The sequence below is a fragment of the Prionailurus viverrinus genome, chromosome A1 (assembly GCF_022837055.1).
Source record: "Prionailurus viverrinus isolate Anna chromosome A1, UM_Priviv_1.0, whole genome shotgun sequence".
Classification (NCBI taxonomy): Eukaryota; Metazoa; Chordata; class Mammalia; order Carnivora; family Felidae; genus Prionailurus; species Prionailurus viverrinus.
In genome coordinates this window covers 116,890,126-117,001,844 of record NC_062561.1, presented here as the reverse complement: position 1 = coordinate 117,001,844, position 111,719 = coordinate 116,890,126, and the positions used below count along the sequence as shown (strand labels likewise).

At 41.2% G+C, this 111,719-nt stretch overlaps 2 protein-coding genes and 1 non-coding gene across 4 annotated transcripts in view; 2 read left to right on the top strand and 1 right to left on the bottom strand.

The window, feature by feature from the left end:
• The window catches only part of HBEGF (heparin binding EGF like growth factor), a 12,885-nt gene extending 10,881 nt beyond the window's left edge, over positions 1 to 2,004 (top strand). Inside the window, exon 6 of one of the 2 annotated variants that reach the window (XM_047877815.1) lies at positions 579 to 2,004. The gene's annotated coding sequence lies outside the window, so the exon portion shown is untranslated. Of the gene's footprint in view, positions 1 to 487 lie in introns of both variants that reach the window. The other variant, XM_047877825.1, reaches the window with a different exon arrangement.
• A 24,725-nt stretch (positions 2,005 to 26,729) lies between these two features.
• On the top strand, positions 26,730 to 97,446 carry PFDN1 (prefoldin subunit 1). The gene is made up of 4 exons (XM_047851456.1): positions 26,730 to 26,835; positions 29,478 to 29,644; positions 63,968 to 64,052; positions 96,583 to 97,446. Exons 1-4 carry the CDS (start codon positions 26,803 to 26,805, stop codon positions 96,664 to 96,666), a joined length of 369 nt encoding a protein of 122 aa, XP_047707412.1. The 5' UTR covers positions 26,730 to 26,802; the 3' UTR covers positions 96,667 to 97,446.
• On the bottom strand, positions 50,155 to 50,261 carry LOC125147023 (U6 spliceosomal RNA). The gene has a single exon (XR_007144965.1). It is a non-coding gene; the product is annotated as a U6 spliceosomal RNA (small nuclear RNA).
• Positions 97,447 to 111,719: the final 14,273 nt, after the last annotated feature.

Genomic DNA, 111,719 nt, shown 5'->3' with positions numbered 1-111,719 from the left:
AGATCAAGTCCCGAGTTGAGCTTTGCTCTGTCAGCATGGAGCCTGCTTGGATTTCTCTCTCTCTCTCTCTCTCTCTCTCTCTCTCTCTCTCCCTCTCCCTGTCTCTTTGCCCTTCCCCTGTTCACATGTACTCTTTTTCCCTCTCAAAATAAATAAACAACAAAAAAGTTTGTTTATTTTTTTTTGGGGGGGGGGGCGAGTGCACAAGTGGGGAGGGCAGAGATAGAGGGAGAGATAGAGAGAATCCCAAGCAGGCCCCACACTGCCATTGTGGAGCCCAATGCAGGGCTCGTACCCACAAACCACGAGATCATGACCTGAGCTGAAGTCAGACGCTTAACCAACTAAACCACACAGCTGCCCCCGGCCAAAAAGGTTTTCAGTGGGTCATCTCCACTTGGGGTGACAGTTGCCACAGAAATATCCAAGAGAGATACCTGAGACAATAGCATCTTCCATCTTTGTCCCTTCTTCTGCCCCTTCACAGATGATCTTCCTACTTCCTGTGACTGGACCTAGGAAACTCTTAAGACCTATTAACTGGATCCAGCATTAAATGCCTTCCTCTTATGCTTTAGGAATCTTCTGGGGACTGCTACCTCTGAGAAGACACAGCTGATCGTAGACTCTGCAGAGGGAAAGAACGTCACAGCTAGTCAGGAAGATTCCTTCGTCCCCAGTTGCTATCTAGATTGGGCCTCCCATAATTGCTTTGCCAAAATACCAGAGCCTTCAAGTGCCAAACTGAATGTGTCAAAATGGGATCTTGATCAGAAGAAAGCAAAAGTGAGAGACCTTCATGCCCTTCGGATTCTCTCCACCAAACCCCACTTATCCCCATAAGTTTGTTTAAACACTTAACTTCTGGATTAAGATGCCAGTTAAATTCCATATGCTCCAGGATCTTTGACTGATAAAAAAAGAAGGAGAGGAAGAAGGAAAGATTTGTGGATTGGAAGAGAGTAATAAAGATTGAGAAGCCATGTACTCAAGTAGCCACCAAGGGATCTGCCATTTGGACCCTCTAGCGCTGGATTTGATGAGCTAACTGTGAAATACCACAAGCCTGAGAACTCTGAATTTTGGGACTTCTACCCAGATGGAAAAATAACAACTATTTTTTGTTTGTTTGTTTGTAAGATGCCTCTTAAATTATATATTTATTTTATTCTATGTATGTTAATTTATTTAGTTTTTAACAATCTAACAATAATATTTCAAGTGCCTAGTCTGTTACTTTGGCAATTTCCTGGCCCTCCACCTTATATGCCCCACCATCTGGCTCAGCATCGCACCCCTCTGCCACAAATCTGAGATGGTTCTGTGACCCATCTGTAGTCATCTATTATCTGTCCACGTTTCCAAAGACCTTCCGCAATCACAGTACCAAAGGGGGAGGTCTGTAGGTCAGGATATAGGAGTTAACTTTGTCAGATCCACTCTATGAGTTGGACTGCAGTCTTGCCTAGGCGATTTTGTCTACTGTTTGTGTTTTGAAAGCCCAAGGTGCTGATGTCAAAGTGTAACAGATACCGGTGTTTCCCTATGTCCTTTCCCTGCCAAATCTCAGAAGAGGTTGGGCTTCTAGCCTACAGCTTTCCTGGCTCCTCACCCCCCCTGGCCCCAGGCCCGCAGAGTGGGCACTCCCTCTTCCCTGTGTCAAGACATTTCTCTTACTCCTGCCATTCTTCTGGTGCTACTCCATGCAGCGGTCAGTGCAGCAGGGGATGATCTAGAGAAGGTATTAGCAAAGAAAAAGGCTGAGGAGGAACAGGAAACATTGGAGCTGTTGTTGTTAATTGATAACCTACCAATTGCTACAGAGTTTGGAGGTGAGGAGGGTTTTTGTGTAAACCCACCCACCTCACCTAAACTAAAAAGGCATGCTGTCATGGCCCCTTCTGGAAGTTTCTGGTGCCATTTCTGAACTGTTACAACTTGTATTTCCAAACCTGGTTCATATTTATATTTTGCAATTCAAATAAAGATAACCCTTACTCCATAGATTTCTGTCTTCTTGTTTTAACTGGGAACTGGTCTAACAGATATTTCCTAAGCCCTGACTCAACATTAGGCTCTATGCCAGGCCTTTTTATGTACACTATCTCAGTATCCCTGACAACATTGTGATGGAGGTACTATCATTGTCCCATTTTTCCAAAAGAGAAAACTGAAGCTCTTGGTCAGAAGAAAGCAAAAGTGGGAGCTCAGAGAAGTTATATAACTTGCCTGAAGATACACAGTTCGTAAGTGACAGAGCTGGGACTGGCAGTCTGACTCCAATTATTTGTCTTAATGCTTATATTTACTACCTCCGAGACAACAGAGAATAAACCTTTCACATAGAAAGTTTGGCTGGCTGTAACCAGGAAAGACGTCCACCCATTCAGCCAACAGACTCTGGACTCAGAGCCTTGTCCTATGGTGTATATGCAAAGAGGCCTTGCCCCTGGTGGAAACAAGGCACCTTTGACTTCGTCTCATGCTGTACAGCCATCTATCAGCAAACCTTTATCTATCACTCCTACCTTTAGAACATATGCTGAATGCAGCCACTTCTCATCACTGCTCCTACCATCACCCTGATCCAATTCACCATCATCTCTTGCTTGAAATCTTGCAATGGCCTCCTGTGTCCTTTCTTCCTCCTGCTCCCATATAGCCCTTTCCAACATAAAATCCAGAGTGATCATGTAAAACATAATCTAGATCCCGTCTGCATTGCAGGCTTTCCCTGATGGACTATGAGACAATAGCACATCCCTTGGCCATGCTGCTCTTCTTATTCTTACATCGCTTTCTTTTCCACCAGAGCCCTTATCACCACTAACATATTCTTATTTGTTTATTGTCTATCTCTTCCTGCTACAATACTAGCTTCATGAAGGTAGGGGTGTGTACGTTGCTCTGATCCCAGATTCTAAAACAATGCAATTGAGTTGTAGGCATTCAATATCTGTCACTTGGATGAGTGAATAGAAGAAATGACTAAAATCCCAGTCAAAGGCCAGCAAGTGCACAGGTGTGTGATCCAATGCTGGCCTGGAAGTGTGGTTGGGCCTCCTGTCGGGGAGGGTGGATGGGGATGACAGGATAAAAATGGAATTCGGAGCAGGTCATCTTGCCATGGTGTCCTAGGTAGACTGGAGGCAGAGGGATCCATGGGAAGGTCATTAGACAGGCACCGCCAGACTGCCCTTTCCTCATTCTCTTCTCTTAGAGAGTTGTGGTACTCTAAAATTTCTCCAGGAGCCCACACAGAGATCTTGCTTTTAAAACTTTGTGCGGTAGCAACTACCAGAGCTGAACCTATGTACATCCTACAACCCAGCAATTCCACTCCTAGGGGTATACAAAAGAGAAATGAATACATGTATTTACCAAAAACCGTATATAGGAGTGATCTTAGCTTTACTTACAATAATTAAAAACTGGAAATTACCCTCAAACCCATCAATATTTGACAATGAAACGAATAAATAGTCATGTATCTATGCAATGAACTACTAAATAGCAATATCAGTGAATCTTACAACATAACACTGAGTGAAGAAAGCCAGACACAAAATAGTATATTCTTAGTGATCGTATTTGTTTAAAATTTTAAAATAGGTAAAACTAATCTATGGTGAAACAAATCAGGAAAGAGATTCCTGTTGGGCTCTGTAGTGACAGGAAGGGGGCAAGACAGGGCAACTTCTGGAGCTCTGATTAACGTTATGTTCCACAATCTGGGTGCTGGCTACTGGGAATATTCACGATGAGAAAAATTCATCGAATATGGCTTGTGCATTTCTTCTCTATATGTATTAAACTGCAATAAAAAGATTTTTCAAAATTTGGGTAGGAGACTCTTTTGCTATTTGCATCGTATAAAGCTCTATAACATACCAGTATATTAATTTGGTAATCAGAGACAATAGTACAGATATCAGAAAAAACTGTGGAGCAGTGACTTACTTTGAACTCTTCATGGGGCTCTCTCTCCTGCTCCAGTTTTCAAGCCTTCAGCCCTTAACCCAGGCTTGGCTTTTCAAACCCATTTTGTTTCTCCAGCTCATGTTTCCTGCGGCCTCGAGGCTTCCTGCCTTTCAGGGGCTCTCTCCTGCCTCTGCTGCGGCTGCTGGGAACTCCTTTACCTTCTGCAGAGCCTTCCTGGGCCTCTATTTGGTTGATATCAGGCCCTGGGAGCCTCTGGACTTGCAGTTGGTTCTCCAAATTGGCTAGCAGAAGTTATCTGGCCCCCTGTGCTCTGAAAAACATCCGCCTCCTCTCTTATGTTCCTCCCTTTTGGCCGCCTTTGCAATACTTTTTTTTATAGCGTTCATCACAATCATGATTAGGCTAATAAATATTTGATGGTCATGGAGTGCTCACTGAGCACAGCCCACTGGGTCACACACGTCACAGGCTTTGTCTCAGGTGCATCTCATCACAACCTAGGATGAAGGTGCCCTGACTACCCGTGTTGTTGATGCCTAAGAAGTTTAACTCAGAACTTTAACTTCCAAGCCTTCACTCGAACCACTAAACTACGTTCCCGAATGAGTTCTTAGGGCCAGCCTTGTTTTCTCTTCTTCCCATATTCATCCTGAAATAACACTATAGTGAGGAAATCATATGAAAGGGATCTTAGCAACTCCTCAGATCCCAAGAGTTTCCTTCCCTGCCCCCAGTTTACACGTTCACAGGAGAAGATGTGGGGTGCCTCATCAGGGGACAGGGGGAGGAACAGGAGAGCAGGCTGACACAAACTTGGGTCTGAGTCCTGTCCCCAGTGTTTATTAGGGAGTGCCCTCATGCATGACACCTGACTTCTCTGAACCTGTTTCCCTGTCTATAAAAGAGATACTAGGTACACCCACCTCAAGGAATTGCAAAAATGTTATGTGTGAATAAAGCCAGGGCCAGGCACATGCTAGATATTCACTAAATGTTGGTAATCATTAGCTACTTGTCCAAGGAACTGATTAGTGGCACATGGGGGATTGAAACCCAGTCTTCTGATTCCTAATCCACAATTTTTTCCTTAGATGCAAACAGTGCTTCTCAACCACTGTTTTACATTTTAATGTCAACTTTGGTTTCAAAGGAGCATTAAAGGGTCTTAATAAATTTTTGTGGGTTTAAGAAGCCATGGAACAGCAAGCATCTCTGTCCAAATATATCACTCAACTTGGCTGGCCTGAAATTCTTCCCTTTGTCAACAATGCCTGAAATTCAAGCTTCCTGCTTAAGAATGCTAATACTTCTGGGAATAGCTAAGCATCCAGAGGCTGGCATTCTTTGTTGATGTAATTCATTTTAGCTTCATTCATTCAGCAAATATTTGTGGAGGCCTCCCTATCACCTTCCAAATGAAATCTGAAATGAAATCTCTGAAGAAGAGTACATTTTGATGGGATGAGGGTGAGGGAAGAAAAGAAGGAGAAATACTTCTGGAGCAAAGGCACTCATTCATTCATACAAAATGTTGAGTGGGCACTTATAACGTGCCAAGTACTATTCTTGTCACTGGAGAACAGTGGACAATACTGATACATGGATCAACAATACATGTATAAATAAAGAAATAGAATAACTTCAAAAATAAGTCACACACACACACACACACACACACACAAGAATGATATGCTGAAGAGTCACTGGGAATTAATTTATATAGGCAGCTCAAGGAAGGTCAATCTGAGGAAGTAATATCTGGACTGGGACAAGATCAGATGAGGCATAAGTGAAAGTCTTGAGACAATAATAAACATAGTTTGTACGAGGGACAGAAAAAGACCCCCAGGGTGCAGCATAGTCATTGAAGGTTGAAGAGGGAGGCAAGGACCACATCATGTAAGGCCTTGTAGACCATGGTGAACCATTTGGAAGCCAATGGAGTGTTTGGAGCGGGAGAGTGATATGATTTGATTTATGTTTTACAAATATGACTCTGCTATACACAGAAGAGGTTCTAGGGGACAAAAGTGGAAGGAGTAAGACCAGTTGGGAGACCCATGCATTCATCCAGCATGCAAGACATGCTAGTGGCCAGAATTATGGCAGTAGCAGAGGCAGTGGTGAGAAATGATCTAGTTCAGGATATGTTTTGGAGGAATTACCTGTAAGATGTGCTGTTGGATTGAATGTGGTTGTTGCGGGTAAAGAGGAATCAAGGATGACTTCTTGGATTTTAATCTGAGAAACTGGGTAAATGATGGTTCTATTCATCAAGATGGGAAGGAATGAGGGAGGAGTTCACAGGGGCCACAGAAATAAAAAATTCTGGGGTACCTGGGTGGCTCAATTGGTTAAGGGTCTGACTCTTGGTTTCAGCTCAGATCATGATGTCATGGTTCGTGGGATTGAGCCTGGCATCAGGCTCTACACTGACAGCGTGGAGCCTGCTGGGGATTCCCTCACTCTCTCTGCCCTTCCCCTGCCTCTCTCTCTTTCAAAATAAATAAACTTTAAACAAAATTTTTAAAAAATGAAAATAGTTTTCTGGACATATTAAATCCATATGGGGCTAAAGAGGGCACTAGAGAGAAGGCAATGAAAGGATGGGAGATGCAAGGAGGAAAAAAAAAGAGGCAAAAGTGTAAATAAGAAGGACCTGAGGGGCGCCTGGGTGGCTGAGTCGGTTGAGCATCAGACTCTTGATTTTGGCTCAGGTCATGATCTCGTGGTTTGTGATTTTGAGCCCCACGTGCACTGATAGTGCAGAGCCTGCTTGGGATTCTCTGTCTCTCCCTCTCTCTGTTCCTCCCTCCCTCCCCCCCCCACTCAAAAACAAATAAATAAACATTAAAAAAAAAAAAGAAGGACCTGAAACCGGAAGCAAATAAGGACACCTGATATTTATATGTTGTTTCATAGTCCAAAGTGCACTCCTCTTATAGAATCTTATTTAATCCTCATGATGCCCTAGGGATGTGGTGGTATTATTAACCCCAGTTTCATGAATGAGGGCCCCGAGGCTCAGAGGAGTAAAGTACATTGCTCAGAACTCCTGCTACCTAATGTAATTTTGCTTCTCATCCTTCCCAGGAGGCCCCAGGCTCTTCACTGACCATCAATGCCTATCTTGGCCACCATTCTCTGAAAAGAGAAGAGAGGAGAAGGCGTGTGTTTTCCTCCTTGCTGTGATAAGGTGCCCAGGCCATGCCTCCAGGGAACAGAACACCAGCTGGTGGAAATCTCTGAAAACCAACACTGGAGAAACTAAAAAAGGCTAACCTCAACCAAGAGCAGGAGGAAGAAGCTAGAATTGCCCCTTCCATGATTGGTTTCCGGAGTGTGAGGCCACCACCAGATTAATATAATTTGGAGGTTGTTGTGGTTTGGATTTTCTTTTTGAACTTTGAAAATTGCACATTTTTTCTTGATTGCCCCTTGATTGATGGAGAAGAGATCAGGGACCTCTTAGCTCACTGCCACCCACACAGCTGCGAAGGAAGCCAGCTGCCCTCTTGCTCTTCGGAGAACATCCCTCCCTTCCTCTCTCCATTCTTCCCTCCCAGCATCTTGGCCATTACTAAGCAACAGGGCATCTAAGGAAAAGGCCTCCTTTCAGGGCTGGAGTGCTGTAGTTAATGGATCATAGCCTGTGTGGGAGGCTTCCCCAAAGACATATGATGTGGGTGTAGGAACCAGACAGACGGGAGGAATTAAGTCACCCTTTTCCCCAACCCTTATTTTCTTGCCTAACCTAGAAGTCACTGGGTTGGCTTCCTTTTAATGAGGGACTACTTTTGTTTCTGCTGACCCTGGCTTTAAACAGCAGGCAGGCTTCATAGGGACTATGAAAGAAAGAAGAAACTACCAGCTTGTTCTTCATTTATGCTCCTAGTGTCTGAGTTAAGGCTATGTAAACCATGACCTCAACCCAAGTCCCTCTATGAAGGTCTGACTTCTTCTTTGGGGGGGATACTGAGTGAGTTTGGTGGCCCTGGGAAGCCCTGTGCCTGGGAAGGAGGGCCTGATCGGGTTCATTTGGGAGTAAGTATTCTCTCCTGCCCCGTGGATGTGACTCTGGACCCCAAAACTCCAGGCCTGAGAAGCCTGACCCAAGTTCAACCCTGCAGGTATAAACATCCTCTTGCAGGTGTGTGTTTGGGCACCTTCTGGAGAAAGTCTGCCACCCACACTCGGGCCCGGTGTGTGTTAGTCACCTCCTCCTCCATACTTCCATAGCACTGAGCCTTGGACAATGTAAGGAAAATTAGTCCTTTCCATGGCAGCTTTGGTGTTCCTCTCCCTGGCTTTCATCACACCATGTATTGTCATTGTTTGCTCATCTGTTTCTCCCACTGTGAACTCTTGGAGTCATGGAGCATGTCCTTTTGCACCTCTGTGTTCCTGCACCAAGCACAGCTCCTAGCATATCAGAAGTTCTCACTAAATGTTTGGTGAAAGCATGGATGAGAGGACAATGGAACAAATGAATGATGCATGAGTAAATGAATGAGTGAAGACAGAGTGGAAGTGAAGGGTTTAGACTCTGGATCAGACAAAGCTGGGTTCAAATCCTAACCATGCCACTTTCTGGTTGTTTAATGATCTTTTATTAAAAAAAAATTTTTTTTTAATGTTTATTTATTTCTGAGACAGAGACAGAGCATGAGTGGGGAAGGGGCAGAGAGAGGGAGACACAGAATCCGAAGCAGGCTCCAGGCTCTGAGCTGTCAGCACAGAGTCCAACGCGGGGCTTGAACTCACCAACCATGAGATCATGACCTGAGCTGAAGTCGGTCGCTCAACCGACTGAGCCACCCAGGCACCCCTGGTTGTTTAATAATCTTGAACAAATTATTTAACCTCTCAAAGCCTCCATTTTCTTAGGGTTTTTGTGAGTATTATAATGCATATAAAGCACTTCTCACAGGGCCTGGTGTAGAGTAAGTATTCAACCCATGATAGCTATTAACAAGCTCTGACTTCTAGCCCTCTGCTCTTTTTATGCTCGTGGGTCTTGTGAGCACCTCCTTTTCCAGATTCTTGGTCCAGCCTGCAGGATTGTCCCAGTGGGTGCAAGTTGGAGTCGGGGTGTGTAAGTGGTTGTAGCACTGGGCTTTGCCGAGAAGGGGAAACTGTGACAGGGGCCTGCCTAAAGCCAGCAAACAGGTCAGCTGCCACCCCCCATTGTCTCAGGGCTTCTTTGCTGGTGGGTGTCCTCAGGAAAACAGGAACAGTGCTGCCTTTAAGGTGCCCGGATGACAGCCACATCAAATATGTGACCTTTTCCTAGGAAGCCCAGTTTCCATGGTGAGTGGGGCCTCACACTCTTTCTCAAGCCACGTTCTGTGGTGCTTGGCCTGCTCTGGAATGTGATGGCAGTGGCCCCAACAGCTGGGTGGGACATCTTCCCAGGGGCTGCCCCTCCAATATGTCCAGGGTGGGTGAAAGGCTTGAGGTAGCCCTTGGGCTCTCTGATGCCCTCGCCAGGTCTCCAACCTGGAAAGATTTTGCACTGAGGCCCTGACGCTATTCCCCCACCCCCATCCTGTACACACACACTTAATGATGGCTCATGGCCAACTGGCTTCCAGGCTGGGCAGAAAGAAGGGGACTCTTTCTGTGATTCCCCATCTTAGGCCAAGGTCCTGACCTCCTCCACCTCATCTTGGCAGCTTGAGCCTGGAGAGAGAGCCTGCCTCCCTGGCCTTGGCAGAGCGTGTGTTCAGTCTCAGCCTCTGCAGCTGCCAGAACAGGAGCTGAATGCCCAGTGCTTCTGCCAAAGCTTGCTAACTTCTTTCTTCTTTCTCAGAGCTATGCAAACGGAGGCCGCTAAGGAATGCGGCAGTAACCTCCCCACCACCCGCCTCCCTCCTCCTTTGGCCTATGCTCCCCCAAGCTGCCAGGCTGGAGTCACATCAGAAAAATGCAATGAAAGAAAGAAATTCCCCAATGTGTCATGACATTACATTTCCGCCTGGTGCTCAGAAACAAGAAAAGTGGGAGAGGGAGGTGGAGTAGTGTGGTCATAGCTGGAGCCCTGTGACTACCTCACCTCTGTGTCTCCCTGGGGCAGATCACCTGCACCCCTGGGGCTCTGTTTCCTCATTAATAAGTAGGAGCTAATCACACTGACTCAGACTGCAGAGAAACTCTGAGAATTAACTATTTGCTATCATAAAAGAGGCCTGATATTCCTAAGAGGCTGTCAAGAGTGTCTACACAGCAGGTTTAAGTTGGCAATGATTGAACTAGTTCACTGCCCTCACATGCATTCGTTTAACACACATCCAGTGATTCCTGCTCTGTTCTAGAAGCTAAACATGCAAGGGTGACCAGGACCCAGGCCCTACCCTCTAGGAGCTTGCGCTCTAACAGGGAAGATAGACAGTCAACACGTCATAACAACCAAACGTGGAGACAGCTTTGATGAGCCAAACGTGGAGACAGCTTTGATGAGCATAGCCCAGGGGTCAAGGAGACCACTTCCTTGAGGAAGTGAAATTCAAAGTAAGGCAGGATGAGCAGCTATGGTCTAAGGGAAGAGGGGGTTATTAAGAGTGTTCTAGGCAGAGGTAACAGAACAGAGAGGGAGGATGATGTGAAATGAGTCTGGTATGACAGGAGTATAGACAACTGGGATGGAGTCAGAAGAAGAGGTTAAGAGACTGCAGAGTGAGACCAGGCCGGATTATGCAGAGACCTTCACAACTGTGCCAGGGAGTTTGGACTGGTTCCTCAGAGTGTTGGGGAGCCGGTGCAGGGTTCTAACATGAGTGTAGGTAGGAGGTGGCATGATCAGATCTACTTTCAGGTAGACGACTCAGGCTGCAGTGTAGAGAATGGACCAGATGGGAAGCTACAGCAGCATAGGGAGACCAGGTGGTTGGTGGCTGTTACAGAGTCTGATGGTAGTAGCAGTGGAGAAGAAGTACAGGAATTTAGGAGATATGTAGGAGGCAAGCAGAGGATGACAGAAAGGGAAAAGGAGTCAAGGATGACTGAGTTTTGGCTTCTATGCCTGGGTGGAAAGTGGAGCCATCCACTGAGATGGGCTGTTCTGGAGAAGGAGGAGCTGGTTGGGGGTGAAGACAGCTAGCCTAGTTTTGGTCGCGTGAAGTCTAAAGTAGAGACCACCTTGTTGGCAGAAATGATCGGTGCACAGTTGTAGAGCCAAGTCTTGAGCCCAGGGATGGGCTCTGGGCTAGAGATGTATCCTTGGCCTGGAGAGAGTGAGGAGCTCTATAGTTATGATAGTGCTATAGCTGCTCAACAGGCAAAGCCCCATCCTCAGGGGCCTGTCGCAGTAGTTTATTTCTCACTCAGGTTAAGTCCAAAATGGGTGGCCCTAACCCTAATTAATGGGAGATACTTTTCCAAGTAGCAGTTCAGGGACCCAGTTCCTTCCATCTTGTGTCTCTGCCATCTTTAACACACAGCTTCCAAGGTCACTATGACGGAGGAAGTGCATGAAGGATGGTGCATGGGAGATTCTATCACTTCCATCCACATTCCACTGACAAAAGCTGATCATGTGGTCAAACCTAACTACAAGAGAAGTGGGGAGATGTAGTCTAGATAGATGTCCATGAGAAAGAGGAAATGAGTTTGGCAACCAGCTACCCAGTCTCTGGCCCAAGAAAGCACAGGAGTGGATAAGATCACTTAGCAAGTCTGGGGCTTGTTCCCATTCATTTGTCCCCATTTTTACAGGCCTACACAGGCACAGGGCACACAGAAGTGAAGATTAGCAACTGCTTCCCCTGCCTACACTCACATTCCCTAGACCAACGGGAGAGGGTAGGTTCCAGCCCATGTTGGTGCCTCTGGTAAGTTGGGCAGATCTTCAGGCTGACATGGTCTTGTGGTGGTTAATCATGTTGGCTCTGACACTGGCCACTCCTGCCTCTTCTCTGAGGCTAGCTGCCATTCTCTCTCACTTCTTTTCCTTCACCTCAACAAGCATTTATGGAGTATTGCTATGTGTTGGGTACAATGTCCAGTTCCAGAAATGCAGAAATAACTAAGGCAGAAATCCTTGTATTAATTCATCTATTTGTTTATTGTCTGTCTCTCTCACTAGAATATAAACATCATGAGCACGGTGCCTGGGTAGCTCAGTCGGTTAAGTGTCTGACTTTGGCTCAGGTCATGATCTCACAGTCCGTGGGTTCGAGCCCTGCACTGGGGTCTGTGTTGACAGCTCAGAGCATGCAGCCTGCTTCAGATTCTGTCTCCCCCTCTCGCTGCCCCTCCCCTTCTCAAAAATAAATGAAACATCAAAAGAATTTTTTAAACATTATGAGCAAGGTATGTGACTTGTCTTGCTTATCTTGCCTATCACTGCCTCCCCAGCTGCTAGGATAATGCCTTGCACATAGTAGGAATTCTGGAAATAATTGTTGCATAAATCCATAGTTGAATGGAGGCGTTTTGGAGACTCATATCTACAATGAGTGCTATGAAAAGGGGAAAACAAGGTTCTATAGGGTGGCCTACAGCATAGTGACCTAACCAGGTTCAGGAGGTGAAGAGAGGTCTTCCTGAGGAAGAAATATTTAAAGTTGGAGTTATGGGATAAGTGAGTGACAGGCAGATGGAAGACCATATACAAAGGCCAGGCATCAACAGTGTGCATGGAGGAACAAAGGATGCTCGGTGTGGCTGGAGCCTAGAGGGGAGGGAGGGAGTCACCTGCAAGATGAGACAGAAGGGGCAGGCAGTGAGCAGACTGTTATGGCCTTGAGGGACCTCCCGAGTCTCTGTCCTTAAGGATGCATCACTCAGCAGCTTCTCTGACATGCAACCATTATATTTCAAGTAATTGCTGCAATGACTTGAAAAAAAGTCATTGAAAAAAAGAGGACAATTTTTTTTTTTTACTTTATTAGTGATTCTCACCTCATTGCCTCAATAATGTTTCATCTGGGGTTGGAAATAAAGTTCCTGTTTCCCAGGGGCACCTGGATGGCTCAGTTGGTTAAGCTTCCAATTTGGTTTTGGCTCAAGTCATGGTCTCAAGGTTTCATGAGTTCGAGCCCCACATGGGGCTCTGAGTGTGGAGCCTGCTTGGGATTGTGTCTCCCTTTCTCTCTCTGCCCCTTCCCCACTTGCACTGTCTCTGTCTGTCTCAAAATAAATAAATAAACTTAAAAAAAAATAAAAAATACACACAAAACTATGCTAAATGCCATGAAGGAAACATGTAAGGTGCTCTGAGAGAGGATAACAGGGTGAACTACTTTTATTTTTTAATTTAATTTAATTTTATTTCACTTTAGAGAGAGAGTGGGAGTGGGAGAGAGGGGCAGAAGGAGACAGGAGAGACATTTAAGTAGACTTCCTGCTCAGCATAGAGCCCAATGTGGGGCTCCATTCTTTGACCCTGGGGCCTGAGCCGAAATCAAGAGTTGGATGTCCGACTGAGCCAGGGAGGTGCCCCAGGGGGAAACTACTTTAAACTGAGGAGTCAAAGGCCTGTCCATGAAAAGTCCATTTAAGTGGACCTCTACAGGTTTCATTGCGGAGGATGCGGCAAAGTGCCAGGAAGAAGGTGCTAGAGAACAGGCACGTGGAAGGTCTAGAAGAAAGAAAATGTGTGGTGTGTTCTAGAAATAGGAGAGAAACTAGTGTGATGGAGTTGCTAAAATAAGGGAAAGATCTCTTTTTGACCCCAGCACTCAGTCTGCGAAATAAATCCCATACCCGTTCCAAACTGAAGACCCCGAGGACTGGGAGGTGTCTAGTTTGTTCACTGTTAGAATAGAACCCACCACCCTGTAGGCACTGAAATATTTATTTCACGCATCAATGAAAAAAAGTGTACATAGCTTTTTTGTTCAGAAACTATAAAAATGCCAAGAAGTGACGGATTTGCACTAACGCTTTACTGACTTGAGCACTGGGGATTCACAGAATCTGACAATCCCTGGAGGGTAGAGTCAGGGAGGCAAAGTCTGGGCTAAGAGCTGATTTCCTGAGGTGTAAGTTGTGGTGACAATGCAATATAACAGGAACTTGGCCTTTTGAATTCCGTTTTCTCCATGGCTTCTTGAGTTCCAGATCTCCCTTCTTTCCAGGAATTCTAATTTTTCTTTGTCCTAAACACCTGCGGCATTTACATTAGAATGGCTTTGAAGTGATAAATCCACAGATAGTTTTTCCTCCTCAGTTCCAGGAAAGCATTTCCATTAATATTTTCTTCTAGAGGTACAGCTACTAAGCCTGGTGAGCTTCTAAAAGATGCAGATTCTTTGGGTCCCAGCACAGATCCTCTGAGTCCGCCACTCTAGGAGGAGGGGCCCAGGTATCAGTGCTTCTAAAGCTTCTTAGGCAATTCTAACGACGAGCCACATTTGGAAGATCACTTTTAGTGTGGTGTTTCTTAACTTTTTGAGGGGGACGAGATGCTGATCCGGATCCAGACAAAACACCTCACAGTCACAACACTTGGCACACACTGCCAAGGATACCCTAGACGTCTTAGTGTGTTTATGGAGTACACAGAATTCCCAGGGCATAGTGTATGTCTGAAAGAACACCAGTTTCATCCTGCTTCGAGGGCATAGCTCTTGAGCTTTTTCTATCTTATCTCTGAGCTCTGGGATAGATCTTTTCAAGATCAATGCAAGTTTCAAGATCTGCATGTTTAAGTGCTGTTGAAGGTATGTGGCTGGAAAAAAGAGTCCCATATTCCCAAGACAAATGAAGCCTTCTGTTCGAAACTCAATAGTCTTGCTGGAATCTACCCAACAAAGGCCACAGGGAAGAATGGAAGGAACTCTGGAAGGGATTCTAAGACTTCTGGGCTCCAGTATTAGCTTGGACACCAATTTTCTATGTCCTTGGCTAGTCACTTCTCCTTTGTGAGACTCCTTTTCCTCAACTGTAAAGTGAGGTGGTAGACTAGAAGAACTCACAGATCCCTTCCAGCTTTTTGAGTCTAGGATTCTTTTCAGGAAGTTTTATACAGGATCCATTTCCGATGGCAGAGCACAATGGAGATATATGATGAATGGATGGATTAATAGGGACCTTTGGAAAGCTTGCTCCCTGTTTCTGTGTGGCTTTCTGCCTTCAGATTCCAGGATTCCAGGATAAGTACTCCTGGTGGTACCACTTATGCATTCCACTAATCACTATGGTTAGAAAGGCAAAGACCTGTGAGGTCACAGAGGCTGCTCACCTAGAACCAACCCACTTTGCCATCTTCCCAAACCCAGGCTGAGGCATTTGACCTCAGCTGAGGGGACAAAAGGAAGTGGTAACTTCTGCATCCCTATCAACTGCTCCATTTGGCCTTTAATGAAACAGACAGTCTTAGTTTCTCTGAGTTAGAAAAGCTAAGCAACATTAAGTCTTAGATCCAGTCCCCTTGGACGGTACTCTTCTCATCCAATGGATCCAAGGACTCCAGTGCAAAGCAAGACTGTTTCCTTGAGGTCCCTGGCAATCATTATCTGGGGAAGAACTTCACAATCATGAAACTTATGTATCCATTGACATGGAATTGACCTATTCATTAGGAGAGAAGATTGAAATGGCACACAACTATTTTTTTTTCTCCTTGTGGTACCCATTGCTTTTCCTTTCATAGTTATACTTTACTCTTTTGTAAAGAAGACACTGTGCTCACCCTCAGTCGATGTGTTTTTTTGGGGTGAGGGTGATACCCCTAACCTTCCAGGAATGGCTTATACCTGACCAATCAGAGCATTCCATACCTCTAGCTATTGTGATTGTTTTAAAGATGGACACATTACTCAAGCTGGCCAGCAAGAAACAGAGAAGTCCAATCCTAGGACTCTTTCTGGAGCTATTAAAGAAAAAAGCATTGTCTCTTTTTTCATCCTGAAAGATAACCTAAATGTGAGCCTGGAGCTGCTTGTGGATATTTATGAGACTTAGTAACAAGGTGGAAGATGTGGGGTTTCCTATTTCAACTAAGTTTCATGCTTACCAGGTGCTATACTCATTTATGGTCTTCTAATATGTAAAAGAAAAAAAAAAGATTAAATTTTCTAGCTTCTCACAATTAAAAGAAATCTTTATTTAAAAACTTTTGGAGGGGTACCTGGCTGGCTCAGTCAGAAGAACATGCAACTCTTGATATTGGAGTTGTGAGTTTGAGCCCCACGTTGGGTGTAGAGATTACTTAAAATAAATAAAAACTTAAGAAACCTCTACAACTTTGGAGCTTCTATGTGTGAGTGCTCTGGGGTAAAGCTTTAGTCACCTCGTCTTAGGTACAGCTCTGAGGGTAGAAAAACATTTCTCTGTGCTGGTACTTTTTGGTGCCTATTTATAAAATGCATGTAGAGTTTTGTCCAGATTTTGACCCAACCCCATTGTATTCCTCTTCCTGTTCTAACAGACCGTGAACTTTTTCCGCTTGGGGTGAGCCAGGGTAATGGAGACATGGATTCTCCACTAGGCTTTGATTTCTGGTTTTATTCCTTTTCTATTTTTCGTCAGAGTCTCCTGTCCTTGGCTTTGAACTTTGGCAGTCCCCACACCCTCACTTTCTCTGGTGAGCTGTGGGATAAATAACCCAGATTTTGTTATGCTCTGTTACCCAGCCTCATCTCTTACACAGGTTTAAATAATCAGATTGACTGAAAATACTCCCTTTCTTTGGACTTTTTGTAAACAGACTGAATCAGATGTGGCAAAGTGCCTGGGAAAAGCCACCACCAGTTCCTGCTTATGATGACAACGACTCACTTCCTCTCCTTGCAGAATTTCCAAAGACTGTGTCACTTAGTAGGCACAGCTAAGGCTCCCCTTCCTCTCCTAGAAAGGTCCCCTTCCAAACCTTACTTTGTCAGCTAGAAGAGCTACCTCAGAGTTTCTTGGCAAACGTGTCACTTGGGAAGGATCACCCCCCCATCCCTATTCCTGAGGCCCTCACAGAACTACCATGTGAGCCTTACAGATGCCCTACCCAATCCCATCCTACTCCTAGGCAGACTGCTGTGCAGAATTCATTTTCAAAGGTAATAGGTGAGATTTACCCATTCTTGGGGATATCAGGAGGTAGTCTCGCTTGGAAGAGAGTCTTAAAAGTCTTCAATTATTTTTAATTCAATTTAATACTCTCAGAGGTTACCCATAGACCAGAGTGTCTCCAGTGTCACAGAACTACTTTTTCTCACCACCCTTAGGTTGGATGACTGTGAGGTTGAAGTGAAGGGTCTGGAGGCATCCAAGAAAGGATGACAGAGCAAGGGGACGTGTGGGACAGAAGTGAAATAAACTAGAAGGTGGTAGGTTTATAACCGCTGAAATTTCGGAATGCTTATAACAAATAGAACGTTCCCACCACCATTCTAAATACTCAGTATATATTATGTAATCCTCACGATGTCCCTGTGATGTAAATACTATACTGCATCCTCCTGTTTTTCATGTGGGGAAACTGGGCTACAGCAAGTAACCTACTCAAAATCCTGTACCTGATACAAGATGGGGCTTGGAATTGAATCCAGGCAATTCCAGAATTTGCTTTTAACCATTATACCACACTGCCTCTCCATAAACCTCCGAAGGTTGGGCTACCAATATCCTGGCTACCCCAGGATTGAGGGGTTTCCCAGAACAGAGGACTTTTACCATAAAACTGGTACAGTCTTGGGCAAATCCTGATGGTTGGTCACCCTTATATAGAAATGTTATCAAAGAAGAGGTTTCTCTGGGCACCTGGGTGGCTCAGTCAGTAAAGTATCCAACTTCAGCTCAGGTCATGATCTCATAGTTCCTGGTTTGAGCCCCACGTCAGGCTCTCTGCTGTCAGTGCAGAGCCCACTTCGGATCCTCTGTCCTCCTTTCTCTCTGCCCCTCCCTTGCTTGTACTCTCTCTCTCTCAAAAATAAATGTAAACACCTTTTTAAAAAAAGAAAAAAAAGAGTTTGTTTAAAGAAGATATTTCTCCAGTAATTTGATACAAAAGGAGTTGTGATAAGGCAGAGTTAGGAGACAACTTGCTCAAGACAGGACAGAAATTTTGAAGACCAGATGAACTCTAAGGCTCTCTTCTTCCACTTAGTTGTGACCCCTTGGCTAGATGTGGACGGCTGCTTCAGTTCTTTTTTTTTTTTTTTTTTTTTTCTGCTTTAGTTCTTTTCTTTTACCTTACTTTTACTTAATTTTATTTTACTTTATTTAATTTTATTTTTAATTCAACTTAATTCAAGTTAGTTAACATACAGTGTAGTATTGGTTTCAGGAGTAGAACCCAGTGATTCATCACTTACATGTAACACCCAGTGCTCATCCCAACAAGTGCCCTCCTTAATGCCCATCACCCATCTAGCCCACCCCGCACCTGCCTCCCTTCTAGCAACCCCCAGTCTGTTTTCCATATTTAAGAGTCTTTTATGGTTTGCCTCCCTCTCTGTTTTTCTCTTATTTTTCCTTCCCTTCCCCTATGCTTATTTGTTGTGTTTTTTAGATTCTATGGGGGTGCCTGGGTGGCTCATTCAGTTAAGCATCTGACTTCAGCTCAGGTCATGATCTCATGGTTCATGGGTTCAGGCCCTGAGTTGGGCTCTGTGCTGACAGCTCAGAGTCTGCAGCCTGCTTCAGATTCTGTGTCTTTCTCTCTGCCCATCTCCTGCTTGTGCTCTGTCTCTCTGTCTCACTCTGTCTCTGAAGAATGAACGAACATGAAAAAAATTCCACATATGAGTGAAATCATATGATATTAATCTTTCTCTGCCTGATTTATCTCACATAGTATAATATGCTCTAGCTCCATCTACATTGTTGCAAATGGCAAGATTCCATTCTTTTGGATGGCCAAGTAGTATTCTATTGTACATGTAATATACATGTGTATATACCACATCTTCTTTATCCATTCATCAGTGGGTGAATATTTGGGCTGCTTCAGTTGTGATCTAGCTTTGCATCTTCTGCCTTCTGGGAATCACTCCACATGAAGTAGCCATGGTAATCTTCTGGAGTATAAATACCCTGCTTATAATACTCCACTGAACTCAGTGACCAGAAGATAGAATCCAAGCTCTTGAGCTTGACTTGGAAGGCCCTCTGACATTGGCCCTCATTGATCTCTCTGGCCCGTTCTTCATAGTTAACACATTTTCACACTCTAGCTACACCAAAAAACTCATATTTCCCTGAAGACACCAGGCTCTAGCCTTGGTATCGTTGTCTCTTTTAGGAATATTAGGCCTAATCCTTCTTCCTTTTTTGGCAGAAACTCCTCTCTCTCTCTCTCTCTCTCTATATATATATATATATATATGTTTATATATATGTGTGTTTATATATATATTTTATTTTATGTTTTGGTTTTCATCACTGTGAATCATGTATTTATTTATTTTAATGTTTATTTATTTTGGAGAGAGAGAGATTGTGCGTGTGCACAGCAGGGAAGGGGCAGATAGAGAATGAAAGAGAATCTGAAAGAGGGCTCTGTGCTGACAGCAGAGAGCCTGATGCGGGGCTCGGAGTCATGAACCATGAGATCATGACCTAAGCCAAAGTTGGGCATTTAACCAACTGAGCCACCCAGGGACCTCTGTGAATCATTTACTTTATAACTGGAAGTTTGTACATCTTTTCTTTTTTTTAAGTTTATTTATTTTGAGAGACAGAGAGAGTAGAGGAGGGGCAGAGAGAGAGGGAGAGAGAATCCCAGACAGGCTCCGTGCTGTCAGCGTGGAGCCCAGTGTGGGGCTTGAACTCACAAACCGTGAGATCATGACCTGAGATGAAACCCAGAGTCGGACGCTTAACCGACTGAGCCACCCAGGCACCCCGGAAGTTTGTACATCTTAATCTCCTTCACCTAATTGGCCTATCCCTCCCTCCAGCAACCAACAAAGCCTCCAACCTATAAGACTCCTGGGTTAGGAGGCCTTTCTCTGTGTTCCTCCAGCTCCTGGAGTCACTTCTTCTGCAGTGGAATTTTCATATTCTTTTATAACTCTCTACCTGTGACCCCCACTGTACTATGAACTGCCCTTTTATTTATCTGTAGTTTTGCAAAACTTGACACATAATAATAGCTAATGTTAATCAGGTACAACTATATACCAGAAATTTTGCATGCATAATCTCATTTAATTCACATGACAACTCATAAGTACTATTATCTCTAATTAAGCTCTGTGAAGTAAATAATTTTCCTTAGATCTTATAGATCTCACTTATAGCTAGCAAATGTTTTGAAAGTGCTAAACTTCTTCTCAAATTGAACGAACCCTTGGGGATCTATCTATCTTACAAAGTTGCAAAGATCAAATAACCTGACAAATAGGATATGGCCTTGTAAAGATGAAAAACTCTGGTATCAGAAACTACTAATTCCCACCCTTCCAATATTTGTCTTCTATTTTCCTTTTGTAATAATAGAATCCCTGGTATTCAACTAGACACATAGTTGCCCATAACAATAACTACATTTCCCAGACTCTCTTAAGGCCAGGAATGGCTGTGTGATTCTGTTTGGGTGAATGTGATATGAACAGAACCACATCTATAACGTCGAGGACCTGCCTTTAAAGAGGAGTGAGCCTCCTCCTTTGTTTTCCCCTTCCTTCTAGCTAGGCTGTGGACATGGCGGTGATGAGTCATCTTGGATCATATGGATAAGATAGAAGGAGCCTGGGAACTCTGGCCTTGTGGAATTCACATACTTACCCTATACTGCTTCTGTATGGATGCTTGTGACAGGGAGAAATAAGCTTCTATCTTATTTTAGCCATTTGAAATCTCTGTTACAGCACTTAAACCTATACTTTAACTTACTGTAACTAATGTAGTCTATTCACAAAGGGGAGGCATTATTCTTATTATTTCTATGCAGAGGCTTTGAGACTGCATGCAGGCTATATCCTAAGAGTTAATTTTTCCTGGGGTGCCTGCGTGGCTCAGTCAGCTAAATGTCTGACTCTTGATTTTGGCTGAGGTCATGATCTCACTGTTTGTGAGAGATCTGCACAGTTCTGCACACTGGTGGCGCAGTCTGCTTGAGATTCTCTCTCCCTCTCCCTCTGCCTCTCCCTCTCTCTCTATCTCAAATAAATACTTAAAAGAAAGAATTAATTTTCTCTTTTCAGTAAAAGACATTACCATTCAACTAGTTTTCTCAGGTCAAAAACCTAGCAGCCTTTATTTTCCTTTTAAAACAAGCTTTCTTGGGGCACCTGGGTGGCTCAGTAGGTTAAGGGTCTGACTTCCACTCAGGTCATGATCTTGCAGTTTGTGAGTTTGAGCCCCCACTGGGTTCTCTGCTGTCAGTGTAGAGCCAGCTTCAGATCCTCTGTCTCCCTCTCTCTCCTCCTCCTCTTCTGCTCTCTGTCTCTCTCTCAAAAATAAGTATACATTTGGGGCACCTGGGTGGCTCAGTTGGTTAAATGTCCAACTTCTGCTTAGGTCATGATCTCATGATTTGTGAGTTTAAGCCCCACATTGGGCTCTCTGCTGTCAGCACGGGGCCTGCTTAGGATCCTCTGTCATCCTCTCTCTCTCTCTCTCTCTGCCCCTCCCTTGCTTGAGCCCACATGGTCTCGCTCTCTCTCTTTCAAAAATAAACATTTAAAAATAAATAAAGTTTAAAAAAGCTTTAAAACCCCATACACCCACAATAAACAAACAAATAAATAAATCAGCTTTCTTGAGGTATGATTGACATGCAATAAACTGAATATGTTAAAATGTATAATTCGAGGGGCACCTGGGTGGCTCAGTCGGTTGGGCGGCCGACTTCGGCTCAGGTCATGATCTCGCGGTGTGTGAGTTCGAGCCCCGCATCAGGCTCTGTGCTGACAGCTCAGCGCCTGGAGCCTGCTTCAGATTCTGTGTCTCCCTCTCTCTCTGCCCCTCCCCTGCTCACTCTGTCTCTCTCTCAAAAATAAATAAAAACATTAAAAAAAATTTAAAAAAAAAAGTACAATTCGATAAGTTTCCAGCCAGGAAACTGTCTCCACAATCACAATAGTAAACATATCCATCACTGCAAAAGTTATGTAATGCTCCTTTGTTATCCCTTTCTTCTATCTTCTTCCCAGTTCCCTTCATCCTCATTTCTGTCTGGTAACTACTGATCTTGTTTGTTTGCATATTCTAGAATTTCACATGCATGGAATCATGTAGTAGAGTAATGATCTTTGGTTCCTCCCTTTGTTTCTTTTTTTTTTAGTTTGTCTATTTGCTTATTTGTTTGTTTGTTTATTTATTTACTTATTTTTGAGACAGAGAGTCAGGAAGGGACAGAGAGAGAGGGAGAGGGAGAGGGAGAGGGAGAGAGAATCTCAAGTAGGCTCCATGCTGCCAGCACAGAGCCCAATGTAGGGCTTGACCCCACAAAACTCGAGATCATGACCTGAGCCCAAACCAAGAGTTGGACGCTTAACCGACTGAGCTACCCGGGTGCCCCTGGTTCCTCTCTTTCTTTCATTGCCTCTACCCTGATCCCAATCCATTCCTTCATCAAATTCAGTAACCTCTACTTAAATCTATCTACTTCTACCTCCATTGCTATCATCCTCACCCAGACTACCATCATCTGCCTCATACCACTTCAATAGTCTCCTAATTGGCTCTTTGTTTTAATTCTTGTTTCTTCCAATCCATTCACCACCTAACACCTACAAAGACCTCTTTAAAATGGGATCACATCAGTCTCTTCATATCAGATCAATACCCTCTTTGAATTCATTCTGTGCCTTCCAGTCACACTCAGAATAATAGTCTAACCCCTGACTGTAGCTTGCAAAGGGCTTTCATGGTCTGTGCACCCCCTTCCCACACCTTGCTGCCAATTCTCCGACCAGGGAGTTTGTCTCCTGTTATTGCTATACTCCAAAGGCCTAGATCAGTGTCTAACAGATATTTAACAAATATTTGTTGAATGAATAAATAAGTGTATTGAGCATGAATAAACAAGGCTGAAGGATTATAAATCACCTTTTTAAGTTCCTCAACTGTGGATTGATTAAATCTTGGAAGGAGTACTATGGAAAGAGTCCATGTACTTGTGAAGCCGTCAGCATGAAGTCTATTTGCTCTGTGAAAAATAACAGAAGTCAACACATCATGGCTATTCTGTGGTAAGTGTCTAATGACTGGAAACACTTCAGGACTTTTATAGTCTCTTCCTGCCATTTTAGAAGTTCCAGAGAGAGAAAGGAAATAATTTATTTTGAAGACCCAAATGAAAGGGAGAAATACATTACAGTGGCTCCCAGTCCATAAATATATATCACATTCTGCCAACTTTATGCCCAGGGAAAGTTTTATTTTTTTCCTGGATTTGCTGCTCTCAAGTGGTGTCAAGAATTAACATAAAAACTGATCTGGAGCCCGTGAACTTCAGAGGGCTTTGGTAGAATTGATTATGAAGCCATGTGTAAGGACATTTCTATAGCCTAAGACATGCCAGACATTAAGGATGCATTCTTAATAAAAAAACTCATGAGTCAAAGGAGAAAATCAACTGTTATAAAATAGATCAGCAGATGCTCCTAAAGAACTCACACCCAAAAAACTGAGGTGATAAGACGTTGTAAATAAATTTTAAAATAACTATGTGCATTGTATTCTATTAGGCAAGAATATATCATTACATATCATTACGAAAAAGAAAAGGACATGTGGATTTGAAAAACAAATAAATTTTTTCAATTTTTTATGTGGTAAATACACAGAATAAAATTTACCATCTTAACCGTTTTTTTAAAATGTTTATTTATTTTTGAGGGAGACAGAGACAGAATGCGAGTGGGTTAGGGGCAGAGAGAGAGGGAGACACAGAATCCGAAGCAGGCTCCAGGCTCTGAGCTGTCAGCACAGAGCCCGACACGGGGCTCGAACTCACGGACTATGAGATCATGACCTGAGCCGAAGTTGGACGCTCAACCGACTGAGCCACCCAGGCGCCCCACCATCTTAACCATTTTTAAGCATACAGTTCAATGGTATGAAATGGTTATAATGTTCTGCTACCACCATCATCATCCATCTCCTGAAGCCCTTTCATCATGTAAAACTGAAATCTGTACACTACCTGTTAAACAATAACTTTCCATTCCTTCCCTTCTCCCCATCCTCTGGAAACCACCATCTTACTTTGTGTCTTTATGATTTTGACTACTCAAGTTCCCTCATATAAGCGTGATCATACAATATTTGTCTTTTTTGTGACCGGCCTATTTCATTTAGCATTATGCCCTCATGGTTCATCCATGTTGTAGCGCGTGTTAGAATTTCATCCCTTTTATTGTTCTTTGTTGTTGTTGTTTATTAGAGAAAGAGAGAGCATGAGCCAGGGAGAGAGGCAGAGGGAGAGAGAGAATCCCAAGCAGGCTCCATGCTAAGCAAGGTTTTATCCTACAACCCTGGGACCATGACCTGAGCCAAAATCAAGGGTTGGACATTCAACTGACTGATCCACCTAGGCACCCTAAAGAGAATAGATGTTAACTTATTTAAATGTTTGGTAGAATTCACCTGTGAATCCATCTGGTCCTGGACTTTTTTTTGTTTGTTTGTTACTCATTCAGTTAAAAAAAATTTTTTTTAATGTTTATTTATTTTTGAAGGAGAGAGAGACAGAGCACGAGTAGAGGAGGGGCAGAGAGAGAGAGGGAGACACAGAATCTGAAGCAGGCTCCAGGCTCTGAGCTGTCAGCACAAAGCCCGATGTGGGGCTCAAACTCGCAAGCTGTGAGATCATGACCTGAACTGAAGTCGGACGCTTAACCGACTGAGCCACCCAGGCGCCCCACTCACTCAATTTTATCACTAGTTATTGGTCTCTTCAGATTTTATATTTCTTCCTGATTCAATTTTTGAAGATTGTATGTTTTTAGAAATTTATCCATTTTTTGTAGATTGCCCAACTTATTGGCATATGATTTTTCACAGTACTTTCTTATAATCCTTCTTATTTTTGGGTCATCAGTTGTTACTTCTCTTTTATTTTTGATTTTATTTATTTGGGTCCTTTCACTTTTTTTCTTTGATGAGTCTGGCTAAGGGTTTATCAGTTTTGTTTATCTTTTCAAAGAACCAGCTCTTAATTTCTTTTCTTTTTTCTTTTCTTTTAGTTTTGGCTCAGGTCATGATCTCTCAGTTTGTGGGTTCAAGCCCTGCATTGGGCTCTGGGCTGGCAGCCCAGAGCCTGCTTTGGATTCTCTCTTTCCCCTCTGTCTCTGCCTCTCTCCAGCTTGTGCTCTCTCTCTCAAAATAAATAAAAATAAATGTAAGAAAGTACATTTCTTCAGGGAGGCTGAAGTGAGGCTTGAACTTAAGAACCGTGAGATCATGACCTGAGCCGAAGTCAGACACTTAACTGACTGAGCCAGCCAGGTGCCCCGAATTCTTGACACGTCTTTGGTACAAAAAGGTCTTTTTATTAAAGCACAGGGACAAGACCTGTGGGCAGAAAGAGCTGCACTGGGATTGTCAGGGGTGAGTGATTATATACAGCAAAACCTTGGATTGTGAGTAATTTGTTCTGCCAGTGTTCCGCAAGATAAGCAAACATTTCTAATACATTTTAACTTGATAAACGAGCAATGTCTTACAATAAGAGCAGTATGTAATGCCGAATGACACATGATCCCAACTGAGCCAATGGTTCTTAAAATTTGCTTTGATATATGGGTGCTTTGTATTATAAGAATGTTTCCTGAACAAATTATGCTCTCAAACCAAGATTTTACCATAGTTGGGGAGTTGGGGGAGGTAAAGACAAGGTGAAGTTTCCAAAAGGACTTGCATATGCTAAAGAACACTTACAAGGTTTTAACTATTTTTAGCTAAGGGTTTTTCCCCTCTAGCAAAACATTAAGACAGTTGGGAGTTCCTGGAGGAATGTCATACTCTACCTGTCTCAAGTATTTGTCAATGAACTTCAGGTTATAAGGAAATATATCTACATTTCCTCTTGCCCTTGTTCTCCACATCAGGTAAAACATCCATTTCATCCATTTCTAAAGTCTAATTACTATTCATCCTTCTGGTTCAAATGCCAAAGCTTTTACAGCAGATTCTCAAAATGTGGTCTGCAGGTGACTTGATGGGTGACTTACAGGTGATAAGGGGAGTTTTCGACAACACAAATTTCCTGGCCCCAGTGTCAAAGATTCTAAATAATGAAGCTTGTGATGAGGACCAGAGAATCTGTACTCTTTTTTTTTTTTTAATGTTTATTTATTTTTGAGACAGAGAGAGACAGAGCATGAATGGGGGAGGGTCAGAGAGAGAGGGAGACACAGAATCGGAAGCAGGCTCCAGGCTCTGAGCGGTCAGCACAGAGCCCGACGCGGGGCTTGAACTCACAGACTGTGAGATCATGACCTGAGCCGAAGTCGGACGCTTAACCGACTGAGCCACCCAGGCGCCCCTGTACTCTTTTAATAAATTCATTTGGCCACTCTTGAGAACTACTGTGTCTAGAAAGTCTTCCAGGGGATTTCAGTAGAAATAGATTCTTTGGAAGAACATTTCAACGAAGACCTCTGGTCTCCTCCACACTATCCTGCCTGAAGCTCCGGCTGATTTTTCCACTTCCCTGACACCACAGGGATTAGTTGAAGGAATGAATGCCTGAAAAGGTTTTGGACGAATCTGCATGCAACTCTATTCAGCAAGCACAAGGTAAGCTATTTGTCCAATAGCTTAAAACCATCCTCAGAATCTGCGCGCCAGGCCTGATAGGTCACGTGAGGAGGACGTAATGGGTATCGTAATAGTTCTTGAAGCTCGGCTAATCCGACCCATGCGCAGGCGCAGAAAGAAAGGGGACAGTCAAACCTCCAAGGCCCGCCCCTCCCCCACTATCCTTCCGGCTTTCTCCTACTGCGCAGGCGCGTCGACTGAACCAAGATGGCCGCTCCCGTGGATCTGGAATTGAAGAAGGTAAAAGAGGGTCCTCACCTGGCAGAGGCTTCTCTTTGGAAGCTAAGGGGACTGTGGTCAAGAATATCGAGTGAGACTCGAGTCCGGAGGAAGAAAAGAGGCCCCAGGGAACTGGGGCGTGATTTCCCAGAGTCCTAAGGCGGGACCGGTCTCCTTAGGATGGCGTGGGGGGCGAGCAGCTCTTTCTGCCTAAGAGCCGGTTGGGCTGGTTTGATTCCTGTGGCGGGCCGATAGCTGGCCCGTCTTCTCGTTCTGACCTCCAGGGCCGTTTCGTTGCGTGGAGCCTTCAGTTTCATAGTAAGGCCTGAAGTAAGCGTTTCAAGTTGGAGCCCCTTCGGACGGCTTGCCAGGTCTGAGGCATCTGTAAATTCTTAATCTTCATTTGCTTTGAAAAACTCCAAGGCCATCCTGTGTTTTTAGGCCACTTACTCCAATTCATGCTTTGAAAGGTCATAGTATGTACATACAGTTCAAAGTTAGATAGTCTCATAGCAGGGCTTTGACTCCCAGCCCTATCTCCCCTTCCCCCTTTCTTGAAGGACCTGGCAAAAAAAAAAAAAAAAAAAAAAAAGGAAACAAGAACAAGCCCGTAAAATTTTCCAAATAAAATCGGTATCGGAAGGAATTGGGTTTCTCTCTTCAAACAGTTGTTTATAAATGTGTTGTTACCCAAAAACGTTTTTGCCACTTAAGGGTTGTCAGGGAAAGGATCCTGGACTTCATCAACTTTAAACCTATACTTTTCTATAAAAGAAACTGAATTCTAGAAAACATGTAGTCCAACGTTGGGACTAGAATCCACTATTCTTTGCTTAACTCCACACCTTTTGTTTATTAGCTTAGGTTCTTCAGAAGAGCAAATTTAACGTCTTAACACTTCGTTTGGGTGAACCTTTGCGTATGAAATAAGATAGCTCAAATATTTATTGCTCCTATTAAATGAAGTTGTTTGTTATTGCTTTGAGGATTTATGTGTATGTACCTTGCTTTTTGTGTTTTTTCTTTTGAAACTTGTAAATTTAGCCCTTAACCTGGTGTTCTCTAATGCTGTAATATCTTAGCTTGAACTGTATACCAGCTGCTTTAGCAATGTGTACAGATCACCTGTAAGTTTACATGCAAAACAGAATTAATCTGAAGAATGATTAAAGCATTCTAAAAGTTTATCTTTTTTTCTGTTAAAAGTTCTAATGTAAGTCAGGGTTTAGTGAAAGAGCTAACAATAGAGTATAGCTGTGAGTGGACTTAACTCCCAGCATTTGAATTTGTTGTTAAGAAACCTCTGGACAATGAATGCAAACTAAGAAGATGATTGGAGACTTAAATTGCATAGTTTTGACAGCCAGTTAGCTTAAGTAAAAAACAAACTTGTTTAAAGGTTTCATCTTCTCATATCTTTATAAGGTCTTTTTGGGGGGGGGGGTAGTGGAGACTAATAGGAAATTTCAGGCACCTCCTCTCTCCCCAAATCAATCTTTTGAAACCTTACTAATAGGTGAGAACAAAGTCTGAAAAAAGTTAAGTATAGGGCTTTGCCCTGTAATGCAGTCACAAATGGTATTATTAAGGCATAAATTTGACAACATCTGAAAGTCATTCCAGGCCCTTAAATAAAGAGTATCCAAGAACTGTGTTTATCTTTAAGTGTATACGAGGGTCAAATTTGGCTTGGTATGTGCATATGAAGATTATGATGCAATTCTACCAATGCCTTGAATTTTTTAATTTTTTTAAATCTTTATTTTAAAAATATTTGTATCCTGAATGTTACTGTAAAATAGAAACATTCCTGAACTAAAGGTCAGAAGAAATGGGTTTCAGTGTTAAGTTCCTGCCTTTCCTCATAATAGTTGTTCAACCCTGTGCAAGCCACTTAGATCTCTTCAACTAATTTGGTTACTTTATTTAAAAAAAATGTTTTTTAAATGTTTATTTATTTTTGAGAGATAGAAAGACAGCAAGCAGGGGAGAGTCAGAGAGAGAGGGAGACACAGAATCTGAAGCAGGCTCCAGGCCTGGAACTGTCAGCACAGAGCCTGACGTGGAGCTTGAACTCAGGAACCATGAGATCATGACCTGAGCCAAAGTCGGATGCTTAACAGACTGAGCCACTCAGGAGCCCCTAAGTTGGTTACTTTAATCTGTAAAGAGTGATGATGAAAACTCCCATTCCTAAATCATAGGATTATTGAGAGGAGTAAATGAGATATTACTATATTCCTCAATGTTCTCATATTAATATTCCCATGTTAGTATTTCAAATAAATGTGGGAAAGTGTTTTGAAACCTAGCAGTGTAATACAAATGTAGTGAATCGTTATAATTTTGTTTTGAATCACTGTGTTTCATCCTCTGTTGCATTTATTGTTTTATTACTCTTTGGATACCTGCTTCTTCATATGGTTATTTAAGGTGCATTTGTTCTGCTTCATGTAGACTGCATTTTCTGAGGGCAGGGTAAGTTCATGATTTAGCATGGTGGCTTGATTGTTTACAGTTGTATTGAGTTTTATTGATGTTTGTGTTGGTAAATTTCACAACTTTGTTTCTGGTTAGCAGCTTATTTTAATATATTTGGATTTGACTCAAGTGTTTCCTGTAAAATGTTTCACCCACTAAATGAAGGACTTTTTTTTTATTAGGCCTTCACAGAGCTTCAAGCCAAAGTTATTGACACTCAACAGAAGGTGAAGCTTGCAGACATACAGATTGAACAGCTAAACAGGACGAAAAAGCATGCACATCTTACAGATACAGAGATTATGACTTTGATAGATGAGACTAACATGTATGAAGGTGTAGGAAGAATGTAAGTAAAATGTATCCTGAAGGGAGTTATTGTGGGAGAAGTTTTTGTCTAGAATTTGTTCATTTTAAAACTTGGGTTAAAGTATCATGGAAACTTTGAGGATCACCTAGTCAAATACATACTTTTTAAAAATGCTAACTGAACCCCAGATAGATGTGTTTAATTTTAGACTTTGCAGTACATTTGTTAGATATTTTCCTCTTCTCTCTGTGATCAGGTAGATATTTAAGTGTGTAAGTTCAATGACGAAAATGATTTGTCATGAAAAGAAGTTTACAGTAATTTTGTGTGTGAAGATTTATTTAAGTAGGTGTAGTTTTAACTTCTCCTTCCTTACCTGATTTATTAGGAGTCATACAAATCATAGGTCCTTTAAGATGTTGGACCAGTGTTGTAAGATAAAAATAGATCCATTTATCATTTAAATACACTCATTCTGTCATGCATGAGAAATCAAGTAAACCAATTTACTTTTTGTTTGTTCTAATTGTTATATGATTGACCACCTATACTTCACTCTTTTTATTTTAAGAAATATATTACTCTTATGAGAGAGGATAGATGAGCTTCATGTTCTCTAAACAGTAAATAAGGAATGGAAAAGCCCTTAACTACAGGTCACATTCCATTACAATGAGCTAAAAGGAGAAGACTTTTTTTAAGTGGGGGAGGTACAAGGGGAGGGTTTTTCTGGAATTTGGTCTTTGAATATTACTTAGTAAATGGACCATTACTTCAAGTTTGGAGATCTTGTAGTGAATGGAATTTGACCTCAGTCTGAAGATGACTTGTTTGGTGATTGATTTGAAGGAAGCATAACATGTGTAACATTTAGTAATGGCTTTGGAATGACATCATGAGAAGTAGACTCTGCTCATGACTAGCTACTCCTTTTCTTAATGGAAAAGAGAGGGATTATGATAAACATGTGATTTGTTTTCTCAGAATAAACAATATATCACATAAATTTTATATCTGTAGTTCATATTTTTCATTTTAGCTTATTTTGAGAGGAGGAGAATCCCACTTTGACAGTTTGTTATTAGGAGAGAAAAGAATTGGGACAGTAACAAAGTAAAACCGTTGAATATATATCTATATAGTACAGGTGCATTGTTGGCATTCACTATAGGATAATTTTATTCTTAATATGAGTATCCTTAGGTCTTAAACAGTAATGGTAGCTTTTCCAGCATGCACGTTAACACGTTGCACTTGGATTTCACATCAGTACATTAGCCTTTGCAACAGTAAAAGAATCTCTTTTTCCAAAATAGAAAATCTCTTTTGATTGTCTTTGGCCTTTTGGGCTATAATGAAGTTTTTGGTTTTAATCAGAATACTTTATTAAAACATTCTCCAAAAGTGCTAGGTTGTTACTTTTTTTTGCATACTGCCCTAAGTGCTACAGCTAGATTGTATTCCACGCCAAGAAGTCTAGAGTTAAAAGGCTGGGATATGATTTAGTTCATGGTAGAATAGTAGTAGTATTTCCATAAGATTTATTTTGTGTAAAATAAATACATTGTTGTAAATGTTTGGATAAAGTGGAACTTCCTACATAGTTTCAAGCTTTGGTTTTCAATTTGACTTTTGTTCTTTCTGCATCCCACTGGGAGTGCGAATTTGACTCTGCATTGTGGGGGCATGTAAGGTGAATAGAGTTTGTTGTTTGGCTAGAGTATTAGCGCCCTCAGGAAGAAAAGACTTGCTGAGTATTAGTCTGGTCATGAGGATGTTCCCCTTGATGCTAAACCTGAAATAACTATTTCTGAATTTATAGTCTTGAGTAATCTTGAGTATCATTGTGATTCACTTCTTTAATTCCAGTCTTTACCTTAATTTGTCTTTTCTTTTTTGAATATTATTTGGGAATTCCAATTAGAATACTAATTTTTCTCAAACTGTTGTTTAAAACCATGAATTATAGAATCCAAAACACTCCATTTTGTTTAGAGCCTGCAGTAGATTTTTGCCATCACTGACATTCGGGCTTCATTGTATCTTACCTGGATTATTGCAATAGCTTCTTAGCTGTTCTCTCTGCCTTTATTCTGTGTGTTCAAATGTACTCTTCCTACATCTGCCAGAATTGATCACATCCATATTTTTCATAAAATTCTTTGATCTGTTGCCCACAGGATGAAATCTAAACTTCTTAGCCTAGCATTCATGTTCATTTATAATCTGTCCTTAATGTACCCCTGTAGCCTCAAGTCCCACCACTTTCTAGTCCCAGGCTCAGTATAGTGCAAATTTCATCTCATGGATTTAACATCCTTCCGTTGATTTTGGGTGATCTGTTGAAGAGGACTTTGAGTCTCATGTGGGCTTTAAACATGCTTTAATTGATTAGTATGTCTGTCATGGGTGACGATAGAAGAGGAATAAGTCGTACATGTACCGGAAATCGTTGTCCCTACTTTTGTCACCGGACTTTGTCACCCGTTTTGTTTGTTTGTTTGTTTGTTTAAGTATATTTATTTATTTTGAGAGAGAGGAAGAGCTGGTTCATGCGCTATTGAGCAGGGGAGGGGCAGGGAGAGAGAATCCCAAGCAGGCTCCCAGCTGTCAGCATGGAGCCCAATGCGGGGCTTGAACTCACGGACTGTGGGATCATGACCTGAGCTGAAATTGAGTCAGCCGTTTAACTGACTGAGCCACACAGGTGCCCCTGTCAGATGTTTTTGTGCTTTCTTGATTTTGTTCATTCTTTCTTTGGCTTGAAGTATCCCCTTTCCCTTGTGAAATTTTTATCCTTCAAGACATAGCTTGTCTTCTCTGAAGATTTTTCTGTCCTCCTTGGCAGACTTATTCACACTTTCCTGGGTGATACCAGAGCTTTGTTCCTGTAGCTAGTATAGCAGAGACAGAGACAGAGACAGAGAGAGAGATGATTGATTTCTAAGTGGGTCATTTGCCTCAACTAGGTTGATTGTCAGCTCATTGAGACTGTATACATCTTTATCTTTGTTTCCTCTGTTCTCAACATAATGTCTGGCACAAAATAGGTGTAAAATGTGTCTTGATTTGAATTGAATATGATTCTTTTGCCTAAAATAGGTACATTTTCTTTTGTTTCTTTAGAAAGAAAATACAGTTAGAAAGTCAAAGACTTAAGAATTAGGTTTTCTTATTCTGTTTTAAAATATGATTCAACAAAGGTGAAATTGTAAAAGTAACATTTTGACTAGGTCAAAGCAGTTGTTTCTTATCAAAATTATGTTCTTTGATTGGATAAGATAAATTCTTAATTAAATCTCCTGAGAAGGTTAACCAATTCTAAAAGCCAATCAGTTGCAGAGATAATTAGTTAGAACTGGCACTATAGAAAAACCTAAGCATTTAGAATTAGGCCCAGGGCAGTATAATCCTTAGAGAATAAAAGCTGTTCTATGTAGAATAATATCAATATAATAATATCTATTTCATATTCTTCATCTCCATATAAGATGGAAGTTACATATTCCTTTATAGGGTATGTTTTTAGTTTAACCAAATCATTGCATGTCCAGATGTCTTTTAAGACACATATGTAGAGAAATTTGGTAGTGTTAAATGACCTCCTGTATATGGCTTATTTTGGTTTTTATACAAGGAAAATCAAACTACAGGATAAGAGATGATGAATTGCTATATACTGTAAACTCTCGTATTCATTGCTCAAAGCTATATTCTGTCCAGTCTCTTGGCATGTTGCCAGCACATTTCAGTTCTCTTACTTCATATTCTTTGGAGAGGCTGTTATGTAGCCTGATACTACTACCACCAATTTCTAGTTTTGCTACTTAAGCTGTTTGTGAGCTGACCTCACCATACTGCTTTGAGAACTGTGATGAAAGTTACAACTGTGGAATGATCTGTCTGAATAATTGCAAGTGTTTGTCTTTGCATCTTTCTAGCATGCAAGGAGGGAATAGACACAATTCTCAAATAATACATGAATGTTTCTGGTATCCTTTTTTTTTATGAATAAGAACCAGTTTACAAGGATTTATGGGGGTTTTCTTCCCTTTTTGCACACTAGAAGATAGGAGAATTTTTTAAAAATAAGAATTACATTTGAAAGTGCATACAGAGAACATTTAGCCTTGTTAGTGTTTGAAAGGACCATCGTTAGAATAAATGTCAGACTTATTTTTATTAACAATAGGTATGATCCTCACCCTGATTTGATATCAAGTTTAGTATTCTGTAATTCTAATGTTCTTTTACTTGAGCATTACATACACTTCTTTTTTCCAAGAGAGACAAATTAAGCTTTAATTTTTTTTTAATACGGGAGGAACTTGAGTAGATTAGTCTCTGAGAAGAATGATTAGTGCCTTTTTAAAACTTGAACCTAACTAAAAATAACTTTGTACCATATTTAAACCAATTTAGAGGTATGCCACCATTCTGCGGGTATTTTTTACATTTAAGGAACTAAGAATGAACAATGGTATAAATCTACCAACTAGATAAGTGTCTAGCAATGCAGAATTTGCTGTTTGGGAGCGGTGTTGCTATTTCTACTTGTTGAAGTAATTTGATGGTTGATCTCTAATGGTTGAAAGATCCAGAAGTGTAAAACCTAAGATAAATGTGGCACAGGTAGAAAGTAAAAACAGTAGATATATTCCTGATAGGGAACAAATTAACAGTAGCCAAAATCTGAACAGTTGAGCAACTTTTCAAGCAATTAGGATGTAGAAATCTGAATTTTTCACCGTAGCTTGGTTGAACTGCCCTTTGTTTAAACTATTATGTTAGTTCTCTTGTGATTTTAATTGTTAGTTTGGATGTTGACCTGTAGTTTGAATCATGACAGTTAGTAAAGCCAAGTCGAAATATTTGGTTTCTCTGTTTAGTTATGTTAAATATTAATAGAAAGGGACATAGTCATGGTGCCTGAAGTTTTGCAACCATTTTACAATTTCAGATAGTTGTAAAGTTGGTATTCTAGTCAATTTGGTGTAATTTTAAAGCTGATGAAATAGTTTTACTAGATTAGGAAATAAACCACAAAACTTGGTGCAGTAAATATTGTTGATGTTATAGTAAAAATAGTTTATATTGTTCTTACTGGAATCAGGTTTGGATATTTTATTTAGTGATTGCTATAGGAGAAAAGTACACATTATTTTGCTGTGAGAGCACACTGCAGATAGAAATTTATCAGCTCCTTATATCTTCTCTTTAAATGTAGTAATCTGTATTTTAGAGTAGAGAAAATGAAGCAAAGATAAAATAATTTTCAAAGGTAAGAAGGCATTTTTAAAAAGTTATTTTTTAGATTTTATTTTAAAGGAAGAGGGGTTCTTGATGTTGAACTGCTTTTACTAATAGATTGTGACCCTCCCTTTTTGTGTTTTTATACAGAGCCATTTAAAGTCCTGGCTTTCATTGCTCAGAGCTGTAAGGGGGAAAAAAAAACAAAAACAACTTTTCCTGTTGTGCAAGGAGAAATGACTTCACTTTGTTGATGCTGAGTGTGTATGTAACCTCAGACGGGCACATTCTCCTCTTTCACAGATGTGGTACTCTAGGGAGAGGAGATTTTTGAGTAATATTCTTAATTTCCTTAAGTTGTCAGTGATTTAAAAACTTAGTGTTCATTATAACTCTGCTGTACTGCTGTGTAGAATGACATCACTGTTTTTATGCGAGGGCAAGTTAACAAACATTTGCGTAGGAATTACATAGCCATGTTTCTTCTTTAGAAGAGTACTTTTAATAATTCTTTCCCTTCTTCCCCTCCCATGTCCTCCAGAATCCAGTCTCACTGAAACACAGGAAATTAGTTTTGAAAATTCGTGTGCTAATTAGAAGTTTATTGTAAAAACAGGAGAAGTCTGTTCTACTTGGGATGTACAAACATGCGAAAATAAAATTTTTACTTAATGTGTCCTTGTAGGGTTACTTATTTTAGGCTTGAACCTGATTAAAAAATGTAAATGGAATTGATTCATTTGGTTACTTGGAGCACTTTGCTTTTGGATTTCCTGACATCAAAAGGCTTCCCATGTGTTTTTTAAACTGGCAAAGGATGAAACAAAACCTGCTTTTGTTGCATGAAAGTAGCAATTACTCAGCAACCCAAGAGGATACTACAGTGTATTCTAATTGGTGATAAGGATTGATTTAGTAAATTGAGGGAAGGGTGAAAAGTACCATTACCTTGTTGTTCATGTAAATAAAAATAAAGGTAGCAGTAACCTTGAACTATGTTACTTTGTCATTGGGGAATTGTTTGTTGCAACTGACTAGCTGAGTTTTTCTGAAATGAAAAACAATCAGTTCTTATTTTTTAAGTTTATTTCTTTATTTTGAGATAGAGGAACAGAGAAAGAGGGAGAGAGAGAATTCCACACAGGCTCCACACTGTCAGCACAGAGTCTGACGTGGGGCTTGATCTCACCAACTGAGACCATGACCTGAGTCTCAATCAAGAGTGGGATGCCTAACCTACTAAGCTACCCAGGCGCCCCTGAAAAACAATCACTTTTAGGCTGTACCAAGAATTTTCTGATTTTAGCTGCCACTTATCTCATAGTGGCAAATTTAGGAACAACTTGCTATCCAATCTGTTTGAGAGGGGACTGAAATGTTCATGTCCAGGAACATAATCTGCTTAATGAAACATCCAAAAGGAGCTCACAAAAAATATTGACCTAGAAGTTGAAAGGCACTCAGTCCATGTATGTGAATACACATTTGGTATGACTTGTTAGTATTCCTTTTTACTCCTTATATCAGGAATTGATAGGGGCTGCAAATATCCTTTGCCCAGAAGGAATAATTAGGATTGCAGTGTGTTGCATGCACCATTAGTGCCTGTGGTTTTGTGAAGAATGTATGCTCAATTTATTTTTAGCATTCAAGTTCGAATGGACATGTCTGAGGGAATGTTATCTTATTGTCCTGGCCAAGAACTCTACTTACCATCTCTTGTTTTGAGGAAGGTCAGTTACCTTGAAATGGACCAGATTACTTGGGAGACACTGTTCCCTTGGCTTTGAAGAGGACTTGAAATGTTCTCCTATTAAAATTTGCACAGCAGCAGGATCCCAGTATTAAAAATGTATCTTTAAATAGATAAGAGCATGGCTGCCCTAAACCAAGCCTTTTACATTGTTTGGCTCAGGGTAAAAAGATTTGGATCACAGTATGCCTCCTGTATGTGTGTGTTAGACTGAGTCTTTTGCATTTGTCCTAAAATATATTTATATTTCTGTGACTTTATGCTTTTGTACTAGGAGTCTTCTGTTTGTGTCCTTTAATGCTCACTGGATAATAATTTGTACTGTCCAGTGGTTCTGTTTCATCCATTGTTACATTTTAACCTTTTAGTAAATGAAAGATCACATCTTGGAAAAAGATATAGCAAATCTTGATGATTATATGTGGAAATGTTTGGGGTTTGATGAGGCTAGAGTAAAAGTGGTAAACATCAGAGGTGATTATTTACCAGAATACTTAGAATACCAAATAGTGACAAAAATAAACATCATGTTTAAAATAGACTAACATACTACTGCTTCCATTTTAGGAGTAATAGTTTGATTTAAAAATACACAATGATTTCTAATTAGTACAGATTGAACCTAGCAGTGTGTGAGTTACTCATCTAGAACAAGGAATGTTTACATGGACTTGGGTTCCTCAAGGGACCATGATTCTCTAATAATTCCAGTGAATTCTCAGCCCTCATCTAATTTGACCTATCAGCATTTATTCCAGTTGGTCTTTCCTGGTTGAACCATTTTCTTCCTTTGGCTTCTAGGAGATCACCTCTTGGTTTTCCTTTTATTTCACTGGCCACTCCTTCTCAGTCTCCTTTACTGTTTCTTTTTCTTTCCCATTTCCCAGTATTAGATTGACCTTGGGCTCAGCCTTTGGAATTTTTTTTCTTTTCTTTACTCAGTCTCTTAGTGATCTCATCCAGGCTTATCTCTTTAAGATTTTTTTTTTTTTAATGTTTATTGATTTTGGAGAGAGAGAAAGAGAGAGAGATAGAGATAGTGTGAGTGGGGGAAGGGCAGAGAGAGAGGGAGACACAGAATCCAAAGCAAGCTCCAGGCTCCGAGCTGTCAGCACGCAGCCTGACGCAGGGCTTGAACTCATGAACCATGAGATCATGACCTGAGCCGAAGTTGGATGCTTAACCAACTGAGCCACTCAGGTGTCCCCAGGCTTATATCTTTACAGTGCCTTTTGACATACTGGCAACTCCCAGGTTTTTATCTTTAGCTTAGACCCCTTCCCTGAACTCCACATTTGTATATCCACCTGCCTACTTTACATCTCCATTCGATAGGCCTCTCAAGATTAACTTGACCAAAATAAAATTCTCACTGTTCCAGGTAAACCAGTTCTTCCCTACAGTCTTCCTCATTTCAGTGGATGACTTTTTTGTCCTTCCATTTCCTCTTCTTCGGTTTTTTTGTTTTGAGAGAGAAAGCTTGAGTGGGGGAGAATGGCAGAGGGGTGGGGAGAGAGAGGATCTCAAGCAGGTTCCACACAGCCCAGAGCCTGACATGGGACTAGATCCCACCACGCTGGGATCATGACCTGCACTGAAATCAAGAGTTGGATGCTCAACTGACTGAGCCACCCAGGTGCCCTAGTCCTTCTATGTCTTCCAAATCTTGTAGTTATCCTTGACTCCTCTCTTTCAGTGTTACTTTCAGTCCATTAGCAAAGACTATCTTTAAATTTGATCCAGAATCTGAACATTTCTGCTTACCACCTCCCTGATTTCAGCTACCATTTGATTATTGCAGCTGCCTCCTAACTGGGCTCCCCCTGCTTGCATCCTTACCACTTTATAGTTTTTCCCAATAGAGCACCCAGAGTGATCCTTGCAAAACAGAAGTCAGGGGCACCTGCATGCCTCAGTCAGTTAAGCATCCACTCTTGATCTTGGCTCAGGTCATGATCTTAAGGTTTGTGAGTTCGAGCCCTGCCTTGGGCTGTGCACTGACTGTGGAGCCTGCTTGGGATTCTGTCTCTTCCTAGCTCTGCCCCTCCTTCTCTCAAAATAAATAAACTTAAAAAAAAAAATCACTGTAGTCAAAATCTTCAGATAGCTTTCCACATTATCACTGAAAAAGACAAGGGCTTTTGCAGTTGCTGGTCTCTCTGTCTGGAGATGTTTTCTTCCAGATGTCTCCTGTATACCTTTGTCTTCCTTTAGGTCTTTATTAAAAAGGCACTGAGGCCTGTCATAACCACCCTGTTTAAAATTATATACATAACTTCTACCCCTACCTTCTTGCCTCCGGTACTCTCTCTTTTTGACTTTATTTTTCTTCATGGCATTTATAATCATCTGGCATACTATAGTACTAATTATCCATTTTTCTTAAATAAACTTTATTGAAATATACCTTATATATACTAAAATACATTCATTTTTAAGGATACAGGTAAATGAATTTTGATAACTGTAATCACCACGTCTGTCATGATACAGAACATTTTCATCACCCTAAAAAGTTCCTTCTTACAAGTCATTTCTTGGAAGTTCTGCTCCAGGCAATTGATAATATGACTTGTCTCAGTATAGATTAGTATTTCCTGTTTTAGAACTGCATATGGAATATATATATAGAATCATTATGATATGTACTACTTTGTGTGGTATCTTTCATTAAGCATAATGCATCTGAGATTTATTGATGTTGTGTATATCAGGCCTCCTCAGGGACTATATCTGGGCTTCAGTTCCACTTCTTTAAGTACTCTTGCCTCTGCCCCCTTTATGCTTGCCGGCTTTACCTTCAGGTTGGCTGTAGGAGTTCCAAGGATTTAATTCAAATGTGAACAACATGTAGAGTTAGTACTGTGTTTTTTTTTTCTTTTTCTTTTTAAGTTTATTTACTTATTTTGAGAGAGAGAGAGTAGGGGAGGGGCAGAGAGAGACAGGGAGAGAGAATCCCGAGCAGACTCCACGCTGTTAGCACAGAGCCCGATGTAGGGCTTGAACTCACAAACCGTGAGATCGTGACCTGAGCCGAAACCGAGTCAGACGCTTAACTGATTGAGCCATCCAGGCACTGTGAGAAAGTACCATGTTTTTCCTGTGTCATATTTGTAGGAGCAAAGAAATCTTTCTCAGAAGTCTTCAGAGCGCCACCTCTCACATTTCATGACCCGAACTGAACCACATGCTTGGGCTTAAATCTTGGGGGATGGGACTACTGTGATTGGGTAAGACCAATCAAGATTCATCCCAGGATTCACTTCCCTGAGTCACTTGGGAAAGTGGAGGTCCCCAAACAAAATTGGAGCTCTCTCAACAAAGAAGAATGGATATTGGGTAGCCAGTCAATAGTGTCTGTTAAAATCATCCACAACAGTCTTTCCAGTGACCAATAATTGAGGGCTAGCCACATGAAAACTGTTGGTAATATATGTAGGATAAATTGAGGAGAGTTTAACTTGGAATGCAGAAAGAAGCTATTGAAGTAATTCAGGAATGTAATAAGTTCAGAAGGTGGCACAAGTGGAAGGGAGAGGAAAAGGGTCAGTATGAAAGAAAATGATGAGTCTTAGTCATAAATGGGGAATATATAGGGTACAAGGTGAATACTTGCAAGTTTGGGACTACGTGAGTGGGCAAGTGGTGATAATCATTGATAGCTGTGGTTGAAGTGGGGGAACACACAGGTAGAAATGACAGATGATGCAGACATAGTGCAAGTGATAAGGAGTGATGTTATTTTGCAGTTCATTAGCCAAATTAAAACCTTGATCATAAAGGAGTTCTTGGAGGGACTTGGGTAGAGATAGCTTAGTGGAGAACCTTGCATAATGCTTGTAATATTGACACTGGAAGAGAAAAGGACAGGGAGGGGTGGTGTTTAATTTAAAAAACAAACAAATGAAAAAATGGGGACAGGACGGAGACAACCTGAAAGAGCCAATGATTTTTTTCGAGTAGTTTCAGGTTTATAGAAAGTACAGAGAGCTCTCATATACCCTCTCTCCACCCCCGTTTGTGTTAACATCTTACATTTGTGTGGTGCATTTGTTACAAATGAAGGAATACATTATGATTAAGATCCATAGTTTACATTAAGATTCACTGTTTTGTACAGTTCCGTGGGTTTTGGCAAATGTATAATATCTTGTATTTGCCATTACAGTATCGTACAAAATCATTTCATAGTCCCCCCAAATCTCCTGTGTTCCACCTATTCATCCTTCTTTCCTTTCTCGTACCCTGATGACCACTAATCTTTTAAAATGTTCTCTATAACTTTTCCAGAATGTTATATAGTTGGAATCATACGGTATGTAGTCTTTTCAGACTGACTTTTTTTTTTCCCTTAGCAGTATGCATTTAAGTTTCTTCCATTTGTCTTCATGGCTTGATAGCTCACTATCTCAATTTCCCTGCCACCCCCCATCCCACACTGCTTCAATTTGGTAGTTCTGTTGATCTCAGTATCTTTGAGTTTATTGATTTTTTTTTTTACAGTGTCTAATTTGCTCTAAAGCCTGACAGTGATTTTGTTGGTGTAAGTATGGTGTTTTTCATCATCAGAAGTAGCACATGCCTCTTTTTTTTTCCTTTTCTAAGTTTACTTATTTATTTTGAGAGAGTGTATGTGCATGTGTGTGTGTGTGTATATATATATATATATGTATATTTACACTTATGTATATTTATATATATATGAATGAGTGAGGGAGAAAGAGAGGAAGTGGTAGAATCCCAAACAGGCTCTGCACTGTCAGTGTTAGCTGTACTTGAACCCACTAACTATGAGATCATGACCTGAGCTGAAATCGAGTCAGTTGCTTAACCGACTGAGCCACCCAGGCACCCCTTGCCTCTTTTTTATATTAATTTCTCTATTGTTAAGTTCATGTCTTCCATTATTTCTTAATCACATTATATAATATTTTAAAATTTTCTATCTGCAAGTGGTGCTTGGGTGGCTCAGTTGGTTAAACGTCCGACTTCAGCTCTGGTCATAATCTCATGGTTCATGAGTTTGAGCCCCACATTGGGCTCTGTGCTGACAGCTCAGAGCCTGGAACCTGCTTCATTCAGATTCTGTGTCTCCCCTGCTTGCGCTCTGACTCTCTCAAAAATAAACATTAAAAAAAATTTAAAAACTTTTTTTTCTATCTGCTAATTGCTTTCTTTCTGTCCTTTCTGAGTCTGTTTCTATTAACTGAATTTCCTCCAGACAGTGGGTCATATTTTCCTATTTATTTGTGTGTCTGGTGATATCTATCTGTGTGTATTATTGAAATTTAAGTCTATTATGTATAAATCTGCTTCTATATAAAATTTTTTTTTGTAAATACCCAAATTGGTATTTATTTTTTTGAGGTATAATTGACATATCATTAATTTCAGGTCTACAGCATAATGAGTCAATATTTTGTATAGTGTGAAATGATCATAGTATGTCCACTTAAGATCCATCAGCACACGTGGTAACAAATTTTTTTTCTTGTGATGAGAACTTTTAAGATTTTCTCTTTTAGCAACTTTCAAATATACAATAGAGTTTACTATAATCAGCATGCTGTACTTTATATGTTGACTTATTTATTTTTTAAGTGGATGTTTATACCTTTTGATCGTCTTCATCCATTTTGCCCAACCCTGGCCATTGGCAACTGTCAGTCTGTTTTATAAATCTGTGACTTTGTTTGTTTGTTTTTTTACATGTCACATATATGTGAGATCATCAGTATTTGCCTTTCTCTGTCTGACTTATTTCACTTAGCATAAAATCTTCAGGGTCCATCCATGTTATCTCAAGTGGCAAGATTTGCTTCTTTTTTTGTATATACCACATTTTCTTTATCCATCCATCGATGGCCTCTTAGGTTTCTTCCATGTCTTGGCTATTGTGAATAATGCTACAGTGAACAAGGGAGTGCATATATCTTTTCAAAGTGGTGTTTTCATTTCCTTTCAACAGATACCCAGAAGTGAAATTGCTGGATCGTATGGTAGTTCTATTTTTTATTTTTTGAGGAACATACTCTTTTTCATAGTGTTTGCAACAATTTATATTCCCACCTATAGTGCGCAAGTCTTCCCTTTTCTCCTTGTCCTTGCCATCGCTTGTTATTTCTCATAGATTTGAAGTGATATTCTCATTGTGGTTTGATTTGCATTTCCCTCATGGTTAGTGATGTTGAATACCTTTTCATGTATGTGTTGGCCATCTGTCTTCTTTGGAAAAATGTCTATGTAGATCTTCTGTCCATTGTTAAATGAGATTTGTTAATTAAGTTTTAAGAATTCATTTTTATATGTATTTTGGATGTGAGTGCCTTATCATATATATGATTTGTAAATATTTTCTCCCAGTTCACAGGTTGCCTTTCATTTTGTTTCCTTTGCTACGTAGAAGGCTTTTAGTTTGATGTACTTGATTTTGCTTTTTTTTTTTGCCTTTGCCTTTTGCTGTCAAATCCAAGAAATCACCAAAACCTATATAAAGGGAAAGTTTTTCTAAGTTCTCTTCTGGTTGTTTTATGGTTCAGGTCTTAATGTCAAATCATTAATACATTTCTAATTGATTTTTGTGTGCTGTAAGATAATGTTCCAGTGTCATTCTTTTGCATGTGACCGTCTGGCTTTCCCAACTCCGTTTATGGAAGAGCGTGTCGTTTCTTCATTGTATATTCTTTTTTTAAATTTTATTTTATTGTTTATTTTGAGAGAGAGAGAGAGAGCACAAGTGGGGGAGGAACAGAGAGAGACGGAGAGAAAGAATCCCAAGTAGGCTCCACACTTAGCACAGAGCCTGATGCGGGACTCACACTCATGAACCTTGAGATCATGAACTGAGCCAAAAGCTAGAGTTGGACGCTTAATTGACTAAGCCACCCAGGGACCCCCCTCATTGTATATTCTTGATTGCCTTGTTATAAATTAATTGATCATCTATGTGTGGGTCTGTTTCTTTTTTTTTTTTTTAAGGTCATGCCCTCAGGATATCAGCAGGTTATTTATTTATTTAAATCTTTTAGAAAGAGAGTGTGCACAAGTGTGTGAGTGGAGGACGGGGAGAGAGAGAGAGAGAGAGAGAGAGAGAGAGAGAGAGATAATGAATCCCAAGCAGACTCCATGTTCAACCTGGAGCCCAATGCGGGATTTGATCTCACAGCCCTGGGATCATGACCTGAGGCAAAAATCAAGAATTGGATGCATAAGGGACTGAGCCATCATCCAGGCACCCCTGTGTGGGTTTATTTCTGAGCTCTCTAGTTTGTTTCATTGGTCTATGTCTGCTTTTAGGCTAGTACTGTATTGTTTGATTACTATAGCTTTGTAATATAATTTGAAATCAGGAACCATGATGCCTCCATTTGTTCTTTCACAAGATTGCTTTGGTTATTTGGGGTCTTTCATGGTTCCATGCAACTTTTAGCATTGTTTGTTATACTTCTGTGAAAAAATGTCATTAGAGTTTTGATAGGGATTTCATTAAATATGTAGATTGCTCTGGGTAGTATGGACATTTTAACAGTAATTGTTTTTCCAGTCCATGAGCATGGAATATCTTTCCATTTGTTTGTGTTGTCTTTGGTTTCTTTCGTCAGTATTTTATAGTTTCAGAGTACAGATCTTTCATCTCCTTGGTTAAGTTTATTCTTAGGTATTTTATTTTTTATGCAATTATAAATGGGATTGTTTTCTTAATTTCCCTTTATGCTACTTTATTATTAGTGTATAGAAATGCAACAGATTTGTGTATATTGATTTTGTGTCTTGTGACCTTACTGAAGTCATTTATCAGTTCTAGTAGTTTTTTGGTGGAGTCTTGAGGGTTTTCTGTATATAGTATCATATCATCTGCAAATGGTGAAATGTTGGCTTCTTCCTTACCAATTTGGATGCCTTTTATTCATTTTTCTTGTCTGATTGCTATGACTAGACTTCCAATACTGTGTTAAGTAAAAATGGTGAGAATAGACATCTTAGTCTTATTCCTGATTTTAGGGGAAAGCTCTCCATTTTTCACTACTGAGTATGATGTTGGCTGTGGGTTTTTCACATATGGCCTTTATTATGCTGAGGTGTTCCCTCCAAAACCTACTTATCTTGAGGGTTTGTATCGTGAGTGGATGTTATACTTGGTCAAATGCTTTTTCTGCATCTGTTAAAATGATATGATGGTTCTTATCCTTTCCTTTGTTGTTGATGTGATGTGTCATGTTGATTGATTTGCGAATATTGACCCATCATTGCATTCTGGGAATAAATCCCACTTGATCATGGTAAATGATTTTTTTTTTAATGTTTATTTTTTTTTGAGAAAGAGAGAGAGAGCACGCAAGAATGGGTGGGGGAGGGGCAGAGAGAGGGAGACAGAGGATCTGAAATGGGCTCTGTGTGGAGAGCAGATGAACCAAACTGTGAGATCATGACCTGAGCCACTCAGGTGCCTGGATGAATGATTTTTTTTAATGAATTGTTGGTTTCACTTTGGTAATATTTTGTTGAGGATTTTTGTATCAATGTTCGTGAGAGATATTGGCCTGTAGTTCTCTTTTTTCACAGTGTCTATCTAGTTTTGGTATCAGGGTAATGCTGGCCTCATAGAATGAATTTGGAAGTTTTCCTTTTCTATTTTTTGGAATAAAGAGATATTAACTCTTCTTTAAATGTTTGGTAGAATTCACATATGAAGCTGTCTGGTCATGGACTTTTGTTGGGAGTTTTTGGATTACAGATTCAATGTCACTGCTGGTCTGTTCAAATTCTCTGTTTCTTCCTGATTCTGTTTTGGGAAGTTATATGTTTCTGGGAATTTATCAGTTTCTTCTTGGTTGTCCAGTTTGTTGGCATATAATTTTTTGTGATATTATCTTATAATCTTTTGTATTAATGTAGAGTCAGTTGTTACTTGTTTTCTTTGATTTCTGATTTTGGGTCTTCTTTCTCGCTCTCTCTTTTTTTTTTTTTTTTTTTTTAATGAGTCTGGTTAAAGGTTTATCAAAGAACCAGCTCTTGGCTTAGTTGGTGGAACTTGTGACTCTTGATCCCATGGTTGTGAGTTCGAGCCCCATGTTGGGTGTAGAGATTACTTAAAAATGATAAAAAGAAATCTTTTAAAACAAATAAGAACAACAACAAAAACAACCAGCTCCTGGTTTCATTGATCTGTTATATTGTTTTTTAGTTTCTATTTTGTTTATTTCTACTGTTAATCTTTATTATTTTCTTCCTTCTACTGGTTTTGGGTTTTGTTTGTTCTTTTCTAGTTCCTTTAGCTGTAAGGTTAGGTTGTTTATTTGCGATTTTTTACTTCTTGAAGTAGGCCTGTATTGCTCTGAATTTCTTTCTTAGAATGACTTATACTGCATCCCAAGGATTTGGACCCTTGTGCTTTCATTTTCATTTGTCTCCATGTAGTTTATTTATTTTATTATGATTTTTTATGATTTATTATTATAATTTTTTAAAGTTTTTTTTTTTTTTTTGAGGGTGGGGAGGGGCAGAGAGAGAGGGAGAGATAGAATCCTGAGCAGGTTCCACACTGTTAGCAGGGCTCAACCTCATGAATCGTGAGATCATTACCTGAGCTGAAGTCTGACACTTAACTGACTAAGCCACCCAGGTACCCACCATGTATTTTTTTTATTAATTAATTTTTATTTTATTCATTTTTTAAAAATTTTGTGAAAAAACTTTTAAAAATATTTATTTATATTAGAGAGAGTGCATGAGAAGGGGAGGGGCAGAGAGAGACAGAGACAGAATCTGAAGCAGGCTCCAGTCTTTGAGCTGTCAGCACAGAGCCTGATGTAGGGCTTGAACTCATGAGCCATGAGATCATTACCTGAGCCAAAGTCAGACACTGAACCAAACGAGCCACTCAGGCTCCCCTTAATTTTATTTTAGAGAGAGAGTATGAGCAGGGGAGATGGGCAGAGGGAGAGGCAGAGAGAATCTTAAGCAGGCTCCACCCTGAGCATGGATCTCGATGTGGGACTCAATCCCATGACCTGAGGGATCATGGGATCCTGATCTGAGCCGAAATCAAGAGTCGGACAGTTAACTGATTGAGCCACCCACATGCCCCAACTAACTTGAATTTAAATAAATAAATTAAACACAAGGGGCACTTCAGTGGCATATTCGGTTGAGCGCCCACCTCTTAATTTCGGCTCAGATCATGATCTCATAGTTAGTGAGATTGAGCCTTGTGTCCGATTCCGTGCTGACAGTGTAGAGCCTGCTTGGGATTCTCTCTACCCCTGCCCCCCAAATAAATAAAGTAATTAAAAAATTTTTAAAAATAAGTAAGTTCAAATTAGTTCATATACAGTGTAGTATTTGTTTTAGGAGTAGAACCCAGTGATTCATCACTTACATTTAGCAGCCAGCGTTCATCCCAATAAGTGCCCTCCTTAATGCCCAGCACCCATTTACCCATCCCTCCCACCTACCTTCTCTCCAGCAACCCTCAGTTTGTTCTCTGTCTTTAAGAGTCTCTTAGGGTTTGCCTCCCTCTCTGTTTTTATCTTACTTTTCCTAGGGTTTGCCTCCCTCTCTGTTTTTATCTTACTTTTCCTTCCCTTCCCCTGTGTTATTCCTTTTGTTTCTTAAATTCCACATATGAGTGAAATCATATGGTATTTGTCTTTCTCTGACTTATTTTGCTAAGCATAACACACCCAAGTTCCATCCACGTTGTTGTAGATGGCAAGATCTCATTTTTTTTGATCACCTTGTAATATTCCATTGTGTGTGTATATGTGTATATATACACACATACATATATGCGCCACATCATCTTTATCCATTCCTCAGTTGTTGGACATTTGGACCTTTTCCGTAATTTGACTATTGTTGATAGCACTGCTATAAACATTGGGGTGCATGTGCTCCTTTGAATCAGCATTTCTGTATCCTTTGGATAAATACCTAGTAGTGCCATTGTTGGGTTGTAGGGTAGTTTTATTTTTAATTTTTTGAGGAACCTCCATACTGTTTTTTAGAGTGGCTTCACCGGTTTGCATTTACACCAGCAGTGCAAAAGTGTTTCCCTTTCTCCACATCCTTGCCAACATCTGTTGTTTCTTGAGTTTTACTTTTAGCCATTCTGACAGGTGTGAGGTTGTACCTCATTTTGTTGTTTTGATTTATTTATATCTCTGATGATGAGTTTTTTATTTCCTCTTTGAATTTTTGGTTGACCCATTCATTGTTTAGTAGCATATTGTTTAACCTCCATGTATTTGTGTTCTTTCCAGATTTTTTTCTTGAGATTGATTTCTAGTTTCATAATGTTATAATCAGAAAGATTCCAAGGTATGACTTCAGTGTTTTTGAATTTGTTAAAACTTGTTTTGTGACCTAATAAGTGATCTTTTCCTGAGACTGTTCCTTGTGCACTTGAAAAGAATGTGTTAAAGTCTCCTACTTTTATTGGTATTGCTTACTTCCTTTATGTTTGTTATTAGCTATTTTATGTATTTGGGTGCTCCTGTGTAGAGTATGTAAATATCTACAATTGTGATATCTTCTTGTTGGATTGTTCCCTTTATGATTATATAGTGTTTTTTTGTCTCTTGTTATGGTCTTTTAAAATCTATTTTATCCAATGTAAATATTGCTACCCTGGCTTTCTTTTCACTTCAGTCTGCATATGTCTTTAGGTCTGAAATGAATCTTTTGTAGGCAGCATATAGATGGGTCTTGCCTTTTTATCCATTCCGTCACCCTGTGTCTTTGATTGAAGTATTTTCGTCCATATAAATTCAAAGTTATTGACAGATATGTACTTATTGCTCTTTTGTTACTTACTGGTTGTTTTTGTATTTCTTCTCTGTGCCTTTCTTCCTTTGATCTCTTCTCTCATGGTTTGCTGGCTTTCTTTAATGATATACTTGGATTCCTTTCTCTTTATTTTTGTGTGTCTTCTACTGATTTTTGACTTGTGGTTACCATTAGGTTTCTATATAATATCTTATGCTTGTAGCAGTGTATATTAAGTTGATGGTTGCTTAAGTTTGAACCCATTCTTTCCTTTCCATTTTTTAGGTATATGGTGTCATACTTTACATTCTTTTATTTTGTGAATCACATGACTCTTTTTTTGTGTGCATTTATTTTTGAGAGAGAGGGAGAGTGAGCAGAGGACGTGCAGAGAGAGAGGGGACAGAGGATCCAAAGTGGGCTCCACACTGACAACAGCGAGCCCGATGCAGGTCTGAAACTCATGAACTGTGAGATCATGACCTGAGCCAAAGTCGGACACTCAATCAACTGAGCCACCCGGTCGCCCCCACCTGACTGATTTTTATAGATAAATCCAGTTTTACTTCTTTGTGCTTCCTATTTTTCTTCTACTTATAGTCTTTCCACTGAAAGTTCCATTTAACATTTCTTGTAGGGCTTGTTTAGTGGTGATTAATTCCTTTAGCTTTTGTTTGTCTGGGAAGCTCTTTATTTCCTATTCTGGGAAATTTCCTTTTCCTTTTCCTTTTCCTTTTCCTTTTCCTTTTCCTTTTCCTTTCCTTTCCTTTTTTTTCCTTTTCTTTCTTGTTTATTTATTTTGAGACAGAGAGCATGAGCAGGAGAGGGTTAGAGGAAGAGAGAGAACGTCCAAGTAGGCTCTGCATAATTGTGAAGTCCATTGTGGGGCTTAAACTCACGAACCTTGAGATCATGACCTGAGCTGAAATCAAGAGTCAAATGCTTAGCCAACTGAGCCACCCAGATGCCCCTTTAAATTTTTTAAATGTTTGTTTATTTATGTTTATTTATTTTTGAGGGGGGGAGGGGCAGAGAGAGTGAGATACAGAATTCGAAGCAAGCTCCAGGCTCCCAGCGATTAGCACAGAGCCCGATGTGGAGCTCGAACTCACAAACTGTGAAATCATGACCTGAGCCAAAGTCGGATGCTTAACCGACTCAGCCACCCAGGCGCCCCAGTGTTTATTTTTCAGAGAGAGAGAGAGAGAGGCAGAGGGAAAGGGGGACAGAAGGTCTGAAGTAGGCTCTGCACTGACAGCAGAGAGCCCTTTGTGGCCCTCGAACCCATGAACTGCAAGATCATGACCTGAGCCAGAGTCAGATGCTCAACACACTGAGCCACCCAGACACTCCTCTTAATGTCTTTAAATTTTTGTCTTTATCACAACATTTTGCCTTTTTAATTATTCTGTGTCTTATTGTGGACCTTCTTGGGTTGGTTTTGTTGGGGGCTGTCAGCCTTCTGGATCTGGATTTCTGTTTCCTTCCCCAGATTTGGGAAGTTTTCAAGTATTATTTCTTCAAATACATTTTCTGCCCCCTTTTCTCTCTCTTCTCCTGGGATCCCTAAAATGTGAATGTTACTACACTTGATGGTGTCACTGAGTTCCCCAAGTCTATTGCATTTTAAATTATTTGTTCTGAATCCTCTTCAACTTGATTGCTTTCCATTACTCTGTCCTTCAGGTTGATGATTCCTTCTGCTTCCCCTGGTCTGTTTATTCCACCTGGGGTGCGTGTGTGTGTTTCTGTGTGTGTGTGTGTGTGTGTGTGTGTGTGTTTAAATGTGGAACACTTCACAGATTTGCATGTCATCCTTGTGCAGGCGCCATGCTAATCTTTTTTGTATTGTTCAAATTTTACTATATATCCTGCCCAAGTGAGCACTGGTCTGTTTTTAATTTCAGTTATTGTTCTTCATTTCTGATTGATTCATTTTTGTTTTTTTTTTCTCTTTGTTGATGGTCTCACTGAGGTCCTCCAGTCTTGTCTCAAGTCTAGTAAGTATCTTTGTGACCATTACTTTAAATTCTCTATCAGGCATATTACTTCTCCATTTCGCTTAGCTCTTTTGCTATGATTTTGTCCTATTTAATGTGGGACATACTCTGTCTCCTCATTTTGTCTAACTCTGTGTCTGTTTCTGTGTTAGGAAAGTCAGCTATTTTTCCTGTCTTGAAAGTAGTGGCCTGATGAAGACTAAGTCTTGTGGTGCCTTCCAGTGCAGTGTTCCCCATTCAACAGACTTGGTGCTTCAGGGTCTGCTACGTGTGTTGTGTGTGCCCCGCTCTTATGGCTGATCTGTGTTTGCCTTCAGTCCAGTCATCCGTAATGGCTCTCTTTGCCTGTTGTGGGCAGGGTTTGGTCCCTGTGTTGTTAGTGGGCCAGTCTGGGTTTGTCTTGTGCTTGAGTTGAGTCAGACCAGCTGTTTGCCAGAGATGTAGTAGAACTGAACCTCAGGGTACTCTCCCTTTGTCATCCCCTGAGAAATTTTTGTTGCTAGACTGGGCCTGAAGTCAGTTTGCCTGGGACCCAGTTTGCCTCCAGTTGGGTCTGCAGTTGGGAGTAGTGTGTGGGGTTATCTTCCCTTCTCCCTGGGGCAGGAGTCACTTTGGAGTGGTGCTGGTCTCTGTTGGGACTGCTTGCATACTATTGTGGCACCGCTTTGGATGGGTTCTGAACAAGGGTGTATTGGAGGGGGCATGTCAGCAGCAGAATAGGAGCATAGGGCACATGGTGTATGCATGGTCTGCAAAGGTCCATTGCAGTCACCTGAGAAAACTGTTGGTGAGGCCTGCCAGGTTGGAGGGGGCAGAAACTGCAGAAGTGCTTGTGGTGGGGGATGCTGTTAGGAAGCACCATGGGGAGTGTAGGTGCTGTGCTGGTTTCTGCAGGTGTTTCTAGGCTGGAGGACAAGGGAGAGAAATGGCACCTGGCAGCTCTTTTATTCTTGGAGAAGTGTCCCAAAGATCCCTACCTCTCCAGTATGCACTCTGACATCAACCATTAAATCTTACTGTTATACCCCCCCCCCCCCCCCCCCCCCCCGCCCCCGGCATTTTCTAATTTCTGCTTTTGTGCTGTATATCAGTGAGGCTATTTGTTGTGCTGTCTCTTTAAGGAAAGGTACTCCACCCTCCCTGCTCTCCTAGAACAGAGTCTTCTTTCTGATTTTTAAAATTCCATGTGTTAAGCCTTACTAATTGTTAGGCCCCTGTGGTTTTCAAAGCCATGTGTTATGGGGATTAGTTTTTTCCCCATGTGGGTGCCTGGTGCATGGGGTGCCTGGGGTGCCTGGGTTGGGGATCTGATCATCTCTCCTCTCTGCACCTGCTGGTCCCTCCCTTCCCCAGACAGTCCTGTGGATCTATTTAGCTCTCAATTGCATTTCCACCCTTCTTATCCTCTTCATTGTGGCCCTTTCTCTACATTGAGTTGGGGGCTGTCTGTTCCTCCAGACTTCAAGTTGTTTTCTGGGTTATTTACACTGATGTTGGTGTTATCTAGGTGTATGTGTGAGATGAGGTGAGTCCTACTATGCCATTTTCTCTGGAAGTCCCCCCAGCGTATGATCCTCTTAATTTATGTTGAAATCAGTTTGTTAACATTTTGTGAAGATTTTTGTATCTGTGTTCATCAGGAATATGAGCCCATAATTTTCTTTTCTCATGATGACCTTATCTGTTTGTGGTATCAGAGTAATGCTGGCCCCCTAAAATGGACTTGAGAGTGTTTCCTCCTCTTCTATTTTTGGAAGAGTTGGGTTGAAAAGGACTTATACTAATTCTTCCTTGAATTTTTGGTAGAATTCATCTTTGAATCCATCCATTGACTAGTTGGGAGGTTTCTGATTTCTCTTTCCTAGTCATCATCTATTCAGATTTTCTGTTTATTCACAATTGTATAAACAGTCGTGTTTATTTGTTTCTAGGGATTCATCCATTTCCTCTAGGCTGTCCAATTTGCTGCTATACAATTGTTCAGTCTTTTATGATCTTCTGTATTTCTGTGGTATCAATCATAATATCTCTTTCATTTCTGATGTTGAGTTGTCTCTTTTTTGTCTTGGTGAGTCTAGCTATAAGATTGTCTATTTTGTTTATCTTTTCAAAGAGCCAGATTTTAATTTCATTAGTCTTTTTTATTGTCTTTTTACTTATATTTATTTATGCTCTAATCTTTGTTATTGCCTCCATTTTACTAACTTTGAGCCTTGTTTTGTCTTTTCTTCCCCCCCTAGTTCCTTGAGGTATGAAGTTAAGTTGTTTATTTGAGATTTTCTTGTTTCTTGCGATAGACATTTATTGTTGTGAACTTCTGTCCTAGAACTGCTTTTTCTGCATCATGTAAATTTTGTTACATTGCTTTTCCAATTTCATTTATGCCAAGGTATGTTTTGATTTCTCTTTTGATTTCTTTGGTGCATTGGTTGTTTAGTGGCATGTCGTTTAGTCTCCACATATTTGTGAGTTTCCCGGTTTTATTCATGTAATTTCTAGTTTCGTGAAAAGATGCTTATATGATTTCAGTTCTCAAATTTATTAAAACTTATTGTAGCCCAGCATATGATCTAACTTGGAAAATGTTCCATATGCAATTGAGAAAAATGTATTTTGTTGGTTTTGGATGGAATGTTCTGTAAATATGTGGTAAGTCTATTTGGTGTTACATGTCGTTAAGGGTGACGTTTCCTTAGTGATTTTCTGTCTGAATAATCTATCCATTGATTTAAGTGGGGGCATTAAAGTGCCCTGCCATTATTGTATTGCTGTCTATTTCTCCCTTTAGATTTGATAACGTTTGCTTTATATTTAGGTGCTCTTATGATTGGTGCAAAAAAAGTTTGCAAATGTTGTATTGTCTTACTGGATTGATCCCTATCAGTGTGTAGTGCCCTCTTTGGTTTGTTGTTACAGTTTTTATTGTAAGTCTATTTTGTCTGATGTAAGTATAAATGCTCCAGCTTTCTTGTGGTTTCCATTTGCCTGGGAATATCTTTCTGTGTCCTTTCATTTTAAGTTGGCATATGTCTTTACATTTAGAGGGAGTATCTTGTGTGTTTTTTTTAATTGTTTTATTTTTATTTTATTTTATTTTATTTTTTTAATTTAATTTAATTTAATTTTATTTTATTTTGTTCTATTCTATTCTATTCTATTCTATTCTATTCTATTTTAGAGAGTGTGCGCACATGAGCAGGGGAGAAGGACACAGGGAGAGAAATCTTAAGCAGACTCCATGTTCAGTGCAGAGCCTGATGAAGGACTTGATCCCACGACCCTGGGATCATGACCTGAGCCAAAATTGAGTTGGGTGCTCAACCGTGAGCCACCTAGAGGCCTCTAGAGGGAGTATCTTGTAGGCAGTACAGAGCTGGGTCATATGTGTTTTTTATTTGTTTACTCTATGTCTTTTGACTTGAGAATTTAGTTTGTTATCATTTATTGATGCGTGCTTATTGCCATTTGTTTTCATGGTTTTCTTTTTTTTTTTTTTAATGTTTATTTTTGGTGGGGGGTGGAGAAAGAAGGGGACAGAGGCTCCAAAGTGGACTCCATGTTGACTGCAGGGAGCCCAATGCAGGGCTCAAATTCACAAACCATGAGATCATGACCTGAGCCAAAGTCGGATGCTTAACCCAGTGAGCCACCCAGGTGCCCCTATGGTTTTCTGTTCCTTGCTTCTTCTCTTGCTCTTTTCCTTTGTGGTCTGATTTTTTTTTAGTGGTATGCTTATATTCCTTTCTCTTTATTTTTGTATATTTACTATAGATTTTTGCTCTGTGGTTACTATGTGGCTTACATACGATGACATACCTGAAACAATCTATTTTAAGTTAATAATAACTTAAGTTTGACCCCGTTGTAGAGCTCAAAATTATTACTCCTCCCCCACCATGTTTTATGTTTTTGACTGCACATTTTACACCTTTTTAAAATATTTTATAGTAATGTTTTAATTTTTGTTTATTTTTAATTTATAATTCCAGTGTAGTTAACATACAGTGTTATCTGAGCTTCAGGTGTACAACATGGTGACTCAACAATTCCATATGTCACCTAGTGCTGATCATGACAAGTGCAGCCCTTAATCTTCGTCACCTGTTTGACCCATCCTCCCACCCCCTCCCTTCTGGTAACCATAAGTTCTCTGTAGTTAGGAGTCTTTCTCTCTTTTTTCCTTTGCTCATTTGTTTCTTAAATTACAGGTATGAGTAAAATCATATGGAAACATTTTACATCTTTTTATCTCATGTATCTCTTAACTAATTATTGTAGTTGTAATTATTTTTGTTACTTTTATTTTCCAGAATTTGGTTCTTTTTGTTATCAGTTATTCTTGATTATGCATCTTCCTGATTTTATTTCATAATTAAAAAAAATGGATGTTCTTTCCTTAGTCACTTTGAGAGTCTATTTAAAGTTTGTTTATTTTTGAGAGAGGAGAGAGAGCATGAGCAGGGGAGGGACAGAGAGAGAGAGGGAGACCTAGAATCCAAAGCAGTCTCCAGGCTCTGAGCTGTTAGCACAGAGCCTGATGCAGGGCTCCAACTCATAAACTGTGAGATCATGACCTGAGCCTAAGCAGGACGCTTAATCGACTGAGCCACCCAGATGCCCCTAGAACTCTTAAATATTACATTAATGTCATTTTAGCATTAATGTATTATTTTCATTTTGTTGGAAATAAAGTCATTTCCTCATTTTTCATTTTTGTACTATAGTTTACATAGAATAAAATTTACCCTTTTTTTAAAAAAAGAATTCTTTTTAATATTTATTTTTGAGAGACAGAGTGAGAGAGTGGGAGGGGCAGAGAGAGAGGGAGACCAAGAATCTGAGGCAGGCTCCAGGCTCCAGGTTCTGAGCTGTTAGCATTGAGCCCGATATTGGGCTCAAACTCACAGGCTCCAACTCATGAACCGTGAGATCATGACCTATGCTGAAGTTGGACACTTAACCAACTGAGTCACCCAGGCAGCCTTAAAATTTACCCTTTTTAGTCACACAGTTCTATACGTTTTGACAAACGTATGTGATTGTGTAATTAACATCACAGCCTAGTGATGAAATATTTACATCTCCTTAAAACATTCCTTATTCATTCTTCTCTCTTTACCCTTACTACCTGGTGACCGTTGATTTGTGTTTCCCTCTTATTTTCTCTTTTAGAATGATACCTAGATGGAAGCATACTGTATATAACCATTTGTGTCCTTCTTTGACTAGGCGTAACTTTTGAGATTTCTTGATGATGTTAGGTATATCACTTGTTTGTTCCTTTTTATTGCTGAATAGTATTTCCTTGTATAGCGGCACCACATTGTGTCTATTCACTGGTTGATGGACATTGAGTTGTTTCTGGTTTTTGGCAGTTATGAATATAATAATCATGAATATTTGTGTGTGTTTTTTGCATAGACATATATTTTTATTTCTCTTGCTTATAAACTTAGGAATGGGATTGCTGGGTTGAATAGTGAGCAATTGCTTAAGTTTGTAGGAAATTGCCCAGCTCTTTTCCAAAGCGGCTGTACTATTTTGCCAACCATCTATATATTAGAGTTCCAGTTGCTTTCCATCTTCATTAATGCTTGGTATTGTCTTTTTTGTTGTTGTTAATCCTAGGCATTCCAACAGCCTCTCCTTGTGGGTGTAATTTGCATTTCTTTACTAACTCCTGATATTATTAGGTGCCATCTTTACCTCTTCTGTATGAAGTGTCTAAGTCTTTTTGCTATTTTGTTAAAGATAAAATTCACATAACATAAAATTGACTTTTTAAAACATTTTAAAGCGCACAAATCATTGGTTTTTAGAATATTCGTGAAATTGTGTAGTCACTTACACTAATTCCAGAACATCTCTTTCACTATGAAAAGAATCCCTAACTCCATTAGCAGTTATCCCATATTCCTCTCTTCCTGCGGTCGTAAGCACTCTTGTGTCTTTATGGATCTGCCTGTTCACATTTCATGTAAATGGAATCATACAGTAATAGAGATTATGTTTACCTTGTCAGCATTATATTTTAAAGGTTAATCCCAGGTGAAGCCTTGTATAAGTACATTATTCCTTTTTGTTGCTGAGTAATATTCTGTTGTATGAATATACCATATTGTATTTATCCATTCATCATTTGATGGATATTTGAATTGTTTCCAGTTTTGACTATCATGAATAATCTGCTTTGAACATTTACATACGTGCGTGTGTTCATTTCTCTTGGCTATATCCCTAGGAGTAGAATTGCTGGGTCACATATGACTCTATGTTTAACCTTTTGAAGAACAGTCAGAATGTTTTCCACAGCAGCTACACCATTGTACTTACCACCATCAATGTATGAGGGTTCCAGTTTCTCCATATCCTCTCCAACATTTGCTGTTATCTGTCTTTTTCATTATTTACATCTTAGTGGGTATGATCATGCCTTTTCTTTTAAGCTATATATGTCTTTTTATTTAAGGTGGATTTCTTTGTGATTGCATAGTTGGGTCATGATACTTAACCCAGTGAGCCTGGGTGGCTCATTTGGTTGAGTGTCTGACTTTTTTTTTTTTTTTTCATGTTTATTTATTTTTGAGAGAGCAGGAGCAGAGATAGAGGGAGACACAGAATCTGAAGTAGGTTCCAGGCTCTGAGCTGCCAGCACAGAGCCCGATGCAGGGATTGAACCTGTGGATCCTGAGATCATGACCTGAGCTGAAGTCGGATGATTAACCGACTAAGCCACCAGGCACCCCTATTTTTTTTAATGTTTATTTATTTTTAAGAGAGAGAGAAAAAAAGCAAGAGCAAGGGAGGGGCAGAGAGAGAGGGAGACAAAGAATCTGAAGCAGGCTCCAGGCTCTAAGCTGGCAGCATAGGGTCCCAGTGCAGAGCTTGAACATACGAACTATGAGATCATGACCTGAGTTTAAGTTGGACTCTTAATTGACTGAGCCATCCAGGTGCCCCAAGTGTCTGACTTTTGATTTCAGCTAGAGTCATGATCTCAGGGTCGTGGGATCGAGTTGCATGTTAGGCTCTGCACTGAGCCTGGAGCCTGCTTGCGATTCTCTTTCTGTCTCTCTGTCTCCCTCTCCCTCTCCCTCTCCTCCTTTCCCCAGCTTGTGTTGTGCTTTCTCTTTCTCTCTCTCAAACTGAAAAAACAAAACAAAAAGAAAAAATGTTAGTTTCAGGTGTACAACAAAGTCATTTGACAACTCTGTATGTTCTGCTATGCTCATGGCAAGTATAGCTACTGTCTGTCACCATACAATACCATTACAGTACCATTGACTATATTCCCTATGCTGTACCTTTTATCCTTGTGACTTACTCATTCCATAACTGGAAGCCTGTACATCCCACTACTCTTCACCTATTTTGCCCATCTCTCCACTGCCCTTCCTGTGGTTATACATGCTTAGGGGACATTTTATGTCTTCATTTTATTTATTCACTTTATTTACTACTATGTTATAGACAGACTAGTTTCTTCTATTTTACGCTACTGAGAGGCAAGTTTCTTCTTCACTCTTAGACTGAAGGTGGAAATCTTTAGGGACCTGACTCTAACTGAGGATTCTCCTAAAAGTATCCTCATTTTGGATGGTTTCTAGTTTTTTGTTTTTGGGTTTTTTTTTTTTTTTTGTTAAACGTTTATTTTTGGGGGAGAGAGAGAGAGAGAGAGAGGCAGAGGCGGAGTGCAAGCTGGGAGGCACAGAGAGAAAGGGAGGCACAGAATCTGAAGCAGGCTCCAGGCTCAGAACTGTCAGCATCGTGCCTGATGTGGGGCTCGAACTCACCCATGAGATCATGACCTGAGCCAAAGTCAGATGCTTAACCGACTGAGCCAGGTTGGCTCAGTTTTGTTTTAAGTTTTTTTATTTTGAGAAATAGAGCACGAGCACAATCAAGGAAGGAGCAGAGAGGGAGGGTGAGAGAATTCCAAGCAGGCTCCATGCCTTCAGTGCAGAGCTCAATGAGGGGCTCCCATGTCAGGAACCATGAGATCATGAACTGAGCTGAAAGGAAGAGTCAGATGCTTAACCAGGTGAGCCACCCAGGTGTCCCTGGTTTCTAGGTTTTATCTATTTCTTTGCCAGTATGAATCCTTAAGGTCTTTGGGATTCAGCAGAAACTCTCACGTTGAAAACAAATTTACTACTTGCATAACTTTCACAGTTCTTGATTTCACTTTATTTTGGGCCTCTGGAATGTTTTATGTGTGTTGACTCAGCAAAATTTTAGAAAATTTTTTGCTTTGTTTTTAATCAGGAAGAATGTTCTGGGTATCTGTTCTGCATTGTGCCAAGTAACAAAAGTCTCTACTTGCTCAGTATTATACAATATGGATGTCCCATGATTTTAAAATTGCTTCTTTACTGATTTAGGTTCGTCCTTGCTTGCTTTCTAAAACTTATGAAGTAAAAATTTGTTTGCGCATAGATCTTTGTGTGCACATGGTAGTAGTTTTCATCACCAGTGGAAGGAAACAAGCAAGATAGGCTCATTCAGCCTTTCCTGTGCCACTTAATTTGTGAATGCCCTAAATGCCATTAGAACGTGTTTTCAGATGTCCTCTAAGAATTTCCCACCCGAACATGATACATTATCAGGAGCATATTTTTGTTTCTCAATAGTGAGTCCAGGTGAGCATACTTTGCAAGTATACCCAAAAGATAACGTTGCCACTCATCTTGGATTTTATTTTGGGCAGGTAAACAACACTTTTGGTTCATTCTGAGTCATAAGAAAATGGAAGTCTTGTACCAACCTGCAGGACAGTTCAGAACATAACCTCTGATGTTTCTCAGAAAACAAATCTACTAAGCCATCATTAAAATTATGTACTTCAGTTAGTATAATTATAAATGAGGAAATGAACCAGGCTACTTGTCCTTGAAAGTTGACAGTGCAGGCCTACATAGCACTGATTTCTCATGTAGAGGCCTTTTACAAAGCAATGACTCTACTTTAGAATATATAATCCCTAGGGGTTCCAGAGTGGCTCAGTCGGTTGAGTGTCCAACTTTGGTTCAGGTCGTGATCTTACAGTTCATGAGTTCGAGCCCCATGTCAGGCTCTGTGTTGACAGCTCAGAGCCTGGAGCCTGCTTAGGATTCTGTGTCTCCCTCTCTCTCTGCCCCTCCCCCACTAGCGCTCTGTCTCTGTCTCTCTCTCTCAAAAATAAATAAACATAAAAAAATTAAAATATATAATCCTGAATATTGTAAGTACATTCTTTGCATGACATTTGTCATATAAAAATAATTTGCCTCTTCATAGTTTATTTTTCCTTTGTGGCACATTCTGAACTGCAGAATCCTTTATCTACCATTTGGCTTTCCATAAACTATCAGGCAGGATCTCTGTGAAATTCTCTACTCTGAGAAACTATGTGCCTAATATTTATTTTTGATGTGTGACTCATAATTACATTATTATATGTTCTGTTTTCAAAATAGCATCTGATAATTCAGTGCCTTTTAACAACAGATAACGTGTTTTCTAGAGAGTTTTTCCAGAAATGCAAATGTTTCTTGGGGTTCTTTCCAGGCTTCATTGGATTTATGTTTGGTTTTTTAAAATTTTTACTTTTTACTAATTATTTTTAATGTTTTATTTTTTATTTTTTTTAAGTTTATTTATTTTGAGAGAGAGAAAGAGCACAAGCAGGGATGTGGCAGAGAGAGAGAAGAGGCAGAGAATCCCCAGCAGGCTCTGTACTGTTAGCACGGGGCCTGACAACAGGGCTTGAGCTCTCTCACATCGTGAGGTTATGACCTGAGCTGAAATCAGGAGACAGACACTTAACTGACTGAGCCACCCAGGCGCCCCTAATTTTTTTCTATATTTTAATAATTAAAAAAATTTTTAGAGTGAGTCAGGGAGAGGGGCAGAAGGGGGCAAGAGAGAGAGAGAGAGAGAAAGAGAGAAAGAGAATCTCAAGCAAGCTCCACACTCACTGTGGAGCCCGATGGTGGGGCTGGGGCTCAATCCCATGGCCCTGGGCTGATGACCTAATCTGTTATCAACAGTTGGATGTTCAATTGGCTGAGCCACCCACACGCTCCATGTATTTTTTAAATACATGGTATTTAAATACCATTTTTAATTTTAATACCATTTTTGGTATTTTTTAAAAATCAAGGACTCAACCAAGTTTTCCTTAAGTTTTTGTTTGTTTTAATTTTACAATGTAACTACTCATTGAGGTAATACATTTGAGTTTACTCAATACTCCTCGTTTAGAACTTTCATGGCTGAGATGTCCTTAGGCTTAATAGTAAATTGGCCAGCTTCTGTGACATCTTTCTGGTCTTTGAAGTTGGCACAGTCCATTATAGCTACCTAAGCGGTGTGTGGCCATGGAAAAACATGTTTTTGTTGATGTGTTCTCGCTTTCTAGTAACTTTATTTTCTGCTCAAGGGATTTAGTATCTGTTCAGATACTTTATTTTTAAAGGCCACATAAGTAGTGACTTGATCTCTAATCTTAGCTTTGAAAATTTCCCAGACACTAATAAAGGTAATGTCTGATGACCTATTATTTGAGGATACCACTCACTGGACAGCAATCAGTGCTATTTAAAAATGTATATTTTATTCTGAAAATCATTTTCATGGTAAAAGGCTTTTTAGTAAAATTGTGCATGAAATGACATAATTTTGTGACTTTTGGGCCTAGATTTATAATACTTTTTACATGGTGTCACCGAGAGCTAATACAGTTGTAAAACACTTTGCTCTTCAAATACTGTACTAAATAATTAGTACTGAGAAGAAATAGTCTATAAATCATAGTCTCATCAGAAACAGCACACCTGTCTTTTGGACTAATAGTAATATTTTGGACACAAAGGATTATATAGTAATCTTTGTTTTACGTAGAAGTGGGCTCTCTTTGCAGTGATTATATGAGTAAGATTTTTATAAAGGATTAAGTTACTAAAGACCAGGATAATCAGTTAAATTATCTGGACTGTCCACATCAGGACATTAACAAGGTTAATTATTAGTGGAATGAAAGAGAAATTTACCAGATTGTGTTATATATGCCAAGATGTATTCACTCATAAAGAAGAGGTGGAGGGAAGCAGTTTTTCCCCGGGTGTGGAAAAAACGCTGGAGGACAAAGCTGGAGTTGCCATTTTTGGTCTGTTTTTACTTGTTTTATATTTATAATAATAGATTGTCTTGGTAAAAACCTACCCTGGACACAGTGGTGGTTTTGTTGTTTTTTGTTGTTTTTTGAGGTTGGTAGAGAAAACTGCATATTGCTGCCTTGATATGTTGTCTCTTTGTTAAAAGCAGATGTACAGATCAGTGAAACAGGGTAGAGAACCCAGAAGTAAACTCATGCATATATGGTCAATTAATTTGTGGTGAAGGAGGGAAGAATATACATTACGGAAAGGAGGGTCATTTTCAATAAATGGTATTGGGAAAACTGAGCTGTGATCGCACATCATATACAAAAATTAACTTACAATGGGTTAAAAACTTCATTGTAAGACTTGAAACCAATAAAACTCCTAGAAGAAAACATAGTAAGCACCTAGTATCGTCTTCGTGATTTTTGTGGGGGCGGGGGGCAGGGTGTGCGGGAGCAGTGTCGAACTCCAAAGGCAGGTGTAATAAAAGCAAAAATAAATGGTTGGGGTTACATTAAACTAAAAAGGTTCTGTACAACAAAGGAATCCAACATAATGAAAAAGTAATTTACTGAATGGGAGGAGAAATTTGCAAATCATCTGTTTGATAAGGGGTTTATATCCAAAATATATAAAGAACTTCTGTTAACTCAATAACAACAACAAAAAAACCAAACAATCCACTTAAAAAATGGGCAGAGCACCTGAATAGACATTTTTCCAAAGAAGACATCCAGATGGCCAACAGACATATTAAAACACACACACACATACACACACACACACACACACACACACACACACACACACACTAGAATAGTACTCAGCCAATGAAATGAATGAAATATTGGCATTTATGACAACATGGGTGCACCTAGAGGGTATTATGCTAAGTGAAATAAGTCAGATAGAGAAGGACAAATACCAAATAATTTCACTATGAGTGGAGTCTGAAAAACAGAACAAAGAAACAAAACCCAGACTCATAGATGCAGAGAATCTGGGGGGGGGGGGGGGGGGGAGTGTAGAAACTGCCTGGGGGGACAAAATTGGTGAAGGGGATTGAGAGGTACAAATATAAAATATAGGTACAAATATAGGGAATTGAGAGGTACAAATATAAAATAACTAAGTCTTGGTTGTATAATGTATAGCATGGGGAATACAATGAGAGGTAACTAGATTTATTGTGGTAATCAGTTTGTAGTATATGCAAATATTGAATCACTGTGTTGTACACATGAGATTAATAGAATATTGCTTGTCAATTATACTTTAATAAAAACAACAAAAAGAAATGATGTTCTTTGTTGTTAAACTCTAAGTTTCATGCAAAGAGAAGAAACCATCTGCTTATTAAATGTGATCTTTCATTGAAATCTGTTGCAGCCTAGTTGGGCCCTTGGTTTGAGTTGAAAGGAAATAATTCATTTCACTTTTTTGAGTCTACAAAATAGTTTATTCTTCCTTTCCCTACAGCAAGAATTATGAACATAAGTGTACAAAACAGATTCAATGCTAATTTTTAAAGCTTCCCCATATTTCCATTCTCATTAGTTATAAATAATGTGCTTGATTGTAAAATGGAAAAAGTTGAAATTTTCCACTTGTGCCTTTTGAGCTGTTTTCAGAGGTATTATACACTCTGGAAATAATAATAAAAGATACTAGGCTTTATACAGTGCTTTTTGTTTGAGGAACTCATATAAACACTAATGCATTGATCCTAACACAGTACTTGATTGTGACTTTAAAAGGTCATGAGTTACTGCTGTTACAAAAAAGTTAAAAAAGATTGGAAGGGGAGCTCCAATATACAAATACTAAATATCTAGAGAAAAGTGGATACAGACAATTGAAAAAATAAAATTATGGGGGATTTTTATTATTTAACTTTTCTCTTAGCCTGCGATAGATTTTTATCCCTTTTAATTTTTTAAATTTGTTTATGAATCTTGCTTAAAGCCTGATTCCCTTCTTAGACAAGAAAGCAGAATTTTCTTTTAAACTTTAGTCTTTCTCAGCCAAGAAGGCTTAAACCTGTGGTGGTTTCCCAAGTATGTCACATGAACATAGCAGTGTATTTTTTTTTTTTTTAATTTTTTTTTTTTCAATATTTATTTATTTGGGACAGAGAGAGACAGAGCATGAACGGGGGAGGGGCAGAGAGAGAGGGAGACACAGAATCGGAAGCAGGCTCCAGGCTCTGAGCCATCAGCCCAGAGCCCGACGCAGGGCTCGAACTCACGGGCCGCGAGATCGTGACCTGGCTGAAGTCGGACGCTTAACCGACTGCGCCACCCAGGCGCCCCTATAGCAGTGTATTTTATTGGTCCTTGAATTAGGAGATCATCCTTTTCAGTTTCTTTGTTTAATATTTGTGGTATGTAGCTGTTGATTTTGATTATAGTGGTCATGTGGCTTAATTGTCAACTTTTTTGTTTCGTAGGTTTATTCTTCAGTCCAAGGAGGTAATTCACAATCAACTGTTAGAGAAACAGAAAATAGCAGAAGAAAAAATTAAAGAATTGGAAGTAAGTTTTGAGTCCATATTGACAGTAGTAAATTTTAAGAAAAAAAATAATTACCTCAGCTTTGTCATTTAAATGAAAATGTATGCCTGCCATTGTTTTCATTTTTTCGAATTGTGTTAGAGCAGTGAAGCGGTCATGGCAGTGTGTAAGACCTCCACCCCCACCTCCCCCCCCACCCCCCCCAGCGCCCCATGAAAGAAAGGAAAGGAAAGGAAGACAGAAAAATGGTTTGTTGCAACTGTAGAGACTTTTGAAGAAGATGGGATGCTTTTAATATGAATGTATTTTCTCCATTGCCTTTGAATGAACATGTCTGTTCTTAAAAACAAAGTAAGACACACGGTGTATATTTAAACATCACATATTGTGGTAGATAGGCATGAGAGTAGGTAATGATAATAGTATTTAAAAGATCTCGACATAGGTCTTTTTTATATATTGTAATTCCTTTAATATAGATTAGGTATAACTATCTGAATGATGGTGCTGCAGTGAGGAAAACGAGTTTTTTTTTTTTTTTTTTTAGCTAGGGAAAAAGATGATGGGTAAGAGTAACTTATTACATTTTTGGAAAATTGAATTTTACTACATTTTCTGTATACATTAAAACCTTTGATGAGATACTCTTCTTGGGATTGAGTAGAAGGTCCATCCTGTATATAGTAAAAGTTGGCCTGGGCAAGAGACTGGTTATTATTTCTTTGGGGCCAAGATTTCCTGAAATGGGGATGGTTACAATGACTTCATAGGTCACTTTATCTAATTTGTGTGAGTACTATTTGAGGCAGTATTTCAGAATCTGACTCAGCTCTCTGTGGAATTGGTGAGACACCCCTTGTAGCTTCCTGGGGATTTCTTAGGGGAACCAATTTGGCATGGCCTGTGTGAGTGTGTAGTGTCTTAGGTTACTTAGGTTTATTTTTGTTTAACTACTGATCATAATTTAAACAAACTTGATAATTTGTAGCTTAGAAAGTGTATTGAAAAAATAATAAATAAGCATGTAAACAAATAAGGACAAAAAAATCCTTATCCTTTAGTAACCAGGTTGTTATCATGTCCTATTTGTCATTTTTGTTAGCCCAGCTGTTCTAGATTGAATTTTATATCTTCTGTTTTCAAACAAAATAACTTTAAAAACTCCAATTAAAACTATTTCATGTTAGATAACCAAAAATCTGTTTTTGTAGCATTAGGTAAATACATCTAAAAATGATCCTGATGAATAAGTAGCCAGATAGAAAGTAATGTGTATGTAATTCTTTTTTTATGAAAACACAAAAAATAAGATCTGTATATGAATGGCAAAGATGATGTCAGTATATACATTAAATTAACACTGGTTCCCCTAAGGAAATTAATTTAGATGGGTATGGGCATGAAATTGCTTTTTCTTATAATCTTTGTGTTGGATAAATTTTAACACGTGTTAACTTTTTTTTTTTTTAATATTTATTTTTGAGAGAGTGCATGAGCCGGGGAGAGGCAGAGAGAGAGGGGGACAGAGGCCAAAGTGGGCTCTGTGCTGACAGCAGAAAGCCTGATGCGAGGTTGAACTCACAGACCATGAGATGATGACTTCAGGTGAAGTCGAAAGCTTAACCAACTGAGCCACCCAGGCATCCATCCCTGTGTTAGCTTTTGTAATTAAAAAGAATATTAAAGGTAAAATTGCCACAGATGATGATTTTAGCATACTGTTCAGTTTTGAAGAGTATTAAGAAATTTTTTTCCCCAAAGTTACCTTTTTTGGAGTTTCTCATTACTGGTACAGTGTCCTGACAAGTGTCAGGTAACGGAACTAGAATAGCTGGCTCGTTGGTACCCATTTGAAATGCTAATTACAGCTAGGAGAAACTAGTGGGGTTAAACTCTAGGTTCTTCCCTAGAACATTATATTGTGTCTTTTTTCTTTTTAATTTTTTATTTTACATGCGTTTTATATTATAAAAGCATTATTAAGTGTACTATAAAAGAAAAAAGGTCAAAAAATAAAACATGATTAAATGAAAACACTACTTTCCCCTCTAGCCAACACACCTGCAGATGTCACCCCTGGAGTTGCGTGGGTATCATTCCAAACTTTATTTTATAAACCCATTCATACACACATGTATACACTTTTTAAAAATAGAGAGGAATTATGCTGTATATACTGTTTTCATCATTTTACAATTTATCTTTCCACCTGTAGTTTATATTTCCCACCTTCATGTTTTCCACTTCTCTTAACCATTGTAGGTTCCTTATTACCTCAGCATTTAATTATTGCATGATCCCTACGTCTACATTTAGTATGTTTTACAATACTGCTCTAATTTGTATTTTTAATAGTATCATCTGCTACACACTCTGTTCTCTCCCTTGAAGCAACGCTGTATTTTGCACTGCCATACTTGCATAGTTTTGTTACTTCAGCCTGAAACGAATGCATATACATGTGCCCACATGTGCACTAATGCACACATACATTGTTTTTTTTGTTTTGTTTTTAATTTTCTTTCTTTATTTTAGACAGAAGGAGAACGAGTGAGCATGAGCTGGGGAGAGGGGCAGAGGGAGAGAGAGAGAATCTTAAACAGGTTCCACGCTCAGCAAGGAGCCTGTCACAGGGCTCGATCCCATGACCCTGGGATCATGACCTGAGCTGAAATCAGGAGTTGGATGCTCAATAGCCTGAGCCATCCAGATGCCCCAACACATACATTGTTGTTAATTGTAGTGTTCAAATTCTCTGTGTTTCTTACTGATTTTTTTTTCCTGATTATTCAGTTAATTATTGAGAGATGTCAAATCTCCCTCTATGGTGATACTTCCCAATTTCTCCTTAGTCTTTCAGTTTAGTGGACAGTGGTGTTTAGAGACCACTGTCTGGGTATTATAAGTGCTCATTATTACTGTATACATAGTTCAGAGGATAGGTTTAATTTTGCTTTATATATGAAGGAATTTCCCAGGTCTTTTAAAGTATTCCACTGACTCTGGCTTCCATTGTTGCTGTTGAGAAGTCATCTGTCAGCTTAGTTGTTGTTTCTTTTTTTTTTTTTCCACTGGTTCCTTTTAATATTCTCTTTGTCTTCATGCTTTGTAGTTTCTTTGGGATATGTTTAGGTGTGGGGTTAGTCTTTTTATTTATTTTTTTAAGTTTATTTATTTTGAGGCAGGGGGTTGGGGGATGGGGAGAGAGAATCCCAAGCAGACTCCTTACTGTTGTCACAGAGCCCACTGCGGGGCTTGATCTCTCAAACTGTGAGATCATTACCTGAGCCGAAATCAGGAGTCAGATTCTTAACTGACAGAGCCTCCCAGGTGCCACTCCCCCACCTTTTAATTTTTTTTCTTAATCCTACTTGGCTTAAGTTGGGTTTCCTGAATCTGAGGATTAAGATCCTTTATCAATTCTGGAAAATTCTTAGTATTTCTGAAAACTACTTCTTTTCCTGTTTTCTCTATTAGGTGGTATTTCTTTCTGGAATTTTTCCCCCTACTTTTAAACTAGAATGACCTTTGTAAAACATTAGAAAATGTGGTTCTGTTACTTTTCTGTGTAAAGCCCATCATTGTTCTTAGGATAAAGTTCACACTTGTTAACATACTTTCAAGGCTTTTTTGTGAAAGGACTCCTGTTTATTTCTATTATCTCCCTCATTTCCTTTGCCTTTTCTTACACTGTATACTCCACCCATTCAGGAATATTCTGTTTTTAGAACTTGCTATGCTTTCTTTGTTTCTACTTTCTTTGCAAAAACTAGTTGACTCCCCTGGGGAGCTTTCTCCTCCTGCAGTTATTACCAGTTCTATATATTAGTTTTTAAGATCTTAGCTTAGGGCTCCTTATCCAAAGAATCATTTTCTGATTCCTCAGTCTTAAATTAAGTCCTTTTTCCTTGTTCTCCCTAATGATTTCATTAGTTTCATAGCATAGAGTGGTAATTTGGACATATAAGCTATTGCCAGCTGAAGTACTTACAAATAGGGTTTCCTATTACTTGGAAAGCTTGCTATAGATTCAGAGCACTAAGTAGTTCTTCCTAAGGAGTAGCTGTTGCTTCTCCTTTCAGACTGACAGTGTTTTTTTCTGGGCCCTAGCATTTCTTGTCACTTCAACCTGTTTTGTCTTAATCCTATGTACTTATCGTCATCATTAAATTTTTGCCCTAAAATACCTTACTATATAGTTGGGGAGGCACAGTTTATACATAAGTCAGCATATAAAGGCCAGGCTGTTTCCATTAAGCATGTTTTCATCTTAGAAGGAGTAAGACTGTTTTGCGTCTGGGTGTGTAGTTTGAGTTTTTGACCAAAGCTCTTAAATTGGTCGAATTTGTATGTCTCCTCACTCTCTGCCAGCAATGTATACAGATGACACTGTGGATAACCCTTTTTAATTATATAGGTACTTGTCTGATTCATCTTCTCTCCTATGAGAACCCATTTTCATTAGTATTTTCTAGACTTCTTTTCATCCATGTCTGTTCTTACTGTTTACGTTTACCTTCTGCAGATTTTCTCCTTCTGTCTTTATTTATGAGTTGAAAGCTTACTTAGAATTTGTTTGGCTCTTGATAAACTCTCTTATGCTGTGCTACATTGTCAAGCAGTTTAGTGGGCTCACTTGCTGAGCCTTTGCTTTTATGCAGCAGAGGTGGGAGTACTATAACCTGCCCTCATGTTCCTTCGATAGGGAGTTCTCTTTACTTACTGGTAGGGTAAAGGAAATTACTATCTTTTTGGGAAGATAGTTTTACTGTCTTTTTCTTCTTAAAACTCCATGTTTACAAGTTAATACCCACATGGTGCGCCATTCTTCTGGCTGTAATTGTTTTACTGGGATTGATTGGAAAATATTTTCATAACAGACTCATAATATGATAATCTTGCATGGATTTTTAGTTTTTCTTTGAATAGATGATAGATCAGGGTCTTGGAGGAATAATCACCAATTTATCCTGATGGTGATTAGTATAGACCAGTGAAGCTGATTCTATTTAAGAGAAAACATAAAATGGTGGCTTTAGTATGATAGAGTAACCATGTTATTTGTGTCTATTTAAATAAATTTTTTTGATAATAACTTTTTCAAGAAGATGGCCGAGGGGCACTTGGGCAGTTCAGTCAGTTGAGCATTGAACTCTTGATTTCAGCTCAGGTTATGATCCCAGGCTTGTGGGATTGAGCCCCACGTGGGGCTCCGTGCGGAGCATGGAACCAGCTTAAAATTTCTCTCACTCCCCTTACCCTCTCCTCCTTCCCTGCTCACACTCTTTCTCTGTCAAATACAATGGTACGATGGTGATTAGTATAGTGTATGTTGTTAGGAAAGTACAAAAGCATAATTAAAAAATTTTTATTTTAGGGAGAGATCATGTGAGTGGGGGAGGGGCAGAGGGAGAGAGAGAGCGAGAGAACGAGAGAGTGAGAGAGCATCACACAGGCTCCACGCCCAGCACAGACCTCTGTCCCACGATTCTGGGATCAAGACCCAAGCCGAAATCGAGAGTCAGATACTCAACCAACTGAGTTACCCAGGCACCTAATGGTATAATTTTTAAAAAAATGTCTATTTATTTATTTTGAAAGAGAGAGAGTGAGCAGGGGAAGGGCAGAGAGAAAGAGAGAGATAATCCCAAGCAGGCTCTGCACTGTCATTATGGAGCCTGATGTGGGGCTTGATCTCATGAACCGTGAGATCATTACCTAAGCAGAAATCAAGAGTCTTAACCAGCCGAGCCACCCCAGGTACCCCAATGGCCTAATTTTTTAAATGACATAAATATAATTGGAGTTTGGAATGATGACTCTGAGTCTTCTCTGTCATTGTATAAATAATTTTCTTTTTGAAATGTATAGCATTTCTATGATGGGGAAATAGTCTTCAAATTTTTGAGAAAATCCACTTTTAGTTAAAGTTGAGTTGAAACCTTATTGATAGATTGAGGTGATAGATTTCTTCTAAAGAGTGAAAAATACATCCTATGTTTTTACTCACTTTTTTTGGAGGTAAGAGGGAATAATTTTGTAGACTTTTTTTGCAGTTGGAAAAATTTGGATTCAGCTTTCAGATGATCTGGAGCTCTGTTTCTGCCCTCTTGTCTTTTGAATCTCAAGGATTTGGAATCCTTGAGATGAGTGCAAGCTTTCAGTGGTGTATTTGAGCACATTTTGGCCACCATTCTCCTAGATTCACTTCTCTGTTCCAGGTGGGGGGCAGTTATTGCTTGAGGCTCATCTGCATTCAGTCTGAAGTCTCCATTACATATTTTAGGCACATGCGTATGCAGGGTGACCACTTCCTTTCCTTTATCTTTGACATAGTTACCACCCCTTCCACTACCCTGGTTAGCTCAGCAGTGACAGAATAAAAACAAGAATAAGGAAACCCAGGACATTCTGGCCTGTATGATGCCACTTCTGACACAGAATGTTACAATCTCAGGGTTGTGAAATAGCTTTGCAGCCCATGCTATAAGTAAGATCTACGAAACTGTAAAAGTTCTGACTCTTCCACAAAAATGACAATTTTGGTCAGATAGTGGTTCCTGAAATAAGTAGGAAGAATAGCGGCAAGGTTACTGGTAGGAGGTGCCTGTGACACTCTGCAGTTGGCTGAGTTTTTGAGACTCTGATGAGGGAATGTTTTGGAGGAGTTCCCATGATTGAGGAGGTTTTACTCTGCCTGTTGAAGGTCATTTTTTCCATAGCATGGGTGGTAACTGGTAGGCATTTGGCTGGATGTCCAGGTTTTGCCCTAAGTACTTTTCATTTTTGAGTTGGTACCATTTGTGGATATGATGGGAGCCCCTCTTTGGGGGTGAGGTCAAATGGACACTGTTATATGATGGACACTGATTATTATCTGTATTTTTAGTGGAGAGAGAAGGGCAGGTGAGAGCAGAGCCAGTGATGGAATGTTTGTTTTATTCATCATACAAGAATTATACTCAGTGCTGGCATAACTTAAAATTTAGAATCCATTAAGAAATTAGCATTTTTTTGGTAGTGAAATACAGCATTTACAGAAATATACGTTAAAATACATACAGCTTTATAATTATGAAATGAACACTTGTAACAGTCACGTAGGCCAAGAAATAAAAAATTGGCATGCACCAGAGGCTCCCCCATTCTTCTCCCCCCCGCAAGTCACAAGGCCATCCCTGCCCCCTTCCTTAGCTGCTACCGTAACTTTTGTGATAATTGTTTCTTTTTTAAGTTTTTATTTAAATTCCAATTAGTTAACACACAGTGTACTACTAGTTTTAGGTGGGGCGCCTGGGTGGCTCAGTTGGTTGGGTGTCCGACTTCAACTCAGGTCATGATCTCATGGTCCGAGGGTTCGAGCCCTGCATCGGGCTCTGTGCTGACAGCTCAGAGCCTGGAGCCTGCTTCGGATTCTGTATCTCTCTCTCTCTCTCTCTCTCTCTCTCTCTCTCTCTGTCTGCCCCTCCCTGGCTCAAGCTCTGTCTCTGTCTCTCTCAAAACTAAATAAACATTAACAAAAATTTAAAAATACTAGTTTTAGGTATACAATATAGTGATTCAACACTTCTATACATCACAGGTGCACACCAACAACTGCACTCCTTAGTTCGCATCAGCTCTTTAACCCATCTCCCCTTCCACTTCCCTTCTGGTAACTATCAGTTTGTTCTCTGTAGGTAAGAGTGTTTCTTGGTTTGCCTCTCTCGTTTTTTTCCTTCTGCGTGTTTGTTTCTTAAATTCCACATAGGAGTGAAATCACATGGTATGTCTTTCTCTGCCTGACTTATTTCACTTAGCATAATACTCTCTAGTTACATACATGTCATTGGAAATGACAAAATTTCACTCGTCTTTCTGGCTGAGTAATATTCCATTGTATATACACAACATCTTCATTATCCATTCATCAATTGATGGATACTTGGGCTCTTTCCATAATTTGGCTTTTGTAGATAAAACCGCTATAAAAATTGAGATGTGGGGCACCTGGGTGGCTTGGTCAGTTGAGCGTCCAACTTTGGCTCAGGTCATGATCTCATGATTTGTAGGGTCGAGCCCCTCCTTATGCTCGCTACTGTCAGCTGTCCCCTCTCTCTCTGTCCCTCCCCAGCTTGTGTGCGTGCGTACGCACTCTCCCTCTCTCTCAAAAATAAAACATTAAAAAAAGTATTGAGGTGCATGTACCCCTTTGAATTAGTATTATTGTATTCTTTGGGTAAATACCTAGCAGTGCAATTGCTGGGTCATAGTGTAGTTCTATTTTTAACTTTGAGGAACCTCCATATAGTTTTCCCTCGTGGCTGTACCAGGTTGCATTCCCACCAACAGTGCATGAAGGATTCTTTTTCTCAACATTCTCGCCAACACTTGCCGTTTCTTGTGTTGTTGATTTTAGCTATTCTGACAGGTGTGAGGTGTTCTCTCATTATAGTTTTGATTGATATTTACCTGATAAGTGATATTGAGCCTCTTTTAATGTGTCTGTTGGCTGTCTCTGTCTTTGGGAAAATGTCTGTTCATGTCTTCTGCCTGTTTTTTAATTGGATTGTTCATTTTTTCAGTATTGAGATTTACAAGTTCTTTATTTTGGATATTAACCCTCTCTCAGATATGTCATTTGCAAAAATCTTTCCCCCATTCTGTAGGCTGCCTTTTGTTGATTGTTTCCTTTGCTGTGCAGAAACTGTTTACTTTTTATTTTTTTAACTTTTGTTTCCCTTGCCTCAAGAGACCTAGATATCTGGAAAGAATTTACCGTAGCTGATGTCAAAGAAGTTAGTGCCTTTTTTTTTCCTTCTAGGAGTTTTATGGTTTCAGGTCTCACATTTAGGTCTTTGACCCATTTTGAATTTATTTCAGTGTATGGTGTGAGAAAGTGGTCCAGTTTCATTCTTTTGCATGAAGCTGTCTAGTTTTTCCAACGCCATTTGTTGAAGAGACAGTCTTTTTCCCATTAGATATTCTTTCTTGCTTTTTTGAAGACTATTTAATAGTGGATTCGTTTCTGGGTTTTCTATTCTGTTTCATTGATCTGCATGTCTGTTTTTGTGTCAGTACCATACTGTCTTGGTCACTACAGCTTGAAGTCTGGAACTGTGATACCTCTAGCTTTGCAGCTTTGCCCTTTTTTCCCCTCCCCCTCTCCCTCCACTTTTCTTCCCCTTCCTCTTCCCTTCCCTTCCCTTCCCTTCCCTTCCCCTTTCCCTTCCCTTCCCCTTCCCTTCCCCTTCCCTTCCCCTCCCTTCCCCTTTCCCTTCCCCTTCCCTTCCCCTCCCTTCCCCTCCCTTCCCTCCCCTCCCTCCCCTCCCCTCCCTTCCCTTCCCTTCCCTTCCCTTCCCTTCCCTTCCCTTCCCTTCCCTTCCCTTCCCTTCCCCTTCCCCTTCCCCTTCCCCTCCCCCTCCCCCTCCCCCTTCCCCTCCCCCTCCCTTCCCTTCCCTTCCCCTCCCCCTTCCCCTCCCCTTCCCCTCCCCTTCCCCTCCCCTTCCCTTCCCCCTCCCCCTCCATCCCCTTCCCTTCCCCTCCCCTTCCCCCTCCCCCCTTCCCCCTCCCCCCTTCCCCCTCCCCCTTCCCCCTCTCTTCCCCTCCCCTCCCCTCCCCTTTCCCCCTCCCTCCCCCTTCCCCTCCCCTTTCCTCCTCCCCTTCGCCTTCCCCTTCCCCTTCCCCTTCGCCTTCGCCTTCCCCTTCGCCTTCCCCTTCCCTTTCCTTTCCGTTTTGAGAGAGAGAGAATCCCAAGCAGGCTCTGCACTGATAGTGTGGAGCCTGACATGGGGCTCGAACTCATGAATTGTGAGATCATGGCCTGAGCTGAAGTCAGACACTTAACCCACTGAGCCACCCAGGAGCCCCTTTGCTTTTCTTTTTCAAGATTGCTTTGACTGTTTGGGGTCTATTGTGGTTCCACAAAAATTTTAGAATTGTTTGTTCCAGCTCTGTGTAAAATGTTGTTGGTATTTTGATAGGAATATATGAATGCATAGATTGCTTTGGGTAGTATTGGCATTTTAACAGTATTTGTTCTTCCAATCCATGAGCGTGGAATGTCTTTCTATTTCTTTGCTTCATCATCAATTTCTTTCATCATTGTTTCATAGCTTCTGGAGTACAGGTCTTTTACCTGTTTGATTAGCTTTATTCTTAGGTATCTTCCTGATTTTGGTGTAATTGTATTCTTTCTTTTTATTTCTTTTTTTAAAATGTTAATTTATTTATCTTGAGAGAGAGAAGAGAACACGCACGAGTGTGTGGGGGAGGCACAGAGAGAGAGACTGTGTGTGTGGGGGGGTGAGAATCCCAAGCAGGCTCTGTGCTGTCAGTGCCAAATGTGACACGGTGCTTGATTTCACGACTGTGAGATCATGACCTGAGCCAAAATCAAGAGTCAGACCCTCACCTGACTGAGTCACCCAGGTGCCCCTTTTTCTTTCTTTCTTTTATTTTTAGATACATTTTTACTACCTATGTATACATCCCCCAAGCAGTGTAATTTACTCTTATTCGTTTTTGAACTTCATATGAAAAAAATCACCATATACATATTTTGCCTTTTGCTCAATATTGTATTTGTGAAGTGCATCCATGTTGCTCAAGATTGTGACTTGTTGATTTTCATTGCTATGTGGTATTCCATTTTGTAGAAGTAACACAATTTATCTTTGTAGACAGTCCATTTTTATTCTTACCAAGTCAAGTTCTCATAGAGTGTTTATATAGTTTATCTTGTAGCCTTTTGCTGAAGGGAGCTCTTTTTCAGAGTCCTCTCTAACTCTGACCCAGGAGACTTTGAGTCCTGAAGAGAAGTATAAAATGTTTCTACTGGGGGCACCTGGGTGGCTTAGTTGATTAAGCATCCGACTTTAGCTCAGGTCATGATCTCATGGTTCATGAGTTCAAGCCCCACATCAGGCTCTATGCTGACAGCTCAGAGCTTGGAGCCTGCTTCGGATTCTGTGTCTCTGTCTCTCTCTCTGCCCTGACCCCACTCACACTCACTCACTCTCTCTCTCTCTCTCTCTCTCTCTCTCTCTCTCTCTCTCTCTCTCAAAAACAAATAAATGTTAAAAAAATTAAAAAAAAATGTTTCTACTGTAAAAATTAGCTTGATGGTGTCTCATACCTTCTGTAGTAGCTAGGTCACTAGACACCTCTGAGTGGCTTTTTTTTTTTAATTAAAAAAAATAATTACTAGTTTGTAAACTCATCTCATTTCTATGTTTTGACTTGGGAAGTCTTGAGTGAAGTTTCTCTTACTGTCCAATACTTTGGGATTTCAGATATGAATACTTATCTCTTTATAGAGTTCATTTGCATTCTCAACATTTATAAAAATGGATGTTTGTTTTAAAATAGTTTTTAGTTATTTAAGACTTAAATCTTAAAGAGCCTGATGGTTGGAAGCCCTAGAGTTTATAGTGAGCTATATATATATATATATATTTTTTTTTTTTTTCTCTATGTCCTGTTGTCTTAGAGCTTAATGGAGCTGCATAATCTTCCTCTTTGGCATTTAGAGAAGAGTAGGCATGCGTCTGGAAAAGCCCAGTATGCTCTTTTTGTGGTTGAGTATTCTTTATTGGTTATTAGAAATATTTTCAGTGCCTTGGTCAATGTGTATGTGTTACGTTCCAAGTGTTAATATTTACCCAGTTGTAAACTGTGATACATTTCACTTCCTTATGAGAAATATTTCAGCTCAGGGGTGCCTACTTGGCTCAGTTGGTATAACATGTGACTCTTGATTTTGGGGTTGTAAATTTGAGCCCTGCATTGGGAGTAGAGTTTACTTAAAAAGCATTTCAGCTCTGGTGAGAACTTAAACGTGAGCAATTCAAATAGATATGCCCTTTTAACTAGACAGTCTTTCTTATTTGTGAAATATATATCACAAATATTTTACACATATACCCCTTTGGTTTGATCTGTTCACTGATAACGTGTGTCTTCATTTTATGAATGAGATAAAAGGATTTGCGTTCCGTTTAGCCTTGAGTTTAGCTTTTTGCATCTTGATTCTGTTCATCGTTTCTGCTAGGATACATTCCCAGAGTGCCTTGATTTCCTCGGAATATTTGTACCCACACCAGACTATCCCTTTGAATGCTTCAGAGGATTGTTGACCTCAGGCTTTGCGTCTACCTTTTCTCTGTGCCTGACCATAAATATTTGTCTTTATCCTCTTCCCTCCCATACCTGAGAGTTCCTGCAGTCACTTTCAGCCTGCCTAGAGAATGATTTCTTTTGATGATGTAGACTTTGAATTTTCTTTCATGTTATTGCATACCTCCCTCCTCTTGTATCTAGATGGTAAGGGGAAGTTAATCAGTATGCTTTTTTTTTTGGCCTCACATTCTGATTCTGGTCAGTTATTACAGCACAGGTCTTCTCTAAACTGAAGTAACAGATATTGGACAGAGGAAGTGAGTTGTTCGATACTCAGCGTGGACAGGCCACACCTGTATTAATGAGCACTCTGCATGTCAGTTCGAAAGAACAAGATCCACACTGATACTTGAACCATAAATTGAGATCTCCAAGTCTACTAGATTTACAACAGAGCATTCATTACCCCAGATTCTTAATTTAAATACCTTCTGTTGAGTGAGGAGTTCTGGATTCTAGCCCTTGCTGTACTTTTTTTTTTTTTTTAAATTTAGTTTATTTGAGAGAGAGACAATACCTTGTGTGTTCACACCCGTGGGGGAGGGGCAGAGAGAGCACAGAGCCTGACCTGGGGTTTGATCCCACGAATTGTGAGATCATGACCTGAGCTGAAATTGAGAGTCGGGGGTTCAACTGACTGAGCCATCCAGGCACCCCTAGCCCTTGCTGTACTCTAGGCTTCAGTTTCCTTATCTGTAAAACGTGTTGGATTAGACAATATCTGTGATCACTTCTATTAAGTTTATCATTATAACATCGGTCTTTTTCTGAATTGACACTTTAGGAGCAAAAACACCCCCTTAAAATGAAAAGATGGAAGGAGGGAAAACAAACACCAGTTTCCTTTCATGTCCAGATTTAATTTATAAAGTTAATTGGAATCCTTTTCTTTGAAGCTAAAATAAAAGTAGTTGTGTGCCTACAGCTTTGCCAGTTAAAGTGTAATACAAGGTAACAGCATCTCTTTTGATATCTTTATAGTAGTTTCTTAAATTACTGAAGTCACAAATGTGAATGTGATGGCTTAAGGTAGTTTATATTAGGCATTACACATTTTAGAGATACTTTTGGATGGAGTTGAATTAATTCTACAAACATAAAATAACATACCCAGGAAGACATCATTTTATTCATTTGTAGTATTTTTTTTTATCCTATACTGTCTTAGAAAATACATGCTACTTAGAATAGTGGCAAAAAATGTTCAGAAAATGTTCTTAAATTATTAAATTCCTGAATGTTCATGGACATTTTATCTTACTAAATATTAAAAAAATGTATTTATATGAATTTTAATCTGATGCAGATAGTTACACTGCTTAGGGCCTTATCTTTTTTTTTTTTTTTAAAGGTGTTGTTTTTAAGTAATCTCTGTACCCATCGTGGGGCTTGAACTCACAAGATCAGGAATCCCATACTCCACTAATTGAGCTAGCCAGGTGCCCCAGGACTTTACCTTTTTATTTTTTCATTTTTCAGAGATTTTTCACCACATTATTTCATTTATAAATAAGGTGGTACGGGTGGTGCTTTATTCCTAATTTTGATTAATTAGAGAATTTCTCCCACTTCACCTTGTTCTACTTGCAAACATGTCCTTCACCTGTCACCAGCATAATAAAAATATTTGAATTCCTTCATTATTCATGAAACCATTTTTTGGGTACATAATTACCTGGTGAGGGAATTCTTCCAAAATGGACACAGATGCATTTTACCCCTAACTTGTGTAAAATGACTTACTTCACTTTATTCTGCTTTTGTTTTTAAGAAAACATACGTGAGGGTGGAACAGTCCTCTAGATCAGGAAGCATTATCAGTTTCCACTGATGTTTTCTACACAGTCTGTTTTTATATGAGAGTCTAAAAGCTCAAACTCTGGGTGATGCTATAAAGACATGGAAAATTATTCTTTCTTAGGGTTGGAGGAAGTGGTGACTAGTGTTTTTTTGCTGGTAGTATCTGATAATCCCCCCTCCCTTTAGCTATTCTAGGCATGTTTAGTTGTCAGGCGTTGTCAGACTAAATTGCTAAAAATAACAAATAGGGGGAGGCTGTTCTAAGGCCAGCTTTTGCCACTGTCTGTAATCTGTTTAATTTAGTTCCTAGGGAGAAAGGGCAAAAGGAACATGGTGCCATTCTCATTGAATGGATTTTTTGTTTAAAGTGCTGACAAGAACATTGTTTGAGCTCTCCCTTTCCCAAGCCCTATAGGGCTCACGCACCCACATCCATTTACAGTGCAGAACCAGAGCTGGGGGCTCAAAGAGCATGTTCTGATCAGTGGTTATGCTAGAGATTAACTAGGTGATTGTGGTCTTTTGCTAGTCTTTTAAATGTGACTTTTGACAGTGGAAATATGCAGTCAGTGTGTGAGAGAAGGTAAGAGGGAGAGGATGGTGATTACAAATGGGGGAGTTAGTGTGAGAATAAAGAAATCTTTCTGTTGAGTACTTTTCCCTAACGCACTGTTTAGAGAGTCAGGTTGTTTGATGAAATTAACCACACATTTGACTCCAGTATACCTGTGTGCAATTTTAACCCACAGTGCCAGCATAAAGCTGTACTTGGATTTGGCTTTGACCTCTCTGTGCCTTCACTTCTTTCTAATATTTCTATTATAGAAATACTTATTTCTGTAGAAATATTTCTGTAGAAATAAATATTTCTATAATAGAAGTAACGGTCTATAGAGATAGCAGTCTAGTACTTGTTTGTAAAACTATTGATCATAAAGGGATGGTTTAAATGCCTTTCTTATCTCCTGCTATGTATTCACCAGTGGTGGAGTATATGAAAACTAGGGGAGATTTTCAGTTATATTGCTGGTATTCTACAGTTTGTGTAACCCACCTGAGGGATTATTGATTTTTTATATTCTTAAGTTGCTTACTTACTTTTGTATCTGAAGTCCTATCCAACATCCCTTCCTTTGTGCAATTTTTTTTTGGGGGGGGGGGACAGTAGGGGCAGGTGGTTTGAACCTGACCACTTCAAACACCAAAGAGAGAAATGGATTGCTTTTATTAGAGATTCTTTTGCTGGGGGGAATGTCTTGGGAAAGTTTGTATTAATGAAGATCCTCATGTTTGTTTACCTAAAGATTTGGGATTTGTGCACTTGGCTACTACAGGCTTTGGGAATGCTTGCTTATTTATGTATGTATGTATGTTCATTTTCCGAGAGTGTGAGTGGGGGAGGGGCGCGGGGGGGGGACCAAGGATCTGAAGTGGGCTCTGTGCCGACAGCAGTGAGCCCGATGTGGGGCTCAAACTCACAAACAGTGAGATCATGAACTGAGCCAAAGTCAGACGCATCCAGGCGCCCAGGGGAATGCTTACTTTTAGACATTTCTTAAGTCACCAACCTGCCATACTCCCTAATTTAGTGAATTCATGATTTTAACTGAACTAAAGGTTCTCAAATACATAATGTAGAACACAGTCTTAACGACTATCTGTGCTATGTATATGATTAAGTCTTGTGATTCATGTGGAGTGACATAACTGGCAGTGCTTTAAATCTTTACAAGTAGCACAAAACAGGTGTAATTTGTAGTTGAGTTTAATCAGCTCTTGAAATTTGTAAAGAAAAACTTCACTTTCTGCTCAGAACTGGGCTTTCTTGGGAGTTCATATTCAAAGCCTTTATTCATGCATACTCTCTGCTGTCTTTAGATAGGTGGCGATAAAAAACATGAGAAAGAAGGAGCTTCTGATTGTACAGTTGAAGCCTTAAACTAGTTCAAATTTCAAACAAAACTCTAAAGTATCAATTGAATAAACTTTTGTTTTTTTATTTTTTTAAAGTTTATTCATTTTGAGAGAGAGAGAGAGCATGAGCAGGGTAGGAGCAGAGAGAATTCCAAGCAGGCTCTGCACTGTCAGTGTGGAGCCTGCTGTGGAACTGAAACCCACGAACTGCAAGATGTGACCTGAGCTGAAACCAAGAGTCGGATGCTTAACCCACTGAGCCAGTCAGGCACCCCACAACTGACTAAATTTTAAACTTAGATGCTTTTCATATTAGAGGTTGAGCTGATTTAAAACTGATTCCTTTGGGAGGAGTAAGCAATTCGTGGATTTGTAAGGCTTTGGCCAGTTGTAGTTGTTAGGTCAGAAGAAGTATATGCATATTTTAAAACAAGGATTATTAAGTGTTTGCTGAGTATCTTGATTTTACATGGTACTTTGGGGTATGTCTAACTGTGGAGGCTTTTTGTTCTTACTTTCATACATTAAGGGACACAGTCTCTTGTACTTAATATATGCCTTGCACTGTTAAATGCAACGAAGACAAAATTAGCAAAGACCCTGATGAGCATGGAGCTTATATTTTGGAGAAAGGGAGGGAGCAACAGATAATAAACAGTATGATTTATAAATGCTAAACAGAAAAATAACATGGAGTCAGGAGATGGAGAATGATGGGAGTGTATAAGCTATTTTATATAGTGTTGATTGGGAAGGTTTTACTTATAAGGTGATACTTGAGCAGAAGCCTGAAGGGAGTGAGAGAGCAAGCTATGTGTACATCTGGGAAAGAGGCTTTCAAGCAGAGGGGCCAGAAAGTATAAAAACCCGAAGGTGAGGTTGTAATTGATGATTTGGAAGAATAGCACAGAGGCCAGTTCATTTGGAGCTGAGTGAGGTAGAGAATATTAGAAGAAATCAGGGAGTGGTTGAGAAGTAGATTACATAGGACTTGCAGGCCATATTAAAGGTTTTGGATTATGCTCTGGAATTGGGAGTTTTGGGTGGTTTTGAACAGATGAATGACATGATCTGATTCATACTGCTTTTCATTTTTGTTTGTTTCTTGAGAGCGCATGAGCCGGGGAGGGCCAGAGAGAGAAGGAGAGAGAGAATCTCAGGGTTCCATGCCCTGTGCGGGGCTCATTCTCACAACTGTGAGATGATGATGACCTGAGCCAAAATCAAGAGTTGGGTGCTTAATCATTTGAGACACCCAGGCACCCCTTGATTCATATTTTAAAAGGACCAGACTGGGTGCTATATTGAAAATAGAGTATAGGGGGCAAGGGTGGAAGCAAGAAGATCTGTTAAGAGGCTGTTGAATTATCCAGGGGAGAGATTGATGGTGGCTTGGACCAGGGTGCAGTGCTAGAGGAGGTGGTCAGACTGAATATATTTTAAGGTAGTGCCAAAGACAATTGGGTGTAGGGATGGAAGAGAGGACTGAAGTTTTGGACCCTCCTTCCTCCCCATGTATCACTCATTCTCCTCTTGGAGAGATCTGGAATGGGTTCATGGGAGAGGGGTCATTTCACCTGGGCCTTGAAGGTCAGTTAGAATTTTGCTTGATGTAGGGCTGGGGCACAGGAGAGAGCATTTCAGATAAAGGAAATCATGGGAACGGACGTCTGGGAGTGGAGTGGTAAAGGAGGTTGGAGTGAGAAATGAGGCTGGAGAGGTTTAAGAGAAAAGTGTTAAGGCTAAAATGAATGAAATCTGCATTGTTTCTGCTCACTTTGTGTAAGTACTACTTGTTCTGGGCAAGTAATTATTCCCAGTGCCAGTGCTCTTCATTTAGTGTGGCTTCCACACAACATTCCATGTGTGCTGGGCTCCACAGAGATTGCATATGTTTATGGGAACAGATGTGCTATTGGTAATTCATTGGTCATTGTTTCCTAGTTGAGCTTCAAGTTTCAAAAGTAATTTTATTATTTTTTAAATCTCCCTAATGTTTATTTTTGAGAGAGAGTGCGAGCGGGGGAGGGACAGAGAGGGAGGGGGACACAGAATCTGAAGCAGGCTCCAGGCTCTGAGCTGTCAGCATAGAGCCTGACGCAGGGCTTGAACCCACGGGCCATGAGATCATGACCTGAGCTGAAGTCAGACACCCACCTGACTGAGCCACCCAGGCGTCCCTCAGAAGTAATTTTAAAAGCAAATTGAAAGTTTGGTTTGTGATACGCAGGTAGAGATACTGAATAGATAGTTGAATATATGAATCTGGAACTCTAGGCTAGTGAAATATAATTTGAATTATCTATTATAGGTGGCATTTAAAGTTACCGAGCTGGATTAGGTCAACTAAGGAGAAGAGGTAGCTAGAGAAAGAATGAGTTTCATGGACTGAGCCCGAGGGCACTGCACCAGGATGTAAAGCTCTTACCAGAAGTGTAGACAGTGTGTAGTGTGAGTCCAAAGAACTAAGTGAACACCCACATGGGCAAGCCCATGCTGAGACAAGGAGACTGTTCAGACCCTTGGTTTTGTGGTGGCAGCAGGAGCTGTCAACTCAGTTAGACTTGAGTTGCAAATGCTTTTTGGCCTTCTCTTACTAGTACTGACCTTGGAGCTGGGCAAGCCTGGTCTGCTGAGGGAAGCAGGTTTGTTACTTGGGGAGGGTTTGCAAAAGGTAGAGGCTGACGTCAGATTAGGCTTAGAGCTGAGCCCTCTGTCCATGGGCCTATACTGCAGGGAGTGGTTGAACACAGTTCATTGAGAGCACAGGAGATAAGAAACCCTGCTATGTTGAGTAATATTTGAGGGAGGTGGGTACTTAACATGAGTGAAAGCAAACATGCCTACTAATTTTGAACTAGTTTTGAAGTTTCCTAATAACTAGTACCTTCCCTATTCCCCATACACACTCTCATATATGCACACACACAGATTTGTGCACTTTCCTACCCTCTTTCAGGATATACTGAGAAAAACTTGAACCTTGAGAATATTTTGTTTTAGTTCATCTCAAGATTCTTAGCAAGTGGTAGGTACTTTTTTTTCTTTGCTCGGATATGTGTAGCATAATGCCTTGGCATAATAATTAAGGGTATGAACTCTGAAATCAGATGAGTATGAATTTGAACTTCAGCTCTGCCACTCACCACATTGGGTAAATTAGCTTCTATAAGCCTAAATATGCTCTTCTATAAAATAGCAACAATGGTGTTGATGGAGAGGAACAATAAATAATCCCTTTATTATCTGCCTAAGTTTGGAACCAACTGAAGTTAGGCAGATTGTGTACCTTTTGCAAGCAGGCAGATGCTGGTAGAGCAAAAGAAGCTAAGCAACATTGCCTTTGCCCAAACATGCCAATCAGAAAAACCACTAGTGTTACATGCACCCCAATGTGTACAGCAGCACTATCAACAATAGCCAAAGTATGGAAAGAGCCCAAATGTCCATCGATGGAAGAATGGATAAAGAAGATGTGGTAAATAAATACATACAATGGAGTATTACTCAGCAATCAAAAAGAATGAATTCTTGCCATTTGCAACTACGTGCATGGAACTAGAGGGTGTGATGCTAAGTGAAATTAGTCAGAGAAAGACAACTATCAAATGACTTCACTCATATGAGGACTTCAAGACACAGAACAGATGAACACAAGGGAATGGAAGCAAAAGTAAAAATATAAATATAAAAATGTAAAAATGGGACAAAACACGAGACTCTTAAATATGGAGAACAAACAGTTGCTGGAGGGGTTGTGGGAGGGGGGATGGGTTAAATGCCTAAGGGGCGTTAAGGAATCTACTCCTGAAATCATTGTTGCAGTATATGCTAACTAATTTGGATGTAAGTTAAAAAAAATTATAAAAGAAAAAGAAAAACCATTAGTTTTCCTGAGGGTAGATAGAGAGGCTACCGCTATAGCTGACGAATACTGGAGGTTAGGAGGATAAGCATTTCTCCCTTAAAAAACACCTACTTTTTTTTTTTTTGTAATCTCTCTACCCAGCATGAGACTTGAACTCATGACCCTGAGATCGGGAGTCACATGTTTGACCCACTGCGCCAGCCAAGCACCCTCCAACCCCCGCCAAATACCTACCTTTTAACATAATACTTGTAAATCACTGGACACTGCCTGTACACAGCAAATAATAAATACAAGATTTGTTGTTTGCATATGTTGGATGCTCAGTAGCTGCTTATCAATTGAGCATATTGCCACCAAATGCTTATAAGATAAAGGTTTTTTTTTAATTTGGAAAATAATAAAGACATACAAATGTACAAAGCTAACTTAACAAACACCTGTGTACTCACTACCCAGAACGAACAAATGTTCATTGTAATACTAATGAAATTGAAATCTCCTTTGTAACTTCCCTTCCAACCCCACCTCAACTTTATTCGTATTCACCGGAAGCAACTACTATCAGGTTTTTGGTGTGTTCTCTTTCCATCCCATGTTTTATGGCATCTTGTAGTTAACAAGTGACATCATATTGTTGCTATCTCTCAGTAACCTTTTTTTTTTTTTTGAGCTCTCCCCACATTAATATATGTAGTTCACTCATTTAAACTGCTGTAGGGTATTTATAATAACAAATAACTTTCTGTATTATATGCAAAAACCCACGGTCTATAACTTAAGTATATACCCTGAAAGTGTGGCCAAAGAGCCCAGGGACTTCTTCCATGTATAGCATAAATATAGCCATTGGTAGGGTTAGTTGATCAGCTCAAGAATGCAAGTACCAGCAGGTTAGTGATGTCTGCTGCCCTTATTTTCTAATGGCCATGGATTCTCTGGTGAAGCCATCTCATAAATTTCATGGCCTCTGCCCATGTTTTAGAAATGGAGATCAGGGGCGCCTGGGTGGCTCAGTCAGTTGAGTGTTTGGCTCTTGATTTTGACTCAGGTCATTATCTCGTAGTTTGTGGGACTGAGCCCCATGTTGGGCTCTGTGGTGACAGCATGGAGCCTGCTTAGGATTCTCCCTCTCCGCTCTCTCTGCCCCTCCTGTGCTCATGTGCCCATATGCATGCACTCTTCTCTCTCTTAAAATAAGTAAACATTAAAGAAAAGAAGGTAAGAGAAAAGAAAAGAAAAAAGAAAAGAAATGGAGATCAGATATCCTGCACAGAGCCAGAACCGGAACTGGTCAGGGAAAGAGAGGAAGATGAGTGGGAACGCAGGATTCCAGATTTTAGATTCCACCCACAGTATTATTCATTTATGCTCTGAAAAAAATGGGGGTTCCTGTATCATAATTGGATATTCCTAGTAGCTGGGCCTTCTAATATTAGTGGTTCTTTTCTTAGGAAAAAAACCCCAAACCCCAACTCTTTGAACTAAAAGATTGTAAGTGGCTTCTTAGTGACCTAGCATCTGGAAATTGAAGAAAGGGAAAAATGAAAACCACTCCTTAAATCATGTTTGCAAAGATAAGTGTGCCAAGTGCTCTTTTATTATTCTAGTGTCATTATGAACTTAATTGGTGTTATGTCAGCTACTTACATCAGAGCTAACAGCATATTAAACTCCATTCTGTTTGTACCAGTTCCATGGTAACTTGGGTGTGTGTGGAGTTGGGACAAGTGGCAGCTGTGACGTCTGGTCTGTAGAGTAATTCCATCATGGTATGAGCTCCTGGATCACCCCGGATGGAGAAGTATCACTGGGTGGTGTGAGCTAACCTCTCTGTGCCCTTCAGAACACTCCGAGCAATGGGAGCAAAGATCCTAGGTTGTTTGTCTGATCTAGGGGTATAGCTTAGAGTTCAATAACAGTAATTCCTTGGTGATACTGAGAGGTATAACTGTTAGTTTCCCTTTTCTCTTTCTTAATGAAAAGAAAGCCAGTTTTTTGGAAAAGCTTTATAAATAGTTCTTTGATACTGGAGTGTATTTGTAGTTCTCCAGTTCTGCCCTCTGCTGACCTATACAAATCAGCAAAGGAGGAGTCTCTGAGTCATTAATCTGTGCTTACGGTGGCTTTGAGCTCTTGCTTGTTTTCACTGTCTCCTGTTCCTTTTATGGGTTTCCGGTTGCCATATCTCTATTTTTTTAGTTGTATAAATATGCTCTTCGATTGGAAAGTAGTAATGTGATCACGTAGAAGTTTCCTTACCCTTGTTTGTTCATTGGCTCTCCAAGAGTACCTTATTAAATCATTAAATGTTTACTGCTTCCGCTAATAACATTAAAGTTAGTTTTCACAAATTAATACATCAGTTTATTTTACCGTGCTCAGTTTGTGTGTGTTACTCTGAGTTTTACTCTGAGTTTTTGTTTGGAGTAAATACTGATTTACTGTGACAGTAGTTCATTAGGAACTTGCCTTACCATGCCTGTTTTTTGTTTTCTTTGTTGTTTTTCATTTTTGTTTTTGTTTTTGGTTTTTTTTGGTAATTTTTATTTTAGAGAGGGAGAATGCATTTGAGTGAGGGACAAGGGCAGAGAGAGGTAGGGAGAGGGAGTGAGAGAGAGAATCTTAAGCAGGGTCCACACTCAGTGTGGAGCTTTATCTGGCATTCAGTCCCACAACCCTGGGATCTTGACCTGAGCCAAAATTGAGTTGGATGCTCAACTGACTGAGCCACTCAAGCATCCTGCCATGCCTGTTTTTAAATACAGTGTACTGTTTTTTCTCTTTGTGGAATAGCATTTTGAGAAGACTAGGAATTTTTAGTTTTAATTGAAATAAAGTTCACATAACATAAAATGCACAGTGTTGTGCAACCATGCCCACTGTCTGATTCCAGAACATTTTCATCACCTCCAAAAGAAACCTCTTATCCATTAAGTACTCATCCTTTTCCCGTCTCCCTCAGCACTTGGGGAGTTTAATCTGTTGTGTGTCTGTATAGATTTGCCTATTCTGGATGTTCATATAAATGGATCACACAGCATGTGGCTTTCAGTATTTGCCTTTTCCCACTTAGCTCGATCTTTTCTTTTTTCTCTTTTTTTAAAATGTTTGTTTATTTGAGACAGAGACAGAGTGTGAATGGGGGAGGGTCAGAGAGAAGGAGACACAGAATCCGAAACAGGCTCCAAGCTCCGAGCTGTCAGCACAGAGCCTGACACGGGGCTCTAACCCACCAACTGTGAGATCATGACCTGAGCCGAAGTCGGACGCCCAACTGACTGAGCCACCCAGGCGCCCCCCCCCCCCCCATATCTTTTTTGAAGAAATGTCTGTTCAAGTCCTTTGCCCATTTTTTAATTGGGTCCATCTTTTTGTTGAATTGTAAGGAAACTGAAATTCTTGATTTGCTTGGAGCAGAGAGTAGTGCTGAAGTGACTTCAGGTGTTTGTTCACATATCTCACTGCTAGTCTTGCCCTCACAGTTGAGTCAGGTGCACCTCCACGTCCAAGAATGCAAGGAGTTGCCCTTACTTCCTCTCTGAGAGGGCGCACCCTTTTCCACCTACCCCTTTATCATGCCTACAGGCCAAACTCCACTGTAAACACTGTGAGTTGGATTCTCTTGGTTTTGTAAAACTAGGACAAAATAAGATAAACTGAAATAGTAAAACGTATTTTATTTGCTCATTTGGAAGACTTGTAGAGTGTTAGGCCCACAGAGTCACAGAGTTACAAGAAGATTGTAACCGATTTCCTCTGCTCTATAAAAAATAACCCCAATAGTAATTGGAGATATCTGGGGAGCATATGGGAGGTAAGAAAGTGGGGAGCTACTAAAAACAATTGGTTCAAGAAATTTTGCTAAGAAGGGAAGGAAAGAAAGGGGACAATACCTACAGGGAATGTGAGGACAAGAAAGGGTTTTTATTTTTTTTTTAATTTTTTTTTTCAACGTTTATTTATTTTTGGGACAGAGAGAGACAGAGCATGAACGGGGGAGGGGCAGAGAGAGAGGGAGACACAGAATCGGAAACAGGCTCCAGGCTCTGAGCCATCAGCCCAGAGCCCGACGCGGGGCTCGAACTCACGGACCGCGAGATCGTGACCTGGCTGAAGTTGGACGCTTAACCGACTGCGCCACCCAGGCGCCCCAAGAAAGGGTTTTTAAAGTGATTTGTCTTAAATCATCTGCCACTGGGTGGCTTAGTTGGTTAAGCTTCTGACTGACTCAGGCCATGATCTTGTAGGTTTGTGGGTTTGAGCCCCACGTCCGGCTTTACACTAAAGCGCAGAGCCTGCTTCTGATTCTCTGTCTCCCTCTTTCTGCTCCTCCCCTGCCTGTCTGCTCTTTCTCAAAAATAAACATGAAAAAAAAATTAAAGTGATTTGCCTCAACAATAAAGATCTTTCAGAGAAAGGGAAATGGAAAATTAGAAAGGAGGAAAAAGGCTGACTGCAGCAGTGAAAGTTTTGAGGTGAGTAGAGATGGAACCAACACCCAAGTGGAAGGGTTGCGTTTTGACAGAAGCAGGGACACTATCCATTTTAACAACAGGATAAGAAGAGAGTATATGTATCAGTGTGGGTCAGGTGGAAGATGTGGTAGTGGGAAGAAGAGAGAATTCTCCTCAGATTGCTTGTATTTTCTCAGTGACTTGGAAAGGAGGGGGCAGGGAAGAGGTAGTATAGGAGATTTGAGGAAACAAGAATAAAGTGTGGAGTAGCTATTTTGGAGAGCACACAAGTGAACTTAGTTTAACAGAATACTGGGTCAGTGTTGTGCCCATTTGAGATTCATGGTCCTGAATTTAAAGTGAAACCAGCACATTTAAGTGTTCTTCTCTAGCAGCATTTAGGTATAAGCGTGGAGTAGGCAGATGGGTTTAACTTGGGCTGGCATTTTGCCAGGCAAGTGCAACAGAGGGAGAGCAGAGCGGAGGAGAAAAAGTATTTATAAGGGGTTAAATATAAATGGTGCACTGTGGAAGCTTAGCTGAGTAAGAGGGAAAAGGCCATGGAAGCATAATATGTAATGAAAACCTTGTCATCGAGATGAGGTTGAAGACATGCCAGAGTTGAGAGTTATCAGAGTGACTTGGAAAAATATGAAGTAGCAGTGGTAAAAATGAAATTTTGAGGTGGCGCAGTTAGTGGTGTTGACATGGTCTCGAGCTTATGACTGTGGGGTGGGTGGCTGAGGTGGGGTGAAGTAAAGACTGTGAGGACAGGGGAGAGCATGGTATTGAATGGATCATCTACATTTTTGTTGGAGTCACTTTGGTGCAGCAGTGGTGGATGGGAAGACCGTGAGCCATCAGCGAATGAGGGACAGTTCCCAGTATCTTGTAGACTCCGGCAACAAGGAGTTATGGGAGGATGGTAAGGCATGCTGCCACAAATTTCAAGGACCAGAGTTTGGGAGGGAAAAAGAGATAGGGTTTGGCATTGGGTTGAATGAGTGAATGAATGAATCAGAAGGATGGATGGTTGGACATTTGGGCTTTTATCAGCTTTTCTTGAAAGTTAAAAATCTCTGAAATCTCTACCTGCTGGATTCAGTTAAGACTATTTTTTAAGAACAGAGTTGACAGACTATAGCCTGGCTAGCTAGACCCACGTTGCTGCTTGTGTTTGTGTGTTTAGAACATAGCTATCGTTCATTTTCGGTGCACTCCTTAGTATACACATCGTCTGTGGCAGCTTTTATGCTGTGACGGCAGAGTTGAGTGGTTGTGACAGAAACATCCTCACAGAGCCTGAGATACTGTATCTTTGGCCCTCTGCTGACTCACTTTGGAACAGTGGTTCTCAAACTTAAAAGTGCCTCAGAATCACCTGGAGAGCAGTGAAAACACAGATTGCTGGGCTCCATCCCTAGAATTTCTGATTCAGTGGGTCTCGGGTGGGGCCTGAGATTGTGCATTTCTAACAGGTTCTCAGGAGTTGCTGATGCTGGAAAAATTCCAGGGACCACATTTTAAGAGCCATTGCTTTAGATGTTTAAGGCCATGGGCAGGTTCTTTCTCCTCTTAATCTTTTCTGAGCCACTTGACATGATTTACTGGCATGTCTCATCCCTTTTAAGTCTGATGCCCCCAAATGTAATGATTCTTTGAATGTGGCCTCATCAGCACCATGTGCACTGGAATAGTTGCCCCCTGGCTCTGTTTACCTAGGAGTTTCTACTTTCTTTCCTGGGTTGTCTGATGGGCTTGGCTTTCTCTGGGACTTAATTGAAGCTGATGTGTTAGGGAGGGCAACACTGGTAGAGATCACCTAAACTCCAGGGAGATCTAGGGGCCAACCACTGTTGTTTGAAGGAAAGAATAAACCTTACTCCCACCCCCATTGTATTTCTGCCATAAGGTGTTGAGTAACGTAGAGGTTTGACTTGGGCAGATTGAGCATGTGATTACAGGTAGGATTTGGGAGTCTGACCCTGTTCAGTAGCAGTGTCAGAGTCTCTTTGCAGGTTAAGAGAACACCTGGGAGAAAAACAAGGTCAGTGCTCAGCTGAAACAAGTCTTTTAGCAGAGGAACCTTTGAAAGAGGTTTTGAAAGCTGTTTCTAAAAGACACAGACAGTGACTGTTTCTTAGATTTCTCTTATATTCTGCTCCATGCCTACAATTACTTTCTCATCTTTGAACTGGTCTCCCAGCCTTATGTTCTAGTTCAGAAGGTCCCTTATAGCCTAGTTGTGTCCTTGATGGTAAAGTAGATGCACCTCATGAGTTCACAAATAGACCCGTGTCTGTGGACCAGTTAGTTGTCTCTTAGCTTTCGGTTGCCGGTCAGACTTGGCCTGTCTGGCCTGCTTCTGGTGAGTGCTCTTTACCCATCACTTGCACTTTCAGAGCTCTGCCCTGCTTCTGCTTGCTGTAGCCCTGCCCATCTGTCTCTGTCTCAATTCCCTTCCTGACTTCTCTGATTGTGCCTCCACGTTGCCTTTCTTATTTTCTCTTCCTCCTTTTGTTTTTCTGCCTTCATCACAGTGTACTCTCCCATCTGCTAAGACATGCCTTCTCAGTCTTTGGTGAATTTTTGGCCTCTTGCTAAACTTCCCCTGTGTGGGCAGCTGGTACCCTCTGGCTGTTTTAGAGTTCTGCACACTGATAGAACATGAGAATCAGTGAGGCTCTGGGTTTTTAATATGGAAGTCATGGGAACAACAGTGAGAAGGTAGCCTTTGCTTCATCCTTTTAGATTAACAGTAGAGCTTGAAGTTAGCAATGGTCTGCACAAGCTGGAAGCTATGGATTCAACATAAGGGAGAAGTGTTTGGCCAGGGTAGGTCAAATTCAGGATCTGAAACATGGGATTCAGAGCAGAAGGTCTCTGAACACAGATTCCCTAGAACATCAGGGGTGCGAGGGGGGGGAATCAAGATGGCCCTTTCTACTGATCCTGTACTGGATTGGAGTCTGGGGACAAGCTAGAAGGTCTGCTTTTATCCACCATAACCCCCCATTCTGTTTTACCTGTGTTGTTTTGTCTTAAGAGGTCATTTGAAGAAAACGTTTTGTGACTAAAGAATAATGATGGGGGAGTGCAGATACTGATACTGTCCAAATCATTTTACAAATGGGGAAATGGAGGATGAGAGGGGAAAACTACTTTCTATGCCCTAAGAAATGACAAATAGGAAAAATATTAGAGAAGGGGGGGGGGGAACAAAAGTTCTGAGGAAAAAAGTATAGAGATAAAGCATCAGAAGTTGAATTACTTCAGGAGTCTCTCTGAGAGATTCTGTGAGGTCAGAAAAGTTCTAGAGACTTGAGCCTCTTTCTTTCATGGGAGGATGTGACTAGAACACTAGCCCCTCAGCCTGACTCCCAGAAAGGAGAGCCTCAGGCTGATGAGTAGTACCTCAAGCAGTGTCATTTCCCTGGCCATGCTGAGCCCCACAGGAAATCTCAGAATTTCACTCCAGAACAAGGCCCACAAGAATGTCGCTGCATCCAGGGCTCTATGGTTTGATTCCACTAGCGAGTTTCCTAGGGTAAAGGTTCTGAGGGAGATTGCTCAGCAACACACAAAAATGCTGCAGCAGATGCGTTCCTGGGACTCCTGCTGGAAGGTGTGGGTTTAAAAGGCCTCCGGAAGTTTACACAGCAGTCATAATTCCCCTGGAGCTCCTGGCAGCCCAGGCCAGTCTCAGAGCATTTTCTCAAGGATTTCCAATTCCAGGACATGGGAAATTGGGATAGCTTGTTTCATAGTTTCACAGGTTGGTTTGATCAAGGGGCCTGAACCTTAGGACCTGTTCTGTTTATGGAAGCCAAGCCTTTGATTTTCCCATGGACATCAGGGAGGGTTGAGTTTTAGACCTATGTATACCTAGGGGCAGAGGTTAGAAGCCAGTGCCCCAAACTGAAAACCATCTTGAAGGAGATGGTCAGTTTTTACCTTTGCTTGCTCTGTTGGTGATCCTCATTCCAACTTGTGAGGGAGAACTACAAAGCAGCAGTGTGTATATAAGTAAATCAGTAAGTACTCATTTCCGATAATAAATGTACTTTTTTCAACAAGTATTGAGTTCCTGTCTTGTAGCAGCCATTTTTCTAGACACTGGGATTATAGCAGTGAACAGAACAGAGTCTTGCCCATGATCATGGACATTCCTTTCTTGTAAGGGAAGACCCACAAATACTGCTTCTTCCAGTGGTAACAGGCTATGCATGCAAATCAGGGTGAGAATAGGGAGCGTGGAGCTGCTGTGTAATCACAGCAAGAAGCATTTGAGAAAGGGCTGAAGGAAGTAAGTGAGCAAGTGCTGTGGATATTTGGGGAAGAGTGTTCCTAACAGAGCCAAAGGGCAAACGCCAAGCAGGAGCATGGTGGTGGGTTGGAGGGGCAGTGCGTAGTCAGAGGTGGAGGCCAGTGTTGCTGGAGCTGAGTGGGTGAGAGGGAGTTGAGGTCAGAGTCTGCAGAGAACAAGTCTAAACATGGCTTTTCAAAAGGGCTTTGCCTTCTACTTTGAAATAGGAAGCCATTGGAGCATTAAAAGAGGACTCAGCACTGTGTGAAGAAACTGAAGAGGATCAGAAGGCAGAAGGGGGGCATAGTTAACTCTTGATTTAGGTTTAGGTCACGATCTTATGGTTTATGAGATCGGACCCCACACTGGGCTCCGAGCTGAGCGTGGATCCAGTCGGCTTAAGATCTGCACCCCCCCCCCCCCCCCCCCCGTCCCTTCCCTGCTCACGCGTGTATGGTCGTGCGCACTCTCTCTCTCTCTCAAAATCAACTTGGGAGACCACTTAGGAGGTTATTTATTAAGGTCAGATTATGGATACATTTTGAGATAGTGCTCATAGGATTTGTTGGTTGATGTCAGATGTGAAAGAAGGAAGATTCAAAGGTGACACCAAAGGTTTTGAGCATTTGCAAGAATGGAGTTGTCATCTATAGAAGTGGGGGAGACTGGGGTCCACAAAATTTCTGGTTTGGTGAGTTTTAGGAAGAAGGTGTAGAAATTTAAGAAAGAAAAATTTTTGACTTAATCAGTTTCCTTAAGGTTTTGCGTCCTTTCTGTCTCATTTTTATTTGGATCATTTCTACCACAATTTTTTTTGGGAGAAGTACAGGTCCCGACATACTTTTAGAAATTCTTACCCAGGCCTCTATGATTCAGTGTGGTCGGAACGTGTGAGTACGTAAGAACTTTGGGTAGACTTGTTCTCTGGGGCATCCCTCATTTCATGGTTTCCTGGGGCTTCTTCACAAATTACTACAAACTGGATGGTTTATTTTTTAAAGTTTATTTATTTAGATCGTGAGTGTGCACATGAGTGGGGAGGAACAGATAGCAAATTCAAAGCAGGCTCTGCACTGTCAGCACAGAGCCCAGTGCAGGACCTGAACCCACAAACCGTGAGATCATGATCTGAGCCTAAACTAAGAGTCACAGGCTTAACTGACTGAGCCACCCAGGCGCCCCATAAACTGGGTGGTTTAAAACAATAGAAAATTATTCTCTCACAAGTTCTGGAAGCTAGAAGTCCAAAATCAAGGTGGTGTGGGGTCACCCTCCTTCTGAAGCCTCTGGAGAAGAATCCTTCCTTCCTCTTCATAGCTTCTGTTGCCGACCCTTCTTGGCCTTCCTTGGGTTATAGATACATCCTTCCCTTTCTGCCTCCATCAAGGAATGGCATTCGGTCTGTGTCCCTTTTGTCTTCATGTGGCCTTATAAGGACACTAATTATTGGATTTAGGGCCCACCCTAATTCAGTATGACCTCATTTTAATATGGTTGCCCCTGCAAAGAGCCTATTTCCAAATAAGGCCACATCCATGGGTCCTGGGGGTTAGGGCTTTAATGTATCTTTTTGTGAGACAGAATTCAACACACATCACATACTCTGATTCAGGTTTGATTGTGAAGGTCTTCTTGGCTTAGGTATCTTTAAGGATGAGACAGAAACTACTGAAAAAGTTAGAAAACAGTTTCCTCTGTGTTAGGGATGACCCATCTGGTAGGATGAAATAAAAATTGTATTTATTTTTTAAATTCTTAAAATAAGTTTTATTTTGAGAGAGCAAGCAAACGAGCGAGCATGAGCAGGGGAGGGGCAGAGAGAGAGAGAGAGAGAGAGAGAGAGAGTTCCTAGCAGGCTCTTGCTGTCAGTGCACAACCCAATCCTGATCCTAGGATCAGGATCCCGTAGGATCCTCATGGGCCTTGATCCTACGAGCCATGAGATCGTGACCTGAGCTGAAACCAAGAGTCAGACACTTAACATACAGAGCCACCCAGGTGCCCCCGAAATAAAAAATTTAATGTGCAAAAAGTTTATTTATGCAATTAAAGATTTCAACATAGACAAGTTTATTTTGCGTTATTTTTTTGAAACTTGAAGACTTTAGGTTATAAAGTGGTAAAAATCCTGAAAAAAAAAATCATAGAACTGTAAGTGGAAGATAGAAGGAAGAGACATAGAATGATGAATTTTAAAGATAAGAATTTTAACCTGAATTTGTCCAGAGGCCTGTACAATAGGTGGAAAAGTTCTGACTGATGTTCCAAGTTTAGTTTTGCCAGCTGGGCAGCGAGTTGACGGAGATAGAATGCAGCAGACCTGATGGGTCCCTGGGCATCAGCTGATGCTGTGGGAGCACAACCCCGCTTGCCCCACTGGCCTTTTCCTTAGATTTCCACAGGGCTGGGAAGGTGCCCAGATGGTACATGGCCCTCACTATTTAGCTCCTGCTCCCCTTCTGTGCAACACCCAGTACGTGTACATTCTTCAGTGGTGTGTCAGGAGTTATTAGTATTTCCCTCTTTAAGTCACCACATGTAAAGTCTAGGGATTGTTTATCAAAGGAACTTTGAGTTCCCATTCTGATATCACACTGATAATAAATTCCTTAGCACCAGCATACATCTGTGGCCACTGTGAGTTTTATGGAGCTCCTGTTGTTTGGTAAGGAATGAATGGTGTGCAAGTTGGACAAATTAGAGAGGAGTAGAGAGATATGGCTCTTTCTGGCCTTTAGGAGATTTCAAGTTAGGAGAAGCCAGACGGGAATTAGAGGCTCAGATAAGAACTGATAAAGATGCCACAGCATTGGAACCTATAAGAAAAAGTCCCCTGTTGCATTTAATAAATATCTGGACAGAGAGTGGGAGAAGTTAGACAGAAGGATATGTAGAGGGGCATCAGAGATTTTAATGGTGAAGGCCTCAAGCCCCAGAGGCCTTCATTTTGATTTTCCTGCCTCGGTGGTTTGGTTGGGCATCAGTTCCCAAAGAAGGCCTGTCAGGCCAGGCTGCTCACTTGTTCTCTGGCTCAGTCTTTCCCAGGTCATATGGGCACTTGAACGGTCAAAGTGAATCCACAGCTGCTAGGGTGTAGGGGTGAATGAGAGAAGGGCACTGGATGCATCTAAGCTGTCTGGGTCAGGGCTTTGCATTACTGACTCCAGTGTGGCTTAGTCACATGCACCCTTAGGGGATTATTTTGAGTATTTCTGAAAAAGGGAGCCTCATTTCATGTCAAGTGAAAATGCAACCACAAGTATGTCCCCAGGGGAGGGACCAGTGGTGAAGCCACCATATTTTTGGGGTGACCACAGGGCAAATAATGTACAGACATCATTTCCTTTGACTAATCTTTTGTAATCCTGGCCCAGATGTGGCTCCTGAAAGTAGTTTAAGTTCTTTGTCTAAGTTGAGATTTTTAATTTAGGACCCAGATGGGGTAGGGAGGTGAACGTCCAAAAGGTCTGTTTTACTCAGTGTGTCACTGTCCTGGATTCCTGGCAGGCAGCGGTTTCATTAGAAAAGCAGATTTCATCCTGACTCATCTGCCTCGATGAGACGTGTGATACAACTTCTTAGCACTCGTGCAGCCTGCCCTCTGACTGGACAGAACGGAGGGTGCCCAGTCCATTCTGCAGCAGTGGCAGCTACAGGCGCCTGGCCTGGGCTATGGAAAACCTTGAGAGACAGTCTGTTATGCGGCCGGAGCTTTGTCCTGGAATTTCCTGGCCTTTGTCTGTCTGGTATAACTTCATGTACTGAGACGCCTGTTTTGAGTTCACTTCCTTCTGGGGGAAGAGTGCAGCTGCCTTCCACTGAGCATTTCTGCTTCCTGCACCAAATAACTTGCCCCTCCCTCCCTCATGTCTGTGGGCGGGATGAGGGGAGCACTCTGGGCAGGTGTGTTTGTACCAGGCCCCCAGGAGACAACATGCTAGTGGAAGACACTGTTCACAGAGGAGAAGCCATTACCATTGGGCAGAAAAGCTGCATCTGCCAGCCTGGCCCATACCCCCTAACCCTGGTTTCTTTGTCATACTGCAGCAGAAAAAATCCTACCTGGAGCGGAGTGTGAAGGAAGCTGAGGACAACATCCGGGAGATGCTGATGGCACGAAGGGCACAGTAGGAAACCTCTAGTGAAAGCTTCCTGCCCCCTTCTACTCCTGGCAAGGGCAGAGGGGCCCATGTGGGGAAACATCCTCTTCTGCCCTGATGGACTTTGTATTTGAGTGATCTGGTAACCCTGTGTTTTCTACTTCACCCTGATCCCCTTTTCGATCCTGGCTCTGCCTGCCACCCCTGCCCGACATTCTTCTCCCCTGGGGTGAGTCACGAACACCCAGGAAAGATGGGGGCCAGGACAGATAGGGGAGCTCTGCCCAAACCTACTAGTTACGCTGGTTAGACCAATAAAAGGCATCTGTTCCCCCCACCCACTCTAAGTCTGCCTTTCTTGAGAACTGAGGGCCAGAGGCTTTCAACCTCGGCTCCTCCCTGACCTGTCCCCCTCCAGAGCATTGGCTCTGTTCCTTTCGCATTGAAGCCTTTCCTGGTTCTTTTTTTTCCTTTCTGTTCCTTTGAGTAAATCCTACTTCTGAGCTTCCATGCAGATCAGGAAGAAGGGAGACCAGGGTATAACTGAATTTAAGTGAACCTTGGTGGCATTCTGCCTAAAGATTCCTTCCCTGTTTCCTCCCACATGTTCCATACGAAAATGCAGTCAGGCTGTCTTCCGGTGGACAGTACAACCCTAAGGCCTCCTAGAGGCTTAGGGGCAGTGGTGTGCTGGAGCTGGCTTGTACTGGCTCTGGAGAGCCAATTATTAAAAATCAAGTTATGTAAATATGTAATCCTATTTAAAACAAGGGTAATAAATATTCAGACTTGTCCCTTCCTAATTACTAAATCTGGCCATTATCTGTTTCTGAGGTTAACAGTCTATCGCAGCTGGATGATGGAAATTGGTGTATTCCTGTGCTTTTCTTCCCAACTCCACATCAAGTTGGTAGCTTGAAATCAGCTATTGTGGGATCATTAACTCCATAGTAATCAGGTGATGGACAAAATATGGTTTTAAAGACAACTGGTAGTTAAATATTTATGAGCACCTCACTGCTTCAGAGTGCAGGTGGGCAGGCTGAGATCTGCCAGCTGTAGCCTCTCAGGGCCAGCTGACGGATATTGACTTGCTGTTATGGCGGCTCAGCGCCACCCTGTGGCCAAAGCTGAGATGGATGTGGGTGTAGAGGGAGGCGTGTGACAGCAGAAAAGAAAGACTATGGAGCAGCCCATAGTTACCGAGAGGTCCTTTTCCTAGGCTCTGGGTACAAGCACATAACAGTTTGGTGAGCTTATCTCTTGAGCAGGACCAGGGAGAAAATGCTAGCCTGGTGAGAACCTGTCTTCCTAATAGCACCTACCCACAGTGGAATAAAAAGGCAAATAGACCCCTCCTGGCGTACAAACCCAGGGCTTGTATCCTGTCTGGAATAATTCAGATGGTTGAGGTTTAGACCAATTTATTGAAACATACAGGGTGTCAGCAGAGAAATCATTCAGTGTGATTACATCATGTCACTACCTTGAATGTATAATTTTAAAATTATAAATATATATTTTATAACTAAGCCTTTGGCCAAAAAAATAAAAGTCATTTAGCACATTTGTGAAAGGCCAATAAGAAATGCATTTTGAACATTAAAAAGATAAAGTCACTGAATTAAACAGCAGTGCAACCCCTGCTAATAATCTAGAATCCCACTGTGTTGAAGGTAGAAATGTCTGTGCAGAGCTAGTCATTTTCATTTATTTCAGCAATCAGAAGAGATGGGGCAGGCACACCTGTTGAAGGCGGTGGCAGAGCTGGCAGGACCGGAGGGCTGGTCAGGTCAAGTGAGCATGTCCCAGAGACAGCAGCAACAGAGTGCAGTCCAGCAGGCTGTGAGGCAGGTGGATGGGCCCAGGTCATCCCGTCTTTGGTCTTCCACCACATACACTGGAGGGGAAGTAGAGAGAGGGTGAGACTGAACTGGCACAAGCCCTACAGAGCCAGTGCTGACCAGACCAGATGACTGGAGGAAGGGTGGCTTAGTTCCTCAGCTACTTTGTCTCCTCTTCATAAAGACTTTTATCCCCGTAGGGACAGGTACTAGGGAACCAACAAAGTGGCCTCACAGCAAGGCAGCCAGAGCAATAAGAAGTGTCCATTACTGTCCAGCCAGAGTTGGCTAACCCTGCTCGGTTTATAAACCAGGCAGCACTATGTCCTGTGCCTAAGATATGGCTACGCCATTTCCCCCAAAAAAATCACCTAAAAAGGAACTGCAGGCCTTAAAAGAATAACCCAGAATCCTCATCTCTCAAACCTGGGCAGTGCTATCAGAATGTCCCCCAGCCTCTTAATTTTCACACAGAGCAGGAGGAGGCAGGGGTAAAGACCTGGTCAAGTGTGAGGGATTTTCTCAGAATGGGGTTGGAAATCTGAGCCCTGTCAGGGCTCAGTGCTCTATTAAGAAATTTGCATGCTAAACAAACTCACAGGTCTTGAAGGACCCCAACCACCCTTTACCAGTCAGCAGACTTGTAGCCGACATCAGCCTCTCTTCCTGTAAGCACATACTTTTAAGATGGCTGATGGTCAGCCTTGGCCTCAGAGGATCTGTGGCCACTTGTAGGAAAATCTCAAAACCGCAGCCACCGCAAAACTCATTTATAAGCAGTGAGGATTTTAAACTTTTTCAAAGTTAATGAATCTTAGAAATTAAGTTGGTCCTTCGGCAATCTTCTTTCAGTTCTGTTTTTGTTTACCTATTTTTATGCCTCCTCTCTTGGCCAGTCCTCTCCTTGGAGCCTGGCATAGTAGCTACAATACTCCAGGTCAGTAGTGAGGTTTTTTTTTGTTTTTTTGTTTTTTTTAATGTTTGTTTATTTTGAGAGAGAGGGAGAGAGAATCCCAAGCTGGTAGCACAGAGCTGGATGCGGGGCTCGAACCCCCAAACCATGAGATCATGACCTGAACTTAAATCAAGAGTCAGATGCCTAACTGACTGAGCCACCCAGGAGCCCCAGTACTGAGCTTTTCCAAGCTGTCCCATTGAGGCGGTGCCATCCACAGGCCTCTCTTTCTCCTGTGGCACAACTTTCAGGTCAGCTGCTTTCATCTGACCTGGCTCAGCAACACAAGCAACACTGTTCTCAGGTCTGGCAGACAATACCCAGCCCAGGGGAAAGCCTAGTGAAAGAGAAGACAGCCCATTTATAAGGTGCATTACCTGATTTAGTCTTAACAGTAGTACCTGACTATAGATAATACCATCATTCCTATTTCACCGGTAAGAAACACAAGGCTTAGAAAAGTCTCTTGTTCAAGCACACATTATCACCTGAGGCAGGCACAGGGTCTGAACCCAGGCCTCTGGCAAGCCAGGATAAGCACAGGACTGAATGGGCTCGAGGACGGTCTTCACACCAGTCAGAGCCCACCCCACCCATGAAAGGCCTGGGCAGTCCGGACCCGGGGGTCACCTCGGCAGGAAAGTCCTAGGCAACGGCTTTCACCTGCTGTCTGCCTAGATGACCTGACCCAAGTCCCTGGCCTCCCCTGATCCTGCAGTGGGCAGCTTCCGACAGGGAAACAACACAACTAGGTGCAGACACCCTGGAATAATTCCTTACCATTTATTGTCCCTGCTGGAGGGCTGGCTCTGCTGCCTGGGGACAGAAGGACCCTCTCTCCTGCCAGTTTTACAACCAGTCTGCTTAATGCAGTCCTGAGACCCAGCCCAGTTGCCATGTGAGAGGTCCTGCAGCCTCTCTTCAACTACCATTTGTTGAGATCACAATTGTGCTGGGACCTGTGCCAAGGGCCTTCTGTATACAGTACCACTCAGTGTTCACAAACCTGTGATACAGGTATCGGGACACCTGTCTTCCTCACTGCTTTTCCTTGGCCCTGTGCCTACTCCTGTTTTACCACAGAGCTTCATCAGGGAAATAAATGTCCCGGACTTGCTTCCTCTAACACCTTTCTCCTTCAGTTTAGTCAAGTTTGTCCTTGCCAAGCCTTCTTTCATATGACAAGCTCCAAAACCTGGGGCAATACTCACAGTGTTTATAGAGGGAAGAAATCAATCTGGCTACAGGACAGAACACTTCAAACCAAAGGGCTGTGTCAACCTCAGGTGGGGCAGTTGGTGCTGGTGCATACGTTAGAATCCCTGTCAGTTATTCCCTGGATTACCAAGTCTTCCAAAGCCCTTTTGACCTTCTCTTTGCCATTAGCTGATGACAGAACCTCTGACCCCAAACTATTGGAAAAGTAGGGGGAGGAAGAGGGTGTGAAGAGTAGGTCTGGAGGTTGGAGTGGCCCAGGAGAAAGCCCTTGAGGCCTCACAGTTCCTCCTGGCACCCCTCCCCCATGTGGTCCAGGAATGGCATACAACTGTATCTTTGTAGATCCCCTACCTACATGGCGGGTGTGAGGTCCTGCATGTCCAGAGGCTGCCTCCTGCACTGAGCAGCATGGCCCAGTCAGCCCCAGGACCACCCACCCCACCCCACCCAGGGGGCCTTACTGCTCTTCCCCTACTCTGCCCCTCAGTGGATCCATCTGCCCGGGAGCTCCTACACTGCCCCGGATGACTGGCCAGCTAGTATGCAGCCCACTCTGCCCAACTCCCTGGGTACTTGAAGCCAGGGGACTTGTGTGCACTGAAGCATCACTGACAGTGCTGGTCACCAGGCAGGAGCTGTGTCAAAGACGATTCTAACACAGGTGTTCATACCCCCCTGGCAACTGGCCTCTACTGGCAAGCAGGGTATAAAAAGGGGGCAGCACCATGGTTACACAAGATGTTAAACATTAGAGGAATCTGGAGGAACAGTACAGAGAAACTGTACCGTCTCTGCAACTCCTGGACCAACTGGAACATTGCCCTTCCAGGCAGTTCAGCAGTCTGCTCAGGTTGGGAGGCAGGTTCTGGTGCCTGTAGGTGCCCCTCAGATTGAGCTGCTTCTTACAGATCATATGCCTGCCCTGGGGCCAGCCTGGGGCCAGGGGCTGGGCTCTACCTTTTTCTGATGGATGCAGGCAGGGCCTTATGGACTGGCTTATATTCACCTCAGCCAAAAGGCCAACCCTCCCCACTTGCATTTGGTATCTCCCTGCCAATGCCACCAAACTCCTACCTCTGACCTAGCCCTAGGGGTTCCCCTCACCAGCTTCTCTTACTCCCAGATAGCCCTTTGGCAATGACCCTCAATGAGGAGCAGCTACTCAGAGCTTTGCCACCTGAATCCAAGTGCAGAAGTGCTGTGTGCTTGATGGTAGTGAAGGGGGTTGGTGGAATGTGCAGGGAGGGGTGTACATGCACACAGGTGTGACCCCAAGACCCAGAACACGTCAGAAAGGCCTAGGTTAGTCTTGGGTGCAGGGTGTCTTTGGAAGGAGCTGAGTAGCTTCTAGGAAAGTCTCCCACCAACCTTTCTTGACTCGGTGCTGGAAGCAGTTGAAGACAGATGGAAAACACTTGGAAGCATGCCTGCAGCCCCCCATGTCCAACAACCTGCCCACCAAGCCCTGGGGTCTTTTCCAGAGTCACCAGACTCGCCAACCAGCAGTCCCAAGTTTGGGACTACTGTATTGTACAAGCCTCGTGGGGCCATTCACGTGCTACTCAGAAACCTACTTCTGGGCAGCAGTGGGCATGTGGAGCGCCAGGCAGAAGGGCCAGGGCAGAGAAGACCTGCAAGAAATTTGAGCAGAGGCCTTCTCAGCTAAAGGCTCCAATTCCTCAATCACCCCTGTCCTGGAATCTGAAACCTTCACTTGGCACAGCCCAGACATTTTAAATGATTAATCAAGCGCTTTGAATTGGTGATACAGTCTTATTAGGCCCTCCCTTTTTGTGTGTGCATCTGTAAACAGTCCCAACCTGGGAGAGATCATAAGGAGAAGCAAACAAAAAGACTGGAGTCTCCCAGAGAGTTCTCATGTCTGGGCCTTTTAACACTCCAGCAACTAGGAGGCTGCCCCCGGCCTCACAGCTCACATCACTGACGGACACCCAGGACTGCTCCTCAACCACTGAGACTACCATGGCCACTGGAGCTCCCAGGAAGTGCCCTCAGCAGAGATGGTGGCTTTGCCAGAGGCAGGAAGCCTGTAGTCTGTACTCAGCTGCCCTTGCCCAATCTTGAGAATCTAGACCAACAGAAGGCAGCCAGTCTCCCAGGAGGTATCAGACGATGCCAGAAGAGCCCTCCTACTGCACACACCAAAATCTTTAAGCAATTTAGCAATGAGCAAAAATCTCAAGATAGCCATAGGGATGGATCCTGTTCCTTGCAAGCAGAAGAGAGGAAAGCACACAATTTGCTGAGGACTCATTTCACCTATCCTTAGATGTGCATGTGCAGCAAGATTATTTATTACTTGGCACACAGGGATGCACGGGTGAGAAAAGATGTCTCAAAGGCATTACCACTGTGCCACCAGCTCTCAGAGCCCAGGTACGTATGCTGAGGGGAATGGTGATGGGTGAAGGGTGATTAGAAATGGTGAAGGCAAATGAGGGGGTACAGTTTTCATTGGCATGTCAAGGTTAAAAGCAGGAAAGGTTGGGAAAATGCCTACTTTCGTCTTCCTCCACAGGCAGGATGTGGGTCTGGTACGGGCAGACCTGGCTTAGGCTCTGCAATAGCAGCTGTCTTTGCGGGGCTAAGCTCATGACGTCCCCAGGCCTCTCGGCCCACTCTGCTCCTCACGCCTCCTCCTCCTCCTGCGCCTCTAGTTCTGGCAGCCCTGTCTGTGAAATTAAGTCTTCCAGGATATCCACGCCAGGTGCTTTGGTATGGGAGACAACTGCAACCAGTTCACCCACCCACCCATGTAGCTACTGACTGCCATCCAAGTGCCCATGAAGCCCATCATCCATCATTCTTTAGGCATCGAATGCCAGGTGTGTATGTGGATTGGTACAACAAGGTGAGACAGCCTGCTGACCTCCATGAAGGCGGGTGTTTGGAGATCTCAGAAGTGCACTTGCCACCATCCTGTGAAGGAAGCAGTGGCTAGACAAAACCAAGATGGAACCTTCTGAGTGACAAGGGTCTAAGGAGCCCCAGTCCTCCAAGCCCCCAACCCCCTGTGGCTCAATCACCAGGCCAGCATGCTAGCCCTGTCCACCTCCCTATCAGTCGCATAAACCACAGACCTGATAAAAAAATTTTTTTCCATAAACCACAAAAACAACCACATTTGGACACATTGTGCCCGTCTGACAAGTAGGACTGCAGTGCCACCACCTCCTGTGGCCACTGATCCTTGGGGATCAGGTTGGCCAGTTATTTTGTGGCAAAAGAATGCTGAGCTCAAAGAAGGGAAGTAACTTGACTGAGGTGACAGAATGAATGAAAGGCAGGTCATGGCCTCTCCCCCGGCCTTCCTGCCTCCTTTGCGTATCAGTTAGGCTCACTTCAAATCAGATAGGAAGCCTGGCTCCAAGTGACCTGAAATGTGGCTGTGTATGGAGGGGTGAAAGGCCTTTCTTTGGGCCCTGCTCTCCCTCAAAAATCCACGGCCTGTGTTGGGAGAGCAAGATCTAGTCCTTGCCCTGTTCCAGAGTGTGTCCCCAAGATAGTCGAGTCCACTACTTCAGAACGACGTGGTCAGCATTTGACTGACTAGGAGGCAGAGTGAATTTCAGGGACCTTCTTCACACTTGAGTTTGCAGTCCCCAGGCAGGCAGGCAGCAAGCGGGTGTGCTGGCGCAGAGGGAGGTGCTTCCAGGGGGTGGGCAAGGAGAGATGACTGTTCTCTAAGGACAGTGGCTGTGTACATGGGTTCCAGTGGGGCAATGACCAAGTTCCAATCCTGAAGCTGCCGCTGACTGGTTGTGTTCTCTGCGTCCCAGTCTTCTCACTTGCAAAATGAGGGAGGGTGCAGTAGTATCTAAGAGTCTAGGTTTTCTGACAAAAACATAAGCAAATAAAGTGCTTGGCCCAGGGCCTGGCATCAAGCTAAAGAGGGAAGAGGACTTACGTAGGAGCCACAATAAGATGACGTCCTATGGAAGAAATCACCGGAAATCTAGGTTTTCTTATTCTGGGTCTCTGTGCAAGCAGGGGCTCCTCCAACCAATCCACATTCACATTGGGGTGTGTGTGTGTGTGAGTGTCCCCAAGTCATCACAGGAAGACAAAAGCAGGGACACTGGCAGTCACTGCAAAGCACAGCTGCTCAAAGAAAAGGGGAAATGGCCAGAGAAGAGGCAAGGGGCTGTGTATATGCCTGGGGGCTAGGGAGGCAGAACACTAACACCTCAGCTGTTAAGACCCCTCAGAGACCAGAGAGGGTGCAATATTTGGAAACATTTCATTAGTACATTTGAGCATTTGCCTGTTAGATAGGAGGAGTTTGTGGCTGTCATTAAGACAATGGGGACACAAAGGTCCACAGAAGAACAGGATATGAAACAATATGAAACGATGGTTAAGGAGGAAAGGATGTACACATTTAAAAGACTAGGAGTTGGGAAGCCTGAGTTTTTCTTTTTTCTGAAGACAGCCAAGAAACTGGGGAGGGGACTGAAGGTCTCTAATGGGAAGGAGTAAACAGGATGACAACACAAGCAACAGCCGATTCCTTGGCACCCCACTCTTCCACTAAAAGTCTGTACCACTGCCTCAGATCAGGAGAACCATGGGCATGAACAGGGGAAGAGGTCTACAAAGATCAAGTTGTGAATGATGATGGCTGACCTGCCCAAGCCCTTCAATGTTCTGGTTGTCTTTTCCTAGCCACTATTATGTAGACCACACCTCATTTACTGCCAGACTTCAGAAGACACTACTATAATCAATCATAACCCAGGGCTTTAACTCTGGAATAATCACCACACAGCTAATGAAGGACGAGGCTGCCTTATGTCATTAAAGGTTATATAGCACTTAAGAGCAAGCAATATCCTTTAAAAAACTTTTTTAAAGTTTATTTTGAGAGAGAGAATCCCAAGCAGGCTCCAAGCTGTGAGCACAAGAGTTGGATGTGGGGCTCCATCTATCAAACTGTGTGAGATCATGACCTCAAGTGAAATCAAGAGTCACACACTTAGCTACCCAAGCCACCCCATGCAATCTCATTTAAATACTCATCAGGCCCTGTAACGATCTAAAGATTTAATGCAATTGTAATAATAAAAAAAAAAAAATCCCATCACACCTTTTTTAAACTGATTCTAAAATTTGTAGAAAGGCCAAAGAACTAGAATAACTAAAACAATTTTGACAAAGTTGGAGGAGTTAGACTATCTTAAGGTTGAATATCAAGCTACAGTAGTCAAGACAGGGTATTGGCAAAGGGAATGACACAAAGATCAAGGGAACAGGAGAGAGGACAGTAACAGACCCACATAAACATGGCCAGTCAATTTATGACAAATGTGGAAAAGCAATTCAATGGAGAAAGGACAGTCTTTTCAAACAAATGATGAAAAAACTAGCATGAAAAACATTTTAAACCTCACATTTTATGTAAGAATCCAAAATGGATCACAGATCTAAATGTAAAACATAAAACCAAACACTAGAAGAAAACAGAAGACAATCTTCATGACCAGGGATAGGGAGACTTCTCAGACCTGATGCCAAAAGTATGCTCTACAAAAGAAGAAAAAATGAAAAATTGGATTTCATCAAAATTAAAGCCTTTTTCTCTGTCGAAGACACTTGAGGGGATGAAAAGACGAGCCACAGACTGGGGAAAAAATACTTGCAAATACAATCCCACAGAAGACTTGTATTTACTTTATCTAAAGACTCTTGAAAAACACTCCACAGTAATAAAACAGCTCCATTTAGAAGTGGCCAAAGGACTCCAATACTTCACCAAAGAGGATAGAAGGAGGGCATTTAAGTACATGAAAACATCATTAGCCTTTTAACAAATGCAAATTAAAGCCAAAATGAAATACCACTATACACCTATGAGAATGGCTTAAAAAAAAAAAATACACCATCAAGTACTGGCTAGGATACAGAGCAACTCGAACTATCAGTTATTGCTGATGGAAATGCAAAATGATACAGCCACTCTGAAAAATAGTAGCTGTTTAAAGTTAAACATACACTTAATCATATGATCCAGAAATTCCACTGCTGGTTATTCACCTTTGAGAAAAGAAAACCCGGTCACACAAAAACTGTAGCAGTTTAAAGTTAAACATGCACTTAATCACATGATCCAGAAATTCCATTTTTAAGTATTTACCTTAGAAAAATGAAATCTTATGTTCATACAAAAACCTGTACATAAATTTGCAATTACCAAAAAGTGGAAATAACCCAAATGTCCATCAAGAGGTGAATAAAATGGTATCTCTATACAATGGAATGCTATCCTTAAATCACGTACCCACCAGAACTTAACAAATATACCAGCAGTTACACACTGATGATTTTATTTGCAAGGCAGTATCGCAGAGGGACATTCCAGGGCAAAACCCACCCAAACTAAATCTCCCTTTGCCAAATATACTGGAAAACCTGGAAAGACCAAAGGCTTTCAAATCTATTCCTCAGGTCCTTGGGATCCCATAAAAAGGCAGGAAGTGCCTCCTTGCCTCAATAGCAATTGCACAGATTCTATTTTCCATACTAGAATTGTTTGTAACGTTTCTTTTGAAAAGATCTGTATTAGATTCCTCAAACTTGGGAGGCAATGAAAAAAAAAAGATCTGTATTAGAAAAGAAGGGCCTCCCTGAAGGATGGATGTCGTATGCTTGGTTATCTATGTGTTGGACCCTCTGACAAACACCCCAATTTGCTTGAGGAGCAAGGTTTCCTCTGTCAGTAGCCTGACCTGCTTACTTGGTGCCTGGCATTTCTAGAACTTGATGTCTTACTGCATGAAATTTTACTGCTTCCAGTGTGGCTGGGGTTCCAAGCCTTCATGCCCCAGCTGGTTCTTTGCACCTCTGGACTCCTCTTTTTCAGGCCTACACAAATATCCACCTTCCTCCATACCCAAGGAACCCTGTTCGCTGGTTCTAGCAGTCCTGTCTTTCCCTGTTGGTGTCCTTCAAAGAATAGGAACTAGAGAGAAACCCACCCCACCCCTCAGTGACAATAGTGTGACTAAGTCCAAGTGGGTTTTTGTTTTTTGTTTTTTGTTTTTTTTTTGGAGAGAGAACATGTCAGTGGGGGGAAATGGGCAGAGGTGGAGGGGGGAGAGAGAGAAAGAGATTAAGAATCTCAAGCAGGCTCCATGCTCAGCACAGAGCCTGGCAAGGGGCTCAGTCGCACATCTCTGGGATCATGACTTGAGCCAAATTCAAGAGCTGGACACTCAACTGACTGAGCCACCACAGGTACCCTGGACATCCGTGAATTCTTACCTTACCGGACCTTCCAGCAACATTTGATGGTAACTCATCACTTCCTTTCTCTTAATACACATTCTTCTCTACTTCAAGGACACCCCATTCTCCTGGTTTTCCATATCTGACTCCTTTGTAGGTTTCAACACCTATAGGTCCAAGCTAGTTTTCCTTAAAGCTCAGTCCTCCACTGCCACCTCTTTTCCCTACCCACCTTGATCTCATTCATGCCCACAGCTCCTATTACCACCAACATGCCAGTGCTTTCCATGGCGCTATATCCAGCCCAACCTCTCCTCTAAGGTCCAGGGGTATGCAGCTGCTTACCTGACATCTCCACTGGAATGTCTCATTGATGTCTTGACACCTCCATCTAACCCAACATGTTCAGAGCCCAACATGGTTTTCTTCCTCCCAATTAGAGTACCTTTCTTTTGTTCCCAACATCCACAAACCCTAGGCATCCAGTTCCTCAGAAGCTTAGGAGTCATCCCTGACTGTGCCTTTCTCCTTCAATCCCCATATCCAATCCATCACCACCTCCTCTTGATTTTACTTCCAAATATCTCAGATGCATTCATGTGAACCTATGCCCTGTCCAAATCATTCTATATATGGAAGCCAAAGGGATCTCTTAAAAATGCCAGTTTGGTCATGTCATCCCTTTAACACCCTTCAGTGGCTTCCCACCTCTCACAGAACAAAAACTAAAATGTTTAACTGGGATTAGGAGCCCCTTGTCTTGCTCTTGCCCGTTTCTCATCTGTCCCCAACATCCCACTGTTTTCTGCCATGCTGATTTCCTCTTCTGATTTCTCAAAATGAGTCATGTTCTCTCCTGCCACTGGGCCTCTGCACCTGCTCTTTGTACAACCATTTTGCCTATTAACACCTATTTGTCTTTCAGATCTCTCCCAGACTATTCAAGAAGCACTCCCCCCCCCCCCCTTATGTTTTCATGGCAGTATGTATCTTCTCTTTGTAGGAAAGAAGAATATTAAGTATTACCTGGGGAATTAATTAATGTCTGGTTCCTTTCCTAGAATGGAAAGAAGCTCCATGATGGCAGGGAGGGGGTCTCTTCTGTGTGGTCAATTACCTAACACAATGGAAATGGTCAGCATTTAGTGAATGAATGAATGTTGCTCCTTGTAGACTGGTGGTGGTTCCCCAGGAGTATGCATGGTGTGTATTGAAGAACTCCTCCTCCCACAGTTTAAAGTGTCCCAAACAGGGTGGGGGGTGTCTGGCTGGCTCAGTTGGTAGAGCATGTGACTAATGACCTTGAGGTTGAGTTTGAGCCGCAAGTTGGGCATGGAGATTATTTAAGAAAAAAATAAAATTAAAAAATAAAAATAAAGTGGGTTGTGGGAGGGATGGGCTAAATGGGTAAGGAGCATTAAGGAATCTACTCCTGAAATCATTGTTGCACTATATGCTAACTTGGATGTAAATTAAAAACTTAAATTAAAATTAAAAAAAAGAAAAGAAAGTGCCCCAAAGCAATGCTGTGATAAAACTGGGTTAGAATCTTCTCATCTATGACCCTACTGGAGTGTAGAAATTATTTTCACCAGAAATGTAATATTTTTTTAAAAAGAATCCATCCACAATCCAAAAAATCCATTAAAACTAATGTACCTCAGAAAAAATCCAATTTTAAAAGCCAACATAAGGCTATGCAAAAGCTATGTGATGAAAATTATACGATTTTACTGGAGGACATAAAAACAACTAAAGGGAGAGATACCATGTTTATGATAGGAAGTTAGTACTATAAATAGGTCAACTCTTCTCCCAATTATTCTGTAACTTACATACTCTTCCAATTAAAGCCAAACATGTTGCTTTTCTATAGAAATTGACACATTCATCCTAGAATCCAGATTAAAGAGTAAAAGGCCACGAATAGCCAAGCAAATTCTGAAGAGGAAAAAGGGGTATATGTACATATGTGCTAAGGGTAGGAAAGATGCTTATTGGACCAAACCATTCTGATTCTAGCTTGTTCGTATAGGGGAACTTAGTATATGACCAATCTTATTTCAGATCAGTGGGGAAAGGATGACCTAATGATGTTGGAACTAAAAGAAGAAAACCAGAACTCTAACCAACACCATGATCAAAACTAAAATTAAGTCAACTAAAGACTATGTGAACAAAAATTAGAAGGTAATATGCTTGTCTTTGTGATCTTGGAATAGAAAACGATATTTCAAAGACCCAACACAAAGCATAAGGGAAAGATTGATAAACATGACATTGAAAAACTTTCATACTAGAGGGGCACCTGGGTGGCTCAGTCAGTTGAGCATCCGACTTTTTCTTGCAGTCTGTGAGTTCTAGCCCTGTGTTGGACTCTGTGCTGACAGCTCGGAGCCTGGAGCCTGTTTCAGATTCTGTGTCTCTCTCTCTTTCTGCCCCTCCCCCCACTCATACTCTGTCTCTCTCTCTCTCTCTCAAAGCTAAGCAAACATTAAAATTTCTCTTAAACTTTCATACTAGAAAAGTACACTATAAAAAAGACTAAGGTAGATAGGGAGAAGATATTGGCAAGCCTGTCAAAGTGACAAATATTAGTGTGTGGAATATTTAGAGATTCCCTATAAACCAATAAGACAAACCAATAGGAAAAAAAAATCACAGGATCTGTAAATCACCAAAAAATTTTATTTTTATGTTAAGGTCACTAGTAATCAGGTAAGGTAAATTAAAATAGTAAAATACTGAATAAAATACCTAGGAATAAACCTAAGCAAGGTAGTGAAAGACCTATACTCTGAAAACTAATAAACACTGATGAAAGAAACTGAAGACAACACAAAGAGATATTCCATGTTCATGCAATAGAAAAATTACTTTTGTTAAAATGTCCATGCTATCCAGGGGTGCCTGGCTGGCTCAGTCAGTGGAGTGTGCAACTCCTGATCTCAGGGTTGTAGGTTTGGGCTCCATGTTGGGTATAGAGATTACTTAAATCTTTTTAAAAAAGCCTTTATCATCCAAAGCAATGTACAGATCCAATGCTGTCCCTATCAAAATACCAGCAACATTTTTCACATAACTACAATAATACTAAAATTTGTATGGAACCACAGAGATCTCAAATAGCCAGAGCAGCCTGGAGAAAGAACAGAGCTGGACATAAAATCCTAGATTTCAAGATCTACTACACAAAGCTATATAGTAAAATAAATGATATAGTACTGACACAAAAACAGACACAGAGATCAATGGAACAGAATAGAGAGCTCAGATATAAACCCACACGTATATGGTCAATTAATTTACAACAAAGGAGGCAAGAATATACAATGAAAAAAAGACATTCTCCTCAGCGAATGGTGCTGAGAAAACTGGACAGCAACATGCAGAAGAATGAAACTGACGAGTCCTTACACCATAAACAAAAATGAACTCAACAGATTAAAGACCTCAATGTGAGACATGAAATCATAAAACTACAAGAAAACACAGGCAGTAATCTCTTTGACAGTGGCCTTAGCAACATTTTTTTTTGGTATGCCTCCTGAGGCAAGGGAAGAAACAAAAGCAAAATTAAAGTACTGGGACCACACCAAAAAACCCACCTTTTGCACAGTGAAGGAAACCATCAACAAACCATTCTATTTTCCATACCAGAGTTGCATGTAAAGTTTATTTTGAAAAGATCTGTATTAGAAAAGAAGGGCCTCCCTGAAGCATGGATATCATATGCTTGGTTATCTATGTGTTGGGCTCACTGACAGACACCCCAGGCAAGGATGTGGAGAAAGAGGACTTATTTTGCGCTGCTGGTGGGAA

What these genes read in the sequence shown, in the direction of transcription:
- PFDN1 (XM_047851456.1), top strand. Translation starts at nt 26,803, where the DNA reads ATGGCCGCTCCCGTGGATCTGGAATTGAAGAAG. An exon ending in TGGATCTGGAATTGAAGAAG is followed by an intron (nt 26,836 to 29,477) that starts GTAAAAGAGGGT and finishes TTTTTTTATTAG; the next exon opens with GCCTTCACAGAGCTTCAAGC. An exon ending in TATGAAGGTGTAGGAAGAAT is followed by an intron (nt 29,645 to 63,967) that starts GTAAGTAAAATG and finishes TTTGTTTCGTAG; the next exon opens with GTTTATTCTTCAGTCCAAGG.